The sequence below is a fragment of the Elephas maximus genome, chromosome 4 (assembly GCF_024166365.1).
Source record: "Elephas maximus indicus isolate mEleMax1 chromosome 4, mEleMax1 primary haplotype, whole genome shotgun sequence".
Lineage (NCBI taxonomy): Eukaryota > Metazoa > Chordata > Mammalia > Proboscidea > Elephantidae > Elephas > Elephas maximus.
Window position 1 is genome coordinate 184972403 of NC_064822.1, and position 126248 is coordinate 185098650.

Consider the following 126248-nt stretch of genomic DNA (forward strand, 5'->3'; position numbering starts at 1 on the left):
TTAGCCTAAGATGAGTAAGGGGAAAAAATGTGAAACAAGCAGAGAGTAGAGTATCTTCTGATCAGGAAATAATTTTTAACACAGGAATACTGCCTTTTTTCCCCTATGTGGAAATAATCTGAAATATTTATTTTATACATCAGACAAGAACAGAGCTAAGCAAGCCAACTCTACAGCATTACAAAAATCATCCATTGACCAGTGTTAGATTTCAATGCAACCCGCACAAGGGTCACGTTGTGTAAGATGTAGCAGGATCTCTGCTGCCCTGCGAAGCACATCCAGTCCCCTGCAGAGGTCCTACTGCAAGACTGGTGGTCCCAAGTTTTATTACTGAAATAAATCTTTTTTTTTTTTTTAAAATAAAGCATTTAAAAAGATCAAAATGTGTCAGTAACCCTCTTTCCAACTTTATCTTATTGAAATGGATCATACTCGTTTCTGCTTGATAAACCTTTATTTTACTCAAGTTAGAGTAAAAAATCTTCCATACTTAAATTTCTCTTCCTTACCCAACCAATTCAAAGGAAAAAAACCAAAATGATTAGTAAAGAAAAATGTAGGAATTAACACACCCTTTTTAGATATTTTTAAGGTTTAAAAAGTGTTTAAAGTTTGTAATTCCTAACAGGAAAACATTATCTGAATACCTGAATGGCAAACCACTGTAAAATATCTCAGCGCATGTGGGGCAGATGGTAAGGATGATCTTCAAAGCCCCCCCGTCCCCCCCAGCTTTCTTGATGAGAAGGTCGGAGGTACACTGGTTTGTATTATTGCGACATCCATTAAGTGATCTAGGTTGCTATGCCTTCAGCAAGGGCTTTCTTTATTTGTCAAAACAGCATTATGCTTGGCCTCCAAATTTGGCTGACAATTTACTGATGAGATTCATAACTTTTGGGTTACTCTGGTATTTCGACATATTTGCTGGATTCTGGGCCACATCCTGGAAGGCCACCATAACTTCTGGATCCTGTAAAGAGAAGTTTGTTTTTGTTTTTTTAGTATTTAAATTCTATCGGGTCAACACCTCTTTATTTAGACCTACAATTCTGACATGGCTAAGTTAACTGGGACTTGACTTGTGATCAACCAGTAGATAACAAGTCCTTAAAGTATACTTTAAAATATCTCATTAAGGATAACTTACAGCATTATTTCAATTACTTAAATATTATTAATGTGTACTTCAAAGCCAAAGTCTATTAAGTCACTCAAACTAGATAATCAAAATGAGCATGTATAATTCTGATACAAAGAAAAGGACGTCAGATATGGTAACTGCCACCGGTTACTGGAGTGCTTCCTATAAACCAACTTGTAAAAGCTTAAGCTACTCACTCTCGAAAAAACAATGAATACAATTACTACGTAACTGGCTATTTGGTTAATTCAGAAACATAAAAAATGAGTAAGAGTAACCTTTGTCTCCACACAGAATTATGAAAGAAACATCTTAAGAATACAAAGTTCAACTTTGTTCTTCCAAGTCTCACCTGCATGGCTGCAAGAACCTCTGGGTCGCTAAGAATCTCATTGAGCCCCGGCATTCCTGCCATTCCAGGCATGCCCCCTGCCATTCCAGGCATTCCTCCAGGGAAATTACCAGGCACTCCCCCAGGAAAACCACCTGCAAGAATAAAAGGAAGAATTGTATAGATACTCACTGAACTCACATGTAGCCTTATATACTATTTCCTGCCAATTAAAAATACTATACACACACGAACGTGTGCACAAGAAAATAAGGATGTCTTATTTTTAAAGATGTCTGAACATTCTAACTAGATAGAATGAGGCACAAGTTGTAGCTTCTAATTTTCTCCTAAAAATTAGGCTGTAAATCAGACTTTGCTCCCTTCTAAGATTTTCTTTCTACTAATCAAACTGCTGAAAAAGAAACTAATCTTACCTTAAAAACAAAGGGAAGACTAACAGTCCCTTAAAATTATAAAATCAAAAAACCAAATACCTTTTTATTATTTAATATTATTTGTATCCATTTAAAGGTAACTGATACTAGACTTTAGTTTGCTGCTGCTGTTTTTTCAATCTGTATTGCTCTAGAGCAGTTACTCCTTCAACAACTACCAGAAATGCTTGTTTCAAGAGCCTGGGGATTCCTGATCTCTGCCCCAGGCAGGAACAACATCTCTGAAAGAGAAACTGGAAATCTGAATTTTTATTGAGCACTCCTGGTAATTCTTCTTTACACTGAGAACAATACTCTGGGGAAAAGAAAAAAAGTTGCATTCTGTCAGCATATCGTTAGCTTTTTCACTACCATAAACCTATGTGTCCGTTAGAGATACTTGGAAATCAAATGTGTCCTAGAGATCAAAGGTGACTAAAAGTAAAGCCATATACAAGAAAAAACACATAAAGTCATTTTCATCTGGTTCGACAATAATTAAAACATGGCCATAAATGACAATAACAGAAACCTAAGGAAATCTAAAGAGACCTGAAAACAGCTTCAAGCTATTCTTCCTGGCCCTACTGACTCGAAAGCTTCGAAAAACTGGTTTCTACCCATAAAAAAAATTACTGGCTCAAAGCATAAATACTTAAGACAATCTGCATGTCAAATTTAGATAATAGAAATCTACCTAACAAAAAACTATCTCTATTACCACATTAGTGGTCATTTTCTGTAACAAAGATATCTGACAATAGATTTTATTTTAAACAGGAAGCAAGCTATGAGCTAAAAAATAAATTAAAAAAAAATTTTTTTCCCCCCTTTGTCTTCCAACAGCAAGTCATCTACAATATTTGTTCTCCCCTTTTTCCACCAAACTAGAATTTTAGTTGCTGGGCACATGACCTTTCACAATAAAAGCTGTATTTTCTAGCCTCTGTAAGTTATAGCCAGAGGCATAGATGTATAGGTGGTGTGTAGCTGCTTCTATAAACCTTAAGAAAAAGCTAGTTACAATCAAAGAGCTAGAGGCAGCTGATTCTCCATTAGAATCAAACTCTTCTCTCATCTCTTCCCGGTCTTTATATAAATTTCATACTGCCTTATTCAAAGTATTCAATAATTATTTTCTAAGTGCCTTTTCTTCCTCTTCTACCTGCATCTTAGGCCTCTAGGTACCAATCAAGAATACAGCTTTGCCTCACTAGAAATTTCTCATCACCTGACATTTTACAGGAAAGGGAAGTGTATTATTTCACACTGGACTCACAATATTTTTTATTCTAATTAATTCCATATAATGCCTTTACCTTAGGGTCCTCGTGAATATCAACATACAGAACAAAATTCCATTATGGCAATTTAGACGTACTTAGGTTACAGTCTTTTAATAAAGTACAACGCTCAGGCCTGAATCAATGGTAACTACTAAAAATATATATAGTACTCAAATTGTGAGAAGAAAATATACTATATTGTCATTAACAGAATTTTTAATGAGAATAAACTTTCTAGAGGTTAACACTCTAAAGACTCTCCAGTGTTCCAGGGACAAATGGAACTAAATGCGATACATATATTTGAACCCCCAAATAAAAACACCAAATATTTACAATACTAACAGTTGTTAATTTTTCTTTATGCATACCTGGAAAAGAGCCATACTGAGCTCCTGATTGTCGTCTGGCTTCTTCCTCCTTTAATTTAAAAAAGAAATACGTAATAGAGAATTAGAAAGTCTGCTGTCGCTCTAACCCTATCCAGGCAAAACCATAAAAAAAAAAAAAAGTACACAACAAGCTAGTTAGAGAACTTCTGAGAATAACAAATTTCAAATGGCAATACTGGACTCCAGAATACACCCCACACCACCCCTGAAAAAAACAAAACAAAAAACCTTCGAACTGCATCCTCAATGACCATTATTCTTGGTAATGATTTTCAGCAAAGTACGTTTCCTTTTACGCTGGGGAAAAAAACCCAGGAAACTGACAGTACTAATATGCCAACGTTTAAGAAAACTGTAAATTCTGACTTTTTTAAGAACTTGAAAATGAAAGCACATGGCTAAATTACTAACGCTAAGGCCCTCTGTTTCCCAGGTTCATTGCTTCCTTATTATCTCTATATAACAACAAACATGAGTAGAGATTTACTGATTCGTTTCTACTGGTTTTTAAAAAATTATTATAATTTTATTAAAAGAGAAAACGTAAGATATACAAATTTGAGACTGTTCCTCTTATTCAATATCTTTGATACTCAGTTATATATCATAATCAAGGAAACAAAAATTAAACTATGTAAAAATTACTTTTAAAGGTTAAAAACTATAATCCTAAAAATAAATCATGATATTTAATAATATGACAAAAACATTAGGATGTAACGTTATGTAATCGTAACAGTTTTAGGACCTTCAGTAATGTTGGAAATAAACAGGTGGAAATTAGAACACCAATGCAGAAAACGAACAGCATTAAATTAGGAGGAACCATAAGAAGGGCAGCAGAAACACTGAGGAGGAATATAATTTTTCTTTTTCATAAATTTTCTGTGACTTTGTAACTACTAATAAAAAAACGACTACAATCAATTTTAAGTAGCTACTAGACGGCAGTGAGTTTAGTTTGCGGAGTCTGTAATTAGAACAGTAGGGATCATAAAAAGTAACAAATCAGGACAAGCATCTTCAAGAAAATAAGTAACGATACTGCCGAGTTTTAATTACTTGACTGGCAAAAATCCCTGGTATTACAAGGGCACAAAATAGAGTGTCTTGAGAAGACTAAGTTGGTGAAACCTAAGCTCACTTAAGAATTTTAAAGACTAAAAACATTCCCAAGAGTTAATGAGCCCCTCTCCCCCTTAAAATAGTATTATTAACCTATAGGAAGGAGCCCCAGTGGCATGGTGGTTAATCACTCAGCAGCAAACAAAAGGAAGGTTGGTGGTTCAAACCCACTAGCTGCTCCACGGTTGAAAGATGTGGCAGTCTGCGTTCGTCAAGATTACAGCCTTGGAAACCCTATGGGGCAGGTCTACTCTGTCCTATAGGGCCGCTTTGAGTGAGAACTGACTCAGTGGCAGTGTTTTTTTTTTATATCCTACAGAACTACAGCCAGCATTAAATATAGGAGCCAAGAATTACAATGGTATCCCAAAAACTCTGATCTACTGTATGTTCCCTCCATGGCTTAAGGACAAAAACTTTACCCTCTGGGCTCTTTCGTGTTCTTCGCGAGCCTTCTTAACCCTTTCTATTCTTTCTTTGACCTCTCGCTCTTCACGTTTTCGCTCATACTTTCTCCGATGCTCTGCAATTTTCTGGGCCTAGGGGGAGAAAAGTGATAAAAAAGTCAGTCTCTCCCAAAAGCTGAAGAAGGACAACATGAATCAACAGTTTCGTTAAGAGATACTTTTCTTTGTGTTTAACTCAATACACATTTCTGAATAATGACAGTTAGAAGATTTACCTTATAGAAAAAGACTTTACATCATTCAGGGTTTAATAAGACCAATCCCTATTGTACGAGGCACTGTGAAATAGAGAAAAGACTCTGGGATTTGAAGTTAGAACTGCTACAATCTCAAACAACTAACTAGCTCAAGAATGACAAATACTTTACAGATTGCACAACAATCCTTGCCTGACAGCTTCTACCAGCTGCACGGTGTAAAGGACTCAGGAGTTACACCTAAGTTCAGCAGGAACGCGTACCACCAGTGATGCCTGCCATGGGAAAGCAAAGACTGGGAACACACATACCCGGCATTTGCCACAGTCTAACTACACTTAAGTTTCCCTACCGTTAAAGGCGGGTAAGGGGACTAGAAGGCAGACTCATAGAATTGCTATACGGATTAAAAGAAAACGTATTTAAATATGCGCACCAGGCACTGGTACATGGTCAGTACCGAATACCTGGAAAAAAACAGATTCATATTTAACCATTACTGCACTTTGTTCATGATTATTTTTTAAGAACCTCATGTTCTAGAATAAAATATCTCACAACAGTCTTGTTGAATAGTCCTGTTATGAGAAGAAAAATCACATGAAGTCTCTGGTGGATGATCAGTTCAATAGAATTTTTACTATCTTAAATCCTCTGGGAGTAAATTCTGGATAGGTTAACTTCCCACAAAACTGAAGAATTTACCATTTAAGAGGGTTAAAATTGTTTTAATTAACAATTTTATTTCAGGGGATATCTAGGTCAATTGGCATAGCAAAGTTTATTAAGAAAATGTTCTGCATCCCACTTTGCTGAGTGGTGTCTGGGGTCTTAAAATCTAGCAAGCAGCCATCTATGATGCATCAACTGGTCCCAACCCACGTGGAGCAAAGGAGAGTGAAAGAGCACCAAAGACACAAGCAAAATATTAGCCCAAGAAACAGAAAGGGCCACATAAACCAGAAACTCCATCAGCCTGAGACCAGAAGAACTAGATGGTGCCACCAATGACAGCCCTGACAGGGAACACAACAGGGAGTCCCTGATGGAGTGGAAGAAAAGTGGGGTGTAGAATTCAAACTCTAGTTAAAAGACCAGACTTCAAGGTCTGACTGAGACTGGAGGGACCCCAGAAGACATGGCCCTTAGACTCTGTTAGCCCAGAACTAAAACCATTCCCAAAGCCAACTCTTCAGACAAAGGTTAGACTGAACTATAAGACAAAAAATGATAGTGGTGAAGAGTGTGCTTCTTGGCTCAAGAAGATACATGCGACTAAATGGGCAGCTCCTGTCTAGGAGCAAGACAAGAAAGAAGGCAGAGTGGGACAGGAGCTGGTTGAATGGACATGGGAAATACAGGGTGTAGAGGAGGAGCGTGCTGTCACATCGTAGGGAGAGCAACCAGGGTCACATAATGTGTGTCTAAGTCTTTGTATGAGAAACTGATTTGAATTGTAAACTTTCACTTAAAGCGCGTGCACGCGCACGCGCACACACACACACAAAACCCATTTCAGATATCATCTTAAAACAGAATACTCTAGCTTCTGGATTCAATATTATCATTTAGAAAAAGGTTTAAACTTACTAACTTCCATAGGACCCTCATGCTTTATACAGTGGCTATACATACATTATACATGGACAGACCAGATGCATTCCTGGCTATTGTACAGATTTTCTATTCCTTTCCTTGCTATAAGCCTGATGCCCCCTTTTCCACATCTAATTTTTTGGTTATAATTCCACTATAGGTTTACAAACAAAGTAACAGAGCTTGCTATAAAACAGCATGAGAAATCAAAGTATAAAACCCTAGAAAGATTTCCTGAGTTGAGTACAAAACTTCAGTGATTACAGACTATGTAACTTCCGAAAGTTTCTTTCTTCTCATCTGGTTTTGAGGTATCTGGTTTGCACGAGGGGCTAAGTACCAGAAATATAACTGCACTGACTCCCCTTTCTCTACTTTACATACCCTCGGTTGAACTTCCTTCAGCACTGCGCTAGCATCTTCATCATAGTCCAGCTTACAAGCAAGGGCCAGATCATGTGCTGCTTCTTCCCAATGGCCCAGAAGTCTGAAACAGATTTAAACTAATTTTAGCATTCTGTATACATACTGAGCTAAGTGACATGGTGTTTTCCTTCTTTATTATAAAAAACGATTATTACAGAAGTTTAAGTTAAATTTTCAACTACAGATTTTCACAAACCAATTCAATTACTATGTTGGTTTATCTGCAAAAACTTGCAGGGGTTTAAATTTCCTCTATGATAAATGTAAAGATACTGTTTTATTAAAACAAATGCTTAAAAATGAAATTAAAAATAAAAATGCTTTTTTTAAACTGCAAATACGGTAAAGGCTGTGAAACTGGAACCTGTGTAAGGTGGCAACCTGTCAGAGAAAGAAAACTCAAATATTTTCTACTAAATACAGAGTGATATAAAAGAAAACATGTACCCTGTAAAAGGCTCAGAAAAAACAAGGCAGTCCAACTGAGTTCCAGCTCTCACAGACTTCACTGTATCATGAAATTAAAAAAAAAAAAAGGTATGTAGACCATTAATTTTCAGTTCATCAAAAGCAGGATTAACATGATGGATACTTAGCATATGACCTTCTATATAAGACAGAAGGGGAAACAATACACATGTGTGAAACTTTGTTGATAAAAGCAGCAAAAGATAGATCTGAAGCTAAGGTTGGTGGGGGTAGGTAAGAACACGACAGAGGAGCATGGCAATGGAAATGACATCTGTCTGCATTATCTCTTCACTCAGTTTTAACTTTTAAATGTGTAAATGTTTCACACTCAAAAAATAGAATTAAATCAGAAAAGAGGGGCGAAGAAAGCAAACCCTAAACCTGAATACAATCAGAAATACAAGAGGCTAATTGTATATCAAACGGATAACATAAACAGAAAAAAAACTGACAGTGTACATCTTATGTGAGGTACACTCTATGGACAAAATAAGCAAAAAAAAAACTTTGAACTTTATTTAGCTAACCTGTTTTTCAAGGTATCATAATTCTAAAATGATTTTACGTATACTGTAAGAGAATACAAGCAGACCTGGGGTGCAATGATTAAGAGCTATGGCTGCTAACCAAAAGATCAGCAGTTCAAATCTACCAGCCACCCCTTAGAAACCATAAGGGCAGTTCCGCTCTGTCTTAGAGGATCACTATGAGTCGGGATTGACTCGACAGCAATGCGTCTGGAACATTTTTTTAAGAGAATGATACAGATAAGTAAACATATTAAGGAGAAAGATTTTCACTGTAGGAGCCAAGTGTCAAAAAGAAAAACATTTAATGTTAAATTTTAATTGGAAATATCAGTACAAACTCACCATTTCATGAAATTAAAAAAAAAAAATCATGACAGTTTTTTTTTCTACGTCTCTCAACTGAAGCAGAATAACATCTCAGAAACAATAAACATACTTGGTGTCCAAATTTTTGTTTCTAAATACCATCCCCTTGGAAACCCTGGTGGCATAGTGGTTAAGTGCTACAGCTGTTAACCAAGAGGTAGGCAGTTCGAATCCGCCAGGCACTCCTTGCTAACTCTATGGGGCAGTTCTACTCTGTCCTATAGGGTCACTATGAGTCAGAATTGACTTGACAGCAACGGGTTTGGTTTGGTTTGTTTTTTTAAATACCATTCCCACTAAAATGAACCACGATTTCTTAGAGAAATGACTGATTCCAAGTAGGAGCAAGCAAAGTACAAGATGAGCTTGTGCTATCTTGTACCAGAAGACAAAGAAATGCTCAAAGATTAATGGGGTCTCAAAAGGATCAAAAGCAATGTGTGTGAACTTTTTCTATAGCCACGTATCGTTAATATATTTTACTCTAACTTTTTATCTATCTCTTTGACATGTGTGTGCGTAACCACGAGAGCTATTGTGAGTCACCTTTTCGACTCCTGTAACATGCTGTCACTGGACAACCCATTCCCCCAAGCCACAAGCAATTGTATGTGTAACATTAAGTCTCACCCTAGAATGACTACGAACCTGGGTTATTTTGGGTCTTAATTTTCCCCTTTGATTTTTCAGGTGACCTAACAGTGACTAAAGTAGTTTCACATTAATGTATTCCTTTTATAATTAATACACATTATTTGTTCAGTATTAAGTTACAAAGACAAAGTCCGAAAATAAGAGAAAATTTCTAAGAACGCTCATACCACTCTCTCCTTAAAGGTTATTTTGAGAAAAATCCTTACCTTATACTTGGCTCTATATGGTCAAAAAATGTTAACAGCAGCTTTTAAAAAATTTTTTTGAATGGAAGGAGTGAAAATCATTTTTATTTCCGTATTTGTTCCCTATAAAATTCTCTAGGTTCTTTATACAGAGCACAAATTACTTTGGCATTAAACCCTCAGGCAATTTTATTAAAACAAAGCGTAATAAAATATCACATTTAAAGTTGAAAGAGTTCTAAAAATAATTAAATTCTCTTATTTACCTGTGTGCTTTCCCTCGCCACTTGTAAGGCTGAGCCGAATCAGGATTAATTTCGATGGCTCTGTCACAATCTCGGATGGCAGCATTTGGCTTCTGTAATTTGATGAAGACACTAAAAAATAAGTGTGACATTAAAAGGTATTCATTTCAAACAGTAACACCTTTGGCATCTCCACAGAAGTAATTCTAATTAAACAAATGAGCTGCAATTATTCTCCAGGGGATGCTTTTTGGAGTCCTCACCTGGCTCTCTTAGCATACAGAATGGCCAAGCGAGGATTCAGTTTGATGGCATCTGTGAACAAGTCGATGGCTTTCTGTAGTTCACCTAAAGTAAAACAAAAGTTATTCAGAAATATTCAGAGAATAAAATATAATAATCCTACTGGTCTTTTACCCCAGTAAAAAAAAGACTGGCGTCTAAATTAATACACAAAAATGGCTCTTCAAAACTCTTCCATTGTACATCACTCAAGACACATTAATTTCTTGGTATATAACCCTCTAAATACAGCAGAATGCCATATTTTAGTAGAACCATTTTTTTTTAATTAAGAAAAAAGTAAAAGGATAAAATCAATCTAAAGGGTAAAATAAACTAATTTTATTTTATTAATTTTCTTTTAATCACCAAATTAAAAGGATAAAAATTTAACTTACAAAGGGAAAAGTACCCATTAAATTCACAGGGCTGATCTTTTTTTAAAAAAATTTCCCATTTCAATTCACAAGAATGGCAGAAAAAGCACACCAAAATTCATTCATTGTATCCCATTTTCATAATCAGCTTCTTTGTATAACAGTCCCTTAAAATGAAATCATTCAACAAATAAAACATACCATAAAAATAAAATGGTTCTTCGCACTAAGTCCAAAATAAGTCTTGGTCAAAGAAAACTTGAGACAAGACAAACAAGGGACTTTAAGTATGGTATTACAAATTATAACACGAGGATGTCTAACAAGCAACTAGGACCTACCATGTTGAAAAGTGAACTTCTAATTCCTACCCCACTGCCAAATTTACTTGCCATTCCTATCTTCCCAAGTAAATAAGGCTGCATGTGCCTGGGACCTGAGTGCTAGAGCAATGAATAATTGGTGAGGGAAAAAGGATAATGGAGGGCTTTTTCATATTCTGTAGATTTGAACTTTTTCATACTCAGCATGTGTTAAATGACCCATTACGGACTGAATCGTGTCCCCCTCCTCCAAACTTATATGTCAACTGAGCTAGGCCATGATTCCCAGTACTGAACGGTTGTCCTCCATTTCATGAGCTGATGTAATTATCCTCCATTTTGTAGCCCTAGCGTCTATGCCTGTGGTTATGACGCCATTTGAGAGTCAGCTGTTCATTATGTTAACGAGGCAGGGTTGTCTGCCTCAGAGTGGGTTTTAACTCATAGCGGCCCTGTGTAATATAGAACGAAACGCTGCCTGGCCCTGCGCCATCCTCACAATCACTGCTATGCTTAAGCCACTGTTACAGCCACTATGTCCGTCCATCTCATTGAAGGTCTTCCTCTTTTTTGATGACCACTCTACTTGATCAAGCATGATGTCCTTCTCCACATACTGGTCCCTCCTGATAACGTGTACAAAGTATGTGAGACGAAGCCTTGCCATCCTCACTTTTTTAAAAAATAATTTTTATTGTGCTTTAAGTGAAAGTTTACAAATCAAGTCAGTCTCACATATAAACTTATATACACCTTACTACATACTCCCATTTACTCCCCCCTAATGAGTCAGCCCGCTCCCTCCTTCCAGTCTCTCCTTTCATGACAGTTTTACCAGTTTCTAACCCCCTCTACCCTCCCATCTCCCCTCCAGATAGGAGATGCCAACATAGTCTTAAGTGTCCACCTCATGCAAGTAGCTCACTCCTCATCAGTATCTCTCTCCAACCTATTGTCCAGTCCAATCCATGTCTGGTAAGTTGACTTCAGGAATGGTTCCTGTCCTGGGCCAACAGAAGGTTTGGGGCCTGTGACCGCCGGGATTTTTCCAGTCTCAGTCAGACCATTAAGTCTGTTCTTTTTATGAGAATTTGGGGTCTGCATCCCACTGGTCTCCTGCTCCCTCAGGGGTTCTCTGTTGTGCTCCCTGTCAGGACAGTCATCAGTTGTGGCCAGGCACCATCTAGTTCTTCTGGTCTCAGGATGATGTAGTCTCCAGTTCATGTAGCCCTTTTCTGTCTCTTGGGCTCATAATTACTTTGTGACCTTGGTGTTCTTCATTCTCCTTTGATTTGGGTGGGTTGAGACTCATTGACGCATCTTAGATAGCGGCCTGTTAGCATTTAAGACCCCAGACACCACACTTCAAAGTTTTCTTAATAGAATTTATTTTGCCAATTGACTTAGATGTCCCCTGAAGCCATAGTCCCCAAACACCCACTCACCCTTGCTCCGCTGACCTTAGAAGCATTCAGTTTATTCAGGAAACTTCTTTGCTTTTGGTCCAGTCCAGTTGTGCTGACCTCCCCTGTATTGAGTGTTGTCCTTCCCTTCACCTAAAGTAGTTCTTATCTACTATCTAATCAGTAAGTAACCCTCTCCCACCCTCCCTCCCTCCCCCTTCTCATAACCACAAAGGAGTGTGTTCTTCTCAGTTTAAAACTATTTCTCCAGATCTTATAATAGTGGTCTTACACTACATTTGTCCTTTTGCATCTAATTTCACTCAGCATAATGCCTTCCAGGTTCCTCCGTGTTATGAAATGTTTCACAGATTCTTCACTGTTCTTTATCGATGCGTAGTACTCCACTGTGTGAATATACCGCAATTTATTTAACCATTCATCCGCTGATGGACACCTTGGTTGCTTCCAGCTTTTTACTATTGTAAACAGTGCTGCAATAAATATGGGTGTGCATATATCTGTTTGTGTGAAGGCTCTTATTTCTCTAGGATATATTCCTAGGAGTGGGATTTCTGGGTTGTACCTAGTTCTATTTCTAGCTTTTTAAGGAAACACCAGGTCGATTTCCAAAGTGGTTGTACCATTGTACATTCCCCCACCAGCACTGTGTAAGTGTTCCAATCTCTCCACAGCCTCTCCAACATTTATTATTTTGTGTTTTTTGGATTAATGCCAGCCTTGCTAGAGTGATCACCATTCTCACTTCTAAGTCGCATTCTGGCTGTACTTCTCCCAAGACAGATTCGTTAGATTTTCTGGAAGTCCATGGTGTATTAGGGTGGAATGTATCTTACCAGAGGGTGTGAAGTCACCACTCTTATCACCCTTATTCAAATCACGCCCTTCCCTGAGTCATCTTTTATCTTACAAGAGATAAAAGGAAGGAGAAGCCAGGGAACACCTAGCTCAAGTTGCATAAAATGGTTTATAAAGAAAATGTTCTACATTCTACTTTGGTGAGCAGCACCTGGGGTCTTAAAAGCATGTAAGAGGCCATCTAAGACACTTCACTGGTCTTGACCCTTCAGGAGCAAGGAAAAAAAATAAGGATACAAGGTAAAGATTAGACCAAAGGACTAATGGACCACAACTACCATGGCCTCCACCAGACTGAGTCCAGTACAACCAGATAGTAGCTGGCTACCACCACTGACTGCTCTGACAGGGATCACAACAGAGGGTCCTGGACAGAGCTGGAGAAAAATGTAGAGTGAAATCCTAAAGCACAGAAAGAGATCAGACTTACTGGCCTGACAGAGGCTGGAAAAACTCCGACAGCATGCCCCCCAGACACCCTTTTAGCTCAGTGATAAAGTCACTCCCGAAGTTCACCCTTCAGCCAGAGATCAGACAGGTCCATAAAACAAAATGAGACTAAAGAGGCACACCAGCCCAGGGCCAAGGACTAGAAGGCAGGTGGGGACAGGAAAGATGGTAATAGTGAACCCAAGATCGAGAAGGAAGAGTGTTGAACATGTCATGGGGTCATTAACCAATGTCACAGAACAATGTGTGTACTGTTTAATGAGAAGCTAGTTTGTTCTGTAAACCATCTAAAGCACAATAATTAATAAACAAATAACTAAATAAATAAAAAGAAAGAAAGAAAAGCGAACAAAGATAGGGGCCTCAATGCCACCAAGAACAGATGAGAGCAGAGTGCATCCTTTAGACCCGTGGTCCCTGCTCTGAGAACCTCCTAGAACCAGGAGTATTTGTTGGCATTGCTTTGAATGTGTTAACTTGGAGATACACCAAAATACTATCCTTTCCATGAACGTTGTATGTATCTCCAAATTTCTTCATCATCTTTTGTGTTCTTTAATAGAATTTTAATTTTTCCCACTCTTGAAAGTCTTCTGTAATCATAGAAACTAAACTTCATAGGTGCACTTTCTGTTGTGAATGGTATCTTATTTTACTGTGTATTTTAATTGATTTTTGCTGATGCAAAGGCACTTTTTTTTATTTTAATCTTGCCTTTAAAGTACTTGACAAGCTTGTTAAACTGTCTTACTGTCGTTTCCGTTGGGTTTTCTGTTGTTGTTTGTCGTTAGGTGCCGTCGAGTCAGTTCCAACTGATAGCCAGCTTATGTACAACAGAACGAAACACTGCCCGGTCTTGTGCCATCCACACAGTCGTTACTATGTTGAGCCCATTGTTACAGCCACTGCGTCATTCCATCTTGTTGAGGGTCTTCCTCTTTTTCGCTGACCCTCTAATTTACCAAGCACGATGTCCTTCTCCAAGGACTGATTCCTCCTGACAAATATGTCCTGCACTAAAGAGAGACTTTGTCTACATGCTTCCTGATCCTGACTTACAGCCTGTTGATTCTGATCCTGAGATGTACCTTGTTCCTTCATCAATGACTTAACTGTAAGTATGGTCTGAGAGTTCTGTGCAGCTACTGCAACCAGTTATCAAACCCAGGAGAGAAGCAGAAAGGACCAAGGGAATGATAGGTGGTGTGAGAATTGGTAAAAAGGTTGGTAAATGGAGGCATGTGTGACTGCCACGTTATAGGGATCAGCCCTAGGCTGATTCTGGTCACTAAACCCTCCAAACTTAGACAGGTTCTGACACTATTATTACCACTAGAATTTTACAGAAGGGGCTTGCATGTGTTATTGGTATTAGCCATAGTACTCAAATTTACAAATTGTTTCTGTACTACTTTATTTGAAAGCCCTTCAACTTTTTAAATCCATTTCTTGGAGGAAAACACCACGATACCGTCAGGAAAGCAGAGGCTTTGCATCAGACAGGTTAGGATCTGTCCACGACAGAGGCAAGGTAACTGCTATCCAGGTTTCGGCCTCTAGATCAATGGGGAAGGGGTGGGTGGAGAACATTGTAATACATAATAAATAGGAATTATCTTCAACTTTTGCGCCATTTAATCATTAGTGCAATAAAGAAAAGAATATTCAGACTACCACAGAAATGTAGAAGAGAAAAAGCTCACTCACCATCATTTAGGGCATCAATGGCAGCCACTTTCTTATCATTTGCCTGATCCATCATCTCTTCAGTTACCTAGGGAGAAAATGAATGTCAACTTAGAAGATAAAACAAATAGAAGGAAGCAATTTGGATTTCTCGAGGATGAAGTTGTCACAATCCCCATTTTCATTCATTCTTCTCTAGTCTCCAGGGAGCAAACAGTAATTATAATAACTCGTTAATAAAAAATTATACACAATGAACTTTTACTTTTTATATTAAACAACAAATCTCACTCCCTACACTCGGCTCTAGACATGAATACGAAAACCCAACCTCCTGACTAAGAGGTTAAGCTAGTTCTTTTTAGACTTGAATCCTCAGGAGAGAAAGGTCTCATTTCTTTGATCCTGCAAACGTCTACTGAGCACCTATACTAGACGGAACAAACACTGTACAAGATGCTGACAGTACAAAGATCACAAAAAAACTGCTGCCGTCGAGTTGATTCCAACTCATAGTGACCTTACAGCACAGAGCAGACCTGCCCCATGGTTTTCAAGGAGTGCTTGGTGGATTTGAACTGCTGACCTTTTGATTAGCAACTGTAGCTCTTAACCACTACGCCACCAGGGTTTCTGTACAAAGATTAGTAAGAACAAAACCTTAGAGCAAATGTCCTACCTAAAATGCAAAGTGGAGAACCAGTTTCTTTAACATTAGGAGGAAAAAAATACCCACCCTATCACCACTATTACTCAAAATATTACTGAAGGGGTAAATTCATTAAGAAAATTATCTGTACTGTTAAGAATTGGGGGGGAAAAAAGCCACGAACTGTATTTATATCTACCTAGAAAACCCAAAAAACAAATCTGTCTTAGAAGAAGTGCAACCAGAATGCTCCTTACAAGCAAGGATGGCAAGACTACATCTCACGTACTTTGGACATATTTGTCAGGAGGAATCAGTCCCTGGAGAAGAACATCATGCTTGGTAAATTAGAGGGTCAGTGAAAAAGAGGAAGACCCTCAACAAGATGGAATGACGCAGTGGCTGTAACAATGGGCTCAACATAGCAACGACTGTGTGGATGGCACAGGACCGGGCAGTGTTTCGTTCTGTTGTACATAAGCTGGCTATCAGTTGGAACTGACTCGACGGCACCTAACGACAAACGACAACAGAAAACCCAACGGAAACGACAGTAAGACAGTTTAACAAGCTTGTCAAGTACTTTAAAGGCAAGATTAAAATAAAAAAAAGTGCCTTCGCATCAGCAAAAATCAATTAAAATACATAGTAAAATAAGATACCATTCACAACAGAAAGTGCACCTATGAAGTTTAGTTTCTACGATCACAGAAGACTTTCAAGAGTGGAAAAAATTAAAATTCTATTAAAGAACACAAAAGATGATGAAATTTGGAGATACATACAACGTTCATGGAAAGAATAATATTTCGATGTATCCCCAAGTTAATACATTCAAAGTAATTCCAACAAATACTCCTGAAATATGTTTTTGATAAACCTTTAAAAATAACCAAGAAAAATGTACTTTACCAAATAACAAGACGAACTACAAAGCCAAGATAACGAAAAAGAAAAAAGGAGAAGAATTCTGTTTACAATATGGTCCACATGAAACCTTGAACAAGACTAAAAACCTTTAAAAATCCATCTGGGACCTAGCAAGAAAATAGAAATCCTCAAAGACCAAGATTAAATAAAGGCTGAAATACAACAAGGTAGATTTTACCCTTGTAACAGGTATCAAACCCTTGTGACCCTACAATTCTGTTTTTGAAGATGGTGCAGGTCACAGGAGACACAGATACAGCTGAAGAGAAGGTAAGTGGTCTTATCAACACCCCCCAAATAAACATGGAACTCCAAATGCCTATACCTACGAGCATAATAGTAAACCAAAAATAAACCTGTCTCACATTAAGGGACGGTCAAGTAAAGAGGAGGAAAAAAATGCTCCCTGAAAATTCGTAAGTACCACCAGTTTTTCATGTGGAACTCACATTTCCTGTGTAATAAAAAAAAATAAAATAGCATGCTGAGACTTTAAAGTGGTCCTCAGTTAGTAGTGCCAACTCAGAGCCCTGACGGAAGCAAATACACCCCTCTTTGGAGGAACACACCTTCTACTCAGGCCTCAAAAACTTTTCCACAAGAACACATGGTCAAAATATATCTCTGTCTCTCTCTCTCTCTCACACACACACAACCCACAAATAAACTAAGTACCTCAACGAGCAAGACCAAGAAAAAATTATGGAAGAATAAGACCAGCAAGAGTTCAAAAAAGAATATAATGTATTTAAAATAAAAGCTAGTTCTGAAAATTGGTAAGGAGGAAAACACTTACAAATAAATAGATTCTAAAAAGAACAAAAGTAAATTTTTCCAAAATGAAAAACAAAAATTCAAGTTCAAACTTCAATGAACAGCAGACTAGACATAGGAAGCACTCATGATTTGGCAAACAGGTAAGTAAGTCTAATACTGTTTTCATTAACTAACCAGGGCTCCAGAATGAGAAAGAGGCAGTATTCCAAAGAGGCAACAGCTGAAAATGATCCAGTGCTACAGGAAGTTAACAGACCTCAAATTTAAGACACTCTGTGGCTCCCAAGTAGGATAAATTATAAACCTAGGCATATCAAAGCAAAACAGCACCAACAATAAACAGAACATATTTTTCAAGATCCCTTTTTTACAAACAATAAGTACCTATATTTGTTTTTAACAGAAATGCACAAGATCATTATGGAGAAAATGTTAGTAAGTTACGAAAAAAACACTCAAGAAGACCTAAAATTCAGACACACACCACATTCACTGAGAGTTAATCTCTACAGTGAGGAGATAGCAAGACTTAGTACAAAGCTATGTTATGAATTGAACTGTGTCCCCCAAAAATGTATGTCAACTTGGCTAGGCCATGATTCCCAGTATTGCGTGACTGTCCATCATTTTGTGATCTGATTCTGCCTCTATGATGTTAATGAGGTGAGATTATTGGCAGTTGTGTTAATGAGGCAAGACTCAATCTACAAGATTAGATTATAAGTCAATGTCTTCTGCGATGTGAGAAAGAGAAATGAGAAGAACGACGGGGGACCTCATTACCACCAAGCAAGAAGAACCAGGAGCGTACATGGCCTTTGGACCCAGGGTCCCTGCACTGAGGAGCTCCTAGAGCTGTTGAAAGTTGATGACAAGGACCTTCCCCCAGAGCTGACACAGAGAAAGCCTTCCCCTGGAGCTGGCACCCTGAATTTGAACGTCTAACCTCCTAAACTGTGTGAGAATATATTTCTATTAAAGCCATCCATTTGTGATATTTCTGTTATAGTAGCACTAAATAACTAAGACAAGCTTTATAAGGCAACGTAGCGTTACTACAGGGAAAAAAAATAATCAGACGAGTAGGAAAGAAAGCCTCAAAACAGACCCACACATATGGAAATGGTATATTCTGGCACTGCAGATTGGTAGGGAAAGGAATTCTCCAATAATGGTGCTGGCAAGGAGACCAAAGGTGAAAGGCAAAACCATGAAATTTTCATAAGAAAAAGATTATTATAGCAATTACAACCTTAAGGTAGTTAAGCATAAATATAAAAGATCAACAATATTAAAAAAAAATTGTTTATTGAGACAACAAAGTAAAAAGACAAGTCACAAACTAGTAGAAAGAACACGCAGTGCAGCACATATACACAGTAAATTAGTACCCAGAATATAAAATGAACTGCAAAGCAGCAAGAAAAAAACCCACTAGAAAAATGGGCAAAACATCAGAAAAGACTTCATGAATACCTGTGAATGACCAATAAGCATTAAAATATGCTCCTTATTAGAAATCAAGAAGATGCAAATTAAAAGCCACAAAAACATACCATTTTTCACAGTAAGACTGCCAAGAATGAAATCTGCCACTAACATGTTGATGAGAATACAGACCAGCCACTTTCAAACTGCTACAGTGTTTCTCATTGCTTTTTTTTCCACTATCAATCCCCCTAAGGAGTCTTTTAAAATATTTTTCCCTAATTTCCACCCATCTTGGATTTTAATACCACAGATATACTAAACCCGTTGCTGTCGAGCCAATTAGAGCTCACCATGACTCTACAGGACAGAGCAGAACTGCCACACAGGGTTTCCAAGGAGCCGCTGGTAGATTCAAACTCCTGACCTTTTGTTAGCAGCCAAGCTCTTAACCACTGCACCGCCAGGGCTCCACAGATACGCCACGTATGTGCTAATGTGGTACAATCCTTTGGAGGATCATTAACCATTATAATATCTAAGATTTTTTCACCCTCTCCCTGATAATCAATTTTCGCCACCTTGAAGGCAGACCATCCCTGTTGTGACAAAACCATTTTGGAAAACAACCCAGCAGTAGATAACCTACTAATAAGCACTTCCACTTGTAGGTATATTCTTTGTGATCTCTACTTTGCAGTCTAAAGAGCAGTGAAGTCAGATGCAAGCTGAAAGACAAGATAAAACAAAAAATAACAAGGATTTCAAAGACTGTCACATTGACAACTGTCAAAGATTGTCCTGGGAATTTTTACAAATATTTTAAGTAGTAAGATAAAATCCTTTCCTAAATGCCTAAACTTAGAGAAAATCTTAATAGGTGTTTTTTTCCTCAAAGAGTCATGTCTTAAAATTATTTAAAAAAATGGGACTTCCACATTCCTTACAACAAGCAGAACCTGTCACTGAACTTACCTCTACATTTTCATCTCCCATTTCTTGAGGGGCATCAGTGTCTGGTTCAATCACACCTTCATTGTCAATTTCTGCCAAAGTTGAGAAAATGACATTAAGACTTGTGATATACACTACAGTAGCCACTAGCCACATGAGACTATTAATATTTAAAATGTGGCTTAGAGCAATTGATGAACTGAATTTGCACTGATGACAAACTGTAAAATATTTTCCCATTATGACTTTATTGTTTTGGTGACACTGTATTTCACTTTAACTATCTCGTTACATAAAATAGTTGTATTGTATTGTACTGCGAATGCTGGCCTGCACATAGCTCCTACTTACAGACACACATCAACAAGCCAGTCAGTCACCGTACTGATTCAGCTCCAATCATTTTTTCTATACACTGACGTAACACTATATTTTTTAGGAAATACTTTATGTAGACAGCAAAAATGAGTGATACTTTGATGTAAATCATAGTGAAACTGTAATTTTCATAGAATTAAATTATTTCACTTTTTAAAGTATCAGTAGAGACCAAATTTTTTAACTTAAAATAAAGACAAACTTCTGAACCACAATCAAGTTTCAAAGCTAGTATTAAAAACAAAACAGTAAAGGAAGACACTGGAAAGAGGTAAGCTGCAAATGTCATGATGAATGACGATGGGAATTCGCTGCAGCAGAGCAAAACAAAGAAAACTGTTATATATTAAAAAAAACTTTAAGTAGACAATATTGACTCGTTTCAAACAAATTCATCATGAATTTGATACTTTCTCTTAGCAGTTAAAAAAAAAGTTAAAATTAGCCACCTAAAATTAGAATTAAACATCCAACAAAAAATTTTAAAGTTTTTAACAGGAACTGAGCTTTTAACTTCGTCTACCTATGAAACAGCTTGTTTCACACACGTTAAAAAAAAATTTTAGAAAAAGAGCTGATAAAAATTACTAGTTATAGAAATTGTTAGAAAAGTACATTAAAAAAAAAAACTTTACAAAAAGTGAAAGATCTTCAATTAAGTATCTGAACAACTGTCCACAGAATGCAAGACCATTCCAACAATTTCAAAGTTCAATTAATTCATAATGTGAACAACTGTCAGTTTTTCTTTAGTTTTTAGATAAACTGTACTATGTAAGAAATTACCCAGTTAATATGTAGACTATATTCAGATGAAAGGACTTCCAAATTTACAAAAAAATTTTGTGAATTTGTGGCCTTAAAAAAACAAAACAAAAACTCATTGCATAGGTATTTTTGAATCACTGCATCTGTTAAAGAACTTCAGCTAAATACGAAAAAGTTCATTTCTATCACTCCAGTTACCTTAGGTCTAAAGTTTGTATTTACAAATATTTTAAAACAAGAAACTGGTGTTTCCCTTGTTTCGTTTCACTGCGTAATACATACTGAAAAACATCTGTGATCAGTTTTCTGAAGCAGACTAAGGGTCACAGGTACAACTGCTGAAAATCATTCAGTGTACACGTCACTGCCAATTTCATGGAACTGTTCAAAGAACCTGAAGGCAATTAATTATCTTGCGTGTCTCTCCTGAGATGCATTGGTTGAGTCCTGGAAGAGTTGTATACAACTTTACTATCCTGTTAACTTCAAGATTTTCTTTGGGGAAAAAAAAATGTGCCTAATAATAAAGGACAAAAGATGGCAGACTGATTTGCGTTTTCTCACTAATACCACACCGCCTAGGACTGAGCTCAACGTGAAGCCAAGGAAAGGAAAAGTCTGTCTGTGAACTTTTACCAATTCATGTTGAAATTGAAACTTTTCATAATACAGCTACTAACCAAAAGGTTGGAGGTTCAAACCCACCCAGAAGCACCTCAAAAGAAAGACATGGCATCTACTTCCAGGAAAATGAGCCACTGAAAACCCTGTGGAGAACAGTTCCACCCTGACACGCACAGGGTGCCACGGGCTGGAGCTGACCTGATGGCAACTGGTCTTACATGCGTAAAACACCCGGAATTTCAAATACTTACTATGAAAAAAAGGAAAATATTTCATTAATTATTTTTATATTACATGTTAAAATGTTTAGACATATCGGTTTAACTGAATTATGGAAATTAATTTCACTTGTTTCTTATTAAACCCAGTGAACCCAGTGCTGTCGATATTACACTTTTTAATTTAACTACTAGAAAATTTAAATTCCGTACATGGCTCACATTGTCTTTTTATGAGCACTGATACAGCCAATTCAGTAAAAAGTCAACACAGAACCATATCAAAAGGCCATCAAACATAAACTACCATCTCCTCACCTAGATCACTTTCCTCACTTGATGGTTCCTCTGTCTTTATGTTTTCCTCCGGCTTCTTACTATCTGTTTTTTCTTCCTAGCAAAGAGAAGGCAAATGATACTATCAGTACTTAACAACACACCTGCTACATATACCAATTAATACAAATTTATATATAAACTGTTCACATTCATTATGTCCTCCTTGTTAACGCTCCCTTTCTTGTTTTCTTTCAGTAAACTTGCTCTTATTTCTTTTTTATAATTAAGTACAGGTCCAGTCCCTTATCTAAATGTCTTTGAATTACGTCTTTTGAATTCCAAGAAAGTTGGATTTTACAGAGTGAAAGTCACAGATATATACTTTCCTCAATAGGCACTGTAGCCCACAACTCTCTACAATCAAACATGTGGCTATTTCTGCAAAATATCCATAAATAAAGACTACAAACAGCCTCATGTCAGTTCAGGTCATGTTGTACAACCGAACACATTTACTAAAAATCTTTACATTTTAAAGGGCTTTTGAATTTTGAATTGCACATAAGGGACTGTGGAACTATCATACACAAACGATAAAAACTGAAAAAATTTAAAAGTGCACATGATGGAAAGAAAATCTCTTTTCCACCCCATAAGCAATCAGTGTGGTTTCTCATGTATTTCATTCTAGATATTCCCTCTGTACATAAGACAACTCTGCACTTTGCCTTTTCCACTTAACAAAGCTCTATCTTGAAGAATATACCATATCAGCTGACCTATTCCTATTCATTCAACTGTACTACTCTACTGTGTCAAAAATTATTTATCTAGTTATTCACATTACTTCCCCTTTCTTAAAAATTAGAACCAAAGTCTCACCTTATTAAATATTTGTGAATCTCCACCATCTGCAAAGTGCTAGACACACTTGACACATACTGAGAATAACACCCATTAATTCTAAATAAAAATGCTCTTATTATAAGCAATTTTAGCAGAGATGTAGTTTAAACAATTTTGTTTTCGTCTTCATATATTGTAAAACATCCTATTTTGGCTCAGAAACCACCAAATTCTGATGACTCAACTAAAAGGAAAACCAATTGTTGGGTTTCTGCTTAATTTTTCTCATTTCAATTGATTATAGATATAACATCTTTTCATAGCCAAATAAATGTACTTATGTTTGGTGTCCTAAATAGTAAAACAGCAAATTTCCTCATTCCTTAAGACACCTAATTGAAAACTTACGGGAAAATCTTTCAGACATGAAGGTAGAAAATGGGAGAACTGAGCATTTTGAGGAGGCACATTCTGAAAGAGTACATCTCCCCCTCGTCCCTAAACTTCAGCTACTGGCTACCCCTCTTCCTGATCTCACCTCTCCCCTCCAACACACACGCGCTTTGGTAAATATCTCTGAAACATCCCTTTGGTGGTAAGGCAGAAAAACCTGAGAATTACTGATTTGGGTTACTTGTTCATTTACTGAGCAAATATTAATAGGGTACCACTGTGCTAGGTGTTAAGGGTACAATGATAAAGACAACAGACACCTTCACAGGGCTTACCATTTACATGCCAGGAATATAACATACGTGACATTTATTGTAAAACATAGTAATCATTCAACCCAAAATTCTCGTTTCAAAATTAGATTTCAGAGATTTGGTCTTATAACAGAAATTTCACAAACATCTTATCTCCAAGTGGACTTGCGGAAAATGAGGAGTGATAATTTGCGATCAGTAGTTAAAATAGATCTCCAAGAAACCTTTTAGTACTTTATCACTAAACACGCAAATGAAATTTATAACATACCTTGATATTTTCTTCTGATTTAGTTTTATGAGTAGCAGGTGGTATTTTACCACCCATGCTTGATAAGATGAGAAAGAAGATATTTGTTTAGAAAACTACAATTAACTAAGTCAAGCAACATCTTTTATGCCTAAAACAGAAAAAAAAATAAAAGTTAGACATTCAGATGGCTACAGATGGCAACTTTTTTAAAACCTTAAGAGTAAACTCTCAGTTAATTTGAATACTTTGATGTTATGGTTAAGTTTTTTCAATTCTAAAACTTATTTAATGCACACTAATTAAGGAAAACCTAATCCTTTCCCTGCCACAACAAGCCTAACAAAGATGTACCTTCTCTATGCCCATTCCTACAGGAAAAGGGAAAGAGGCTGAGAAACCAGCAGGGAACGACAGCATCATTTTCGTTGTGGGTTTAGAATTCAATAAATATATTTGATTCCAAAACTGTAAACACGACACTTAGCAAGAATAAAAAAACTCAAACCAGTTGCTGTCGAGTCGATTCCGACTCAGGGCGACCCCATCTGTGTCAGAAGAGAACTGCACAGAGTTTTCAATGGCTGCTTTTTCAGAAGTAGATCACCAGCCCTTTCTTCCAAGGTGTTGCTGGGTGGATTCAAATTGCCAACCTTCCAGTTAGCAGCCAATCACAAACTACTTGCACCATGTAGTTCAGTTAAATCCAAATAGGCAGTTTATGAAACAACCTGGTGTAATAATTCAAAATGTTTGCTTACTTTCTTTACACAGTATTCACCTGCCCCCAACATTAGACTTTCCCCTTATCTTTTACCCTTATCCTCCTGGCCTTGCAAACCCTTTTTTCCCAAACACTCTAAGGCAACACTGGGACTTACATGCAAATAACTTGGTGCAGACTAAGGCACATGGGCTCCATGTAAGAGTCCAGTGACTAGAATGTATCTAAGGCAACGCCACAGTAGCAAAATGTGCAGGTTACAAAGACTTTAAAATTACCTTAAGACAAAAAGGCTATAATTTACTCAAAAGATATACTAACTTGGAAAACAAAAAAAGAGCTAGGCTAAGGCACTCTAATTGTCAATTCTTCACAACCAAAGTTATTGTATCTATGTATACATTCATTACAGTTGGGTGAAACTTCTGGACTCAGGATATGCATACGATGAACTGAAAAGGACAGCAGTTTTCCAAAGGTCTTTAACCAATTTATACTTTCATTAGCAGTGCATAAGAGTCCCGGGTGTTCCACACCTTGGTAAACTCTCAGCTATTGTCCATCTTTTCCATGTTTAGCCATTCTGACAGATGCATAGTGGTATCTCATTTGTAGCCAAGTGTCTTTCGCCTATTTCTTGTCCGTTTTGAATAACCTTTTCTGTGAAGTTCAACTCTTATCCAATCTTCTACTAGATTGCTGGGGTACTTAAGAATTGGTTATGAGGGATGGAAGGGAAGGGAAAAGGGTGATGGAAAAATCTCATTAAGGGTACGTTTGCACAGCCGATTATTATAATTGCTGTCAATGAAAGTTGTACACCTATAAAAAGTAGAATTGTCAAAAGTTGTGTGATAGACATATTTACAACCATCAAAAAAAGTAACTACTAAGGCTGTTTATTTACGACCAAACACCTCATGGGATTTGGTTCCTTTTATTATGCTAAGCTGCAAATTCAGATGTTTTAGGTTTGAAGGTTTAGGATCATGTTTTCATGGGACATTCCAGTTAACTGCCTAAAAACATGTTTAGTGCCTCTGCTCTAGCTCTTAGTTTGTTGTGGAGTACCCTGGGTCTTAAAAGCAAGTGGCCATTCAAGGCACAATGGGTTTCTATTCACCTGGAGCAACAAAGGAAGGGGAATCAGGAATAGGAGGACATGCAATATGTGGTTAATTGTCTCCATGATGCCCAGCTATCATGACTGAAAATTCTGGTCAATGATTCCATAGAAGAATCCTGATTAAAAGGAGAAAACGCAGAATTTCAAATTCTCACGGGCTCCAGATCCTCTGGTGCCATGGAGGATAAATGAACCCCTGAAACTGTTGTCCTGAGATAATCTTTAAAACTTAAACCAAAAATAGCCCTTGAAGTCTTCTTAAAACCAAGCAAGTTTAGCTTTAGTAGTTAAAAAAAAAAAAAGTCTGCCTTGAACATTGTGCTCTTTTAAGAACTACCTATCTGTGATTAAATTGACAACAGCAACTCGAAAGATTAGACAGGAACCTTAGGGGGCAGTGAGTTTATATTAATGGGGGACAAACAACTCAGAAAAAGAGGGCTAAAAATGGGTGCACAACTCAAAAGAATGTAACCATCACTAAACTGTACGTATAGAAACTGAATTGGTATTTGCTTTGCTGTATATACTATCAGTAAAATTTACCAAAACAAAAATGTCCACACTCATTCTATTCTGCTGTTTACTGTGGCAAGTAAAAAAGATTATATGATCCAAAACATCTAAATGTGCAATTCGGCATAAAATAATTTAACAATAAAGCAACAGACATACTCCCACCAACAAAAATTTTTTTGATTCTGCTCTAAAGAAAAACTATTTTTCAAAAGAGCCATAATAATCTTTGCAGTTAAATTTGGATGAAGGCACAGGGCTTCCTAAGCTGGTTTGCCTAAGTCTCAAAATACAATGCTCAAGAATATACTTAAGGTGACATCCAAACACAGTCACGACAGTCTAGTATTAAAACTTTGGGAAGTGATATTCCTGTCAAATGCATGTGAAGCTAAGTCTAACCTAAGGAAAAACCAGACAATCCCAAATTGAGAGAAATTCTACAAAATTACTGGTGTGTTAATTTTCAAAAGTGTCAAGGCCGTGAAAGTCAGTGTAAGACTGAAGAATTTTTTCCGAATGAAGGAGACTACAAGTCTTGACAACTAAATGCAACATGTAATTCTGAAGGCTCGATAGTATTAATACATCAATATTAGCTCCCTGAGTTTGACCATTATATTGTGGAGACTGTCCTAACTTGCAAAAAATACACACTATAAAATATTCAGCTGTGCTCAGGACAGGATGTTGGCAGCTTACTCTCCAACAGTTCAGGAAAAAAGTTCTTTGTACTGTACTTGCAATTTTTCTGTAAGGCAGAAATTGTTTTTTAAAAAATTAAAAATACACAGATGAAAAACACAAGAGAATTTATTCATAAACTAGATTCAGAGTTACTCATGTTCCAAACTGTAGTAACTACTAGAAGGTAACACCAGTTTATAGGTACAAAAATTTCCCGTTAATGCTTCCAAGATTTAGAACAAGTTAACTTCCTGCCAAAAATTGCAAAACTGCAATTTGGACTTCGCCAAGGTAGGCTTGTATGTTTTAATCGAGCAGGGCTGGTGCAGAAAACTTCCTCGTATGGGGTCACACATGACCTCATTCATAATTCCCCTAATTTTACGGCACCAATCTGCTTTGCGCTATAGTTGTTTATGCTGCAAAATAAATATAGATGAAACAATCCGGAAAGAAAAACTGGAATCACCTACCGGAAATACTAAGATATATGGTCTTTTTTTGGCGAATAGCAGTGCCTGACAAATATTTTTCCGCGTTTAACCCATAATTCTCTGCATACCTGTAATTACTTCAGCTAAGTTAAAACACTGTTCTTAAACACATTTTAACTTTTTCTTCACAGTGAACCCACTTCCTCTTCAGTAGGAATGGAACAAGATATTGTATTCACTCGTTACAACGTTCACCTTTGGTGACAGCTATTTCTTCCTGTGGTAGAAGTCTGCTTTACCTGGATTTTAGAACAATTTCTTACTTGTATGATTTTCCCTCATGAGTAGATAGGAAAGGATAAAAGCACGCAAATATCTTGAGTTTTTTGGATTGTTAGATTATTCAATGGAGAAAGTGATCAAAATCTAGGCCTCAATTACTAGTCCTGAAATTCATGCCCCAAAACAACAAAAGAAGACCTACTATTACCAAGAGCCAATCACTTAATTCTGAACTCTAAAAAATCCAGAATCTGGGAAAATTTTGTTTCCCTAACAGCCAACTGCGTTTTTCTCCTGAGAAACAAAGAATTCATGAAATAGAATTCTTGCTGACTGCTATTAATAATAAATTTACAGTAAAACCTGCCAAAGCTGGAACCTGTTTAAGGTGGGAAACCTATCAGACAAGGAAAACGTAAATATTTTCCACTGACAGAGGAGATAGAAAAGTGGTGACTGCACCCTGTCAGAAGCAGAACGCTTGGAGACCTGGAAGAACAAGGCAGTGCCGTGGAGTTCCAGCTCTCACTGTACTACGGTACCAGTTAATTTTAAACGCTCTCAGAATTTTACATATACAACGAGAGCAAACATCTTGTAGTAGTGGGAAAGTTGGTGGCTAAAAATAAAAAGACTAAGAACCTTCTCAGAGAAAAATACTATTATACCACCATATACGATGTTGATAGTTTTGAACTTACGTCTCTTCCTTAGGACAAGCTTATTGGAATAGTCCTTCAAATACGTGGCAATCACAGTTTCATCTACCCCTACAAAAATACTACTAAAATAACCAAACCAACGCTTAGGGTAGTACTTCTTAGGAATCACAATGATTTACCCTGTCATCGCATCTAAACTCCTCAGCCTTTGCAGTGATTTTTAAAATCAGCTCCTAGGGGAACAGTCCCCTTTCACGCCCCTTCAATATGTAGAGTGCCTATCTCTATTACATAGTAAAGATCAAAACAAAATCTTGGCTTTATTCATTCCACAGCCCTAAATAGACTATTAACACTGTTTCCCAACACCTGGCCCACTGCCTGTCCAATTAATTCTGTGCACGTAGCGAGATACTCAAGACTTAAAGACCACAAATAGTTCCCAGAAGCATGCTGGTCCTTAAAAAATGATTTTTTTAATCTTTTAACTCTTCGAAGCTATCATTGCGACCAATGACAGTATAATAAGTGATGGTCAAAACAATCCTACGCAGTTAGGATCCCTGCGATTTCAAGGGTAATCAATTAGGATTGCCTTCATTACGACTATTCAGAAACCTAAAAATAAATAATAACCATAACACTATTAAATCGTAAAGTGCGTAAAGGGGCTGTGCGTCAATGCCAGGTGGATACCACAAATTTAAAGAAAAACTGCTCCCCGCATAAACCGTCTTGGGAGTGCTCACGCCGGTCCCTCACTCAGGTGTATACCTTCGGCATCTACATTTTGCCAGCGACAAACTGATGACCGAAGGTTCGGGAACCCAGCTGTCTTCTCCCTCCACGCCCCTGTACTAGCCCGGGCTCCCGATCCTCCACGAGCCCCTCGAAGCCGCTTCCCCTGCCCGGCCACACAGAGGCGCGACCCTTCCACCCGCCCCGGCGGCCGCGCTCCCCTCTCCTCGGCGCCGCGCCAGCCGCCGCCCAGCTCCTCCTCTTCCCGCAGGGCTCCCTCTTCCCACCCCCAACGGTCCGCAGGCCCAGGTCTCACCTCTCCACCCACTCCCTCAGGAAGCGCATTTCCTCCGTGTGCAGAACGCTCGGGTCCTGCCTGCACATTTTCACGAAGGCCCGAAGCTCGCTCACTTTGCGGGGATCCATGGTCCTCAGGCGGCGGGAGGCGGAGGGCGCGGCTGACGAGGCTGCAGCCCAATTCCAGGCCCGGGAGCTCGCTCAGCGTGACCGCGTAGGAGGGGGCAGCAGCCGCGAGGCAGAACACACTGGAACCTCCCCGGCCGCTGGCTCCGCCCACCCAACGGTCTCGTGACCCCGGGTCCTTCGCTCGCTCATTTCTACCCCCGCCGCCTGTGCTCCTGCGCACTGCCTAGAACCTTCTAGAAGTGTGGCTGTCCGTGCTGTTGCCTGCTTCCCATGCACGTGCCAGTTCACTGGCTGGGTGAACCCCTACACGGGCGCTTTCAACGTGGCGGGAGATATCAGCCTCTCCAAGGAACCATTTAGAACTGGGCATACTGTGAGTATGCGCATCAAGTGGAGCATGACGCCATGACGCAATTAGGGTCGTCCGGCCGAAGCGGCGGTTACAGCGCTGGGCGTGACGTCAACATTCTGCGCTGCCGCGGGAGGAAAGGCCAGGGGGCGGTGCCGCCCGGAAGGGGCGGAGCGGTTGCCGGGTTTCCTGGCGACGCAGTCGTTTTCCTCTTTCCCTTCCTGACGCGTGCGCGAGGCCGTCATGCCTTGGCTGTTCTCAGTCCCCAAAGCGGTTCCCGCCGTAGCAAGTGCCCGCGGCCTCTCAGGTTAGACTCTCTTCCCGCGGTGTCCGCTCTGAGGCTTGCTCTCTAAGGAGCCTGAGGCGCCCTCGAAGGATCCAAGTCGGTCTCAGGCGAACCGTGGTTCAGCGGACCCTTCTACTGGGGCCTCCGCTCCAAAATCCTCTGTGCGCTCCGTGGATTTCTTTTTGTTGTTGTTCCCGGAAAAGGGTGGGCTCTGTGTTCCTTCTACTGTTGAGGTATTATGGGAAGCTGAAACGACTGCAGCGAGAAAAGCATGTTCTATTCCCCAGAGGGATGTCATGAAAGTTACTCGGACTTAGGAAAGTTGTGTCAATTATCACACTTGACTAGGTGACAGAGTTTTTGACATCAGGTAGCTTTTTTGGCTGTTGAGTCGATCTAGAATCCAGTTTTCTTGTTTCCAAGGAGTTGATTTGAGAGCTAGCTCCAGAATATACAATAAACATGGTTAATTCTTTGAGCGGTGTCTCTTAGAAGAGGTACCGTTTGAAAATACTCGCGGGCTTTTTATTTCTGGAAGCCTGATTTGTAAAAGCAAGATGAAGGAGCCCAGGAATAAGGGGAACCCTTTTTTTTTTTTTTAAGGGAGTTTTTTACTCTATCGCGAGCAATTAAACTGATGAACATAGAGCTTGATCAGTGAAAACGGAATTATCAGCCTTGCAGGCGAATCTGCAGTTGCATCATATTTCAGTTTGGGGGGTCGATTTGTGAACAGTGTGAACCAAGACATACTGAATTTGAAATCACAATTATGGCTAGACATATATATCTTAAGCTGACATACTTGAATTCATTGAGAATGGAATATTATGTAAAGACTTAATGCTTTTACTATGAAAAATGAAAAATAATGGTTCAATGCACAGAACCTGCTCTTCAGTTCTAGTAATAAAGCTGCAGAAAGCTGTCCCTCTCGATGGGAGTAGGTGAAAAGACTGATGTGCAATCGATCCATCTTCACAAAGGCCACAGTCACCATCTTTTTCTTGTGACTTTTTTTTGGATTTGTTGAGGCTTCGTGGAACACCGTGATAATCAAGGTTTAGGATTAGATTTTGGATTACACATTCCAAGACCTTTGAAAACTATTTGTTACGCCTCAATAAGAAAATTTAACAACCTGTTAACATTTTAAGATAGCTGTTGATTTTTGAACTGTATGAATGCTGTCCTTGGATCTTCCCAAGTCTGGTAAGTTAGGGCAGATATCTCCATCTTACCTATGAGGAGCTGAAACGAACAGAGGATCTCAAAGTAGCAAATTGAGGATATTAGTTATGTGATTGCAGCCTAGTCTTTTCTCTGTTATACTACCACTAGGTCTTACCCTGGCTTCGTTGGAGTCCTTTTGGAGCTTCTCATTGAGTAAGCCAGAGTGTAGTTTCATTCAGCAGCTTCTGAGGTAGTAACTGTGGATGAATCTCCCCTTCCCTAGAATGGCTCACAGTCTAATCAGAGAGACAGACAAACCACCACCACCACCATCTGCTGCCAGCAAGTTGATTCAGACTCATAGCAACCCCATAGGGTTTCCAAGGCTGTAAATCTCTGTAGAAGCAGACTGCCACATCTTTCTCCTGTGGAGCTGCTGGTGGTTTCGAACCACTGACCTTTTGGTTAGCAGTTGATCACTTTAACCAGTGCACCAACAGGGCTCCTTTAATCAGAGAGAGAGACGAGAAACACATAAATGACAGTATAGCAGAGTGCTTTAATAGTCTTGACCCACGTGACATGGGAGGTCAGGAAAGGTAGTGACAGGTTGTAAATATTGTGTTATTCTGGGGTTATGTTAAGTTTTAGAATTTGAAAACTCAGCTGACCTGAGGTATTCAAATAGAAATGTGGTGCTCTTGGTTGCCCTTCTAGAAAAGCTCTGGGAACGGCGTATCGAATACCATCGGAAACTTCCTCATCTGTGAAAGTTGTGCATTCCAGAAATGAAAATGTTTTGACTGGGTAAAGATTAACCTAGCAAGAGTGAGCTTTCATTAGTCGGATTATGCTGCTGTTAACACCATCTAGTCATCTGAGAACAAGCAAAGTTAATAAATAACTTAAGTTGCATTTTAAAGGATTAAGTCATGTAAGATAAATATAAGGCTGAGATGGGGAAAGGGATTACTGAATATAATATTAAAGCATAATAAGTAGAGAACAATTTTTTAAAAGCCTGTGTGTAGATAATAGCTAATGCATTCAATAAATATTAAGTGAGCACCAGATACAAGCACTGAGCATTGAGTTTCCACCCTCGGGAGACAGACAAGTAGGTAAATAATTGTGATATGATATACTATATCCATGGAAACCCTGGTGGCATAGTGGTTTAGAGATACTGATGCTAGCCAAAAGGTTGGCAGTTTGAATCCATCAGGCACTCCTTGGAAAGTGTATGGGGCAGTTCTACACTGTCCTAGAGGGTCACTATGAATCAGAATCAACTCCATGGCAGTGGTTTTGGTCTGAGTTTTTAATACTGTATCTAGTGGGTCACCATGAGTCAACTCAACAGTAACTAGCAGCAACTACAAATCCAGTAATAGAGGTTGAATTGTGTGGCAAAGGATGAAGTGGTGGATATTTCCTGGGAGTAGGGAGGGGCAGCGCTATGAGTCAGAATCGACTCACGGCGGTGGGTTTGGTTTTTTTGGTTTTTAGGGAGGTGCAGAGAGGAAATGTGGCATACTTTTCAAGATTGATCTAGGGACTTGAAAGAAGCCTTTTATCAAGCAGACAAGAGGAAAGAAGCCAGCCAGGCAGAGGGAAGATAAGCAAAGGCACAGAACTCTGAAGCAGAATGCCTGGTACTAGGCACTGCAGTCCTTTCTTAGGGCTAGAGGAGTATTTTGACAAATATGTTACCAGGCATATTAATAGGTGTTAAACCAAAAAGATCTGTGGTATGGGGAATGCGGCATTTCATAGTGTCCGCATTACATTAATTCTAAGTCTCTCGGGAGGGCCTTTGCGATACGTGTTTGCCTGTGAGCCCGTTCTATGTGGTGAGTCTTGAACTGGTATCACTTGGAGAACGTTGGGCTCGAGGACGAGATGTGTAGAAAGAGATGATAGAAAATCAAGATGGGGAGAAAGCTGGCGGCTGACTCATGGAGGGCCTTGTATGTTAGGTTAGGTTAAGAAGGAGTGGGCTTTTTCCCTCTGGGCAGTGGGAAACCACTGAAGAATTTTAAGCTATTGAGTAAGATAATCAAATATGAATGTTAGTTATCTCTGTTAAGAGCGGAGAAGTAGACTGGAGGGCATGTCATTGCATTCTTAAATTTTCAGACACTGATTTTTATTTTTGGAAAATTGCATTTTCTTTTCAATTTTGAATAATACCACATACATAAACATACATGGGGACAGATAAATTCAAATAAATATTACGTTATGTAAGTAGCATGTAAAATACCCTTATTTATTTATGTTGGTTTTATTTTCCAAAAGCAAGCTTTAAATGCTAATTCTCCCCAGCCCCTCTTACAAGATAAATGACCTTTTCTCCACAACGACCAAAGAATTACGATAAAACCCAAACCCCGTCTTTACGATAGCAATCCTTTAAAAGTACTAGACGTTATAGCTTTATCTCGCTTCCAAATCTGTCACGTTGCCAAAGGTGATTGGGGTTTAGCGCTGCTAGACTAGTCACCTGCATCGTTCAGTAACATTAAAATTTATAGTAATTACATTTATAAGAAACAAAAGATTAGGAGAATAAGACCAATAGGTCTTTTTGCTAAAAAGGAAGACTTCAGTGACAGGGAACGTGCAGGGTGTAAGTCATCCCAGGAAACTTTTCAGTGCTTAAAAAATTCAGTCACCTGAAATGTAGCAAGTCCAAAACTTAACACCTGCAGTTCTCTCAGGTAATGGCAACTCCATTCTTCCCAGTTGCTAAGATCCAAAACCTTGCCATTGTTGACTCTTCTGTTTTTATCATACGCAACAACCAGCCTGTCAGCAAACCCTGTTAGTCCTTCCTTTAAAATGCAGTCTGAATTTGGGCTGGTTACCATCCCCACTGCCACTACCCTGGGTTGTGCCGATAGCCAGATCTCCCAGCTTGAAGATGAATACCATAGGAAATGTATGTTTTGACTAGCTAAAGATTAACCTAGGAAGAGTGAGATTTTATTAGTCAGATGATCCAGCTGTTACCACCATCTAGTCATCTGAGAAGAAGCAAAATTAATGTGTAACTTAAGTTGTGTTTTAAAAGATTAAGTCATGTAAGGTAAATATAAGTCAGATGGGGAATTGACCACTGCAAATATTAAAGAAAGTTTAGTAAGTAGAGAATAATTTTTTAAAGCCTGTGTGTAGGTAATAGCAAATTCATTCAATAACTATTAATGAGTATTTTCCGCAAGATCAGCCAGAGTGGTCCTGTTTAAATAAGAGTCAAATTATGTCACTTCTTCACTCAAACCCTCCACTGGCTTCCTATCCCACTTAAAACAGAAGTCAAAGTTCATATTGTGATCTGGCTGTCCCCGCGTAAGCTGACCTTTCTGACATCATCTGTTCGTTCTCTTAATCTGCTGCCCTGGTCTCCTCAGTGTTCCTCAAACACTGTGCACAGCTAGCCTTAGGGACGCCGCACTTGTTATTCCCTCTGCTTGGAATTCTTTTCCACCAGATATCCACTACCTCACTTTATTTACATCTTTACTCAAACGCAATCATCACTTTCCCTGGCTACCTTAGGTAAAATTTCAACCCTCCCACCCCAAAACTTCATATCCCCTTCACTCGCTTTATTTTTCTATTTAGCACTTACGAGTAACAGACTGTATTTTACTTAATATTTATGGTTGTTGTTCCTGGTTTCTAAGCTCTGGGAGGGCTAAATTTTTGCTGACCCGTCCATTACTGTAGCCAAGCACTGGGAACACTGCTTGGCAAATAGTAGGTGCTCTAAAAATATTTGTTGATTGAGTGAAAGATACTACTTTAAAAATAAATGGCTTTGAAGCAATATATCTTGAAATGAAATAATTTACAGGAAGCTGAGAAGTAATCGTGTTGAAATCAAAGTAATTTGATTTAAAAGAACAAATTATGTAAACATGTAGCACAAACCACTTGCTCGATATCTGATTTATATGTAACTAATCTGTTTTTCTCCCAACATGCTCCTGAATTAGAATGGCTAAAGGTGATATTATAGAGTGATGTATTTGTAGATCCCGTGTACATAGTCCAAACAAAAGAGGAGGCAAGTTTCCACTCCGGAGTGATGTGCTCATAGCCTGCCACACATGATATAGCCAGACTTCTCTGAGAAATCCAGGTTAAGTCTGGCTATTTTTAATGTAAATACTTCATATTTCAATTTTTATAGTGTCTTTTAAGTTATATGTCAAATGCTCCTGCCTCTACTGGAAAAAAAATCGTTCTACAAATACCTATATAGTCTGACCCTGTGTGCATTTTTGGCAAGGTGGTTAAAGCACTCAGCAGCTAACCAAAAGGTTGGTGGTTCAAACCCGTCAGCTGCTCCATGGGAGAAAGATGTGGCAGTCTGCTTCCACTACAAGATTTACAGCCTTGGAAACTCTATGGGGCAGTTCTGCTCTGCCCTATAGGGTTGATATGACTCAACGTCAATGGGTTTGGTTTTTGTTTTGGTTTTTGGTCAATAATTTAAATATTTTATAAATTTGTAAAATGGTTTAATTAGTTAAAAGGAGTAACAAAACCAAACCCACTGCAATCAACTCAGTTCCAACTCATAGCGACCCCATAGGGTTTCCAAGGCTATAAATCTTTACCGCAGCAGACTGCCCATCTTTCTCCCACGGAGCCACAGGTGGTTTCGAACCACAGACCTTTAGGTTAGCGGTAAAACGCTTTAGCCGCTGCACCACCAGGGCTCCTTAAAAGGAATAAAGTAGATCCAAAACTCTACAAAAGAAAATTTCTATTATATTCAAATATTTAGCTCAAAACTTAGAAAAAAATCTTTGCTGTTTTCTAAATTCGTAACGTCACCAACTGTCACCACAGACTCATCTTTGTCTGACATACCTAGTCCAAAGAACTACTGTCCAAATGTCCACAGTCCTGCTAGCAATATTAAAAATACAAAATATAACATTAAATGTTACCTACAGAACTGATTAACCAAAACACACAGAGTCGTGTTCAAATGTTATATGAACATAATGTGTCTGAAGAATCAGTTTAGCTTTTCCTTTTGGTTGACTTCTTCTTCTTCACCTCTTTATGCTTCTTTTTTTTTCTCTTACCACCTTCTCTGAATCCTGCTGAGAAAATGCAGGGATCCCAGCTGCCGTTGACCCAAGGTGTACCTTGCTCATCATTGTCCACAAAAGTACACTGAGGTACATGTTTGGGACTGTAGGAATTTGGTGAATAGTTGCTGAATGACTGTCTTCTCCAGCTGCATTCTTCTACAAAGCCCTCGTCATCAGCCATACCATACATGAGGAAGGACTTCAGCTCACCCTCATCTTCAGCTTCTTCTTTTCCTTGATCATTCTCAATTATTCTCTTCATATTTATGTTTCCACTGTTAACTGCTTTACCTGAAGTTGTAACAGATATGTAGTTGCTCATCCCACTATCCTCAAATGCCATGGAAGAGAATGAACTAAGGCCCTCGTGCCCCAGTGAACCATATGATGTATTTCCTCTATCATATGAAGAAAATCTTCTCTCAAAAGCCGGATATTCACTGAAGGTAGAGGGAAAGGATTCTGTACCTTTGCTGCTTCTGCTTCCATAGGGGCATCTTGGACTAATTAAAAGGTCCTCAAGCGAGTCTTCAAAGAAGTCAAACAAAAATGGGTCCCTTTGGCCAAAAAATTCATTAAAGACATCGTCTGGCTTACGGAATCTGAAGCCGTTCTCACAAGGATCATCAAAATGACTTCCACTTCCATTATGTAATCCTTCTTTGCCGTATTTATCATATATGTCTCGTTTTTCATCATTTGATAACACCTCGTATGCCTCAGCTACTTCTTTAAATCTTCTCTCTGCTTCTTCTTTATTTTCCGGATTTTTATCAGGGTGCCATTTAAGAGCCACTTTGTGATAAGCCTTTTTAATGTCCTCAGGTGAAGCATATCTCTGTACTCCTAGAATTTCATAGTAATCCGCCATGCTTTAACAGGTTATTGGGAAGCGGTGCTCTGGGTAGTGAGAACTGTGGTTCCTCTCAGCTCAGGCTCTGCTGGTGGCGGTGGTAGAGGCAGTGACTGCAAGTAGTCACTCTTCACTAAAGATAAGGTCGTTACCATGGGCCACTGCTAGGAGACATTAGGGTACTGATTATGTGGCAGGCAAGGTTGCATGCTTATGTCAGTGGGGCTGCATTATGGTGTCATTCTGGGGTTAAGGTAAGGACTCAGCCTTCCAAGTGGAGCCAGTCCAGAGTTATACCAAATCACCCTGAACCCCTTGGGCTATTTCTTCTATATTTCCCTGGAAGTCTCAGACAGTGCCTCATAAGACAGTGGGACCTAATGACGATGGCCACCGCATGTCCCTCGCATCATATGACCTCTAGGTTACTGGGCCTTGGTAACTTCCATGTTTTGGCTTGGAAAAATGTGAAGAATTGGTGAACTAGGTGAAAAAAGTATTCAAGTAATTGGCATTTGTTTATTTCACTCAAGAGACATAGTTCAGTAGGAGATACAAGTAAGGCAGTTACAGTATTCGGGATATAAAGGAGGAAGCACTAGGTGCAAAGCAATCATATAAGAGCCACCTATGTCAGATGGGATATCAGGGAAAGCTTCTTGGAGGAAGTAGCCTAATAGGCAAGCTTCCTGCGTGCCAGTGGTATGTCATTTGGAATGATGGCATCTTTCCACACCTAAAGGTTAATACTGTAATTAAAAAAATTCTTAAAACTCAGCAAATTTCACTTTTCTTTAGTACATGTGCTTGTATGTATGTGTGATATCCACCTGATTATATTTGTCTGCTATGAAAATAGTAACAGTACTAACTAATACTGGGACATTATTCAAGGATCCTCTTAGGGGGAGACACCGTACTAAGCGATTTACTACAGTTTATCATTTAATTGTCACAGCAATCCAGCAAAATACAGAATTTATGCCCGTAAGAAAACTGAGGTTCTGAGAAAGGTAATTTGCCCAAGGTCTCGTACCTTATTAGTGAGAAATCTGGTATTTAGACTTGAGTCTAATTCTCTTCATGTTCTTCCCACTCTACCAAATTTCTTGGACTAGGACTTAAGAGTCCTAGGTTCTAGACAGCCCAGAAACATGTATTGAGAACCCGTGACACAGAGAGGAGCTAGAAAGTAGGAAATTCTGCTCTCAAAGAACTCATATAATTGGAAAAAGCACTTTGGAAAAAAACGATTTCAGTAGAGTATAAAAGTGTAACACAAGGACTGGCTTCTGGGATTATTTTGCCTTCCTTAACCCCTCGCCACTTTCAGCTGCTGAGCCATTTTCTCTTCTTTCACAACAAAACTTCTCGTAAGTGTTTACTCATTTCTTTGCTTCCTTATATCCTTTCTCCCTTCCCCACACTCCCATCTGGTTTCTATCTTCTATAATAAAGCTCCTTCTGTCAGGGTCTTGAACCCATCCAGACCCGTTGCTATTAAGTCAGTTCTAACTCACGGCGAGCCTGTGCATTCCAGAGTAGAACTGTAGGCAATAGGGTTTTCAAATCTTAACCTTTTGGAAGCAGATCTCCAGGCCTGTTCTGAGGTCTCTGGGTGGGTTTGAACTGCCAACCTTTTGGTTAGTAGTCCGGTGCTTAACTGTGTCACCCAGGGAAGGACTCCCAATAAGCCAAACCGGTTGCTGTTGAGTTAGAATCAAATCATGGTGACTCCATATGTGTCGGGGTAGCGCTGTGCTCCATAGGGTTTTCAGTGGTTGATTTTTCAGAAGTAAAATGCCAGGCCTTTCTTCCAAGGCACCACTGGGTAGACTCCAGCCTTTCAGGTGGCAGCCAAGTTCTTAAACCGTTTGCACCACCTAGGAACTCCTTCAGGATCTCCAGTGACTTCCATATTGCCAAATCCAGTGGTGGTTCTTTTGACCTCCTCATACTTAGTGGCACCTCACAGGGTCGGGCACTTCTTTAACTTCCCGAATACCACATTCTTCTAGTTTTCTTTCTTTCTCTTATGCTGGCTTCTCCTTCTCACCCTAAAATGTGTTGGTACCTGGACTTTACACAATCTCTCTAGACAGTATCCAGTTCCAGATCTTTAAATATCATCCATGTGCTTATGACACCTTAATTTGTCTCTCTATCCTGTCACTTTTTCCAGAACTTAAGACTGACTCTTTGACCTCTCCATTGGAGTGGCCAATAAGTACTCAGTTTTCCCCATTTTATTTAACGGTACCACCATCCATCTACTTTGTTTAGGCCCAAAACCTGGAAATCATCCTTAATTCCTCATTTTATTCCCCACATCCAATTAAAGAGCTAGTCTCATTGGCTTTAACTTGAAAATATATTCCAAACCCAAATATTTGGAAAATAGTCAAATGACAAATGATCCCTGCCTTCCGAAAGTTCCTAGTAACCTGGCAAACTAATTAGCAACTATATGCAGTATCTCAACCCACCCAGTGCCGTTGAGTCGATTCCGACTCATAGCGACCCCATAGGGCAGAGTAGAACTGCCCCATAGAGTTTCCAATGAGTGCCTAGCAGCCATAGCACTTAACCACTACGCCACCAGGGTTTCCCCCATATGCAGCATAGAAGGTACTAAAGTAGAAATAAGCACAGGAGCACTGAGGAAGGGCATCTGCATCAGAAGCAGTAGGGGTGGGAAGGTAAGAGAAGGCCGCCTAGCTTAAGTGATGTTTGAGCTGATTTTCAAGAAGTTGGATAGATAACGAACCAGGCCAGGTCATCGTAGACCAAGAGAACCGCGTTTTTGAGGGTGTGCTGTTAATGTCCCAGAATGATTAATTAACCCGGGTTTTTTCTTCAAGTAGTTTAGTGTGGCTGCAATAACGTTTTTTGAGGATTAGGCTAGAGGAGTAAGCAGGGGCCAGATCATGAGGGTGCTAATAATAATCTAAAGAGTTTGAAGCTTATTCTGAAAGGAAGTTTAAGCATATAGTGTTAGTGTAAGAGGCTGAAAAGATCCTGGAATTTGAACCTGATTTGGGTGATGATAGCTTTAAAGAGCTTTAGGCTAGAGGCTAGAGGAATTCTGGAAATAGTATATAGCATGTAGAAAATGAAGTAGAGAGACAAGACCCAAGATGGGCAGATTATTGCAGTATGTAGTCCAGGTAAATTGAGGGCTTAAACTAAGGAAACAGCTTTGAGAGTCAGCTGGCTATTTTAGAAGTTGTCGTATGCCATCGAGTCAATTCTGACTCGTAGCGACCCTATAATACAGAGTAGAATTGCCCCATACAGTTTCCTAGGCTTTAATCTTTACAGGGGAAACCTGGTGGCACAGTGATTAAGAGCTCGGCTGCTAACCAAAAATTGGCGGTTCGAATACAACAACTCTTTGGAAACCCTATGGGGAGTTCTACTTTGTCCTGAAGGGTTACTATGAGTTGGAATCGACTCGTCAGCAATGGGTCTTAGGTCATCATTACAGGAGCATATCGCCAGGTCTGGTGGTGTGACTAGTGGGTTCCAACCATTGACCTTTCAGTTAGAAGCTAAGCACTTAACCGTTACACCACTCGGGCTCTTTTGTTTTACAAGTAGGACTTGACATACTTGCTTTGCTATTGACTAGCTGTATGACCTTGAGCGAAAAAAAAAAAAAATGTTGAATGTAAATAAAGAGCAATCGAGATTTTTTAATTTACTGAAAATAAACATTTCAGTTTACATCTCATGTTAAAGCGTTGTTTGTTCTGCATTTGTGCTTGGGAGTGCTCCAAATAGAATGATTGGCTGTGTTAATATTATCTGAGAATTGGTTAGCTTTTACATTCAGTTATTTTACCACTGAACTGGCAGTGTAGTTAGTGGTTATGGGTTCTAGAAATATTGTTTGAATCCTTGTTGATCTTCAAGTTACTTGACCTTTCTGTGCATCTTTTTTCTTAACTGTAAAATGGGAAATATTCTAACAGTATCTTCCTCAAACATAGAATGCTATTTGTTTAAAGAAGGCATAGCAGGAAATATATAGCTTTGCTTTCATTTGGATAAAGTATTTTTGGATAGATACACAAAAAAGTGAGAACACTGACTGCCTTAAGGCAGGGGAGGGTGGGAACAGGGTAACTTGGGAGCAGGTGTGGGAGGAAGGCTTTCTCTCTAAACCCCTTTAGTATCTTTTGAATGTTGGTCCATGTGAATATGTTACCAGTTCAAAAATTAATTAAAAATAGAACTTACCTCACAGAGTTAGGAGGATTAAATAAATTAACACATGCAGAGTGCTTAGAATACTTTCTGGAATATAACAAAAACTGAGTAAATGTTAGCTGCCATCATCATGATCATCAGTATTAACCAACTGTCATTTAAAAGCCTGGAATATAGGGTGCATCTACTGTTTGTTTTTAGAAGGAAAAATATAACCATATCCTATATTTTGTGAGTTTTGATTAGGACAAGAGTTTTTTAAAAAGTAAAAAAAATGTTTAAGTAGTTCTGTTAAAGTTCCGATTTTAATCCTTTTCTTCATACCCCTTTATCCCACTCACTCTACCAACACGTTCTTGTATCAGAACAACCCACTATCATGTTTTTCCTGTGCCTTCCTTCTCTTCACTTTCAACACAAATGTCAAGGGTCAAGTAACTAAAAAAATTAAGTAGGCCAAAGCCTGCTATGTTTGGGGGAAGGTCATTTCTATGAGTGTCTGCAAGTAGGAATGTAGGGAATCTGGTGTTTGGGTGGGTAGGAAGAGGTTTGTCCTGCCAAAGGAGATTATTATCTTCTTTTTTTAAGTTTTGACCCCATCTCACTAAACCAGTGTTTCTCAAACAATTTGATGTCAGGATCCCTTTATATTCTCAAAATTTTTTGAGAACCCCCACTTCTTTCCCTATACCTTTAGCTAGAGTGGGTCTCAGTGCAGAGACGTAGACTTTCAGTGCAGTGTCTTTCACACTGCAGGCTGTAATCTTAGTAGGTCATTGTATTGGTTTCCCAAGGCTCTGTAACAAATTACCACAAACTTGGTGGCTTAAAACAACAGAAATATATTCTCATAGCTCTAGAGGCCAGAAATCTGAAATCAACGTGTCAGCAGGGCTTCTTCTGAAGATGCTGAAGGAGAATCCATTCTTGGTTTCTTTCAGCTTTTGGTGGCTGTAAGTATTCCTTGGCTTATGACTATATCACTCCAAGGTCTGCTTGCCTTCCTGGTGCCTCCTCTTCTGTCTGCCTCAATTCTCCTTCTGCCTATCTCTTACAAGGATACTCATTGGATTTAGGACCTACCTTGATAATCGAGGAGCCCTGGTGGCACAGTGGCAAAGTGCTCAGCTCCTAACCAAAAGGTCAGCAGTTCAAATCCAAGAAATTTGGAAAACAGCTACCTTGCCAACCAAACAGATCTGTATTTGTGCCCATTCCAAAGAAAGGTGATCCAATAAAATACAGAAATTATCAAACAATGTCATTAATATCACACACAAGTAAAATTTTGCTAAAGATCATTCAAAATCAGTTGTAGCAGGGAACTGCCAGAAATTCAAGCCAGGTTCAGAAGAGGATGTGCAACAAGGGATCTCGCTGCTGATGTCAAATGGATCCTGGCTGAAAGCAGAGAATACTTGAAAGATGTTTACCTGTTTTATTGACTACGCAAAGGCATTGAACTGGGAATCGTAACAAATTATGGGTAACAGTGCGAAGAATGCGAATTCCAGAACACTTTATTGTGCTCATGAGGAACCTGTACATAGACCAACAGATAGTCATTTGACTAGAACAAGGGGATACTGCATAATTTGAAGTCAAGAAAGATGTGTCAGGCTTGTATCTTTTCACCATACTGAGTCAACCTGTATGCTGAGCAAATAATCTGAGAAGCCAGACTATATGAAGAAGAATGTGGCATCCAGATTGGAGGAAGACTCATTCACAATCTGCATTATACAGATGACACAACCTTGCTTGTTGAAAGAAAAGAGGACTTGGAGCACTTACTGATGAAGATCAAAGACTACAGCCTTCAGCATGGAGTACACCTCAACATAAAGGAAAGAAAAATCCTCACAACTGGACCAATGAGCAACAGCATGATAAACGGAGAAAAGATTGAAGTTGTCGAGGATTTCATTTTACTTGGATCCACAATCAACACCCATGGAAGTAGCAGTCAAGAAATCAAAAGATGCATTGCATTGGGTAAACCTGCTGCAAAGGGACCACTTTAAAGTGTTCAAAAGCAAAGATGTCCCTTTGAAGACTAAAGTGTGCCTGACCCAAGCCATAGTATTTTCATTCGCCTCATATGCTTGTGAAAGCTGGACAACGAAGAAGAAAGACTGAAGAATTGATCCTTTCATTATAGTGTTAGTAAAGAATATTGAATATACCATGGACTACCCGAAGAATGAACAGATCTGTCTTGGAAGTACAGCCAGAATGCTCCTTACAAATGAGGATGGCAAGACTTTGTCTCATGTACTTTCACATGTTATCAGGGAGATCAGTCCCTGGAGAAGGACATCATGCTTGATAAAGTAGAGGGTCATTGAAAAAGAGGAAGACCCTCAAAGAGATGGATTGACACAGTGGCTACAACAGTGGGCTCAAACATAGCAATGATTGGGAGGATGGCGCAGGACTGGGCAGTGTTTCCTTCTGTTGTACACAGGGTTGCTGTGAGTCAGAACCGACTGGACAGCACCTAACGACAACTTGACACGCTTGTGGTTGACGTTAGGTGTTGTCAAGTCGATTCCAACTCGTGACCCATGTGACAGAGTAAAACTGCCCCATAGGGTTTTCTTGGCTGTGATATTAATGGAAGTAGAGCAGTAGGTCTTTCTCTCACAGAGCCACTAGTTGGGTTCAAACCACCAACCTTTAGTTTAGCAGCTGAGCGCTTAACTGTTTGTGCTCAGAGGACTCCTTACATCATTATTTGAAAATTATAACCAACACTGCTATTACACTTTAAAAAAATTAACATCGCTTCCATAATGCCATCAAATTTGCAATAACTTTTCAAATTCCAGTTATCTCATAAGTGTAATAAATATTGCAGCTGAGTATTTGTTTTACCGTTTGTTGCTTGGATTAGGACCCAGATCGGGTCTACACATTATAATCACTTGATGTCTTTTGATGTTCTTTTAATCTATAGGTTCTCCTTCCATCTCTTGGAACCTTGGTGGCATAGTGGTTAAGAGCTTGGCTGCGAACCAAAATGTCAACAGTTCAAATCCCCCCCCCCACTCCTTGGAAACCCTATGGGGCAGTTTGACTCTGTCCTATAGGGTCGCTATGAGTTGGAGTCGACTTGATGGCAGTGGGTTTGGTTTCTTTGGCTTTCCATCTCTTACTACCTGTTGCAATTTATGTATCAAAGAAACTATTCTGTTTGTCCTGTAATATTTCCCACAGTTTGAACTCCGTTGATTGCATTTTCCTGGTGTCATTTAACAAGTTCCTTTATCCTCTGTATTTCTCTAAATTGCTTTCCTCGTCTTTGCTAACCTTTTAATGACTACTTAAAAATTTAAAAAATTACCAGTTGCCATGGAGTTGACCCTGTCATGGCAACTCCATTTGTGTCAGTGTAGAACTGTGCTCTACAAGGTTTTCAATGGGTGATTTTTTGAAAATAACTCACCAGGCCTTTCTTCTGAGGTCCCTCAAGGTGGACTCTAGCCTTTTGGTTAGCAGCCGAGCGCATTAACTGTTTGCGCTACCCAGGGACTCCTCAATGGGTATATTTTTGTTTGTGCCGTTGAGTTGATTCCAGCTGCTGGCAACCCTGTATGACAGAGTGGAACTGCCCCATAGGGTTTCCTAGGCTGTAATCTTGAGGGGAGCTGACCGCTAGGTCTTTTCTTCTGTGAAGCAGCGCCATATGCTAATTGAAACACCATGGCTTGGGTCAGGCACACCTTAGTCCTCAAGGTACCACCTTTGCTTTTCATCACTTTAAAGAGGTCTTTTGCAGCCGATTTGCCCAATGCAACGCGTCTTTTGATTTCTTGACTGCTGTTTCCATGGCTGTTGATTGTGAATCCAAGTAAAAGGAAATCCTTGACAACCTCAATCTTTTCTCTGTTTATCATGATGTTGCTTGCTGGTCCAGTTGTGTGGATTTTTGTTTTCTTTTTGTTGAGGTATAATCCATAATGAAGGCTGTGGTCTTTGATCTTCATCAGTAAGTACTTCAAGTCCTCTTCACTTTCAGCAAGCAAGGTTGTGTCATCTGTATAACGCAGATTGTTAATGAGTCTTCTTCCAATTCTGATGTCGTGGTCTTCTTCATATGGTCTGGGTTCTTGGATTATTTGCTCAGCATACAGATTGAGTAAGTGTAGTGAAAGAATACAATCCTGACGCACAACTTTCCTGATTTTAAATCACACGGTATCCCCTTGTTCTGTTTGAGTAACTGCTTCTTGGGTCTATGTACAGGTTCTTCCTGAGCACAGTGAAGTGTTCTGGAATTCCCATTCTTCCCAATGTTACCCATAATTTGTTAGGAGCCACATGGTCAAATACCTTTGCATCTCAATAAAACAACAGGTAAACATCTTTCTGGTATTCTGTGCCTTCAGCCAAGATCCGTCTGACATCAGCAATGATATCCCTAGTTTCACGTCCTCTTCTGAATCCAGCTTGAATTTCTGGCAGTTGTAGTCGATGTACTGTTGTAGCCATTTTTGAATGACCTTTAGCAAAATTTTAACTTGCCTGTGATATTAATGATGTTGGTTGATAATTTCCACATTCTGTTGGATCACCTTTCTTTGAAATGGGCACAAATACAGATCTTTTCCAGTCGGTTGGCCAGGTAGCTGTCTTCCAAATTCTTGGCATAAACAAGTGAGCGCTTCCAGAATTGCATCAAAGGGCAGCTCAAGAAGACAAAGTAAAGTGTTATAATGACATGTGGAAAGACCTGGAGTTAGGAAACCAAAACGGAAGAACATGCTCAGCATTTCTCAGGCTGAAAGAACTGAAGAAAAAGTTCAAGCCTCAAGATGTGACATTGAAGGATTCTTTGAAAAAAATGTTGAACAACACAGGAAGCATCCAAAGAAGACGGAAGGAATACACAGTCACTGTACCAGAAAGAATTGCTCCAGTGACAGTGTTTCAGGAGGTAGCATGTGATCAAGGACCAATGGTACGGAAGGAAGGAAGTCCAGGCTGCACTGGAAGCATTGGTAAAACACAAGGCCCAGGAATTGAAAGAATACGTTTTTGGCTTATAGTTGGGTGTTTAACTGTTTGTACCACCCAGGCACCCCTCATTCATACTGCAAAAAACCAAAAAAAAAACCTGTTGCCATTGAGTTGATTCAGACTCATAGCAGCCCCATAGGACTGAATAGAACTTCCCCATAGGGTTTCCAAGGAGCGCGTGGTGGACTCCAACTACCTACCTTTTTGGATAGCAATGGACACCTTAACTTGATCCAGACTTACTGTGTTCTGCTGGTGTAGTGATTTTATGTTCACAAGGAGACTGTATAGTACTGATCGTGTTGTTGAGATTCAACAGGAACACCTATGGAGTGGCAGAGTGGAAGGATAAGAGTGAAGATTTTAGAGTTAAATAAATCTTGATTTGAATCCTAGGTTCCCTGTATACCAACAGTATAACCTTATACAAGTTAGTTCTCTGAGTCTGACTCCTTTTTTTTTTTTTAACAACAATAGGTGCTATATTTGTTTTTTTAGGGCTGCTGTAACAAATTACCACAGCTGGTTGGGTTACAACAACACAAATGTATTCTCTCAGTTCTGGAGGCCAGAAGTCTGAAATCAAGGTATTGGCGAGGGTGCACTCCTTCCGAGGGACTCTAGGGGAGAATCCTCCCTTGCCTCGTCTGGCTCCTGGTAGCTCCTAGAGTTTCTTGGCTTATGGCTGCGTAACTTCAATCTCTTTCCATCTTCACGTGGCCTTCTCTTCTGTGTCTTCTCATCTTCTGTCTCTTATAAAGACACATGACACTGGATTTAGGGCCCACTTCGATAATCCAGGATGATCTCATCTCAAAGACCCTTTTTCCAAATAAAGTTACTTTCACAGATTCCAGGGTTAGGATGTGAACATATCTTTTGGGGGGGGGGGCCATCATTAACCCACTCCCAACCCAAAAAACCAAACTTGTTGCTGTCGAGTTGATTCCAACTCACAGCAACCCTAAAGGACACAGTAGAACTGCCCCATAGGGTTTCTAAGGAGTGCCTGGTAGATTTGAACTGCCAACCTTTTGGTTAGCAGCCATAGCCCTTAACCGCTACGCCACCAGGGTTTCCAAGCCCACTGCAAGTAACATTTATTGAGTGCTTACTTTGTATCAGATGCCATGTTAAGCTCTCTACATGTAGCAACTTATTTTATATTCATGACTTCTGCTGACTCTTTATGTCTGTAATTTCATTTTAGGGCACTTAACCCTCACTGAGTATTGATCCTGACACACTCCTCTTGCTCTTCTTTTTTTTTTAAATTGTATTTTAGATGAAGGTTTACAAAGCAGATTTGTTTCTCATTAATACACATATTGTTTTGTGACACTGGTTACTACCCTGTGACTTGTCAACATTCTCCCTTCTTGATCTTGGGTTCTCAATTACCAGCCCCCTTTTGCATTCTTGTCCTTGCCCTTGGGCTGCTGTGCCTTTTTAGTCTCGTTTTGTTTTATGGGCCTATCTAATCCTTGGCTGAAGGTTGAACCTCAGGAGTGACTTCTGTACTGAGTTAAAAGGGTGTCCAGGGGCCATACTCTTGAGGTTTCTCCAGTCTCTGTCAGACCAGTAAGTCTGGTCTTTTTTGTGTATGTGTGTGTTAGAATTTTATTCTACATTTTTCTCCAGCTCTGTCTGGGACCTTCTATTGCGATCCCTCTCAGAGCAGTTGGTAGTGGTAGCCAGGCACCATCTAGTTGTGCTGGACTCAGTCTGGTGGAAGCAATGGTAGTTGTGGTCCATGAGTCCTTTGAACTAATCTTTCCTTTGTGTCTTTGGTTGTCTTCATTCTACGTTGTTCCAGAAGGGGTGCTGACTTCTCATTTGTAGGGATAATAATGCCTACTTTGTGAGGCAGTTAAAAATCCATCTCCCTAATTTGGCATACAAGACTTTCCATGGTCTGAGCCCTACCTCTCTGTTTTTTTTCACTTTCCTCCAGCAACACTGACCTGCTGGTGCAGTAGGCTGCTCTTGCCCTCTGCACTTTGAACGTGCTCAAGACTTTCAGTGTGCTGGCTTGTTCCCTCTGTCTGTCTCTCTCTTTTCCTGTCCCTTTTCCCCTTTTTCTCTCTCCTCGGCTCCTCTCTACACACATGCACACACACATACATACGGTGCCTTCTATATTTCTCCTTAGTTTGACTAATCTCTAGTCAGATTAGGCATCACCTACTCTGCAGCCTGCACTAACACCTTTTAAATGCTCCTTTGTGTTCCCGGAGCACTGTGGCCTCTGTCCTTGTACCCATCTCACGGCATTTTAATAGTCTGTGTGCTCTCACAAGCCACCACTGTGTTCACCCTGTTGTCATGCTGTTTTGTCTTGATTCTGCTGGACTGTGCGTTCTTGGAGGTCCAGGGCAAATTAAATAATAGTCTTGTCTCAGTCTTGTGCATTCCCCAGTACTGGGCTCCCACATATATTCAATAAGTCATTGTCGAATGAATGCTAATAATAGTAACGTTTCTTGTGTACTTGCTATGAGTGGGAGTCCTGGTTGTGTCGTCGTTAAGCACTCAGCTGCTAACTATAAAAGTTGTGGGTTCAACCAGGCACTCCACGGAAAGATGTGGCAGTCTGCTTCCGTAAGGATTGTGGCCTTGGAAACCCTGTGGGGCAGTTCTGCTCCGTCCTATAGGGTCACTATGAGTTGACTGAAAGGCAGTCAGGTTTGGTTTAGTTTACTCTGGGTAAACATTTTTCATACATTATTTTTTCTCGGCTTTAACATTCCAGGATTGAGTGAGATAGCATGTGCACATTTTCTCATGCTTAACACATTCTCAATAAAAATGTTAATTCTCTTATCCTGAATTTTAGGTAGCAGCTTCAAGTTGCTTCTGTGAAATCCTTTCTGAACCCTCCCTTGCTTTTGTTTCTTTTTTTCTTTTTGCAGAGGTTTTTATTCATACCTTAATTATATTATATGTATATTACCTCTTTTAGTATAGCCGACTAAGGTCCTTAAGGGTAAAGACAGCCTCATTTCTTTAGGGCCCAAAACAGTGGAAAAACCAAAGCTGGACCAGGTGCCGTCGAGTTGATTCAGACCCACGGGGCCCCGTGTGTTTCAAAGTAGAACTGTGCTCCTTAGGGTTTTCAACGGCTGTAATCTTGCGGAAGTCGGTCGCCAGGACTTTCTTCCAACACGCCTCTGGGAGGGTTCAAACCACCAACCTTTTTGTTAGTAGGAGAATGTCACCTGGGCCCCATAAATACTGAGGGAGCGAACGACAGAAATACTAATTTGCTTTATTCTGAAACACCCAAACTACTGGTGATGGGTGTGTATGTACGTATCCCATGAAGACGGTCCAGATTCTTTGTTCCATGCCATCCTTTTTGTTCTTCCTTCAGGGTGCATGTCATGTTCACCGCGGAAGTACTCCCTTCAGCCTGTCCCAGAGAGGAAGATTCCAAACCGATACTTGGGCCAGCCCAGCCCCTTCACACACCCACACCTCCTGAGGCCAGGTAATGCCTGTTAACCGTGGTAACCATCTCCCTGCTTGGGTGGTTTATCTGGAACCTGCTGTTCAGTTGAACTTTTTGTTCTAGATTTGCACTGTCCAATATGGTAGCCGCAGATGTGGCTACTGAACACTTACAGTATTGCCAGTGCAGCTGAGGAACTGAAATTTTTATTTTATTTTGTTTTAAGTTGAAACTTAAATAGCTGCATGTAGCTAGTGGTACTGTTTTGGACAGTGCTAGTCTAGAACATAATACAGTAAACCTTACAGTTCAGAATAATTAGTGAAAAATACATATTTCAGGATATTTTGAAGAAAAGTTCTATCACTTTCTAAGGCGTGGTTTCTAGATCTCTGTCTTCTAGTGTTCTGTTGATTTCTTGCAAACTACTCTGTTAAAGCATTTTAGAATGTTTTTCTTGAAAGTGTTAAAAATGCTCATTTCAAACTTCTAACCAAAATTTCTGTGTAAATGATACAAGATTTCCAGAGCCGATTGTCACGGCTTTGAGAGGTGGTATCCCAGTTGATAAAGGTGATACAGAAACTCGATAAAGGTTACTGTTTTTTTTTTCTGCTGTTTAGATCCCATTGTTGTTGCCAGAACACGTGTCATCCCCATTGCTCAGACTAAGACCTAAAGTTTCTTAAAAAGACAGTTAAGGGGTACGCTAAAGGGAATGGGTATCATCCCAAAGAGGTAAACCAAATGTTATATAGAAAAAGCAGTCCCATTTTCAAGGAAAATTAATTATTGTGCTTCCGCTGTGGGGAGTTATTGGTAAATCTACACTTACTATGTAATCATATATACTGAAACAGTGATGTAACCGAGCCTATGCCCTGAGATGACCTTTTAGTGACATACCAGAGTGTCAGACAAAATAAAAGATGTTACCCATGAAACCAGTGCCCTGCTTAAAAATCATCAGTATGAGATCAAAAGGTCAACAATTACTCAAAAGCAAAGATGAGAAGATAAGGGGCCAGGGAAACTAGAGTACTGGAAAGGGAACTAACTGAACACAATTAAGAGAATGTTGACACATTGTGATAAATGTAACTAATGTCACTGAGCAATTTGTCAAATGGGAACCTAACTTGCTGTGTAAGCTTTCACCAAAAATTCAATAAAATGTTATTTTAAAATAATAATAATGATGTAAATTGCCTTTAGAAACATGTTACTCTTTCACTGTCTCCACTCAGTGAATGATACCAGTGTGTCTCAGTGAGGGCTTCCTTTTGGTGATTCTTCATCAGACTGGAATTCCTGCTGGGAAGTCGGCTGAGACTCAGGAAATGCAGCTCACCACTGAAACACACAAGAAATCAGAGTTTTTCAAAGCTGTAAGGTAAGATTAATAGCAATCAAATTGGTATCACCTTAAGCTCTTTCCCTACCCTATCAACCTGCCTGTATCTTCAATCGAAAACAAAAAAAAGTAAAATTGATCGTAAGTTTTACCAGCTTTGAAAATGATTGATTTCTTGTGGTGAGATGCTTTTACATGGTGAGCTGCATTTTTCAGGCCTTGACCTAATAATCATATTGTCAAGAGGATGGCCCCTGTGTCTAGACTTTTGCTGTGTATGTTATGTGCATGTTGACTCTATATTAAAATAAATACAGATTCATACATGCTCACATATGCATGTCTTTATATCAACTATGGGAGAAAGGGGATGCCTGTCTCCTGGACACAGAATTTTAGATATGGGATGGTAGTAGATACAATTGTGAAACCATCAGTGTTTTAAACTTTAGAGAAATCATTGGATACTGTACAGAGAGGCAAAAACTCTAAGTACCCAATGTCTTAATCATCTGTCTTTATCTAGAGATGCAAGGCTTGTAGAAGTGTTAAAATGATTGTGGGGCAGAGGAAGGAGAAATTTTAAGAAAAAGTAAAAGGCTTTTATTTATTTATTTGAATCTCTTTGACAGAGCCAGAATCAGTTTGTTAGTTTAAGGCTATAAAATTCTGTCGTCTTTTTCTTGGTTTGCTCCAAACAGTCTCATGTTTGGTATAGTTATTTGGTATTACTATGTATACTTTGCAGTACTTCAAACTTTTGGAAAACATTTTAGTGGAAATGGGAACATTTCAAATGAAAAACACTTCAATAAATATATGTATGAAAAATTATAGAATATAATTAAGCATACTTTTTAAAAATTCCTTGGTGTAAAGCCACTGTTGAGATTTTAGTATATGTATCTTTCTAGACTTGTTTCTTACGTAGAAGCACGTCTGTCTGCGTGTGTCTATGCATACCCTTTGTATACTGCTCAGTTATTTCCTTAAATCCTAAAAGTGAAATTGCTAGGTTAGTGCCTTCTGGATTTCTCCTTGTTGTTCCTATCCAAGTTTCTTGAAACAGCAATAGCTTGGTAAATATTCAGCAGAATGATACAGGCAATAAAGGAGTTCTCTTCTGGCTGCTGCTGCGTTAGCTAGCACATAGAGTCAGATTGACTCCCCCAAGTTCTCCTAGTGATTTTCCAAACTTATCACTTCCGTAAATCTGAGTGTTATAGACCATTTCTGTGTTTTATGACAGTGCCATCCCTGTGCTAAGGACTGTTGTCTATAGAGACAGAAAATGTCAGTTCAGCCCCTGTGATCACTGATATGCACTCTAGTTGTCACCCAGAAAAAAAAGGAATTATTCTTTGTAGAAAGGCAAGTGGCATTCTGAGCTGTATAGTATTATGAAGTATGAATAATAAAAACAAGTCTTTCCTCACTGAACACTGAGAAATCCAACTGAAAGAAGTCGTAGTACAAAAATCATTTCAAGTTTGAAGAATAAAACACTTAGAAAAAAAAATTTTTATTAAGAGGTCAAAATTGACACACAAGGAAATGCACAGATCTTAAATATGCAATTCAGTGAGTTTTGACAAAGGTATATGTCAATATAACCCACATCTCAGCTTAACACATAGAACATTTCCATCACCCCAGAAAGTTCCCTTGTCACCCCTCCAGTCAGTCCTCAGCAATATGGGCAACCACCGCTCTGGTTTCTGTCACCATAGATTGTTTTGCCTATTCTTGAACTTCATACAAATGAAATCATACAGTATATACCCTCTCTGTTTGGCATGTTTTGCTCAACATATGTAAATACAATCTATTCAGGGTATTTTTATTATTTATTTGGCCATTTCATATCTTCAGAGGTCTGTGCTTTATAAAGCCAATACTTACTAGTTTGTTTCTTCCCCCCATTCTCCAGTTGCATAGTAATAGATCATTTTTTGAACTACTTGCTTACACATAGTGAAAACTACCAAGCTAATATTAAACAGAATTGTTTTTAAAGACCTGCTGTGTTAAAATCCTTATCTGCTTAGTTTCAGGAAATAGTTAAATTACGTACCTAGATTGTAGCAGAGACCTGTATCTTTCCATCCATTGTCAGACTTTGTAAAAGTTTCTTCTCTGAATTTTCTGCTTGGCCAATAAAACATGAAGAACATTTTTCTTGTTCTCTTGAGGTCAAATCTTAAGTGTCGCGTAAGAGCTCTTTTCCTTCTTGGCTACAGAGTCTTGGAATTGATTGTGAGACTTTGTTTGCTCTCACAGAGTCCAGCTTTGACAGCTTGTCTTCTGGCTGGTTCAGTAAGCTTCTCAGAATAGCCCCTTCATCCTTAATTGATTCCACCTTGACAAAATACTTCGCTTCTTAATGCTTTACAATTTGACAAAGTTGCCAGAATGTCTATTCAGATACGGTTTTATCAGAAGAAATTCAGGCCAGACTGACTCCAGTGGTTAGTTCTATGACCAAAGGCCATAACAACTGCCAAGTTTACTTCTGGGGTTAAAGTTCACTGCTTTATTGTACCTTTTTTTTTTTTTTCCTTCAAATGAAATAAAAGGGGGGGGATCTTTTGCCTTGGGTAATTTTCCTGCCATGACTGAGAGTTCTTTGCCATTTTGAGATTTCAGACGTTCAGAAGCATTTAGCTAATGATCATTCCATATTGTTGGTAATTAGTAGGCTTGGGAAGTAGAGAGTGTTTTTAAATATTTCTCATAAATAGAGCTATCTGTACGAAATTGGATTCAGCAGAGAGGGGAATGCCTTGAACGTTGTAAAAGATAGTTTTCTAATCCTGCTTTCGTTTTCAAAAAACTGAAATCTTTCTGTAGAAGTTACTTTCTGATGAATATATGTGTATACTCTGTAATTAATGAAAATGAGTTAAGAGAGAAATCATTAAAACCATGAATTTTCTTCTCATCTTCCAGAGTTTAAAAAAAAAAGTCACAAAATAAATTGATTTATATGTTTTTATTTCATGGATTGTAGCTGTGAAATAGCCAAAAGCAAAGCACAGGAAAGGGAGAAGGTAAAAAGACAGGAAGAAAAAAAAAAAAAGATCCAGTAAGCTGCTGTTCTAACCAGCCTCTGCCTAAAAGAGTATTTACTGCTTGGGCATATTAAGAACCCTTTCACGGTAGGTGAAAATGGCAGGCGTAACATGGAGAGAAACAGTGTGCTGTTCTTCAGCTCTGGTACAAAGTTCAGGGTTCTGGCCAAGAGCCTTAGCCAGCTCAGTCCCGAGAGGAGAAATGGACGTGAGCTCTCCTAGGCCGACTCTGTTGCTTTGCCTGATTCAAACGGGCCCATGAGGCCCTCTCTTTTTTATTTCTTACCAACTTCATCAATATAGATGTATTTTCTTCTTATTGTAGATAAGAGTAAAGGGTTAATATTTTATTAATGAACTGTAAACTACAGAATTTACTGGAGACATAAACTATACGTAGGTAGAACAACTAGACAGTTCCGGGGCAGTCATAAACAACCAAGTTATGTGTACTAAACGTGAGTAGTAAGAAAATCCAAAAGTCTTTGACCTAGCAATTTCTCTTCTGGGAACTATCCCGTAGAAACAAAAGCACCAGTACCTAAGGACATAAAAGAACCAGGATATAGATACAAAAATGTTTATTGTAGCATTGCTTATCGTGGCAAAAAGCTAAAAACAATATGAATACCCACCACTAAGGAAATGGCTCAATAAATTGTTATATCCACCCTAATGAATATTATAGACCCATCAAATGGAATGGATTGAAGCTATACCAGATGACTTGGAGGGAAGGATTTCCGTAAGGTATTGTTGTGTTAGAAAGGCAAGATACAGGATGGAGTGTATGATACCATTTTTGTTAAGCAGTACCCGTTGCCGTCGAGTCGACTCCGACTCATAGAGACCCTATAGGACAGAGTAGAACTGCCTCATAGAATTTCCAAGGAGCGCCTGGTGGGCTTGAACTGCCAACCTTTTGGTTAGCAGCCGTAGCTCCCAACCACTACACACCCAGGGTTTCCAATAGTGGCGACCTAAAATAAAACCCCAAATGCATGTGTATGTGTATATGACTATATAAATATTGATAAATGTTGGAAAGGATACATACTAGATTATTTACATGGAGGAGATGTCGACGATGGGTAGAAGGAGGGCAAGGGGTGTGAGGAGCCAAGCAGTGAAAGGGGAAAAAAATACTTCACTATTGAAAGAGTTCAATGTGATCTGATTACATTTATGTACAACTATAGGATGTGTATGTATATGGAAATGAAATTGTTAACTTTGCTTTTTAATAATTCAAAGGGACAAGTAAACATGATCTGGGCTAGTCAGGAAAGCCTTTTGAATGAGAAGAATCTAAAAACAGACATTGAGTCCAGCGTCTTAGAGTAAAATTATCATGGAGGGGGAAGAATTTTCAAAAAGGAGACACATTGTAAGCAGTGTCATCGGGAAAGAGCAAGTTGGACTTAAGACATAAGAAGGAATGGATTACAGAATAATTTGGGGGAATGATAAAGTTGGCCAAGACACAAAAAACTACATAGATTATAAATTCTACTTTTATGAAATCTCCACAATAGGTAAATGTAGAGAGACAGAAAGTAGATTAATGGTTGCCTGGGACTAGGGGCTGGGCTGCTAACCAAAAGGTTGGTAATTCAAACCTGTCAATAGCTCCACGGGAGAAAAGATCTGGCAGTCTGCTCCCATAAAGATTACAGCCTTGGAAACCCTATGGGGCAGCTCTACTCTGTCCTTTACGGTCGATGAGTCAGAATCAACTTGAAGGCAATGGGTTTGGCTTTTTGGGGGGTTAAATGGTCGTATCTATGACTATACTAAAAAACACTGAATTGTACACTTTAAAGGGTAAATTTTATGTTGTATGAATTATATATCAATAAAGCTATTTTTAAAAAGAAAAAATAAGAGCCAGATAAATGAGTCCCCTGGTGGAGAACATTAAAATCGGGGACTCAGACTTTGAACCTGATCTAATGGGCAACAAAGAAGCATTATAGGTTATGGACGTGGAAGGGATTTTCTGTCGTTTCCCTTTTTTATCTGGACTTTATTTGTAAAAGTACATACTCATTGAAATAGACAGACCATCACTATAAAAAGTGTGATTCTTTTCTAAATATTTTTCCATTTCTTTTTTTTTAAGTACTACTAGGATCATATTATCCTTCTTCTTCTGTAACTCACTTTTTCATACAGCGGTGTTTCGCAGGTATCTTTTCCTATTTATAAGTGGTGAATAATGCTCCTTTTCGCTGCCCATGGTAGTTTTCAAGCTGTGTCCCTGGGGTGCCATAGAGAAACCTCAGGGCACTCACCACTGCTAAGGGATGAGAGAGATCGAGTGAATAGGCAGTGCTCTTTGTTTTACACATTGGACTTCCACCTAGGATTTTGCTTGCCAAAAGGGTTCCCCTGGCCAAAAAAAGGGACCAAGTGCATCATTCCTCTTACCTCCTGCTTTATCCACTTTAAAAAACTGCTGCAGAAAACCTTTCAAGATAAACAGCATCTAACTCAGCTTGTCTGTTATTTGTTATTTTACTAGGATGTATATTAATTTTTGGAGCCCTGGTGGCACAGTGGTTAAGAGCTCAGCTGCTAACCAAAGGCTGGCAGTTCAAATCCACCTGCTCCTTGGAAACCCTATGGGGCAGTTCTACTCTGTCCTATAGGGTTGCTGTCTTAGTCATCTAGTGCTGCTATAACAGAAACACAAGTGGATGGCTTTAACAAAGAGAAGTTTATTCTCTCACAGTGCAGTGCGCTAGAAGTCTGAATTCAGGACAGCAGCTCCAAGGAGAGGCTTTGTCTCTCTGTTGGCTCTGGAGGAAGGTTCTCGTGATGCATCAGTCTTCCCTTGGACGGGGAGCATCTCAGCGCAGGAACCTCAGGTCCAAAGGACACGCTTTGCTCCTGGTACTGCTTTCTTGGTGGTATGAAGTCCCTGTGTCTCTTTGCTGGCTTCTCTCTCTTATATCTCAAAAGGGATTGACTTAAGATACTACCTAATCTTGTAGAACTCATCAGTATAACTACTGCTAATCCATCTTAGCACATTATAGTGGTAGGATTTACAACATACAGGAAAATCACATAAAACAATGGATGGTCACACAATACTGAGAATCATGGCCCAGCTAAGTTGACAGATATTTTGGGGGGGAAACAGTTCAATCCATGACAGTCGCTTTGAGTTGAAATCAACTCAGTGGCAATGGGTTTGGGGTTTTTTGGTTATATTAATTATCAGAGCCCTGGTGGCACAGTGGTTAAGTGATACAGCTGCTAACTAAAAGGTCAGCAGTTCGAATCCATCAGCCACTCCTTGGAAGCCCTATAGGGCCATTCTGCTCTGTCCTTTAGGATCGCTAAGGGTCAGTATCGACTCAATGGCAACGGGTTTGGTTTATATTAATTGTTATTAAGATAGTATATTAGTTTCTGCTGATAAGTGAGTTTCAATTTAAACATACATTTGAATCTTCATAGCAGCAAAAAAAAAATTTTTTTTAAACACCTCAAATTTCCATCAGCAAGAGAATGAATAAACAAAATTGTGGTCTATCCACAATGGTAAATGAAAGAGCTACAGTTGTAACCTGTCAACATTAAAGAAGCTTAAAATCATAGTGAAGAAAGTCACAGGTAAAAATGTATAGTAAGATTCTACTATATTAAAAAGTTTAATATCAGGCAGAATAAAAATATATTTTATATAGGTACATAAATTTATAGAATTATTTTTATAAAAGAAATGACTAAGATAAAATTCTGGATAGTGGTTACCTCTGGAGGTGATGTTGGAGGTTGGAATTGAGAGAGGTTACAAAGGGCCCTCAACTGTGTTGATAATCCTTGAACTGAGTTATAGGTACGTGGGTTTTTTGTTCTTTAAAGATCGGTTCATGCACTCTTACGTGTATGATATATTCCACAATAAAAGTTTTTTTTTTTTTTAGAGGCAACCTAGAGTCAAGGATGGTTTTTTTTTTTTTTTTTCACTTTTCTCAGTTTAGTTGCCTGTACACGATAAGGTTATTATTTATTTATAAGAGTGGTATATTCTTATAGAAAATTTAGAAAATAGAAATAAATAAGAACATAGCACTCATCAGCAATCTTACCGTTAAAAGATACTATTTTTAACATTTTGGTACACGGTTTATCTCTGCGGGGTTTTTCCTGTTTTTATATATTTATTTTAAAAGTTTTTACAGAAGTGAGATTATTATACTTAATATTGCTTTGCCGTGTGCCCCTTATAAAGCTTTAAAAAGTGAATTTTATCTTAAGCAAATCACATCTACATGTTAGATGCTATTGGTGCTTATCCAGTTACTAGCCGCATAGCCTTGGGCAAGTTACTTACCCTTTGGGTCTTAGTTTCCTCATGTGGAAATGTTGTTATAAGGATTACCTTATTGCCACGGGTGAAGCATTTAGACAACATCTGGCATGTGATAAGCACTCAGTCAAGGCTTTTCATATTTTTTTAAAGAGGCAGTAGAGCATTATGGTTAAAATCACCAATTTAGATCCAGACTGCCTGAACTCAGATCCCAGCTCTGTCATTTCCTAGTTCTGTGACCATAGGCAAGGCACTTAATCTCTCTGTGCCTCAGTGGCCTTCTTTGTAAAATGTGGTTGTATTGGGTGTATTAGATATCTATTGCTGTTTGACAAGTTACTCCTGAACTCAACATCTGAACATAATAAGCATTTATTATCTTACACAGTTTCTGAGGGTCAGAAATCTGTGAGCAGCTTAGCTGAGTGGTTCTGAGTCAGGATCTTACATGAGGTTTCAGTCAAGCTTTTGGCTGAGGCTAGAGTCATCTGAAAGCTGAACTGAGCTGGAGAGTCCTTTTCTAAGACAGCTCATGTGGGTATTGGCAAGAGATTTCAGTTCCTCATGGTAAGGGCCTCTCCGTAGTGCTGCTCATGCCACGGCAGCTGGCTTCCTCTAGAGTAAGTGATCCAAGAGAAAGAGAGCAAGTGCCCGAGACAGAAGCTGTAGTGTCTATTATAAGTTAATCTTGAAAGTGACATGTCGTCACTTACGCTATATTCTGTTGATCATAAAGACCAGCCCTGCTACAGTGTTGGGAAGGGAACTACACAAGAGTGTGAATAGCAGGAGCTAGGATTCATGGGAGCCATCTCGGAAACTGGCTACCACAGCAAGTAATGATAGTAACTTAAATGATACATGTTAATAACTTAGAATAGTACCTGACTAATAGTGGTAGAACTTTCACCTTCCATGCAGGAGACCTGAGTTCAGCTCCTGCCACTGTACTTCGAACACAGCCACCATTCGTCATCTGTCAGTTGGAGGCTTGCATGTTGCTCTGATGCTGAACAGGTTCCAGCAGAGCTTCCACAGTAAGACAAACGAAGAAGAACATCCTGGCAGCCTACTTCCAGAAATCAGCCACATAAACCCAATGGATCACAATGGTCTGATCTCATTGTGCATGGGTTCACCACAAGTTGGGGGCGACTTGATGCCAGCTGACAACAATAACAAACAGTCAATAAGCATCAGATAATATTTTACTATTATTAGTGTTAAGTGTAGGCTGAGGGATGCAGCTTTTGTGACTGACTGTTGTAGTAACACTTGCTTAGGAACTTAAAGTAAGAACAAGCATAATTTCCATTGCATAGGGAAATCATTCACCTCGTCATCCCTGGGCTAGCAGCCAGGCAGTCTGCTAGGTACTAATATTAAGAACTAATACGTGGTGCTTCACAGCAGGCTCTTGATCTGGGGCATTAGGGGACCTTGAAATTGTATGCCAAAAGTTTGTATATGCCTATGAGCGGTTTACTGAGCAGGATGAATGCATACCTTTCAACATATCCTCTAGGGAGTCTTCAAATCCTAAGAACCACATTCCTTATCTAGTTGGAGTCTCATGACAGCCCTAAGAGATGGGTGATATTATTAGGGTTTTTAAAGGACAGAAAGATGGGCCTGACCCTCGAGTCACTGTTAATACAAAGGTAGAGAGTGACAAACCATATTCAAAAGGTATTATTTTCCCTCAGGAATTCAGAAGGAAGAATTTATTCCAGCTCTTGAAGTTGGAGAATGTTTTTTGGTGTTTAACTCTGTTAAAAACTATAGATCATTTGACAATATTTATCAAATGCATGCTATATTCCAGTTATTATTCTAGGCCCTGAGAATATAGTATTGAACAAACAGGCAAAAATCTATATACCCTCATGAAGCTTACGTTCTTTTGGAGAGGTCATATGGAGAGAATGCGACCCTTTTCCACAACTCATACATTGAAACTTAAAGGCAACTTTGATTAAATGCCTGACACTGCCTTCCACAAAATGGTGTGGTGTTCAGTAATGTTTGACTGAATGGGTAAAAGAATGACCCAGAGCTGGAAAAGATCTTAAGGGGTCATGAGCCTAGTTTGCAGGCAGGACCACATTTAACTATTATCTTTCCCAAATTTTTGCAGTGGAATGGAAATTTGCAACCTGTGTTATCTCTTAGAAGCTGTGAGGAGATTTGACATAAATTAAGAGCTGAACTACCTGTAGCTCTTTGGCACTTTAGAATGCAAACCATCATTGTTATTTACTGTTTCTAGGAGAGGTGACTCCAGGACTATCCCAGGTGGAATATGCACTTCGCAGACACAAGCTAATGTCTCTGATCCAAAAGGAAGCACAAGGGCAGAGAGGGACAGACCAGACAGTGGTTCTGCTGTCCAACCCAACATACTACATGAGCAACGATATCCCCTACACTTTCCACCAAGACAACAATTTCCTGTACCTGTGTGGATTCCAAGAGCCCAATAGCATTCTGGTCCTGCAAAGCCTCCCTGGTAAGCAGTTACCATCTCACAAAGCCATGCTCTTTGTGCCTCGGAGAGACGCCAGTCGAGAACTTTGGGATGGCCCACGATCTGGCAGCGACGGAGCAGTAGCTCTAACCGGAGTGGACGAAGCCTATCCGCTAGAGGAATTTCGACATCTAGTACCGAAACTGAAAGGTAACAGGTGGGAGCAGAAGTCCAGTTACAGGCCACATTGGGGTTAAAACCTGCCTTACCTTCACCATCAAGTTTAGACAAAGTTCTCAGTTTGCTAAAGTGATTATCATAGCAGCGTTTCCCTGACCACCACGAAAGGAGCGTAAGTCTTCACAAAAGCCTGGGCTACTTTATAGGTTGCATGAATTCGTTTGATAGGTCTTCACTAGATGGTTCATTCACAGAGACTGTCTTAACTGTTCCTAGTTTGAAATCTCAGAGAATTATTTTTTAAGTGGAGATGGGCATGGACCACTCTTCAAGATTACTGACCAGACTATTGACCACTTCTTATCAGAGGACCACCACTTCTTATCTAAACACTTTGCAGACTCTTCAGAAAGAGGCAGTATTCTCAAAGAGTGATCCGTGATGGTTCACCAGCTCAGCATCCCCTGGGAACATATTAGAAATAAAGATACCAGACCCATCCATACCCACTGAGTCAAACCTGAACAAGATTCTCAGGTGATTGATGTGCACGGGAAGGTTTGAGAAGCACCACTTTAGATTTCACAAATCAGCTTTTTAACAAACAAATGAGAACTTATGCCTTCAGCTGAGTTCCTGCCCCTCAAAGTAGTCACTTTCTCTGTGGTTATTCTGGTGAAATTACAGGCACTCAGAACGTTTTGGGATTCCTCTTCTGGAACTTTCTTCAGATCCAGTGCCACATTGTAAACTATCCTCAGTGACTGTTATGAATCTTCAGGCTTGGAAAGCATTTTATTTTTTGAATCATCCAAAAGTCACTTAAAGCCAAATTTGGTAAGCAGGATAGATAGGTCAAGTTGGAAAATAAGAGTTTTTGACAAAAATGATGTAGGGTTTTAAAGTTTTAGTCTGATTTTCTTATGCTTTATAAGCTCATTCCTGAAGGCAGCTTCTAAAAGAGAACCCCAAAAATGTTTCCAACAAAACTCATTTGAATGTGTAAATTCTAATATGTTTGATTGGATTATTTTTAACACTTTATAGAAATATTTTCTGTTTTACAGAGAGAATTACCCAGTTTAACTAGCAGAACTTTTTTATGTCTTCTAAGTATATACATAAAGGCACAGAATCTTTTTTTTTTTTTTTTTTTTTGTAGCTTTTAGATTTCTTGAATTAGTTGCTGGCTATCATGTTCAACAGCCTAAATTTCATTAATCCAGTATAGTTAAAATCTCACTGAAAATAATTTTCTCAGAAGTACTTCTCATCCACTATTGTTAATGTTAGTAGTTTACTAGAAAATTAGAAGATTCATATTTTCCGTGTAATGTACATGTAGAACCATTTTTACTTTTAAATCAAAATATTTAGGATGCTGTATCACTAATGTGTACCCAGTCAGAGTTTTCAGGGATTTTTTTTTTTTTTCCCTCTACTGTCCCAAAGTGCTTTTTAGTCATACGAACTCCCCAGCCCTCCAGACTTACATGGTTAGGGATATAGCTAATGGCCGACTGTCAGAAAAAAAAAGAACAAATGTAGACCTAATGTTAAGTGGAAATCACTTCCATTTTGAGCCTTTTTATCATAAAGCTCAGGCAAATACAGACCATTTCTGTGGGCCCCTAAATAATAAAGGAGAACCCTGATTGTCTACCATGAGAATAGATAGCAGGTGGAAAGGGAGAGGTGAATAAATGTGATTAGCATGTGTTATCAACTACACTGTTTCCAGAGCAGCAAATAATTGTTCCAAAATGAAACAAGAACCTTCATTCACTGGTACTGAGATCTTTTTGTGAAGGAATGCAGAGCTTTAGCTGTAAGGTCACAATCTGATTACTTTTTGTTTTGGGTGCAGTTCCTCAAGAATGCTGCTAGATCAATGATGGTGGTGATCGGTTGTTATAATTGTTCTTTAACAGATACTAAGTAAAATCAGTGCTTGAGTAATGCTGCCTCCAACCTGTACGCTTTAGTCCCATCTATCTGTTATCCATACAAAGAACACTGAACTTTTGAGGCAGAAAAGCTGTCCGTTCAGTCTCAGGATACCTTGCCATTTTAGGGGAATGGCCTTCCCCGTGGTTTATGATTACACCCTTCAATTACTTTAGTCCTGAGAAATTTTGCACTCAAGGCTTTAGAGTTCCGCACCACAGACCTTATACTTATGACTCTTGTTCAAGTCATTATGGCAATTTGGTATTTCTTATTGCTGCTGTTAATTTTGTTCTAAATTTATTTTTGGCTTCTCGTTTTAAGCTGAGACAAATACAGTTTGGTATGACTGGATGAGGCCCCCTCACGCACAGCTGCACTCTGAGTACATGCAGCCTCTGACTGAAGCCAAAGCCAGGAGCAAGAACAAAGTCCAGGCTGTCCAGCAGCTGGTGCAGCGCCTCCGGTTGATCAAATCTCCTGCAGAAATTGAGCAAATGCAGAATGCTGGGAAGCTGACCTCACAGGTACAGTTCCTGTTGAAAACGTTTTTGCCAAACTAAAAAGTTACAAGCTTTTAGAGTTCAGTGGGCACCTTGAGGTCATGTACCCAATGCAGTCGTAGTCTCCTCACAGATAGGTGAATGTCTAGCTTCTGTTTAAATATGTCTAGTGAACATGGGTTGCTCCTGTTAGTGAACGTGAGACTTGTTCAGTACTTTAAAAGGCAAAGTAAATGCCATCTTGCATCTTCCCCCGTCAGTCATAGATGTTTTTTCTGGGAACAACATAATTATTTCCTCTTGATAACTGTACCAATGACCAGAGCAGACCCATTGCCATCAAGTCGATTCTGACTCATAGCAACCCTAAAGGACAAAGTAGAACTACCCCATAGGGTTTCCAGGGAGCCCCTGGTAGATTCAAACTGCTGACCTTTTGGTTAGCAGCCATAGCTCTTAACCAGTGTACCACCAGGGTTTCTGACTATACCAATAGTGGAAGTTAAACGGGGTTTGATGGCTAAAGAAGACTCACAGGATCCACAACGACAATGCTTACAAATCTGCATTTACAGGAAAAGGATACAAGATAGCAACAGCATTAGAGTAAGGATATACATCACAGCCCATGGCCACCTCAAAGCAAGGAGCCTGGGAAGCCAGGTACAGGCTCCTATTGCCCTCTTCATAAGTTCCAGGAGCAGGGTGTGTTTTCTCTCACAGGTCTCACACCTCTAATGCATAAGCAGAAACTAAGGAATTAAAAAAATAGGCAGCCCAAAATGGGACCTCAGCTAGGGACTTTTATCTTTTCTTGGTCACAAGGCATACTTCTGTCACATAACAGTAGAACCCTGTGGGGGTCTCATCGAGACCAGGTACAAACCATTAATTTCGGTGTTATCAAGACACAGTGCTGGCTGGCAGTCCAGTACAAACTGCCCCAAAGCCCGCTGGACCAGTGGCTACAAAGGAACATTGTTAGTGAGTACGCCTCGCTGCTTAACCGAGCTCAGCGCCATGTAGGAACTTTAGCAGAACAGCTCAGGCTACTTGCAGGCCTTCTGGAATTAACCCTCATAGAAAAGTCTACATCCCTGACCCCTGGTCAAGGGTTTTTTCCTATAAAATAATAATTGTTAGTTTAACAATGTTACCTGATTGGGGTCCATGCCCTGGAGCAGTCGAGCCAATGAAACGTACTCCAAGTCAGAAAGAACGAGAAAGTTTATTAGGAGGTGACACCAATCAGGAGTCTGGCAGCAATGCAGGGTGTCTTTATGGAGTCCCAAAAAGCAGTGTCTACATCAGAGCTTGTATATCATTTTTGCCAGGGTTGCATAATGTTTTTAAGCACATAGCCCCCAGATGGTCAGATGAGTATGCATCACAACTACAAGAAACTCTTTATTAAACTTAAGATATGTATGTTGGACGTGTGGACTCTAATCTGTATGTTTGTAACAGGCTGAAAAAACTTACGTAAGAATCTCTGGGCTAGTGGAACTGGCCTGCCAAGCTTACTCTGACTGAGATAAGGAGCGAGAAAGAAAGTTGCAGACCAAAAGCACCAGGCAGCCTTCCTAGCTGCTGTCTTGCAGGCTGAAGGCCATCTCCCAAGAGACCAAAGAAGAAGAGGGAGACCAAGGCCGCAAGAGCCAAGAAGACCCCACACCCCTCTGGAAAGAGACTAGTGCAGCTGGTGCAATAAAAAAACATTTAGGTTACTTAGAGCATCATTATGGCGTTAGTTATGTCAAGCTCTTAATCGCCCATTTTGAAGGAGAAAACATGCTGTGATGTATTAGGGTCACAAAAGCAATTACTTAATAACCTTTCTCTGGTTATTATACATGTTTTGATTCTGTATGTGTGTTTTGATTGCTAAAGTCCTAACCTCTGTACCTGTAAATATTTGGAAATAGGGCTTTTCTTTTGTTACGTTAACAAGATCATAGCAGAGTAGAGTGGGTCCTATACCTAATCCCTTCTCAGTGATGTCTTATAAAAAGGGAAAACAGACACGGAGAGAGACACCAGGAAGTGACCATGTAAGAAACTGTTAGCCAGGGAATGCCAAGGAACACCCAGGACTACCTACAAGAAGGGACCCTACCTCTAAAATGGAACTAGTGGTAGTAGCAGCGTCAGAAGCTGCCTAACTTCTGAGAATAATGAGAATCAGGATTAGCCCAAGGCTGATCCCTGTGAGGTACAGGTCAGACAGACACACCTCCACTCTCCAGCCTTCTTACTGAAGTAGCAAAAATGCATTTTCTTTAGTGTTTTAATATTAGAGAGAATATATTTTCTCATTTGTTTTAGTATAGCTGTATAAACTGTGATTAATCTCTAGTCCTTGGAAAATGGTGCAGGCTCTGTTCAAAATATAGCTGAGCAGCCTGTTCCGCTCTTAAAACATAGCAAACACCCTAATACCTTACAACAGGTTTTCCCCTATTCAAAATAGGTGATTGAGAGCTTGACATGACTAACACCATAATGATGCTCTAAGTAATCTCTAAACTTTTTTTTTACCACACCAGCTGCAGCGGTCTCTTCCAAAGGGGTGCAGAGCTCTCTCAGCCCCTGTGGCCTTGGCCTCTTTTCTTCTTTCTTCGTTCTCTTGAGAAACCGCCTTCAACCTGCAAACTGACAGGAAGGCTCTCTGGCATTTTTAATCTGAAACTTTCTTTCTTGCTCCCTATCTCAGCCACAGTGGACTTGGCAGAACAGTTCCACTAGCCAAGAGATTCTTATGAGTTTTTCAGCCTGTTAAAATATACTGATTAGAGTCCGGGTGCCTATACACATATCTTCAATAAAGAGTTTTTTTGTAGTTGTTTTGTGACGTATAAGACCATCTGTGGACTACGTGCTCAAAACATTAGGTAACCCCTATCTTCCCCATATAAAATCCTCCCATCAACCCTTTAGACAGAATTTGGGAGAAATTTAATCCCTTCTGTCTCTTGAATACTGGTATTCAATAAAGCCTTCTTACTGCTTACCTCCTCCTGTCTCAGTATTGGCTTTGCGGCAGGAGGCTAAAACGCACGATTTGCGGTAACATTACCAATTCAGACACCAGCCATTCCTCCCACTGTGCTCTCTACTTCCTTGCTGGGTTCAGTTATCTATTGCAAATGGCCACACAGAACTCACAGACCATACTTAACAGTTAAGTAGTTTCTTAAGGAACAGGGTACAACTCGGAATCAGGATCAGGAAACATGTAGGCAGTCTCCCTTCTTCAGCGCAGGAAGCTCTCTCAGCTCCTCTTAGCCATGCAGGCCTCCTCTCAGCCCCCTCAGGACAGGCTCTTCTTGGCCCTGGCTTCTGCCACTGGGCCCCTTCCAGGCCTGTCACTGTCTTCAGTGTTATACCCCTTGATCCATGTTATAGCTCTTTTAGGGGGTTCTTTGCCTCCATTCTGTATGCTTCTTCTCTTCCCTCTTTTTTCTTCTTTCTGCTTCTGTCTGCTTCATATCTTCCTACTTCTTTCTGTCTGAAAAACCTCTGTGGAGCTGGCTGCGTATATATACAACGCCTTGTCAATTTTAAGGCCCCTCCCAGTGGGGGGGCACAAACTGATCAATCCCCTCTGGGTAAGCCATAGACAATTCAAGTGCATCTCTCTCTTCCCCATTTGATTGAGGTCTAGTTAACTTCATCCCCATTAGACACTACAGGTAATTTATTTACATAGACTATTGACCATTTCTTGTAAGATGTATACCAATCGCAGGGCAGGCTGCAGCCTAGGGCCAGACCAAAATTATCTAAAAAAAAAAAAAGTATCAAACCACAACTTGTTTACCGCTTCCCCAGGAAATGTCAGTCAACCTAGACAAAAATAACAAACCCTCTGGGTTAGAAAACTAGGACAAAGTTAACTCCTCAGGGCTTGGGGGAAAAAAAATCAAGTGGTTTTTCCAAAGAACCAAGGCAAAAGGCCACATAAACTCATTTTACCAATCTACCCCCGGCCTTTTTGCCATGGGTTCTTTCACATTCTTTTTACAGTCTAAATTAGTCATTAATAGTTATTCCATCCGTAGGGCAAAGGCTCTCAGGGTAAGTCACTCAGGTACCAGCCACTCAGGTCTGTTGCAGGTGTCCATCTGATCTGGTCAGATTCTCCACAAGGTCATCATCGCTTCACCTTTTCTGGTCTCTGATAAAATTTAACTGAAGATTAAATTCTGTTGCTCTGACCCTCTCGAAGTATCGGCATCACAAAACTTTCCAGGAACTTTAGGTTTGGCCACTGTACTCCAGTCCAACAGTGCCTCCCCCTTAGCCCACTGTGGTGCGATGGATCGCTTTTGTGTGGCCTTTCTCACCATGGCCTTGTAACTACCGCCCAAGTGATGGGATGGGACTGTGCAAAGAGGGTAGTTGTGGCCTACCAAGGGGATTGGTCAGTTTCACCATCCTGCTGGGCTTGAAAGGAGCCGCCCCAGAGGCGGGAAAGAGAGAATTCTACCACCACCAAGGAAGAACAGCCAGGAGCAGAGAGCACATCCCTTGGATCCGGAATCCCTGTGCTGAGGAGCTTCTGGAACCAGGAGACCAAAGAGAGAGAGAAAGAACTGTAACCCTGAAGACAATGAGAAGCAATGGCAGGAGAGACTGGCAGGAGACCGCACAGTGGGCTTCCTGGCTCGCAGAGTGAGAATGCTGAGTGCCTGGGGTGCCTCTGGGGAGAGAGAAAAGAGCTTTGTAACACTTGCCTGAGCAGGGCAGAGGCCTTAGGGCCAGAGAAGGGTGTGCCTGGAAGCACAGCTGGGAAGGAAGAGGCTGTCCTAATGGAAGAACTGTATCTGAGTATTCTCAAGCCTGAAGTGGAACCTGTTACTTCCCTAATAAACCCATAATTGTGAGTATTGTCTGTGAGCCCTAATAAAGCCCGTAATTGTAAGTATCGTCTGGGAGTTCTGTGTGGACATTGCAATGAATTTTCGAGCCCAGCAGAGAAGTAGAGAGTGCGTGGGAGGGATGGTTGGTGTCAGAATTGGCAAAGATGGAGGAGAGAGGAGGCATGTCTGACCTCCGCCTCAAAGGAATCAGCCTTGGACTATTGATCTTGATTTTCCTTCTTCCTTATGAAGTTAGAGATGGTCAGACACTGCCCCCATGCCATTCTTACATGCACTCTTTCAGCTACAACTTCTTACAGTCACCGTTAAACCTGGTAACACCAACAGTCACCGCTGAATCATATAATTAGATCGGCATCTTCCCCAACCCTCTCTTCCCCAGGCCCATCAGGAAAAGAGGAATCTATTCAGTGAGAATCGTCTCCTGTCCCCCTCATTTTGAGTGTAAGCACACTCCTGAAAGCCTGTAAGCATCCACTTTATGCCTTTATCTCCCCCTGTTTTAGACAGCCAGTACTTAAATTGGCTGTTCCTTTCAAAGCAGTATGCTGCATGTTCCTTGGTCTGAGAATCTTCTGTTCCGGTTGAAACTTTGAGTATCAACATCTATAAGCAAAGTCCAGTCCAGGGCAAGCCATCAAATTGCAGCAATCTATACTAACTCATGGTGTCAAACATCTCTGTCTTTCCCATTCATTCAAGGTCATTTCATCCCTAGCCATCATAGTTAGGTGAATGGGTACCAACCATAGGCTGAGGAGTCCACACAACACCTACACTTCAGACCAACCAGCCCCTTCTCTCCCTTTCTCATTCCTAGCCACCCAGGGCTAGGTCAGCAGGTGCCAAAGGAACTTCTCCAAACTCAGTCCATCTCTTCATAGCTTCACCTCTCCACTTCCACTCATCTCATGGACCTAGGTGGTCACCTCAAAACAGCATACCAGGCTCTCTACTCACCAGCTTCCATCAATTTCCAATCCTGGAAGGGGGTTCTTCTGATGGGTACTGATATGTCCCATTCAACACACCCTTCAGATCCCATAGGGCTGTGCCTCACATGAACATCCTTTTCCTGTTCATCCACCAATCAGCTCTTTGACCAGTCAAGCCTTCAGTCATCGTGGTACTCTCAAATGCAAATCTGATCTCAAAAGCTTTTGGCATAAATCTCATTTACTATCTCCCCTTTTAGCATATCCAATCAAGTTTTGCCTGAAGAGCAGAGTTACACAGTTTTTTTCTTTTCTTTTTTGGAACAATACCCAGTATTCATTTCCATCATACATATTCAGGTCTGTTTTACAACACCAGGTAGGCAAAACATTCCTTCAATTAGACAGGTATAGTACATTCATATAAACACATAACCTTTTTAAATATTCCAGTTTCATCTTCTGTTTTCCACCCTCTGACTGTCTTACCTATTTGTAAACATTTGGCCTTAAGTCTCTGGCTGGGTTGAACCAGAAGACCCTGGCTCCATGTAATTCATCTCCCTACCAGTCATCTGCTGGGCTTTCACCCCAAGCCACCTGAATGCAGCTTTCCGGTGCACTACTGCTGCATGACATCTCTTACTTTCCTTTTAGTCATTGCAGATAGCAGCAACCAAAATAACCATCCCAGCATCAGAAGTTTCTCATCCCGTGCCAGTTCATCCTTCTCCTCCAAAACCCCGTGTTTCCGTGAGTCAGGAGCCACTGCAGCGAATTCCACTCCTGACACCAATTGTAAAATGGGATTAGTAGTAGTAGCAGCGTCAGAACCTGCCAAACTTCAGGGGTGATAATGAGAAGATAAGCCATCGCTGATCCCTGTGAGGTGGAGGTCAGATATACCGCCATATTCCAACCTTTTTACCAATTCTGACAACAGCCACCCCTCTCAAAGCACTCTCTATGTGTTTGTTGGGTTCGATAATCAATGGTCACACAGAACTCACAGACCATACTTAAAATTAAGTAGTTTATTAAGGAACAGGGTACAACTAAGTATCAGGATCAGAAAGCATGTAGGCAAAGTCTCCTTCAGTGCAGGACAGCTCTATCAGGTCCTCTTGACGTACAGGCCTCGTCTCAGCCCCCTCAGGATAGGTTCCTCTTGGACCTTGAGGACAATCCTCCTCTCAGCCCCCTCAGGACAGGCTACTCTTGGACAGTTGAGGACAATCCTCCTCTCAGCCCCTTCAGGATAGGTTCCTCTTGGGCCTTAAGGACAATCCTCCTCTCAGCCCCCTCAGGACAGGCTACTCTTGGACAGTTGAGGACAATCCTCCTCTCAGCCCCTTCAGGATAGGTTCCTCTTGGACCTTGAGGACAATCCTCCTCAGCCCCCTCAGGACAGGCTACTCTTGGACCCTTGAAAACAATCCTCTCAGCCCCCTCAGGATAGGCTACTCTTGGACCCTTGAAAACAATCCTCTCAGCCCCCTCAGGATAGGTTCCTCTTGGACCTTGAGGACAATCCTCCTCCCAGCTGCCTCAGGATAGGCTACTCCTGGACCTTTGAGGACAATCCTCTTCTCAGCCCCCTCAGGATAGGTTCCTCTTGGACCTTGAGGACAATCCTTCTCTCAGCCCCCTCAGGATAGGTTCCTCTTGGACCCTTGAGGACAATCCTCCTCTCAGCCCCCTCAGGATAGGTTCCTCTTGGACCTTGAGGACAATCCTCCTCTCAGCCGCCTCAGGATAGGCTACTCTCAGCCCTGCCATCTGTCACCATAGGATCAGCACTGGGCCCCTTCCAGGCCCATTGTTGTCTTCAGCATTATAGCCCTTGACCCATGTTGCAGTTCTTTTAGGAAGTTCTTTGCCTCCTTTCATTTTCATAGTAGGTTACAGTCACTTCATGTGCTTAGTCTATTGACCAATCCCTACATGGTACATACCAATCACAGAGCAGGCTGCAGGCTGTTGTTGTTGTTGTTAGGTTCTGTCGAGTCTATTCCGACTTATAGCGACCCTATGTACAACAGAATGAAACACTGCCTGGTCCTGTGCCATCCTCACAACGCCTGCCATGCTTGAGCCCATCGCTGCAACCACTTTGCCAGTCCATCTTGTTGGGAGTCTTCCTCTTTTTCACTGACCCTCTACTTTACCAAGCATGATGTCCTTCTCCAGGGACTGATCCCTCCTGATAACATGGCCAAAATATATGAGATATAATCTTGCCATCCTTGCTTTTAAGGAGCATTCTGGCTGTACTTCTTTCGAGACAGATTTGTTCGTTCTTTCGGCAGTCCGTGGAATATTCAGTGTTCTTCGCCAACACCACAATGGAAAGGCATCTCACTCGTCCTTATTCATCGTCCAGCTTTCACATGCATTATGAGGTGATGGAAAACACCGTGGCTTGGGTCAGGCACGCCTTAGTCTTCAGGGTGAGATCTTTGCTTTTCAACACTTGAAAGAGGCCTTTTATAGCGGATGTGCCCAATGCAATGCATCTTTTGATTTCTTGAATGCTGCTTCCATGGGTGTTGATTGTGGATCCAAGTAAAATGAAATCCTTGACAATCAATCTTTTGTCCATTTATCATGATGTTGCTTTTTGGTTCAGTTGTGAGGGTTTTTGTTTTCTTCATATTGAGGTGCAATCCATAGTGAAGGCTGTGGTCTTTGATTTTCATCAGTAAGTACTTCAAGTCCTCTTCACTTTCAGCAAGCAAGGTTGTGTCATCTGCATATCACAGGTTGTTAATGAGTCTTCCTCCAGTCCTGATGCCACAGTCTTCTTCATATAGTCCAGCTTCTCGGATTATGTGCTCAGCGTACAGATTGAATAGGTATGATGAAAGGATACAACCCTGAGACATACCTTTCCTGACTTTAAACCACGCAGCATCCCCTTGTTCTGTTCAAACGACTGCCTCTTGATCTGTGTACAGGTTCCTCATGAGCACAGTTAAGTGTTGTGGAATTCCCATTCTTCACAATATTACCCATAATTTGTTATGATCCACACAGTCAAATGCCTTTACATACTCAATAAAACACAGGTAAACATCTTTCTGGTATTCTCTGCTTTCAGCCAGGATCTATATGACATTAGCAACGATACCCCTTGTTCCATGTCCTCTTCTGAATCTGGCTTGAATTTCTGGGAGTTCTCTGTCAACGTACTGCTGTAACCACTTTTGAATGACCTTCAGCAAAATTTTGCTTGTATGTGATGTTAATGATGTTGTTCGATAATTTCTGTATTTGGTTGGATCTCCTTTCTTGGGACTAGGCATAAATACAGATCTCTTCCCGTCTGTTGGCCAGATAGCTGTCTTCCACATTTCTTGGCATGGACGAGTGAGCACTTCCAGCGCTGCATCTGTTTGTTGCAACATCTCAATTGGTATTCCATCAGTTCCTGGAGCCTCGTTTTTCGCCAGTGCCTTCATTGCAGCTTGGACTTATTCCTTCAGTACCATCGGTTCCTGATCATATGCTACTTCCTGAAATGGTCGAACATTGACCAGTTCTTTTTGGCGTAGTGACTCTGTACTCCTTCCATCTTCTTTTGATGCTTCCTTTATCATTTAATATTTTCCCCATAGAATCCTTCAGCGTTGCAACTCGAGGCTTGAATTTTTTCTTCAGTTCTTTCAGCTTGAGAAATGCCAAATAATTTCTTCCCTTTTGGCTTTCTATCTCCAGGTCTTTGCACGTGTCATTATAGTACTTTGTTTTCTCGATCCACCCTTCAAAATCTTCTGGTCAGCTCTTTTACTTCATCATTTCTTCCTTTCCCTTTAGCTATTTGATGTTCAAGAGCAAGTTTCAGAGCCTCTTCTGACATCCATTTTGGTCTTTTCTTTCTTTCCTGTCTTTTTAATGATCTCTTATCTTCTTCAGTATGTTGTCCTTGATGTCATTCTACATCTCGTCTGGTTATCAGTGTTCAACGCTTCAAATCTATTCTTGAGATGGTCCCTAAATTCAGGTGGTATATACTCACAGTTGTACTGTGGCTTTCATGGGCTTGTTCTAATTTTCTTCAGTTTTAGCTTGAACTTGCTTATGAGCAATTGATGATCTGTTTCGCAGTCGGCCCCTGGCCTCATTCTAACTGATGATATTGAGCCTTTCCATCATCTCTTTCCACAGATGTAGTCAGTTTGATTCCTGCGTATTCCATCTGGCGAGGTCCGTGTGTATAGTCACCATTTATGTTGGTGAAAATAGGTATTTGCAACGAAGAAGTCGTTGGTCTTGCAAAATTCAATCATGCGATCTCTGGCATCATTTCTGTCACCATGGCCATATTTCCCAACTACTGCTCCTTCTTAGTTTCCAGCTGTCACGTTCTCCAATCACCAGTAATTATCAATGCATCCTGATTGCATGTTCAGTCAATTTCAGACTGTAGAAGTTGGTAAAAATCTTCAATTTCTTCATCTTTGGCCTTAGTGGTTGGTGCGTAAATTTGAATAAAAGTTGTATTAACTTATCTTCCTTGTAGGCGTATGGATATTATCCTATCGCCGACTGCGTCGTACTTCAGTATAGATCTTGAAATGTTCTTTTTGATGATGAGTGCAATGTCATTCCTCTTTAAGTTGTCATTGCCAGCATAGTAGACCATATGATTGTCCAATTTAAAATGGTCAATACCAGTCCATTTCAGCTCTCTCATGCCTAGGATATCAATGTTTATGCATTTCATTTTTGAGGATTTCGGATTTTCCTAGATTCATACTTTGTACATTTCAGGTTCTAATTACTAATGGATGTTTGCAACTGTTTTTTCTCATTTTAAGTCCTGCCACATCAGCAGATGAAGGTCCCAAAAGCTTAACTTTATCCACATCATTAAGGTCAACTCTTCCCCAGGCGTATTTTGAGTACCTTCCACCCTGAGAGGCTCGTCTTCTGGCGCTATATCAGACAATGAATGTTCTGCTGCTATTCATAGGTATTCATTGGCTAATTCTTTTCAGAAGTAGATTGGTGGATCCTTCTTCCTAGTTTGTCTTAGTCTGGAAGGTCAGCTGAAAACTGTCTGTCATGAGTGACCCTGCTGGTGTTTGAATACTGGTAGCATAGCTTCCAGCATCACAGCAACACGCAAGCCCCCACATTATGACAAACTGACAGATGCGTGCAGCATAGGGCCAGACAAAAAGTATGAAGCCACAAGTTGTTTACAGCTTACCCAGGAAATGTTAACGTGGACAAAAGTAACAAACGCTCTGAGGTAGAAAACTTAGGGCAAAAGTAACTTCTCAGGGCTTAGGGGAAATCTCTCAAGCTGTTTTTCCAAAGAACCAAGACAAAAGGCCACATAAAGGAATTCATTTCACCACACTTTCCTAATGCCGATGCCCTGATTCAGACTTAGCCTCTAAAACTATGAAACAGTAGATTTCTGTTCTTTAAAGCCACCCATTTGTGGTATTTTTGTTACAGCAGCATTAGGTGACTAAGCCACGGCTGAACCATCCAATTGCCATTTCAAGAAATCGAAGTAGGCCATCAGCTGGTTGGTTCCAGTCACCTTTAAAGCATGGCAGAGTTTCTTTGGTGATCATCAACACACCCTACTTTGATTTGCCCTTGGAATTTCCTTAGAGATCACCAAAGAGCAGTGAGGCACATGGGAGACCCTTATTGTGCAATTATGCATGGCCAGTGGTTAGACCAATTCCAAGTCCTTTGTCAACAGTCCAAGTCAATATTTACCCAAATCGTGGGGTTTTTATTTGTGTCCAGTTCTTCTATCACTGCTAGGAACAAAGCACATAGTCCAGCCCATCGGACCTACTCATTCGCACCTTATTCCATGAGGATTTTACCTGCTGCTGGACTCAGCAGCTGCTTTCCACACCGAGTCAAATAATATGTATTAATATTATCTAAGGTCTTTTACTGTCTGAGGAAATGCCTAGTAACAAGTCAGAAGCTGTCTTTCCCAGAGTGTACACTGGAGGGCAGCATCTGGCTCTGTTATAGCCCACAAGGCCAGAGGTCACCATATAGCAGCCATTACAGGCTTTTGCCAGAGACTCTAGTCGCTGTAAATGCAGGCGGCAGACGCTTCACGTGTTTCAACACCAGCATCGTGTGCTCCTAACGAATAGCCTGGGCTGCACTTTTCTGCAGTTCTAAGAAGGTTTGTTGTTAAGGCCCCTAATCAAATAGGGCTTTTTTTTTTCAGAGTAGTTTTATGAATTGAGGCCGATAGTATCCTTACGTGAGAGATCTAATTTCTCTGAAAGCCAAATGAGCCCACTAGGTGTTGATCCTCTTGTTTGGTGTGAGGGTCAGGAAGTGACAACAGTTTATTCCTAGTGGTCTGTATATGTGATAGATTGCTCCAACCCATGTAATTTCCCAAAGTTCCATAATCTGGGCAGGGCCCTGAATTTTAGCAAGGTTAATCAGTCAATCCCCAATCATTGCTACGATTTATGGCCTTAGTGAAGTCCCTTTTAGCTTGATCCACAGTTTCAGAAATAATCATATGTCATTGTTTAGTGTACTGTCCGGTTGCATTAGATCTAGGTCCTGCCTCACCAGATGGTGGCACTGCACGGGAGAGCTCAGATATCCTTGAAGTAATACAATAAATGTGTATCGGAAACCATTCCACGTGAATGTGAATTGTTGCAGGCTCTCCCTAGTGATTGATAACGAGGAAAATGCGTTAGCCAAATGAATACAGGATGACCGTCACCTTTGTGTTTGTTGTATCAGTTGAAAAGTCTGGACCATATCAGAAACTGCTGAAGATCTTAGATATATAGTTTTATTGAGTCCCCTATAATCTGCTGTTCGTTTTCTTACCTGTCAGCCTTCCTTGTTGCCCACTGGGCTATTTTACAGTGAGTTTGTGGGCACAAGTACATTTGCATCTGACTTTTTTTATTTAGGGCAGTCATTCCTTTTTGTGGCCTAGATACAAAATATTGTTTCAGATTTACTAGTTGAGTTGGCATAGCTCATTGTAAAGGCTGCCGTATTACATGTCCATTGCATGTTGGATGAAGTGAGGATCTACAGAGTTATTCGTTTTTTCATTTTACCCTGTCAGGGGAGGAATTTCCATGCAGACGTTACATCCATATTAATTACACATTCAAGTAAAGGAGATACCACCACAATGTACAGTTTTTTAACCTACCTTCCAACTTTTAACTAGACTTCAATTTTTATCCTTTTCGTAATAGCATCTCCATCTCCCCTTGAATTAGTTTTGTCATCTCTAAGGGGCTCATTAGCGGGCTTAGGCCGTACTCTCCATTCTGCTTCTGTATCCAGTAGACCTAAAGGAATTTATTCTCCACCCCTAGGCCATTTCACCCACACATTGGAAAGAGGTCTTGAGTCACTTACCAGGGGTTGGCTTAAGAGACCCTCGCCTTTATATCAGTCTTCTTCCTTCATTATTATTGTTGTTAGGTGTCATCGAGTCGATTCTGACCCTTAGCAACCCCATGTGACAGAGTAGAACTGCCCCATATGGTTTTCTTGATGGAAATCTTTATGGAAGCAAATTGCCAGTACTTTATCCTGCAGAGCCACTGGATGGGTTCGAAATGCTAACCTTTCGGTTAGCAGCCGAGTGCTTACCCCATCGCACCACGAGGGCTCCTTTTTCTTCCTCCAGTACCACCTATATGACAGAATGAACTGTCCCCATAGGGTTTCTTGGGCCGTCATCTTTATGGGAGCAGATTGCCGGGCCTTTCTCCCACAGAGCCGCTGGGTAGGTTCAAACCACCAACCTTTCACTTAGCAGCTGAGTGAGCACTTAACCACTGTGCCACCAGGGCTCCTGAAACTCCTCTAAATGCAGAAAAATTGAATGTATCTGCCTTTTGGATTTTATGTCTTGAGGAGCTTGAGGAGAGGTACTTGTGTGTCCTCCAGCTTCCTATAAAATTCTAACCAAGTTTTGGTGGGCACTCTATCAGTTTCCTCCTTTTTCACGTCATTTTGAATCAGCCATCAAAAAACTTCCACATGATTAAGGCCTGAATTATTGCTTGCTTTCTCATTTTATATCTTTTGTAAAGCCCTAACTTTTTATTAAGGAGCCCTGGTGGCACAGTGGTTAAAAGCACTCAGCTACTAACCAAAAGGTCTACAGTTCCAACCCACCAGCTACTCCATGGGAGAAAGATGTGACATTCTGCTTCCATAAAGATTTACAGCCTTGGAAACCCTATGGGGCAGTTCTACTCTGTCTTAAAGGGCCACTATGAGTAGGAATTGATTCAATGACAACGGGTTTGGGTTTTTTGGATTGTTTTTTACATTTTATTATCCATATGAGGAAGGTGGGACGAAAGATCTAGAACTACCTCTTTTACATCCTGAGGTCCACCAGCAAAATCACATATAAAGCCCATGCTGGTGGTCATCTTCTATCGCAGTGTCAGTAGTAACCTGGATAAGGGGTGGCCCATTAAGGGGGGTGGTTTCCATCATACAGCCAGCCAGCACCTACATCTGTACAATGTCTGCAGCTTCTGTAGGTGCTGACCATTTATGACAAGGAAAGGGCAGTTGCCCATCTCTAGGGATGTATGTTGATCCCCTACCTTAACCCATTCTAGTTAACTAGGAGCCTCCCTGTGAACCGGTGTGAGCCCACACATTCCCCTCCACTCAGCCGTGTTCCAAGCCAGACATACTGTTCCTTGACCTAAAGTTCTCAAGAGCCATTTTTGATAAGAGTTTATCAGGGTGTTGCCTGGAATAGTCTACAAAATAAAGCATTTCCTTCACTGACTAGCCCCTGCTTCCATGGTTTCTTGCCCTCATTCAGCATAAACGAAAAAAAACCAAACCTGTTGTTGTCAAGTCAATTCCGACTCATAGTAACATAACCCACTTGAATTATCTTAGTGCTAGTGGGTCTCACAGGCTTCACTGACTTATCAAAAAAAAAAAAAAAAAAAATCACAGTGGTCCAGGTTTCTTTGGTTGGAACTCCACCTGCCGGCCAGAGAGAGTGAAGGTCACTTGAAGGCAATTCTGAGTGAGCTTTCTGCAACCCTGAAAGCAACCAGCACAACTGAGTTTTTAACAGAGCTGCCATCAATTTGCAATTCCTTTCTAATCAATTTTGCTAGGTCTTAAAGTTTAGGTAGGTTCTGTCATTCCAGATTTCATCAGAAAGTTTTATTATCAGTTCCGATTTTAAAGCCTGTGCTACGTCAAACCAAGGGTGGCTTGGCAGTCACTCAGGCATCAACATTTTGTTTTCATTCTGTTTATCAAAATTCTTTTTCTTTCTAAATAATGCCCGAGCCATGTTTTTAGTTAAGAATGAGTAAGAAATGCTGGGACAACTGGATATCCACATGCAAAAGAATGAAGTTGGGTCTCTACACATACCATATACAAAAATTAACTCAAAATGAATCAAGGACCTAAATACAACATTTAAAGCTATAAAACCCTTAGAAGAAAACATGGGGTAGATCTTCAGGACCTCGGATTTGGCAGTGGATTCTTAGATATGACACCAAAAGCACAAGCAACAAAAGAAAAAATAGGAAATTGGACTTCATTAAAATTAAACTTTTGTGCATCAAATGACACAATTGAGAGAGTGAAAAGGCAACTCGCAGAATGGAGAAGTATGTGTAAGTTGTATATCTGACAAGGGTTTGATTTCCAGACCATATAAAGGACTCTTACAACTCAACCCAGTCAAAAAAATAGACAAAGGACTTGAAGAAACATTTCTCAAAAAAAAAAAGATATGCAAATGCCCAGCTAGTACGTGAAAAGATGCTCAACATCAGCAGTATTCCCACCCCAGACCCAATCCCACTGCCGTTGTGTCGATTCTGACTCATGGTGACCCTACAGGACAGAGTTGAACTGCCCATATGGTTTCCAAGGAGATGCCGGTGGATTCAAACTGCCAACCTTTTGGTTAGCAGCCAAGTGCTCAAATATCATGTCTGCGCCACGGGGTCTCCTTTAGCAAAACAGCTCAAGCTAATTATAAACAGAGCCAAAGGACAAGTCCAAGTGATACCTCTGTGACTACATATATCCTTCCTTCCAGACATCTCTACTGGAGTTTTTCTTAGTTACCTAAACTTGGGCTCTTCCGTCTACCAAACCTGATGCTTCTCCAGCATTTTTTTTTTAATGGTTAATAATATAATATCTACCCAGCTACCTTAGGTAGAAATGTGGAAGTTATCCTTGCAATTACTTCTAACCCCTACATCTGACGAGTCACCAAGTTCACTCCTAGGGAGGCAGAAGAGTTTGGTGGAAAACATTCACGCAGACCTGGGTTTCAATGTCAAGCTGCATCCTTTTGCCAAATTATTAAACTTTGCAGAGCCCTAATCCCTACAGCCATAAAATAAGGATAACCTCACCCATCTCACAGAGGTGTAGGAAGAGGAAATGAAATCATTAAAGTGCCCAGCACAATAGAAAACCTAGCTGTCCTTAACTGTCTTCTTGCTTCCGGTATTGCCTTAGCCTAACTCAATGCCCCACAGAGTGATCTTTATAAATTTGACCATCGCTCTCTACTTAAAGGTCTTTGGTAGCTCCCTGTTTGTAGGATTAAATTGAAGCTTGCTCATGCAAGACCCGTCACGATCAGGCCCCTGCCTCCTTCCCAGCTTCGTCTATGCTCACTCCTCCACGTGTGCTTGGCACTCTAGCCATACCACACTCCTGGAGATGGGCCATAGTCTGCGCCATCCCCCTGCCTAACGTCCCCTTCGCCCCTTTCCTCAAATGGCATAGTCCCAAATGGCACAATCTCCTAGTCTTCTGTCACACATGCACATATGAGATCGCTCCTGCAGTGCTTTTCCTTCCCACCTCCCTCCCATAAGCTACTCAGTGCCCATTCCTGACACGTTCTAATTGTGAGACGTGCAGAGTGAAACACAAAGAAAGCCCCTTTCACATTTTTCAAGAATCAAAATACAAACATTTACATAGCAGCCAGTGAAGTAAGGTGGCAGAGTGGTTAAGAGCTCAGCTGTTAACTAAAAGGTTGGCAGTTCGAATCCACCAGCCGCTCCTTGGAAACCCTATGGGGCAGGTTCTACTCTGTCCTATAGGGTCACTATGAGTCAGAATCAACTCGACCGCAATGGATTTTTTTTTTTTTCTAGTGAAGTAAGAGTTGAGATGAGATGTGGATTGGAAGTATGAGCCAGGTCGGAATCGACTCAATGGCAACGGGTTTGGTTTTTTTTTTTTATGTAAGCTAGAGGAGCTCTGGAGATTTAGTGGTTAAAGCACTCAGCTGCAAACCACCAGGTCAGCAGTTCGAATTTCTTATGGTATTACTTATAGGCCAAGGATTCCTGGTGGCGCAGGAGTTAAGCACTCAGCTGAGAACTGAATGGTTGGTAGTTCGAACCTACTGGCCACTGTGCAGGAGAAAGATGTGGCAGTCTGCTTCTGTAAAGATTTCAGCCTCGGAAGCCCTGTGAGGCAATTCTGTTCTGTCCTGTAGGGTCGCTGTGAGTCAGAATCAACTCGATGGCAACAGATTATACATGGGACAGTGGTTCTCAACTGAGGGTGATTTTGTCCCCCAGGGGACAGTTGGCAACGTCTGGTGGTCACAATTGGGGAGTACTACTGGCATTCTACATTGCACAGAGCAGTCACCTACTATATAGAATTATCTGACCCAAAATGATAACAGTGCTGAGAAGCCCTCCTAGAAACCGAACATTCCAGGGCTGTAGAAGAAGTTTGCTACATAATGACGCATGTTTTTCCTTGTAGCTTATTCTAGCACTCAGTGTATATTCTGAGCGGGAAGGTTGGTGCCCTTCCATTGAATCTGTCATTGGTCAAATAGTCCTGAAAGCAAGTTTTTTTCTGTCGGAAATCTTATGTTATTATATGCACTAAGTCACAACTTCAGATCAACAAAATTGGAGGGAAGGGGTGCTTTTCGGTCAAGTTCCAGAACTTTGAGCGTTTGCTCAATCAACGTAGACTGTTCTTTTCATCCTCCTTTCTCCTTGCAGGCTTTCATAGAGACCATGTACAGCAGCAAAGCCCCTGTGGAGGAAGCCTTTCTTTACGCCAAGGTGAGTTAGGTGGTTGGGAAGGTCTTGTTGGAGGGGACTGTCAAATAATTTCATTGATCTGCAGGTGGCGTCTAGTTGGCTTTCATGAAAGTGACCAGGATGTCAGCTACGAGGATTTGGTTCTTAAATGTCACTGGTAATTTATTTGACGAGTCTAAACACACGGTGTTACAATCAAATGAAGAAATTTGCAGAGTAGAACAGATGAAGAAGGAAAGGCTTACACAGATGTGAGATGAGAAGGAGAATACTGTTCAGGTGAATGTAAGGGAAGTACCAGAAACAGTGGCACATACTCGCCAGTCTCCAGCGCCATCCTGAGGGCGGTGAAAATAGTGGAATTTACCATTTGTCAAGCATCCTTTTTCACTTTTCCAGAGCAGTTAGACTGAAAGCTGTTTGAAAGGTTGAAATTAATAACTTAGAACTATAGTTAAAAGTGCAAGTCGTATCTGTCCCCATGTTTATCTAAATAAGAATAAACAAACAGTAACCTTACATGGTTGTATCTCTGTACTTAGGCCTTGTCACAGGTTTCAGTGTCGCCATCTGACCCTTAACAGACATAGGAACTTTAGAGAGAACTCAGAAGAAGAGGATAGACTTAGTAACAGGCTTGAATAATAAGACTGGTGAGAGAAAAAGAGTAGAGTGTACTTAGCGTGGATTGTAGCGTGTGGGCAAGAATGAAAGAAATGGACTGAAAGTGCAGCATAGAAAGCGTGACTGGGTATGCTGGCTAGCTAGCAGTGGTGACTTACAATAAGTACTGGCATGGCGGCATGGGCACTGAAGAGTCTGGGCTGTGCCAGCCCTACAGAAATCCTTTGTGTTGTCATATCTTGCTGTTGTTTTTTACAGTTTGAATTTGAATGCCGGGCTCGTGGCGCAGACATCTTAGCCTACCCACCTGTGGTTGCTGGTGGTAATCGATCAAACACTTTGCACTACGTGAATAATAATCAACTCATCAAGGTACACATAATGCCCTTCCCCTTCCGTACTGCTTCCACTGGGTCCAGATGCCTGAGTAGAAAACTCACTAACCTTCAGCTTTCACAAATTAATTGCCATTTACAAAGACTTTATTGTTTATGAAATGCTGTTGCAGACATCATCTCCTTGGATCCTGCATTAGCACTGTGAGATAGGCGCAGCTATTAGCATGCCTATTAATAGATGAGGAAAATAAGCCTAAAAAATTAAGTTGCTCATTTGTGAGTGCAGAGCCAAGATTCAGAGCTATGTATTCTACTCTGCAGCTTCTGCTCATTTGGTAACACTGTTTCTCTAAGGACTTGGGACAGTGTATGATTCAATTTATATAAAGTTCTAAAATAGGCAAAACTAATTCTATGGTTAGAGAAATCAGATCAGTGGTTGTTTCTGGTGGGGGTTGACTGGGAAGGGGCATGAGGGTGTTGACACAACTGATTTAACTGTCTACTTAAGGTCTGAGTGTTTTACTCTGTGTAAATTCTGCCTCTGAAACATTATTGGTTAAAAAAAATCTCACCAGAGATTTGTTGATTTTTATTAGTCTTTTAAGGCCAGCTTTTAGCATCATTCCTTTCTACTTTTATCTTTGTTTTCTATTGCATGGCTTCATCTCTATTATTTTTATCCTTCTACTCTTTGTGTTTATCTTGTTGTTCTTTTCCTAGCATCTTAAATTAGATACTTAGTTCGTCAATTTTTATTTTTTCTTCTTTCCTATTCTAACTATGTAAAGATAGATTTCTCACTTTCATTATATTCCTTAAGTTTTTTGGCTAAGTTGTAAAATGTATCATACATTAAGTGCAGTTAATATAATGTGCAGTTTAAAAATAATAATAAAATGCACACCCATGTATCCATCGTCAAGGATAAGAACATATAGTTACCGTAGAGGTCCCCAGGGCGAGTCCAGCCACATCCCTCTCCCCACCTCCCAGAGGTAACCACTGCCTTAGCTTCTGTTGTAATCATTCTCTTGCTTTTCTTGATAGTTTCACCAATAATATGTTTATTCCTAAATATACGTTCTTCAGTCTGGAAAAACTGAGGAGTGAACACAAACCAGCTTTATAAGGGATAAAGCAGGATTCCCCCTCTGAGGTGAAGTGACCCAAGAGAAAATAAGTTGAGAACTTCTAGTTCATAGTCCAGCTTCGGTTACCTGAGCTTACAAGAACCCTTTCTGGGGAAGTCAGTGGGCAAGGTCAACAAGCTCTGAGAAATACAGGGTGTACTACTGGGGCATCTGGAAGGGCTCTAGTATGGACCAGGCCCTAGCCATCTGGCAGAAATAGAGTCAGAGAAGACAGGCCGCCCTGTGTCTTCTGCTTCTAAGCTTACTGTAGCTACTGCCACTCTCAGGCCTAGGTCAGAGTAGGACACTTCTGTTTGTTTAGATTTGCCTGCATGTCCAATGTTCCTTCTTGCCTCTTATATGGCCTTTCTGGGCTCGCCTTCCTTCTGCTTTAAGAGCATCCTGTAAATGAAGGTCTGTTGCTAATAAACTCCCTTCTGTTTTTGTTTGGCTGAAAATATTCTCATTCTTGAAAGGTGGCCTTGCCAAAAAAGAAGGGACAGTCCTATGTTGACAGCTGCGTTCACCCATCATCTTGAATGTATTATTCCCCTGTTTTCTGACTTTCAGTGTTACTGATTTCAAACAAGCAAACAAACAAAAACACTAATAATCGTTCCTTGCGGGAAATCTTTTTTCTTTGGCTGTTTTTAAGATCTCTCTCTCTCTCTCTGATTCCTCAGTGTCATTCTGATACGTCTGAGCACAAAGTTATTTTTACTTATCTTGGTTATGAAACCTCCTGCTTCCTGAATCTGTGACTTCATGTTTTTCATCAGTTCTGTCACCTCTCCTACATGCTCTCTGTTCACTCTTTCAGGGGTTTCAATTAAAGGTTAGTTAGACCCTATCATTTTGTCCTCCATATGCTAACTTCTCTTTCATGTTTAACTTCACCTTGACTCTTTCTGTCACATTTTAGGTGATTTTATTAGATCTGTCTTACAGGAAACTATTTTTTTCTTCAGTTGTCTAATCTGCTATGTAAACCATCCACTTAGTGTTCCGTTTCAGTAGTTACGTTTTTCATTGTTTCGTGCCCATTTGACTCCTTTCAGTTTTGCATAGTTATTCTGTGTTTAACTTTTTTTTTAATAATTTTTATTGTGCTTTAAGTGAAAGTTTACAAATCGAGTCAGTCTCTCACACAAAAACCCATATACACCTTGCTACACACTCCCAATTACTCTCCCCCTAATGAGACAGCCCGCTCTCTCCCTCCACTCTCTCTTTTCGTGTCCATTTCGTCAGCTTCTAACCCCCTCCACCCTCTCATCTCCCCTCCAGCAGGAGATGCCAACATAGTCTCAAGCATGCACCTGATCTAAGAAGCTCACTCCTCACCAGCATCCCTCTCCAACCCATTGTCCAGTCCAATCCATGTCTGAAGAGTTGGCTTTGGGAATGGTTTCTGTCCTGGGGCAACAGAAGATCTGGGGGCCATGACCACCGGGGTCCTTCCAGTCTCAGTGAGACCATTAAGTCAGGTCTTAGGAGAATTTGGGGTCTGCATCCCACTGCTTTCCTTCTCCCTTAGGGGTTCTCTGTTGTGTTCCCTGTCAGGGCAGTCATCCATTGTAGCTGTGCACCATCTAGTTTTTCTGGTCTTAGGATGATGTAGTCGCTGGTTCATGTGGCCCTTGCTGTCTCTTGGGCTCATAATCGCCTTGTGTCCTTGCTAGATTGTGTCTTGTTGCTTGCACATTGTTGTTTTTTCATTCTTTATCCTTTTAATGTTTCATACCTAGCTATTCTGTAGCTGATATTTCCATTATCTGAAGTCCTTGGAAGATTTGAATTTGGTATTCGTTTTTCCTGCTAACCCTCACTCGTGGTGATTTACCTCCTTGTGTGCTTGGCAGCCCTTGGTTGTGACCTCATATTTGCTTGATACTATTTTTGGGGAAGTTATACAGGCCTAAATTAGGGGAAATTTCCTCCAAAGGTTATTTGCATATGTTTTTGTGAGGAGCCACCAGGGTCCTAATGACCTGGGACCATTTTATCCCCCATGAGGGTCTCAGGTTCAGTTTCCTCGCTTTTCTACAAGATCTCAGGACAGCACCTCCTCTGCTATGTCCTTTAATGCTTACCTTATCACTTCTCCAGCTCTAGCTTAAGTTCTGAGTTCGTCTGTTTTAAGGAGAGAAACAGTCCTAAAGACATCTCTTACAGTATGTGATGTCAGCATTTCATAAAATATATTTTCATCCAGGTTATAGTTGTTTTCTAACAGAAGATTTAGCCCACTATATTGCCAGAAACAAAAACTCCACATCCACTCTTTGCAGTTGCCATGACTCTATATCTGCGAGGCTTCTCCCCTGCCCCACCCCAGTTTATCCTGAGAATATTAGTCAGAGAAGACTAAAGTACTCGAGCACTCATTTAACTATTATTCTACTATCAGACAAATTTTGCAGTTATTTACACGTGAGTAAGACCCTGTTCCTGTCTTCAAGGGCATAAGCAGATCACTTATATAACACGATAAGTAGTAAAATAGAGATAGACCCAAAGCTTTCTTCTCTCCCCACGTATATTATGATGGGGGAACAGAGAGGAAGTGATATGGTAAAGTTAAGTGGTATGGGTAATTGTTTTTGAATAAGGCCCTGGATACCATCTTGCATAGGTTTATTATTATTATTAACAATAATGGTAACATTTATGATGTGCTAAGGTAACTCATTGGAAACCCTGGTGGTGTTGTGGTTAAGTGCTATGGCTGCTAACTGAAGGGTCGGCAGTTTGAATCCACCAGGCGCTCCTTGGAGACTCTACAGGGCAGTTCTACTCTGTCCTATAGGGTCGCTATGAGTCAGAATCGACTCGACGGCCCTGGGTTTGGTTTTGTTTTTTTTTTTTAAGGTAACCATAAAAAAAAAATAGTAATTCAAACAGTCTGGTTCTAGAGCCCATGCACTTATCCTCTATGTAATACTACCTTTCTTGAGCCAGTGCCAATTCATTTGACAAGATTAGATGCTGTTTCTTGTTGAGAAGGAATCAGAAATCAATCTCCTTTAAATTAGAGCTCTTTAAAATGAAAGACACAGAGAGCTTAGTTAGAAGAAAAAACAACTTGCAGTCACCCACTTTATCCATCTTCCTTTTGTTCCAGGATGGAGAAACGGTGCTTCTGGATGGTGGGTGTGAGTCTAACTGCTACGTGAGTGACATCACCCGCACCTGGCCTGTCAACGGCAGGTAGGGCTTCTACAGAGTAACATGTTCCATTGCTTCTTAGAAGTGTGGGTTGGAATATGGATATACTTGGAATAAGTGACTAAAGAAGCATATAAGTCCCCTTTAGGTCCGGTTAGCTGCCTTTGCAGAGGCCCTGATTATTTTTCTGAGTTGTTTTGCTCACCATATCAAAGGATCAGGCACTAAGAAACAACCAATTAGCATACAGACACACACACGCACGCACACTTCAATGATTTTGAAGTTTATTTTTCTCTGATAAAAAAAAACAAAAACCCGTTGCCATCGAGTTGGTTCCAACTCAGAGTGACCCTATAGAAAAGAGTAGAACTGCCCCATAGAGTTTCCAGGGAGTGCCTGGTGGATTCAAACTGCCAAGCTTTTGGTTAGCAGCCGTAGCGCTTAACCGCTACACCACTAGGGTTTCCTTTCTCTGATTACAAACATAATATTTGGGTTATGGTAGAGTAACTCATTGGATTAACCCTCCACAGATAATAATCATAATATCTAGACAAAATATTAAAAACAGCTATTTGAAGGTACCGGAGAATTTCCAAAAATAGGCATAAACTGGACAGGTCTATCCTTTAAAGAACTCTGATGAGTAAAATGTAAATGATAAGGGTGTTTTGCCTGAGGGCACTGCGAGATCCACAGAGCTCAGGCACAGAAAGCCACAACCTTCTCGGCTTTACATACAGGCAGTCCCCAAGTTATGAACATCAGACTTATATACAACCCGTAGTTATGAATTTTTACATTAAAAATTTGAGGTACATACAATGGTTCATGATAACAAACGGGCACTACTTTTTGACAGGCATCAAAATATTGTTATTACTGTATTATGTTAAAGATGTTTTAGTGCATCTAGAAGTTTCTTTAATGTTTTTTATGCATAGAAAGATACAGTACATTTTAAGACAAACATGTGACTGATGCTAGATATGAACTGTACCTAACTGTTCCAATTTACATACAGATTTGACTTAAAGACAGATCTAGGAATGGAACTCATTGCTAATCCAGGGACTGCATGTACTTTCTGCCAGAAAGAAATACAGTAACATACTGAAGATGCTCAAAGAAAGAAAATAGGAGCCAAAGATTTTTTTTATTATACTTTAGATGAAGGTTTAGAGAACAAACTAGCTTCTCATTAAATAGCTAGAATACATATTGCTTTATGACATTGGATAACAACCCCACGGCATGTCAACACTTTCCCTTCTCAACCTTAGGTTCCCTATTACCAGCTGTCCTGTCCTCTCCTGCCTTCTAGTCCTTGCCCCTGGGCTGCTGTGCCCATTTAGTCTCGTTTTGTTTTATGGGCCTGTCTAATCTTTGGATGAGGGGTGAACCTCAGGAGTGACTTCATTACTGAGCTAAAAGGTTGTCCAGGGACCATATTCTCAGGGTTCCTCAAGTCTCTGTCAGGCCAGTAAGTCTGTTTTGTTTTGTTTTATTGTGCCTTAAGTGAAAGTTTACAAATCAAGTCAGTCTCTCAAACAAAAATTTATATACACCTAGCTATATACTCCTAGTTGCTCTCCCCCTAATGAAACAGCACACTCCTCTCTACCCTCTATTTTTGTGTCCGTTCGGCCAGCTTCTGACCCCCTCTGTCCTCTCATCTCCCATCCAGACAGGAGCTGTCCACATGCTCTCATGTGTCTACTTGATCCAAAAAAGCTCACTCCTCACCAGTATCATTTTCTATCCCACAGTCCATTCCAATCCCTGTCTGAAGAGTTGGCTTTGGGAATGGTTGCTGTCTTGGGGTAACAGAAGGTCAGGGGACCATGACCTCCGTGGCCCTTCAGACCATTTAAGTCTGGTCTTTTTATGAGAATTTGGGGTCTGCATCCCATTACTCTCCCTCTCCTTCAGGGATTCTCTGTTGTGCTCCCTGTCAGGGCTGTCATCAGTTGTAGCCGGGCACCATCTAGTTCTTCTGGTCTCAGCTGATGTAGTTTCTGATTTATGTGGCCCTTCCTGTCTCCTGGGCTCATAATTACCTTGTATCTTTGGTGTTCTTCGTTTTCCTTTGCTCTAGGTGGGTTGAAACCAATTGATGCATCTTAGATGGCTGCTTGCTAGCATTTAAGACCCCAGAAGTCACTCTCGAAAGTGGGATGCAGAATGTTTTCTTAATAGATTTTATTATGCTAATTGACCTAGGTGTCCCCTGAAACCATGGTCCACAAACCCCAACCACTGCTACTCTGGCCTTCAAAGCATTCAGTTCATTCAGGAAACCAGGAAACTTCTTTGCTTTTGGTTTAGTCCAGTTGTGCTAACCTCGCCTGTATTGTGTGTTGTCTTTCCCTTCACCTAAATTAGTTCTTGTCTACTATCTAATTAGTGAATACCTCTCTTCCTCCTTCCCTCCCCACTCTTGTAACCATCAAAGAATATTTTATTCTCTGTTTAACCTATTTCTTGAGTTCTTATAATAGTGATCTCATACAATATTTGTCTTTTTGCAACTAATTTCACTCAGCCTAATGCCTTCCAGGTTCCTCCATGTTATGAAATGTTTCACAGATTCATCACTGCTCATTATCGCTGCATAGTATTCCATTGTGTGAACATACCATAATTTATTTATCCATTCATCCATTGACGGGCACCTTGGTTGCTTCCATCTTTTTGCTGTTGTAAACAGTGGTGCAGTGAACATGGGTCTGCATATATCTGTTCAGGTAAAGGCTCTTATTTTTCTAGGATATGTTCCAAGGAGTAGGATTGCTGGATCATATCGTAGTTCTATTTCTAGGTTTTTAAGGAAGCGCCAAATTGATTTCCAAAGTGGTTGTACCATTTTGCTTTCCCACCAGCAGTGTAGTAAGTGTTCTAGTCTCTCCACAACCTCTCCAACATTTATTATTTTGTGTTTTTTGGATTAATGCCAGCCTTGTTGGAGTGAGATGGAATCTCATTGTAGTTTTGATATGCATTTCTCTAATGGCTAATGATCGTGAGCATTTCCTCATGTACCTGTTAGCCGCCTGAATGTCTTCTTTAGTGAAGTGTCTGTTCATATCTTTGCTCATTTTTTAATTGGGTTATTTGTCTTTTTGTAGTTGAGTTTTTGCAGTATCCTGTAGATTTTAGAGCTCAGATGCTGATCGGGAATGTCATAGCTAAAAATTTTTTCCCAGTCTGTAGGTAATCTTTCTACTCTTTTGGTGTAGTCTTTCAGTGAGCATAGGTTTTTGATTTTTAGGAGCTCCCAGTTATCTAGTTTCTCTTCTGGTGTTCGTTAGTAATGTTTTGTGTACTGTTTATGCCATATATCAGACCTCCTAGCATTGTCCTATTTTTTTTTTTCTATAATCTTTATCGTTTTAGATTTTATATTTAGGTCTTTGATCCATTTTGAGTTCGTTTTTGTGCATGGTGTGAGGTATGGATCTTGTTTCATTTTTTTAGAGGTGGATATCCAGTTATGCCAGCACCATTCGTTAAAGAGATGGTCTTTCCCCCATTTAACTGTCTTTGGGCCTTTGTAAAATATCAGCTGCTCATATGTGGATGGATTTATGTCCGGATTCTCAATTCTGTTCCATTGGTCTATGTGTCTGTTGTTGTACCAGTACCAGGCTGTTTTGACTACTGTGGCTATATGATAGGTTCTAAAATCAGGTAGTGTTAGGCCTCCCACTTTGTTCTTCTTTTCCAGTGATGCTTTACTTATCTGGGGCCTCTTTCCCTTCCATATGAAGTTGGCAATTTGTTTCTTCATCTCATTAAAAAATGTTGTTGGAATTTGGACCGGAATTCCATTGTATCTATAGGTCGCTTTTGGTAGAGTAGACATTTTTACAATGTTGAGTCTTCCTATCCCTGAGCAAGGTATGTTTTTCCACTTCTGTAGGTCTCTTTTGGTTTCTTGCAGTAGTGTCTTGTAGTTTTCCTTGTATAGGTCTTTTACGTCTCTGGTAAGATTTATTCCTAAGTATTTTATCTTCTTGGGGGCTACCACAAATGATGGATTTGGCGATTTCCCCTTTCATGTTCTTTTTGTTGGTGTAAAGGAATCCAACTGATTTATGTATGTTTATCTTATATCCTGATACTATGCTGAACTCTTCCATTAGTTTCAGTGGTTTTCTTGAGGATTCTTTAGGGTTTTCTGTGTATAAGATCATGTCACCTGCAAATAGAGATACTTTTGCTTCTTCCTTACCAATCTGGATGCCCTTTATTTCTTTATTTAGCCTAATTGCTCTGCCTAGGACCTCCAGCACAATGTTAAATAAGAGTGGTGATAAAGGGCATCCTTGTCTGGTTCCTGATCTCAAGGGGAGTGCTTTCAGGCTCTCTCCGTTTAGGATGACCTTGGCTTATGGCTTTGTTTAAATGCCCTTTATTATGTTGAGGAATTTTCCTTCTATTCCTATTTTTCTGAGAATTTTTATCATGAATGGGCGTTGAACTTTGTCAAATGCCTTTTCTGCATCAATTGATAAGATCATGTGGTTCTTTTGTTTTATTTACATGATGGATTACATTAATTGTTTTTCTAATGTTGAACTATCCTTACATACCTGGTATGAATCCCACTTGGTCATGGTGAATTATTTTTTTGATATGTTGTTGAATTCTGTTGGCTAGAATTTTGTTGAGGATTTTTGCATCTAAGTTCATGAGGGATATAGGTCTGTAATTTTCTTTTTTGTGTGGTATCTTTACCTGGTTTTGGTATCAGGGATATGCTGGTTTCATAGAATGAGTTTGGGAGTATTCTGTCCTTTTCTATGCTCTGAAATATCTTGAGTAGTAGTGGTGTTAACTCTTCTCTGAAAGATTCGTAGAACTCTGCAGTGAAACCCTCTGGGCTAGGGCTTTTTTTTGTTGGGAGTTTTTAAATTACCTTTTCAATCTCTTCTTTTGTTATGGGTTTATTTAGTTGTTTTGCCTCTGTTTGTGTTAGTTTAAAGATAAGTGTGTGTCTAGAAATTCATGTTTCTTCTAGGTTTTCAAATTTGTTAGAGTACAATTTTTTGTAGTAATCTGGTATGATTCTTTTAATTTCAGCTGGGTCTATTGTGATATTGCCCATCTCATTTTTTATTCAGGTTATTTGCTTCCTCTCCTGTTTTTCTTTTGTCAGTTTGGCTAATGGTTTATTAATTTTGTTAAGTTTTTCAAAGAACTAACATTTGGTCTTGTTAACTCCTTCATTTGTTTTTCTGTTGTCTATTTCATTTAATTCTGCTCTAATTTTTATTATTTGCTTTCTTCTGGTGCCTGAGGGTTCCTTTTGTTGCTCTCTTTCTCTCTTTGTTCAAGTTGTAGGGATAATTCTTTAGTTTTGGCCCTTTCTTCTCTCTCTATGTGTGCATTTATTGATAAAAATTGACCTCTGAGCACTGCTTTTGCTGTGTCCCAAAGGTTCTGATAGGAAGTGTTTTCATTTTCATTGGATTCTATCAATTTCTTTATTCCCTCCTTAATGTCTTCTAGAACCCAGTCGTTTTTGAGCAGGGTATTGTTCAGTTTGCAAGTGTTTGATTTCTTTTCCCTGCTTTTTCTGTTATGATTTCTAGTTTTATGGCCTTATGGTCAGAGAAGATGCTCTGTAATATTTCAATGTTTTGAATTCTGTTAAGGCTTGCTTTATGACCTAATATGTCATCTATTCTAGAGAACGTTCCATGTGCATTAGAAAAGAAAGTATACTTGGCTGCTGTTGGGTGGGGTGTTGTGTATATGTCTGTGAGGTCAAGTTGGTTGATTGTGGCATTTAGATCTTCTGTGTCTTTATTGAGCTTCTTTCTCGGTGTTCTGTCCTTCACCGAAAAGTAGCGTATTGAAATCTCCTATTGTAATTGTGGAGCTGTCTATCTCACTGTTCAATGCTGTTAGAGTTTGTTTTATGTATCTTGCACCCCTGTCATTGGGTGCATAAATATTTAATATGGTTATATCCTCCTGGTATATTGTCCCTTTAATCATTATGTAGTGTCCTTCCTTATCCTTCGTGGTGGATTTAACTTTAAAGTCTACTTTGTCAGACGTAAATATTGCCACCCCTGCTCTTTTTTGATCGTTGTTTGCTTGATATATTTTTTTCCATCCTTTGAGTTTTAGTTCGTTTGTGTCTCTAAGTCTAAGGTGTGTCTCTTGAAGGCAGCATATGGACGGATCATGTTTTTTAATCCATTCTGCCACTCTCTGTCTCTTTATTGGTGCATTTAGTCCATTTACATTCAGAGTAATTACAGATAGGTATGAGTTTAGTGCTGTCATTTTGATGTCTTTTTTTGTGTGTTGTTGACAGTTTCTTTTTCCCACTTAAATTTTTGTGCTGAGTAGTTTATATATTGTCGGTTCCTCTTATTCATTGTTATTGATTTTGTTTCTGCTGACTCTGTATTTTTCCCTTGTATTTTATTTTAATGAGTAGGATAGTTAGTCTCCTTTGTGGTTACCTTAATATTTACTCCTATTTTTCTAAGTTTAAACCTAACTTTTATTTGTCTATGTTACCCTTGTCTTCCTCTCCATATGAAAGATTTATGACTACATTTCTCAGTCCCTCTTTATTGTTTTAATGTTGTCTTCTTTTATATAATAACACCACTATTTCCCTGTTTTGAACTTTTTTTTATCTTGATTTATTTTTGTGATTTCCCTATCTGGGTTGACATCTGGTTGCTCTGTCCTGTGTACCAGTCTTGGGTTGATATATGATATTATTGATTTTCTAACCAGAGAACTCCCTTTAGTATTTCTTGTAGTTTCAGTTTGGTTTTTACGAATTCCCTAAACTTCTTTTTATCTGGAAATGTCCTAATTTCACCTTCGTATTTGAGAGACAGTTTTGCTGACTGTACGATTCTTGGCAGGCAATTTTTTTTCCTTCAGTGCTTTATATAAGTCATCCCATTGCCTTCTTGCCTGCATGTTTTCTGCCGAATAGTTCGAGTTTATTCTTATTGACTGTCCTTTGTAGGTGACTTTTTGTTTATCCCTAGCTGCTCTTAAAATTCTTTATCTTTGGTTTTGGCAAGTTTGATTATAATATGTCTTGGTGACTTTCTTTTAACATCTACCTTATGTGGAGTTCGATGAGCATCTTGGATAGGTATCTTCTCATCTTTCACGATATCAGGGAAGTTTTCCACCAACAAATCTTCTACAATTTTCTCTGTATTTTCTGTTATCTCTCCCTGTTCTGGTACTCCAGTGACTTGTAGGTTATTTCTCTTGATAGAGTCTCACCTGATTCTTGGAGCTTCTTCATTTTTTTTTAATTCTTTTATCTGACTTTCCTTCAACTATATTGGTACTAAGTGTTTTATCTTCAATCTCACTAATCCTTCCTTCCACTTCCACAGATCTGCTCCTTTGACTTCCTACTGAGTTATCTAACTCTGTAATTTTATTGTTAATCTTCTGAATTTATGATTGCTATCTCTCTATGGATTCTTGCAGCTTATTAAATTTTTCATTATGTTCTTGAATAACCTTTTTAATTTCTTCAGCTGCTTTATCTGTGTGTTCCTTGGTTTGGTCTGCATATTGCCTGAACTCCTTCCCGATATCGCTCCTGATGTGTTGAAGAGTTCTGTACATTAATCTTTTGTACTGTGCATCTGGTAATTCCAGGAAGGTACCTTCAACCAAAAGATCCCTTGATTCTTTGTTTTGTGAGCTTATTGAAGCGATCATAGTCTGCTCCTTCATGTAATTTGATAATGACTGTTGTCTCCAAGCCATCTCTAAATTATTGTATTAGTTTATTTTATGTTTGTTTACTGTATGTTAGCTTCTTGCTTTGTTTTGTTTTGATATGCCCAAATGGTTTGCTTGAGTGAGCTAGCCTGATTATTTTTGCCTTTGAAGCTCTAAAGTCCTGTCACCAGATGGTTAGAGCTGTTATCAGGTATATGAGCCTAGAAGTCCATTCACTTTTCTTGTATGGGTTCATTCCAGGTGTCTAGGTAGTTAGTCATCAAGTGTGTAGTACAGGCTATGTCTTAGAGTCTTAGAGGGGCAAGGGTGATTGGTGTAGGTACAGGTATCTGGTTGCAGCAAGGGGTCACGTTCTGAACAAGGCAGGGGGCTGATAATCATCCCCTGAGGGTCTGTGAGGAAAGCACGTCCCTGTTCCCTAGAGTGCACAGGTGGGTGGATTCTGAAAATGGACCGTGGGCAACCCAGTGCTTTTGGTTGTAAGGACTGAGAGGTACCAGTTATCCTTGGACCCCTGTTGCAGGTCACCGGGTGACCTGAGTGGAGCCACCTATCCTTAAGCCCCCGATGTGGGTAGGTGAGGACCCTGTTTAATAGGCAAAGTGGTGTCGAACATCAAATACCCATCTCTCCACTGCACAGCTGAAATGGTTAGAGTCTGCCAACAAGGGCCTCTTCTCCCGAAATAGGCCCACACAGGTCCACGCGGGGGGAAAGGTGTTCAAAGTCTACGGACCGTTTATGCCTGGACAGGAGCCACTTGTCCTGAGCTCCCTAGGTTAGTGGAGCTGACAGATTATTTTTTCCCCCAATTGTGAATTTATTCCTTTTCTAAGGCCAGGAGAATGGCTCAGGGCACTCAGCAGGACCTATCTCAGGCCCAGGGAAATCAACAGCCACTGAAGCCAGCTTAGAGGCTGGGGACATGGTAAAATATATGCAAGTACTTAGCTTTTGCCAAGAGCACTGTTCTTCTCTGGTTCTGGCAGTATGAGTAGGCTGTGCAGCTGGCTGTTTCTCGCTGATGAAACTGCATCCGAATACACCACCAGCCCACCGCTCACTCCTGGGAGTAGTGCCTGAGGGTTCCTGGGGATTCAGGATCGGCAGCTCCTCTCCACTTGTGAACTCTCTCTCCCTTACCGCTGCTCAGTCCATTTTCTAACTTTGCCTTTGATGTTCAGGGCTCCCAGCTTCTCATAAATATAATCATTTCACTTGTTTTTTCGGGTCTTTGTTGTAAGAGGGTTCACCAGAAGCGTCTGACTACTCCGCCATCTTGGCCCTGCCTCCCCAAGTCTGGTCTTTTTTTGTGAATTTGAATTTTGTTCTATGTTTTTTTTCCAGCTCTGTCTGGGACCCTCTATTGTGATCCCTGTCAGAGCAGTCAGTGGTGGTAGCCAGGCACCATCCTAGTTGTACTGGACTCAGTCTGGTGGAGGCTGTGGTAGTTGTGGTACATTAGTCCTTTTAAGCCAAAGATTTTATATGCTGCAAAACCCACTGTCAAGTGTAAAGGGCACAAATTGTTATCAACATGTAAGAATTCAAGGAATATGAGTCCTTCAAGAGGCATCTTCTTGCTGTGCTGTCCAGTATGATAGCCACTAGTCACATGTGGCTATTTAAATTTAATTAAAATTGAATCATATTTAAAATTTCGTTCTTCATCTTCACTGGCCACATTTCAGATGCTCAATAGTCACATGTGGCTGTTAGTTACCGTATCAGACAGCACAGGTACAGAGCACTTTCATCATCACAGAAAGGTTTATTGGACAGTCCTACACTAGAGAATGCGTTTCAGGCGATCAGAATGACTAAGGATACGCTGATCCGAGAACTAGTGGTGAATACTAACGAGAACTAGTGGTGAATACCAAAGACAGTTCATTGTAGAACTAAGACTAGATGAGGGCTAAGAGAAAGAGAATATTGTATGTAATGGCTATATGATAATGTAGAATAGTACAACTGTTTTTTTTTAATGGGGGACAGTGAGAACAGCATATGTAAAAAATAGTCTTGGTGTTTTCAGTAATCATGTTGCTTGTAGTATTTATATTATTCTGAGACAATCGTGTGTATGATATGGGATAAAACAAGCGAGTAACTGAGATATTGTATTTCTGTCATCCCTGCGTCCTTGAGAATTAGTATTCTCAGTATGGAAGAAAAGAAGATAACAAAATAGAGATTAAGTAAAAGCTCTGTAGCCTCAAATTTGAAATGGAAGTACCAACATGAGCTCATGTTTCTTTTCTACACTATATACTAAGGCGAACATACAAAGTGTTTTTTGTTTTTTTACCTTTCCCTAGTTCTGTCTGCAAAAAGACTAGAAATAAGGACTAACTTAGTAGCAATGAGTACACCTAGTGTCAAAATGTAATTTCTCACTAAAAGAAATGAGCGCTTCCTGGAGAATTGATTAATTCCAGATCATGGCCAGGAAATTTACAAAAATGAGCCTGGAACATCTTACAATACCAGATAGCAAGGAAGTTTTCAAAGACCACTAGGGTCATGGCAAAAAGGCTCGGACACCAACCTGAAGATATCCTACAGATGAAAGATGGGGTAATTTAAGCTTCAGTAATAATAATTGCAGTAGATTTAGATCCGTCAAATAAGTTTAAGTCCATGAGTTTATAATGATGTTTTTAAAAGAAACAAAATAGATCACCTTCATGGGATAATGTGAGCCAGTCGATTACATTGAAAACGGGTAAATAAAAGGAAGAATCAAGTGTTTATTCTACCTTTATTATATGAACTGTACCACTGGGTAACCAAATAGTTTAGGCAAAGTTTCTCTTTTAAAATAGCCCAAGTAATAAATGAGAAATTATAGGATTAGAATATTACCATTTTGCAACTCCCATGAATGAATAGATATAAGCAGTAAGCATCAGCCACTGCTAACATCACAAAAAAGATATTTAGACATTATGTGCCTGTTATAATTTGGCAGATACTTCATATAATCTAGTCAAAGGGTTTGGACCTGAGTCTGATCCGCTCTCTGAGTCCAGTGCCAATTTGCAGGGAAAACAAAGGACAGAGGAACATGTTGAACTGCACTGATGATGCGTTACTTAACGTCCATCAGTGCCTTCTGTGAAATAGGACGTTATGTGCTTTGCAAACACCATATCGTGTACGAGAGAGGCATGCAGGACTGTCACCACGTGGCCGGCACCAGCGCTGTGGCACCAAGGGACTGCACAGAAACTTTGGCTCTGCCGCTGCCAGTCCTGTGTGGTCACCACCTGGTCTTGTAGAGCCACACCTGGCCCCCCCAGGAGAAGCGTCCACCATCCGGCCATTTGCCTCCAGGGGCTACTTTCCCTTCCTTCCTCCCTGCCTGCCCTGCCCCGGCAGTGGACTTTAAACTCTGCCGGGCCTGTCCCGCCTTGGCCTCTGCCTCCTCCCCCAGCTGCCTTTTCTGCCCCTCCTTCCACCACCTCCACTGCAGCCAGGAGACTCAGCCACAACCTCAGGAGGAGTCCTGGTCTTGGGCCTGGGCCTGACCTGCAGCAGCGGCCTTGTGAAGCATCCCCCTTGGTGGCTGAGCGGCATGTGCCCGGTCCCTGCCAAAAGTGAGCGCAGTGGGACAGGCAGCTGAGAATGGGCACTGGGACCCCCTCCCTGCCACTCCAGGGCCAGGGCTAACGCTGGACCCAGAGAGCTAGTGAGAGACAGATAGGATCTGTAGTACTTTAGCAAAGTACATCCACCCGTTCTCCCATCGGGATTTCTGGACTCTGTCTGGACCTTATGAGACCACAGACATACCTGCAGTTGGACACTGCCTGAACCTCTATATCAAACAGCCTGGATTCCTTAACAGAAAATGAAAAAGGGTGGGGAAAGTACCTGTTGATTAGAAAAGGCTTAAAAGAAATACCAAACTTAAGGTGAGCAGGAAGAAAATTGCCTTGGGATGCACATTTGGGTGATAAAAATATTTTTTAAGCACAAAGAATGAAGAGTGACTGCTAATGGATAGGGGGGTCTTTGGGGACGGTGGTGAAAATGTCCTGGATTTAGGTAGTGGTGATGGTTGCACAGTTCTAAATACATGAAAAACCAATGAATTTTACATTTTAAAAGGGTAAATTTTATGATACATGAATAATATATCTCAATAAAAAATGATAAATACTCCCAAAACACACACTAGGAAGTGATTACTATAAAAGTTTTATTATAATGATTATTTAATTGGGAGGATTATAATTGAGATGAGACACAAGGGAAAGGGCTTCTGAAATAGTTGGCCTAGTTCTGTATTTTACCTGACTGCTGTTCACGTTGCAGTAATTTCTCAAGGTATATATGTGATTTGTTTGGCTTTCTTTATCTGCGTTTTGTTTTACAATAAAAAGAATCTTTAAAAGAACACTAAGTGGAGATTCTAAAGGTGAAAAATACAATAACTCAAATGCATAATTCGCTAGGTAGCCTTAACAGCAGATTCCATCCAGCAAAAGAATCAGTGAATTTGAAGACGGATAAATAGAAATTATCCAGGCTGAAAAACAGAAATACGTTGCAGAAAAATTAACAAAGCCTCAGGGACCTATGAGGATTTTCAAGCAATTGAACATACACTGGAGTCCCAGAAATTGAAGAGAGAGAAAACGGGGCAGAAAAAAAACATTTAAAGAAATAATGGCCCAAAACTCCCCAAATTTGGTGAAAGTCTAGATAGCAGCCAGAGAAGAACAACACATTTGTTGTTGTTGTTAGGTGCTGTCAAGTCAGTTACGACTCATAGCAACCCTTTTGTACCACAGAACGAAACAGGCTCACAGTCGATGTTATGCTTGAGCCCATTGTTGCAGCCTCTGTGTCAATCCATCTGTCTTCCTCTTTTTCACTGACCTTCTACTTTACCAAGCATGATGTCCTTCTCCAGGGACTGATCCCTCCTGATAACATGTCCAAAGTATGTGAGATGTAGTCTTGCCATCCTTGCTTCTAGGGAGCATTGTGGTTGTACTACTTCCAAGACCGATTTGTTAGTTCTTTTGGCAATCCATGGTATATTCAACATTCTTCACCAACACCACAATTCAGAGGTTTCAATTGAAAACACGATGGGTTGGGTCAGGTGCACCTTAGTACTTGAAGTGACATCTTTGCTTTTTAATACTTTAAAGAGGTCTGTTGCAGCAGATTTGCCCAATGCAGTGTGTCTTTTGATTTCTGACTGCTGCTTCCATGGCTCTTGATTGTGGATCCAAATAAGATGAAATCCTTGACAGCTTCAGTCTTTTCTCCATTGATCACGATGTTGCTCATTGGTCCAGTTGTGAGGATTTTTGCTTTCTTTATGTTGAGATGTAATCCATACTGAAGGCTGTGGTCTCTGATCTTCATCAGTAAGTGCTTCAAGTCCTCTTCACTTTCAGCAAGCAAGGTTGTGTCATCTGCATAACGCAGGTTGTTAATGAGTCTTCCTCCAATCCTGATGCCCCGTTCTTCTTCATATAGTCCAGATTCTTGGATTATTTGTTCAGCATACAGATTGAATAGGTATGGTGAAAGGATACAACCCTGACACACACCTTTCCTGACTTTAAACTATGCAGTATCCCCTTGTCTTGTTCAAACAGCTGCCTCTTGATTTGTCTATAGATTCCTCATGAGCACAATTAACTCTTCAGGAATTTGCATTCTTTGCAATGCTATCCATAATTTGTTACGATTCACAAGTCAAATGCCCTCGCATAGTCAGTAAAACACAGGTACACATCTTTACGGTATCCTCTGCTTTCAGCCAGGATTCATCTGCCATTAGCGATGATGTCCCTGGTTCCACATCCTCTTCTGAGTCGGACTTGAATTTCTGACAGTTTCCTATTGATACACTGCTACAGCCACTTTTGAATGACCTTCAGCAGAATCTTGCTTGCATGTGTATTAATGATGTCATTTGATAATTTCCAATTTCAGTTGGATCACCTTTCTTGAGAATAGGCATAAATATGGATCTGTTCCAGTTGGTTGGCCAGGTAGCTGTCTTCCAAATCTTGGCATAGACAAGTGAGCACTTCCAGTGCTGCATCTGTTTTTTGAAACATCTCAATTGGTATTCCGTCAATTCCTGGAGCCTTGTTTTTTGCCAATACCTGTAGTGCAGCTTGGACTTCTTCCTTCGATACTGTCAGTTCCTAATCATATGCTACCTCCTGAAATGGTTGAAGGTCACCAAATTCTTTTTGGTATAATGACTCTGTGTACTCTTTCTATCTTCTTTTGATGCCTCCTGCGTCATTTAATATTTTCGCCATAGAAACCTTCACTGTTGCAACTCAAGGCTTGAATTTTTTTCTTCAGTTCTTTCAGTTTGAGAAATACCGAGCTTGTTCTTCCTTTTTGGCTTTCTATTGCCCGATCTTTGCGCATGTCATTATAGTACTTACATATAGACTTGCAAATAGACGTGACATTACGTGTAGAGGAACAATGATTAATGACTGACCTCCTCCACCAGAAAGCGGCAAAAGGACACTTAAAGTCAACCAGGATTCTATATCCAGCAAAAGAAGCCTTCTTAAGTGACAGTGAAGTGAAGACATTTTCTGATAAACAAACACTGAGGGAATTTGTTGTCACCAGAACTGCACTACAATAAATGCTAATGAAGTTGCTTAGGCTGAAGGGAGGTGACTCCAGATGGTAATTTGGACCTAGAGGAAGGAAGGCAGATCACCAGAAATGGTAAATATTTAGGTAAATATAAAAGGTGATACTTTTTTTTCTTCTGTTAATGTCTTTTAACTGTAAGACTACATTGTGGTGTTTATAATGTATATAGATGTAATATGACAGCAATAGCACAAAGAGTGAGGGGAGTAAATAGAACTCAGCTTTTTCAAGGTTCCTATAGTTTATGTAGCTGGATAATGAGTAAGGAAGACCAAAGAATAATTAATGCCTTTGAATTATGGTGTTGGTGAAGAATATTGAATGGACTGCTGGAAAAAGGAACAAATCTATTTTGGAAGAAGTACAGCCAGAATGCTTCTTAGAAGCAAGGATGGTGAGACTTCGCCTCACATACATTGGATGTGTTGTCAGGAGGGACGAGTTCCTGGGGAAGGACATCATGCTCGGTAAAGTGGAGGGTCAGCAAAAAAGAGGAAGACCCTCAACGAGATGGACTGACACAGCGGCTGCAACAACGGGCTCAAGCATAACAATGGTAGTGAAAATGGTGCAGTACCGGGCAGTGTTTCGTTCTGTTGTGCAGAAGCTCACTATGAGCCAGAACCAGCTCCTCGGCACCAGAGCAACATATTTTATGTGAAATGCTACAGTACTGTGCAAATCAGGATAAATTAAAGACGTATATTCTAATCCCTAAAAAAAAACACCAAACCCATTGCCATCGGGTTGATTCCTCCTCATCGCAACCCTATAGGACAGAGTAGAACTGTCCCGTAGGGTTTCAAGGAGTGGCTGGTAGATTCAAACTGCCGACGTTTTGTTTAGCAACCACTAAAAAATCATGCAAATAGGTATAGCTAAAAAACCAATAGATTAATTAAAATGGAATACTAAAAAATATTTTATTAACTCAAAAAAAAAAAAGAAGGAAAGGAGAAAGAAAAACAGACAAAAAAAAAAATGTTGTGTGGGATATGGCCAAAGCAGAAATTTATAGCTTTAAATGCTTATATTAGAAAAGAAGTTTCCACTTTTAGAAGTTATCAAAAATACGAGTAAATTAAACCCAAAGTAAATAAGCGGAAAGAAATAATGAAGACCAGAAATTAATGAAATAGGAAAAAAAGACAAACAGTAGATAAAATTAACAAAGCCAAATGTTTATTCCCTTGAGAGATTAATAAAATTGATAAATTCTCTAGCAAGCAAAAAAAAAAAAGGAGAAAACGTAATTATCAGGAAAGAAAGAGGGGATATCACTGTAAATCTTACAGATGTCAAAAAGATAAAAAGAATTGTTAAAATAACTATGTCAGTAAATGGCAATTTCAATGAAATAGGCAATTTTCTTGGAAAACACAATTTACCAAAACTTGACACAAGATCAAATAGAAAATCTGAGTAGCCCTGCACCTATCAAGTAGGACTAATTTCTTAAAAATTCTCCACACAAAAAAAACTCTAGATCCAGTGGTTTTACTGATGAATTCTGGCAAACATCTATGGATGAAATAATGCCAACCTTACTCAAGCTCTTTAGGAAATAGAAAAAGAATACTTTCCAAGCATTTTTTTGAGATATAACCAATATATAAAATATATAACCAATGGGGTTTATCCCAGGAATATGAGGTTACACACTTTGGATGTTTTCAGGAAGGATCAGTCCCTGGAGAAGGACATCACGTTTGTAAAGTAGAGGGTCAGCGGAAAAGCGGAAGACCCTCAACAAGATGGATTGACTCAGTGGCTTCAACAACGGGCTCAAGCATAACAGTCATTGTGAAAATGGCGCAGGACCGGGCAGTGTTTCTTCTGTGATACATAGGGTCGCTGAGTCAGAACCGACTCAAGGGCACCTGACAGCAATAGTGAGGTTATCTAACGTTCCAAAATCCCTATTAATCAATCATCCAGAATAAGCAGAAAAATCAAATGATCATTTCATTACTCAGAAAAAGCATTTGACAAACTTTAATAGCCATTTATGATGAAAACTCTTAGCAAACTTGGAATAGAGCGTTCTTAATCTAATCAAGACCAGCTTCAAAAAACTACAGCTTACACAATATTAATGGCAAAGCACTTCAGATTGGGAAGAAGACAAGGATGCCCACTGTCCCCATTTGTATTAATTGTTGTACTGGAGGTCTGAGCCAGGGCAGTAAAGCAAGCAGAAGAAATAAAAGGCATAAAGGTTAGGGAGAACAGGTATGGAAGTGTCCCCTCGGATGAAATGGTTGTTTACATATAAAATCCTGAGGAACCATCAAAAAACTACAAGAGCTAATAAACAGGCCTTCAAACTGTTCGTTTTGGTTTGAACCCTTGCTGAGAATTTGCATTTCCACCCCAGATATACTGAGTCAGAATCTACTTTCTCAAGATCCCCAGGTGATTCTTATGAATAATAAATTTCAGGAATTCCTGCTCTATTAGTGGCTCTCAGAGCTGGTCCCTAACCAGCAGCATTAGCATCGCCTGGGAACTTGTTAGAAATGCAAGTTCTCAGCAGGGTCAGAACCTGGATGAACCAGTTTAAAGCACTGGTAATAAGTGAGTTTAGCAGGGTCTCAGAATATAAGGTCAATATACAAGTATCAATCTGTGTTTCTATATACTAGAGAAGAAAACATTGGGATATGAAATTTTTAATAATTCATTTATAACATCAAAAAGCATAAAATACTTAGGAAGAAATTTAATAAAAAATGCACAAAATCTTGATGCTAAAACTGTAAAATACTACTGAGAGAAATTAAAGAATACCTAAGTGAATAGAGAGTTTATATTCATGGATTAGGAGATTAAATATTGTCAAGATGTCTTTTCTCCCCAAATTATCCATAGATTCAGCATGGTCCCAACCATAATTCCAGCAAACTTATTTTGTAAAAGTTGAGAAGCTGATTGTAAAATATATACGGAAATGAGAAGGACCTAGAATAACCAAAACAATTTTGAAAAGATGAAGGATTTAAACTACCTTCAAGGCTTACTATAAAACTACAGTAATCAAGACAGTGTGGTACTGGCAATAAGATTAGGCAAGTAGATCAATGGAATGGCATGGAGAATCCAGAAATAGACACGCTTATACAGTCACTTGATTTGAGACAAGGGTGTCAGAGCCTTTGGGGAAAAGAAAATCTTTCAAGGAATGATACTGGAACACTGGATATCTGTATGGAAAAAAGGTAAACCTCAACCCTTACCCAGGCCATATCTAAAAATTACTTTGAGATGGAATATAGACCTAAGCATAAGTCAAAATTATGGAGGTTTTAGATTAAAATATTGGAGATGATTGTCACCACTAGAGGGTAGGCAAAGATTTCTTAGGACTTCAGAGAGCAATAATCATAAAGAGAGCAAAACCAAAATTGATCAGCTAGACTTTAGCAAAAATAAACGGTTCTGCTTATCAAAAGACACTATTAAGACAATGAATAGGCAAGCCAGACCAAACCAGTTGCTGTCCAGTTGATTCCAACTCGCAGTGACCCCATGTGTTAGAGTAGAACTGTGCTCCATAAAGTTTTCAAAGGCTGATTTTTTAGAAGTAGATTGCCAAGCCTTTCTTTCAAGGCACCACCTTTGGCTGGACTCGAACCTCCAACCTTTCAGTTAGCCCCCGAGCATGTACACTGTTTGCACCATGCAGGGACTTGGAGGCAAGCCCGAGACTGGGAGAGATTTTTTGCAAGACATGTATCTCACAAAAAACGACTTGAACAGAAACTTCACAAAGAAACATATCCAAATGGCCAATACACACTTGAAAAGTATTCATCATTTTGTTAGTCATAGGGAATACGGATTAAATTACAATGAGACACATCCACTAGAATGGACGGAATTGAAAAGATGAACCACACCAAGTGTTGGCGAGGATGTGATACAACTGGAACTCTCATATAGTGCTCATGGTAATGTAAAATGCTGCACCACTTCGGGAGGTTTTTTGGCAGCTTCTTATAAAAAATAAAAATAAACAGCTATGCTTTGACCCAGCAATTCCACTTCTACATACTTATCCAGGAGAAATGAAAGCATATGTTCACCAGAAGACTTGGACGAGAAGTTCGTAACAGCTGTATTCATGTCGCCACGGACTGGAAACAACCTCATGTCCGTCAGCAGGAGAATTAATACACAAACTGTGCTCTGTTCATACAACGGAATACCAGTCAGCAATAAAAAGGAACAAACTACTGATTGAAGCAGCAGCATCAGTGACTCACGTGGACTTTATGCTCAGTGAAGGAAGCCAGACAAGAAAGAGTGCGTACTATATAATTCCATTTATATGATATTCTAATACAGGCAGAACTAATCTAAGGTGAAAATACCAGAATACCGCTTAGCTCTGAAGGCGAGGGTATAAGTGAAAAGAGACATGAGGAAACTTTCTGGGAGGTGGAAATGCTGTCATTACAGGGATGTGGACGCATCCATTTGTCAGAATTGGGCAGTTCGGGTTTGGGTATTTCAGTGTACATAAATTTTCCTTTGGACGTGTTATCGGGAGAAACCAGTCCCTTGGTAAAGCAGAGGGTCAGTGAAAAAGAGGAAGACCCTCAACGAGATCAATTGACACATTGGCTGCAGCAATGGGCTCACACATAACAATTGTGAGGATGGCACAGGACTGGGCAGTATTTTGTTCTGTTTACATAGGGTCCATATGAGTCGGAACCAACTCGATGGTACCTAGCAACATAACAAACTTTACATTAGAAAGTGAACTATTAAAAATATAATTAATAATAGAGAGATGGGGTGGAATGTCGTTGAAGTTATTGATACAAGCATAACAATGTTGATAATGGTTGAACTTGAAAGGTGGGTACATAGTCATTGATTGGACTAGTACATCGTATTGTTGTATTTAACCATTATTCTATTAGGAGACATTTAGATTGTGTCTAATACTTTACAGTTATCAAAACATTACAGTGAACATTTTTGTACATTTTTTTCAATTTCAATTATTTTCTTAGGATGGATCCTTACAGTAATTACAAGCTCTAAGTGTATGAGCGTCTTTAAGGCTTTTGACTTAATTGGCTGTGCTCATTTATACTCCCACCACCAGTGTATGAGAATTCACGCCGTATACCACTCCAGCTCACTTTTGTCTCATTTTTTTCTCTGGGATTACTACAGAAATCGCTATTCAAACAACACTCAGATACTAGTAAGATTCTAGGCGCCCAGGTATTGATTAGTTTATCCCATGACACTGGCTCCACCTGTCAGAAATGGAGCCCTAGGCTTTGTTTTTTTTTTTTGCCTTTTTTTTTTTTTTTAATGGTAGCCTGTACACTTGTGGTATATTTGAGTTACGACGAACCGTACTAATGACCTAGTGACCGTCTGTTATTTGTTTTTCATATATCTTATCATTAGTAATACACACTTCATACAATGTTGTATCACACCATTTGCTGGTGTTCTCATTCTCAGATGTTCATTCGCAGATGTTCAAAGATAGAATTTATAAAGGTACTGATAATAAAAGGCAGTAATAATGAAAACGTACCCCCCAAAAAGTTTTCAACTTATGTCAGAATGGACTTAATGACGGCGGTGTCAGAACAGAACCCCGTCATAAGTCAGAGACTACCTGCACTCTCAGATATGAGCAAGGTTGAAGGCTGAGCCTGGCCTGGCCCTTTGGCTGCATTCCTGGCTGGGTGCATCTTCTAACCTGCTGACCATTTGAAGGAGCTGCCCCAGCCCGAAGGAGTGAACATCTAGGGCATGGGGAAGGTCCTGTCACTAAAGATAGCTGGGTGCTTATCAGATACCAACAGTGCCCCATCATCATCATCTTGGAGTTTTTCTAATCACACTTAGAAGCAAACTTCCTACATTGTCAGATGATTGCAAATTCAGGTTCTTTGGTTTCCTGTCCGCAGGTTCACGGCACCTCAGGCAGAACTCTATGAAGCTGTCCTAGAGATCCAGAGAGCTTGTCTGACCCTCTGCTCCCCTGCTTCGAGCTTGGAGAACATCTACAGCACAATGCTGACACTGATAGGACGGAAACTTAAAGAGCTGGGGATCGTGACCCATCAGAAAAATGATGCATTCAAGGTACTTCTCTTGACCGCTTTTTCAAGAACACCTAACATTCTGCTCAGGTTTTACCCTATATAAAGCTGAAAAGATTTAGAAATAGTCTTTGTGACACTTCATCTCAAAGAGGCTGAGATTCAGAACTCGTTCAGGAGAGACTTAGATTTAATTATTTAAATTGAATCAGCTCCAACTCATGGCAACTCCACACGTGTCAGTCTACCATGCTTCATAGGGTTTTCGATGACTGATTTTTCAGAAGTAGGTCGCCAGGCGTTTCTTCCGAGGTGGGTGGGCTCGAATTGGCAGCCAAGCACATTAACCTTTTGTACCACCCAGGGACTCCAAAGTCAAGCCTGCGTGGATTAAAACAAAGGGAGTCAGTATGTATTTCTCCCAGAAGATGGCAGCACCTTCTGGTTCATTGCATAAAGCATAACTAGCTAAAGAGTCAGACAACACAAAATGAAGTCTGGTGCAGACAGGGTGGAAAAGACACAAAAAAGGAGGAGAGGCTAACTCTTAATCCTTCTGTGGTGATTCTGAAAAGGAAGAGGTTGAAAGGGAGGGTGTTTGTTGCTTCAGGGATGTTGAAACATTAACAGTATGCCCTAGGACCCCGTCTTTAAGGGAATTTTGTCTGCATCCCAAATGTGAATAGTGTTCAGTAACAATGGAAAGCCTCAGCTTTAAAAAAAGATGATGGGTGCTGAAGCTGTGCAGACCATTAGGCATCTCCCACTTCCAAGCTGAGACTGCCAGGGCCTCTTTATCAATAGAAAAGAAACTATAAATTTCCTCCTGCCAAGGCCAGCAAATCTTTAATTAACCAATAGAAGAAATGTCTAGGCTGGTAGATGCCCAGTAATTATGCTATTGTTTGACGTCTCATGCCCACTCCACAAACTGCTGTGAGACGCCTCAGGTCTCTAGGGTGGGCTTCCTGAGAGGTGTGTAAGAACATGGGAAAGAGAGCTATTCTAACTGTCACCAAAAACCAAACCCATTGCCATCGAGTCAATTCTGACTCATAGCGACCCTGTAGGAGCAGCCTGAGCTCTTAACCACTGTGCCACCAGGGTTCTGCATGGTCACCGCCACCCCTCGAAATAAAGAGATTTTCATTTGCCTTAGTCAGTGCTGGAGTTGCCCAAGTCAGGATGTTAGTATATTAACTAGAGGGGATGGAAGTACAGGTTAGTTAGAATGCCACTGGCAGAATTGCATATAAGAAATGGCAGTTTATCAGGCGTCTTAACTATTAGCCCAAGAATAGGTTAAACATAAATGGCAGAACCACAGGGGAGGTATTACCATGTGTCTCACTGGTTTCCACATGTCCAGCTTTCCCCTTAACCGTCATTGCCCTAATAACACTGTGGTAATTATCTTTTCCAGGCTGCTCGAAAATACTGCCCTCACCATGTTGGTCATTACCTTGGGATGGACGTCCATGACACTCCCGACATGCCCCGTTCCCTCCCTCTGCAGCCTGGCATGGTGATCACTGTCGAGCCAGGTAAGGGGATTGCTAACGGCCTTTGACCCTGGGTTACATAGAATAATAATGCGAGCTAGCAAGGTAGACATTGTTTGTTCTTACCTGAACCAGCATAATTAAACTACAAAAAACAAGAAAATGAACCTCTTTGGTGTGGTAGGGAACTTTATTTGTTTTACGTTTATGTTTAGCTTTCTCATTTAACATCACACAGTTTGTTTAATTTGACTTCTCCTATCAACAACAGATGGAGAATACTTTCCATAAGTAGATATTAAGAAATAAATCTTTTTTAAAGCTGCCTCTGCCAAGGCCAATTTGTGTGAGTCTCCCATTTAATAGTGGCTGGACCGCTCGAGGAAACCCTGGTGGCGTAGTAGTTAAGTGCTACAGCTGCTAACCAAGAGTTTGGCAGTTCGAATCCACCAGGCGCTCCTCAGAAACTCTATGGGGCAGTTCTACTCTGTCCTATAGGGTCGCTATGAGTCGGAATCGACTTGATGGCATTGGGTTTGGTTTTTCTGGTTTTGGACCGCTTGAGCTTCTAAAGTGCCCGAGGCATTCATGCAGAGAGATGCTCAGGTTGTCCGTGGTCTCAGTTACAACACCTCTGGAGACTGCGTGGAACTGCCCAGCATTATCCCGTGGCTTAGTACCCAGGTCCTTTCTCATAAGCCCCAGAGAAAGGGAACAATCTAGTAGGTTAATGACTTGGATGGTGCTGGGCGTTGGTCAGAATTCTGAAGAGAAGTGGTGGCTACAGTGGATGTGAAGATTGTTGTTAGGGGAACTGGTTTATAAACGCTGATACTGTCTTTGCCATGAAAACGGATCTCAGTCTTAGATTCAAGTGTTTTCATCTCTAAATTATATAAACCTTATATGGGCAACGTCTTGCCTACCACTCTCTGAGCCCAGCCGTACGTTGCTGTCTGTGGTCTTAGCATTTAGTCCAGTCTAGCTGGTACATAGGTGTTTCCTTAGGCTTTGACTACGTCTTCCTTCGCTGCTCTTTTTCTTTTTATGACGGAGCAGTATCTGTGAGTTTAGAGGAGGAAGTTGATAATTTGTTTCACATGAAAAGACCTGGTATCTATCTGACTTCCTGTTTAGAAAAGATACTGTGGGCTCTTAGATTTTTCCAAATGTCCATTGAAGTCCTCCTGTTTCCCTTACTTTGCAGCATATATTTATATTTATAGCTTATTTGAGAAAAAAAATTTTTGATGACTATTTCCTCAACTTCTGGTTAGTTAGGCTGATAATCTGTAAGTGTTTAATACATTTTACCATACCTTATATCTTTATTTTAGCAAAATGTCCATCTTCCCAGGGCACACTGGGTGGAGAAGGATGCGTTTACCTAACCTGCTAATCCCCAGCATATACTGGCCTACTCATAAACTGAATAATTTTGGTAGCCTGCTCGAGCCACTAAAATATGACAGAATCGGGATCAACGTTATCGTAGCTGTATGGAGCCTATAGTTAATATATAAAAATAATTATAAGAATACTAATAATGGTAGTCAACATTTATTGACCATGTACCAGGCCCTTTTTTTTTTTTTTACATGTTAGCTCATTGAATCCTCACAGCTCTGTTGGGTAGCTGCCATTAATATGCCGGTTTTACAGATGAGGGCATTGGGACACAGAGAGAAAAACTTACTAGCCCTAAACCACCCAGTACTGTCTTTGATTCTTTCCTCCGCTTCCCAGGCATTTATATTCCGGAGGATGACAGAGACGCCCCCGAGAGGTTTCGTGGTCTCGGAGTACGAATTGAGGATGACGTCGTGGTGACTCAGGACTCGCCCCTCATCCTTTCTGCAGATTGCCCCAAAGAGATGAGTGACATCGAGCAGATCTGCAGCAGGACCTCCTGACCCTCCTCACAGCCCCAGGCATCTCAGGTTCCTCCAAAGGGGTGTCCGCCGGCACCTGCGCATGTGTGCTTTCTGAGTGTGGCTGTGTGTGCACTGATTCACAGCTTCCATGTGGGAGCGCGGCGGCTGGATGAGTGTATGTGATTGTGTGTGTGGGGTTTTTGTTGTTGTTTTAAGTAGATGGAAATCTGGAAAGCTGAGTTTTCAACTGTATGTTACTACAGCTTTAGTAACGTTAATTCTGAGAGTTAGTGACCCGGGCAAGTTTAATTTTAAATGTAAAGAGAGGTCTTGGTTACATATGTCCGTGCATTCTAGTTAACACGTTTAGACGTACAAAAAAATTCCTTTCTTCTCTCCAGGTCCCTCCTTTTTTTGCACTTTTGCTGAGATCCGCCTGATATTGTAAGATCTTGGTGTGATGCTTATGTTTTGAGCTAATTGTCAAGGTCTCTGCCTGTACTGTAAGCCACCCATTAGTGATTGTGGGCAGCCAGTACAAGCCTTCCATAACTCCTCCCTACCTAGTCTGGATCCTGCAAGTCTGCTGGAGCCACAGCAGGCCTCATGAGCACTGGTGTCCCACGCTCCTACCCTTCAGCCACGCTCTACATTCCAGCAATGCTAGCTGTCGAACAAAACGGTTTTGAGCCTTTCTTGCCATTTGGTTGCCTGGCGCCTGGAAAGTATTTTAGGATTCTGTTAAGGAAGGAAATGGAAGAGAGAGAAAAGTATGTATTGCATCCAGTACAGGTCCTGATTTCCATCTGTCTGTCCTCCCTAACTTAAAGATGGTCCTTTGCCAGAAGTCTGCTCTTCCTTTATAGATTCTTAATGTCCTGCCCCTCCTAGCACACCCTAGATGCTGCCCCAGCCAGGGAAGAGCCTCTCCTTACCCTAGTAAAGTCAGAGTAGTGGTACCCAGTTTTCAGAGAAATGCTCCTTATATCCTTCAGTGATTCCCTCTAGAACTGATAAGAACAAAATACAGAATGCACCAAGTACCTGTAAATGCCTTACGATCCTCCCTTCCTCTGATGTTGGCACTGGAAGTGCAGGGAGTCATATTTCTCTAAACACAACATGGATGCAATTATACAACTCAGTTTGCAAGGTGAACAGGCTGGACTCCTGCAGATGGTTTCTTCAGGAGCTGCTGTCAGAGAAGGAGCCTTGAAGAACCAGTGTGTTCACCTCATCAAATCTGGACATGAGCCCAAGAGTATAAAACCAGCTGAATGATAGAGCATAGAATTTTTTTTTTCTTTTTTTTTTTAAATATTTCTCTTAGGGGAGCACATGGTAGGGATTCACACTATTTGCAGTCCTGGAAGTTTGCCTACCTTTGTGGGAAAACTCAAGGTAGGTACAGAGCCAAAAGCAGGCAGGTAGTGACTTCATCAGGAGACAGAGGTAACGTTATACACCATAGTGATGCTGTCCTGTCCTAGCGGTGTTCTTCCATGAACGCCTGGCTTTCATAACCTTATCTCAGCGGCTGCAGGGATGGATGGCTGCACAGTTGGAGCAGCCATCCCCTCCTGCCTTCCCTTCCCACTCCCCTTCAACTTCTGCGCTACCTTCTGAAGAAGAGACGTGAGAATAAACCCACAACACTGGCTCCTCTCACTTGTCCCCTCACTCCCTGGGCCTGTGTGGCTCCTACAACACTTTCCTTGGAGTGAGTTTCTTTTGTTCGTTTACAATCCTGGAGTAAGGAATTTCCTTTTCTTCCTGTAAATCGTTTTCTGTGGTCTTTAGCTTTCTAGTTGAAAATCTAGATGGCTTTCATGTAGAGTCGCATTCTTGGACACGAAATTGATTTCTCCTGGTTAGGGAAGTAAGATTCCAGTCAACTTCTGCAGATGTTGCTAGTGATAGTTAGAATGACAGTTGTGGAACTCTTCCGTGATTTTTAGTCCCTGACTCAGGTATATTGTCCTTTGAGTCCCAGGCTAACCAAGGCACCTAAGCATTAGAATCAGACTATCAGAACCATTAAGAAACGACGTAATAAATATCTCATAGCAACGTTTCAGGTGCTATTTAATACATTCAGGATGAGTAGAGCAGATAATGGAGTCCTGGTTACACCGTGGTTAGGGGCTTGGCTGCTAACCAAAAGGTCAGCAGTTCGAATCCACCAGCCACTCCTTGAAAACCCTATGGGGAAGTTCTGCTCTGTCCTGTAGGGGCGCTACGAGTTGGTGGTTTAGAGCGGATAACTGCAGACAATGCACAGATCTTATTCATTCCTGGCCATGCCACAAACACACCCCACATTTCCACCAGGTGTAAGTATAGTAAATACTCCATGTATACACCTAGCTCTCCTAATGAAAACCTTAATTAAGAAAAAAAATCCTGCAAGTGTTAACTCTGGATTTTTTTCCCTCTGAAATAAAGTTGTAGAGATCTGGTTGCGTCAGGAACTATCCCACTAAGTGGAGGAAGCATACGTGGGTGTCCTTGGCTGCATGTTTTTGTCTCTGTTTCCCCACAATCAGAAAATGGAGACGGTGTCTTTTATTGGAAGCACAGCAGTCGAAATGCTGGACTAAGAACTCTTCCTGTAATCACAGTACCCAAGCTTAGAAAGTGCTTCTGTTTGTATGTGTGTCTTCCTTCAAAACATTACTTTCTCAATTTTTACAAGAACAGAAAGGAAAAAACCCTCACCAGAGACATTCTTTCTTAATTGAGATTCAGATCCATGAAACAAGTTAAATCCCCAGATAAAGACACAGGAAACTCATTATAATAGAAAAATTGAGCTTTGTTAACATTTGTCCCAGTGTACATAAGCGACACTCTCCAGCTTCTGTAATGATGAAAAGATGACACAGAGGAAGCGTAAGTGCTGCCTCTCTCCTCCCGTGCCCATGTCAGAGGTCAGGAGTGGAGCACAGTCCAGCCATGGCCTCAGAGTCTGTCCTCACAGCATTTCAGGTGACTGCACCCAGTGAAACAGAGCAGGACTTGCGTCTAAACCCTAGCTGCCATCCCTCAACTAGTACATGATGATGTGTCACCTATTTGTGTATGTGTTAGACGCTGACTGAGGGCCTGCACATGGTGACAGCATGCAGGATCCTGTTGGATGGGGCTTTTAGGGGATGGTTAATTTTTTTACTTTTTAGTTTCCTAAGGTGGGATCTCAAGCCGAGAGGGCATTTCCTGGGCAGATGCACCTCAAGCTAAATTGCTTACTGCTCCTAGAGCAACGCAAAGGTAGATGTGTCATTAAACCCAACTCAGAGCAGAATTCCATTGTCAGAAGCAACAAGCTGGGTTCTCCTGGTTACTCTTCCTATCTCTGCCTGGGTGTCACCGGTGGACCTCGGGGGAGCAGCAGTATTGTTGGAAATCAAGGTTTTTGGGGGACATGCTTCACAAGGGTCTTAGAAAACTACAACCTTTGTTAGCTCTTAGGAGTGGCTTTACATGACTTTGTGCAATTATACAGGTTCTGTTTGGACAAAACGCCGTTACTTGTTAAGGCCCTACGCATTGAGAGTAGATGTGTCATTCCCCAATGAGGGAAAAGCATTTGTTACTGTCATTTTAAAAATAAACTAAAACAATATAGAAGCATATGGCATGTGTGTGTGTTATTTTAGAAGCTAGAGTTTACAGGTTTAAATGTGAGAATATTCTGTTCTATAAAATATTTTATTTTACGCAGTATTCATTAATCGCTGTCACAGAATCATTACAGCACATTTGAAGTGATCTTATCAGTCTTAGAAGGAAAAAACAATGGATTCTGTGTATGTAGGCCCAGCCTTTTAAAAGATTGACAAAACTGACCCATAGGTCTCCAGATAACCACTATAGCACACAAGACTAAACTATAGCCAATGGGAATTTTATAAAGGCTAGGTTTTGTGGGGAAGTAGAATCAACTTGCAAAATTTTGTCAATAGGTGAACTTTCTCCCTCAGTAAGCCATATAAAGGATTGTAAGTGTAGCCGTCTTTCCCTCCTAGGAATCCTCTGGAGAGTCTGGGGCACTCTCCAAGGCATGCTTCCCGCCACTGCTCGCATCCTGGCATGCATCAAAAGACAGCTTTTTGTGGCAGATTGGAGTAAACTTGAGGGGACTTAGAGGTGTGTACCTAAGACTTCGAGGAAGAAAATTATTGTATCTTTTATATAATTAAGAAAAGAAGAAATAAAAGTTTTACAGGAATTTTTAAAATTGTTTTAACACTTCCAAAACAATATTCTTAAAAATGTTAATGGAAGACTTGAGCTTACTTCTAGGAACATGACTTTTTTTATATGAAGCCAAAACGCACAATTCCAGATCCCGACTTCTTAGAAATAAGGTCTTCAGATTCTTGATAATCACCATATGCAAGAAACCTGTTTGCACAAATAAGTAATAAAAAATTTACAACCACTTTTATGATAATTCAAAATTTTATGATTGAACTGATTAATAGGTAAGCAAAATGTGGCATATCCATACAATGGATATGATTTGGGCATGAAAAGGAATAAGTCAGACTCAAAAGGACAGCTCTTGTATGATCCCACCTGTGTGAAGCGTCTAGAATGGGCAAATGCATAGAGACAAAGGTTATTAGTGGTTTCCAGGGGCTGAAGGAGCCCTGGTAACACAGGGATTAAAGCACTCGGCTGCTAACCGAAAGACTGGCAGTTGGAACCCACCAGCTGCTCCATGGGAGAAAGATGTGGCAGTCTGCTTCCATAAAGATTTACAGTCTTGGAAACCCTATGGGAGCAATTCTCTGTCCCATAGGGTCACTGTGAGTCAGAAATGACTCCAAGGCACCGGACAGGTGGGAGGAGGGCACGGAAGTTTCAGCTGAAGGGGTTCTGATTAATACTCGGAAATGAGTGGTGGTGATGGTTGCACATCATAGTGAAAGAAAGTAAATAGAGTCACCGAATTGTACACTTAAAAATGGTTAAAATGGCCAGCCTGAGACCAGAAGAACTAGATGGTGCCTGGCCACAACCGATGACTTCCCTAACAGGGAACACAACAGAGAACCCCTGAGGGAGCAGGAGAGCAGGGGGATGCAGACCTCAGATTCTCATAAAAAGACCAGACTTAATGGTCTGACTGAAATTAGAAGGACCCTGGAGGTCATGGTCCCCAGACCTTCTGTTAGCCCAAGACAGCAACCATTCCCAAAGCCAACTCTTCAGACAGGGATTGGACTGGACTATAGGACAGAAAATGATACTTGTGAGGAGTGAGCTTCTTGGATCAAGTAGACACATGAGACTATGTGGGCAGCTCCTGTCTGGATGGGATTTGAGAGGACAGAGGGGGACAGATGCTGGCGGAATGGACACAAAAATAGAGGGTAGTGAGAAGGAGTGTGCTGTCTCATTAGGGGGAGAGCAACTAGGAGTATATAGCAAGGTGTATATAAATTTTTATATGAGAGACTGACTTGTAAACTTTAAATTAAAGCACAATTTAAAAATTTTTTACATGGTTAAAATGGCAAAAATTTTATTACGTATTTTACCACAATAAAATTAAAAATTTTAATTTAAAAATTGATGATTGAAATTAAATTTAAAGGAGCTCATAACTCTTCCATTCACTCACATGTACTGTGACATTTCTTCTAATGTAAATGGATTTCTAATCCAATTGAAATCTTTTATTTCAAATATTTCAAAAGAGTGAGGCTATAATTTATAGATGTACCTATATTGTTGGATCAGCCACCCTGCAGATAGCCTGCACTCCAATAAAAGGGCACATCGCTGACAGTAGCAAGAAGAATCTTGTAGGTAAAGTAGAGAGCTGGGCTGTCTGGAACTGCACCTGCAAGGAGCCCTTGCCCAGACTGTAGCCCCCATAACACCCATGGCCAGCAGCACCTGAGGCATCTGAACTACCAACTGTTTCAGCACCTCCATGGCTCGCTTGTCTTTGATGAGCAACAGAGCGCTCTCCAGCTGCTGCTGAAGTACATGACCTACTGGGAGGCCTTCCTTGGCCATGTTTCAGTGGGAGCAGAGCTTCTTGACAGGTAGCAAGTAAGGGGGCTCTGGTTGCTCCAAGCTCCTTCCATCTGGCCATCCTGATGACCAAAGGGGCCAGTACTCCTAGCACACCAATTTCGAGGCACACCACTTAGGGTATTTAATTTAGGATCGTAAAATCTTAACCTGGACAGAAAAATGTGGGGAGCTGTGTAAATATGGACCCAAATTTCTACCAGTGTTTAAACCCCAGGGGTTCTGGATAGTTCTCATCAAATACTATCTTTTCCTGGGAAACCTACAATGGTATGTCAAAAAAAACTTCATCTTGAAAGTGTTATGAAATATTTCACTGTTCGTTGTTTGATTATGCTTCTCTTCGTGTTACAGAGAGAAAATCTCATGAACTGCAGCAACCCTTGCACTGATTATAACTTGGGCAGTGAGCTGTATATTATACTTGAGAGATTCTACTTTACAAAAGGAATCACTGTGCATAGTAAATTGTACTTGATATTGCATAAAGTAGTAATAACAGCCATCGAGTTTACTTACAGAAGCCTGAGAGAGACTGCTCTTGACAAAAATGTTTATTTGTTCATTAAATAGTGTGTTTTTGGACAAAGTTCAAGACAGACGAAAATCCAAATTAGACGCATTACCCTCTTCAATCCTCCTTTTCTAAAATCTGTGTTAAAAATCTATATTAGCATGTGGACAATAGGAAGAAGCGGGAGGGTTAAAGGCAAGTTGAGGTTGGTTGTACAGTAAAACCAAAAAACCAAACCCGTTGCTGTCAAGTTGATTCCGACTCATAGCAGTCCTGTCGGGCAGAGTAGAACTGGCCCATAGGGTTTCGAAGGCTGTAATCTACAGAAACAGACTGTCACATCTTTCTCCCACAGAGCAGCTGGTGGGTTTGCCAACCTTTCAGTTAGCGCCGATCACTTAAGCACTGTGCTCCCTGGTAGTACAGTAAAACCTGTGAAAGCCAGAATCTGTGTAAGGCGGAAACCTTCCAGGGAAGGAAAACTAAAATACTTTTAGGAGCAATAGAAAAGTGGCAAGACTGCACCCTGTCGAAGCAGAAAAACTTGCAAAACCCAGAAAAACAAGCAGTCCCATTGAGTTCTGGCTCTCACAGGTTTCACTGTGTTTAAATAATTAAAATGAGAATTAGATGCTAAATCAGTATCACCAAATAACAGGAATTAGTAATCTCATGGTCCCCTGGGGTCATCAGACCATACCAGAAGTATCGTGTTCGTTTCTGGGTGCCTATAATTAAAAAGATGTGTCTAGGTGAGGATTACCAGGAAATAATGACATTTAAAAAATGGTTGAAAGAGTGGAGGCTATCTCAGGTGGAGGAGAGAAAGGTAAGGGACTCAGATGGCTGGCCTCAAATATTTGTTGTGTGGAACATTTTATGTTGCTTCATTAGGCAGAACCAGGACTGGGAGGTGGAAGCTAGTGATCTTAGAAAATCAGAATTTTTGAGATAAAAGGGATGTTAGCTATTTCATCCAGACCCCTTACGGGTGAGTCTAGAAAGATGGACCTGCCTCAGATCACACAGTGGCTTAGTGTAGTCAGGTCTACATCCAGGTTTCCCAGCTCCAAGATGGGGCTGCTTTTTGTGGCAGCATGCTGATGGCCACAGCCTATTCCCAAACCATTTCCATCCACTTTCTTATGATTTCCAGCACTTTACACCCTCAGATAGGTAAGTATGATACCCTCCCTTTTCAATGAAAATAGCAAGGCTTTCAGAAGTAAACTCCCTCACTTTACTCCCTCACTGGTTGCTGTGGCCATTTCTTTTCCTTCTGTCACAGTAGCTGAGTCAACTCAGTGAGTCAAAGGGAGTCTGTGCCACTGCCTTCCTCACTCTCCATCTCCTTTGCCTCTGCCTCCTCAGTAATGCTCCTCTTACCTTCTCCTAGGAGAACTCCTAGGTGGCATAGTCGTTAAGAGCTCAGCTGCTAACCAAAAGGTCGGCAGTTCGAACCTACCAGCCGCTCCGCTGGAGAAAGATGTGGCAGTCTGTTTCCATAAAATGATTACAGCCTTGGAAACCCTATGAGGCAGTTCTACTCTATCCTGTATGGCCACTATGAGTCAGAATCGACTCAACAACAACAGGTTTGTATTCATATTTGAGAATTGATGGATTTCCCAAACCTACACTAGTAACTACTACTGTGAAACCAACCAAATAAACCAAACAAAACTCGTTGTAGTCAAGTCAATTCCAACTCATAGCAACCCTGTAGGATGGAGTAGAACTGCCTCATACTGTTTCCAAGGAGTGGCTGCTTTTAGATAAGCAGCCAAGCTCTTCACTACTGTGTCACTAGGGCTTCTGAAACCAACCTGAACCTGTTGCTGTCAATTCGATTCCAAAACCAACCAGGGTAACAAAAAACATTCATTATGATAATACTTGAGCCTTGTATCAGTAGGAGTCCCATCAGGAAAATAGAAGCTGCTCTAAATATTTAAAAACAGAGAGAATTTAATTCCAGGAATTGGTTTCACAGGTGCCGAGAGAGTGGCCAGATGAGATAGGGAAGCTTCCCAAAGATGAGCAACAGCAGGAAGCCTCTACCGGCCTCTGGAAAAAGAAAAGGAAATGGGGTTACTCAAACCCACCACAGGGGTTGGACCACAGAGGCCTCGCCTGCTGGTGGGAGCTGGCATCACAGAAGAGACTCAGCGGTTTCCAGGAATATCTCTTGATGCAAAAAGAAAGGGAAAGGAGTACCCCAACTTCTCCTTTTATGCACCCCTTGCCTTTCTCACAGTGCCTCCCCCTGGCAAGCCAGAAACTGCTAGCACTGGCCAGCCACCATGACACTAAGCAGAGCCCAGGAAGGGCAAGGAATAGATCAGGGAACACAACAGATTTTGGGATTTCAAGAGTATATAAACAACACAGCTACCACCACCTACTGATCTGACAAGGATCACAATAGAGGATCCTGGACAGAGCTGGAGAGAAATGTAGAACAAAATTCTAGCTCACAAAAAAAGACCAGACTTATAACTCTGACAGAGACTGGAGAAACCCTGAGAGTATGGCCCTGGGCACCATTTTAACTCAGTACTGAAGTCACTCCTGAGGGTCACCCTTTAACCAAAGATTAGACAGGCCCATAAAACCAAACGATACGAAATGGGCACACCAGCTCAGGTGCAAGGACAAGAAGGCAGGAGGGAATGGAGAGCCCAAGGTTGAGAACCGGAGAGTGTTGACACATCGTAGGGCTGGCAACCAGTGTCACAAAACAAAATGTGTATAGTTTAATGAGAAACTAATTTGCTCCATAAAACTTCAGCTAAAGCACAATTTAAAAAAAAAAAAAAAAGTTTTTTAAATAAAGAGTATACAAAGCTATCTATTCAAGATGCTCATGGAACTCCACATAAGGTAGATCTCAAAAGAAAGTCACCAAGACATAATCAAACTTCCCAAAACCAAAGATAAAGAGAGAATTTTAAGAGCAGCTAGGGATAAACGAAAAGTCACCTACAAAGGAGAGCCAATAAGAATAAGCTCAGACTACTCGGTAGAAACCATGCAGGCAAAAAGTCAATGGGATGACTTATATAAAGCATTGAAGTGAAGAAATTGCCAGCCAAGAATCATATATCCAGCAAAACTCTCTCTCAAATATGAAGGCAAAATTGGGACATTTCCAGATAAACAGAAGTTTAGGGAATTCGTAAAAACCAAACCAAAACTACAAGAAATACTAAAGGGAGCTCTCTGGTTAGAAAATCAATAATATCAGATATCAACCCATGACTGGTACACAGGACAGAGCAACCAAATGTCAACCCAGATAGGGAAATCACAAAAATAAATCAAGATTAAAAAAACAGTCAAAACAGGGAAACAGCGATTTCATTATGTAAAAGAAGACAACATTAAAACAAAGGGGGACTAAGAGATGTAGTGATAGATCTTTCATATGGAGAGGAAGTCAAGGCAATATGAAGAAATAAAAGACATGTTTAAACTTAGAAAAACGGGTAAATATTAAGGTAACAACAAAGGAGGCTAACAATACTACTCATCAAAATAAAATACAAGAAAAAAGTAAAGACTCAGCAAAAACAAAATCAACAACAAATAAGAGGAAAAGACAATATATCAAGATAAACTACCCAGCACAAAAAATTAAGGGGGGAAAAGAAACTGTCAACAACACAAAAAAAGACGTCAAAATGACAGCACTAAACTCATAAACTCATACCTAACCGTAATTACGCTGAATGTAAATGGACTAAACGCACCAATAAAGAGACAGAGAGTGGCAGAATGGATTTAAAAAATACTATCCATCTACATGCTGCCTACAAGAGACACACCTTAGACTTAGAGACACAAACGAACTAAAACTCAAAGGATGGAAAAAATATATCAAGCAAACAACGATCAAAAAAGAACAGGAGTGGCAATATTAACTTCTGACAAAATAGACTTCAAAGTTAAATCCACCACAAAGATAAGGAAGGACACCGTATAATGATTAAAGGGACAATATACCAGTCGGATATAACCATATTAAATATTTATGCACCCAATGACAGGGCTGCAAGATGCATAAAACAAAGTCTAACAGCATTGAAAAGTGAGATAGATAGCTGTACAATAATACTAGACTACAACACACCACTTTCGGTGAAGGACAGAACATCCAGAAAGAAGCTCAATAAAGACATGGAAGTTCTAAATGCCACAGTCAACCAACTTGACCTCATAGACGTACAGAACACTCCACCAAACAGCAGCCAATTATACTTTCTTTTCTAGTGGACATGGAACATTCTCCAGAAATAGCACATATTAGGTCATAAAGCGAGCCTTAACAGAATCCAAAACATTGAAATATTGCAAAGCATCTTCTCTGACAATAAGGCCATAAAAGTAGAAATCAACAACAGAAAAAGCAGGGAAAAGAAATCAAACACTTGGAAACTGAACAATACCCTGCTCAAAAATTACTGGGTTGTAAAAGACATTGAGGAGGGAATAAAGAAATTCATAGATTCCATTGTGAGAATGACAATACTTCCTATCAGAACCTTTGGGACACAGCTAAAGCAGTGCTCAGAGGTCAATTTATATCAATAAATGCATACAAACAGAAAGAAGAAAGGGCCGAAATCAAAGAATTATCCCTGTGACCTGAGCAAATAGAAAGAGAGCAACAAAAGGAACCCTCAGGCACCAGAAGAAAGCAAATAATAAAAATTAGAGCAGAATTAAATGAAATAGACAACAGAAAAACAATTAAAGGAGTTAACAAGACCAAAAGCTGGTTCTTTGAAAAACTTAACAAAATTGATAAACCATTGGCCAAACTGACAAAAAAAAACAGGAGAGGAAGCAAATAACCTGAATAAGAAATGAGATGGGCGATATCACAACAGACCCAGCTGAAATCAAAAGAATCAATATCAGATTATTACAAAAAATTGTACTCTAACAAATTTGAAAACATAGAAGAATGGATGAATTTCTGCAAACATACTACCTACCTAAACTAACACAAACAGAGGTAGAACAACTAAATAAACCCATAACAAAAGAAGAGATTGAAAAGGTAATTTAAAAACTCCCAACAGAGGAATCCCAGAGACAATGCTCCCCAGAACTTCTGATGGCACAGGACAGGAACCATCCCCGAAGACAACTCATCAGGCATGAAAAGGACTGGTCAGTGGGGGGGAGAGAGATGCTGATGAAGAGTGAGCTAATTAAATCAGGTGGACACTGGAGAGTGTGTAGGCAGCTCTTGACTGGAGGGGGGATGGGAAGATAGAGAGGGAAGATGGCAAAATTGTCACGAAACGAGAGACTGAAAGGGCTGACTCAATAGGGGGAGAGCAAGTGGGAGAAGGGAGTAAGATGTATGTAAACCTACATGTGACAGACTGACTGGAATGGTAAATGTTCACTTGAAGCTTAATAAAAATTAATTAAAAAAAAAAAAACTCCCAACAAAAACAAGCCCTGGCCCGGACAGCTTCACTGCAGAGTTCTACCCAACTTTCAGAGAAGAGTTAACACCACTACTACTAAAGGTATTTCAGAGCATGGAAAAGCGAGGAATACTCCCAAACTCATTCTATGAAGCCACCATATCCCTGATACCAAAACCAGGTAAAGACACCACAAAAAAAGAAAATTACAGACCTATATCCCTCATGAACTTGGATGCAAAAATCCTCAACAAAATTCTAGCCAATAGAATTCAACAACATATCAAAAAAATAATTCACCATGACTAAGTGGGATTCATACTAGCTATGCAGGGGTGGTTCAACATTAGAAAAACAATTAATGTAGTCTATCATATAAATAAAACAAAACACAAGAAGCACATGATCTTATCAATTGATGCAGAAAAGGCATTTGGCAAAGTCCAACACCCATTCATGATAAAAATTCTCAGAAAAATAGGAATAGGAGGAAATTCCTCAACATAATAAAGGGCATTTATGCAAAGCTAACAGCCAACATCATCCTAAATGGAGAAAGCCTGAAAGCATTCTCCTTGAGATCAGGAACCTGACAAGGAAGCAGTTTATCACCACTCTTATTCAACATTGTGCTGGAGGTCCTAGCCAGAGCAATTAGGCTAAATAAAGAAATAAAGGGCATCCAGATTGGCAAGGAAGAAGTAAAAGTATCTCTATTTGCAGATAACATGATCTTATACTCAGAAAACTCTAAAGAATCCTCAAGAAAACTACTGAAAGCAATGGAAGAGTTCAGCAGAGTATCGGGATACAAGATAAACATACAAAAATCAGATGGATTCCTCTACACCAACAAAAAGAACATCAACAAGGAAATCACCAAATCAATACCATTTACAGTAGCCCCCAAGAAGATAAAATACTTAGGAATAAATCTTACCAGAGACATAAAAAACCTATACAAAGAAAACTACAAGACACTACTACAAGACACCAAACGAGAGCTACAGAAGTGGAAAAATATACCTTGCTCATGGATAAGAAGACTCAACATTGTAAAAATGTCTATTCTACCATAAGCAATGTATAGATACAATGCAATTCTGATCCAAATTCCAATGATATTTTTTAATGAGATGGAGAAACAAATCACCAGCTTCATACAGAAGGGAAAGAGGCCCCAAATAAGTAAGCATTACTGAAGAAGAACAAAGTTGGAGGCCTCACTCTACCTGATTTTAGAACCTATTATACAGCCACAGTAGTCAACACAGCCTGGTACTGGTACAATAACAGATACATAGACCAATGGAACAGAATTGAGAATCCAGACATAAATCCATCTACATATGAGCAGCTGATATTTTACAAAAGCCCAAAGACAGTTAAATGGGGAAAAGACAGTCTCTTTAACAAATGGTGCTGGCATGACTGGATATCCATCTGCAAAAAAAATGAAACAAGACCCATACCTCACACCATGCACAAAAACGAACTCAAAATGGATCAAAGACCTAAATATAAAATCTAAAATGATAAAGATCATGGAAGAAAAAATAGGGACAACGCTAGGAGCCCTAATACATGGCATAAACAGTATACAAAACATTACGAACAAACACCAGAAGAGAAACTAGATAACTGGGAGCTCCTAAAAATCAAACACCTATGCTCATCCAAAGACTTTACCAAAAGAGTAAAGAGATTACCTACAGACTGGGAAAACTTTTAGCTATGACATTTCCGATCAGCATCTGATCTCTAAAATCTACATGATACTGCAAAACCTCAACTACAAAAAGACAAATAGCCCAATTTAAAAATGGGCAAAGGATATGAACAGGCACTTCACTAAAGAAGACATTTGGGCAGCTAACAGATACATGAGGAAATGCTCACAATTATTAGCCATTAGAGAAATGCAAATCAAAACTACAGTGAGATTACATCTCCAACAAGGCTGGCACTAATCTAAAAAACACAAAATAATAAATGTTGGAGAAATGGGAATGTAAAATGGTACAACCACTTTGGAAATCAGTTTGCCACTTCCTTAAAAAGCTAGGAACAGAAGTACTATGTGATCCAGCAATCCCACTCCTTGGAATATATCCTAGAGAAATAAGAGCCTTTACACGAACAGATGTATGCACACCCATGTTCACTGCAGCACTGTTTACAATAGCAAAAAGATGGCAGCAACCAAGGTGCCCATCAATGGATAAATGGATAAATAAATTCTGGTATATTTGCACAATGGAATTCTACACATCGGTAAAGAACAATGATGAATCCGTGAAACATTTCAGAACATGGAGGAATCTGGAACCCATTATGCTGAGTGAAATTAGTTAGTTGCAAAAGGGCAAATATTGTATGAGTCCACTATTATAAGAACTCAACAAATAGTTTAAACAGAGAATAAAATATTCTTTGATGGTTACGAGAAGGGGGGAGGGAAAGAGAGGGGTATCCACTAATTAGATAGATAGTAGACGAGAACTAATTTAGATAAAGGGAAAGACAACACACAGTACAGGAGAGGTCAGCACAACTGGACTAAACCAAGAGCAAAGAAGTTTCCTGAATAAACTGAATGCTTCAAAGGCCAGCATAGCAGGGGTGGGGGTTTGGGGACCACAGTTTCAGGGGACATCTAGATCAATTGGCATAATAAAATCTATTAAGAAAATATTCTGCATCCCACTTTGGTGAGTGGAGTCTGCGGTCTTAAGTGCTAGCAAGCAGCCATCTAAGATGCATCAATTGGTCTCAACCCACCTGGAGCAAAGGAGAATGAAGAACACCAAAGACAGAGTAATTATGAGCCCCAGAGACAGAAGGGGCCACATTAATCAGAAACTACATCAGCTGAGACCAGAAGAACTAGATGGTGCCCGGCTACAGCTTATGACAGCCCTGACAGGGAACACAATAGAGAATCCCTGAAGGAGCAGGAGAGCAGTGGGATGCGGACCCCAAATTCTCGTAAAAAGACCAGACATGATGGTCTGACTAAAACTGGAAGGACCCCAGAGGTCATGGTCCCCAGACTTTCTGTTAGCCCAAGACAGGAACCATTCACAAAGTTGCTTCTTCATATAGGGATTGGGCTGGACTATAAGATAGAAAAAGATACTGGTGAGGAGTGAGCTTCTTGGATCAAGTAGACACATGAGATTATGTGGGCAGCTCCTGTCTGGATGGGAGATGTAAGGCAGAGGGGGACAGAAGCTG

General features: G+C 40.3%; 3 protein-coding genes across 6 annotated transcripts; 1 reads left to right on the forward strand and 2 right to left on the reverse strand.

The window, feature by feature from the left end:
* Positions 1-812: 812 nt before the first annotated feature.
* ST13 (ST13 Hsp70 interacting protein) lies at positions 813-29819 on the reverse strand. Of its 2 annotated transcripts, none has more exons than XM_049884473.1 (12): positions 29549-29819; positions 24085-24142; positions 22300-22375; positions 20015-20085; positions 15277-15343; positions 10119-10203; positions 9877-9987; positions 7363-7465; positions 5141-5257; positions 3573-3621; positions 1500-1633; positions 813-976 (listed from the first exon to the last, which is right to left on the reverse strand). In XM_049884473.1, the coding sequence occupies exons 1-12, from the start codon at positions 29656-29658 to the stop codon at positions 848-850; spliced, it is 1110 nt and encodes a 369-aa protein (XP_049740430.1). In that variant the 5' UTR covers positions 29659-29819; the 3' UTR covers positions 813-847. The 2 variants fall into 2 exon arrangements, with proteins under 2 accessions (XP_049740430.1, XP_049740431.1); XM_049884474.1 differs by lacking the exon at positions 29549-29819 and adding an exon at positions 29269-29460.
* A 359-nt stretch (positions 29820-30178) lies between these two features.
* On the forward strand, positions 30179-114632 carry XPNPEP3 (X-prolyl aminopeptidase 3). 3 transcript variants are annotated; one of them, XM_049884470.1, is made up of 10 exons: positions 30179-30314; positions 50044-50160; positions 61143-61550; positions 63792-63994; positions 81830-81892; positions 82754-82867; positions 87091-87176; positions 107492-107669; positions 109050-109170; positions 110875-114632. In XM_049884470.1, the coding sequence occupies exons 1-10, from the start codon at positions 30251-30253 to the stop codon at positions 111039-111041; spliced, it is 1521 nt and encodes a 506-aa protein (XP_049740427.1). In that variant the 5' UTR covers positions 30179-30250; the 3' UTR covers positions 111042-114632. The 3 variants fall into 3 exon arrangements, with proteins under 3 accessions (XP_049740427.1, XP_049740428.1, XP_049740429.1); XM_049884471.1 differs by lacking the exon at positions 30179-30314 and adding an exon at positions 30323-31505; XM_049884472.1 differs by lacking the exons at positions 30179-30314; positions 50044-50160 and adding an exon at positions 51398-51514.
* Positions 36510-37454, reverse strand: DNAJB7 (DnaJ heat shock protein family (Hsp40) member B7). Its single transcript, XM_049881612.1, has one exon. The coding sequence runs from the start codon at positions 37452-37454 to the stop codon at positions 36510-36512; it is 945 nt and encodes a 314-aa protein (XP_049737569.1).
* Positions 114633-126248: the final 11616 nt, after the last annotated feature.

Excerpts from the sequence above, each read along its gene's own strand:
- DNAJB7 (XM_049881612.1), bottom strand. The coding sequence starts at position 37,454 with ATGGCGGATTACTATGAAATTCTAGGAGTACAGAGATATGCTTCACCT.
- XPNPEP3 (XM_049884470.1), top strand. The coding sequence starts at position 30,251 with ATGCCTTGGCTGTTCTCAGTCCCCAAAGCGGTTCCCGCCGTAGCAAGT. Across the intron at positions 30,315-50,043 it reads AAGTGCCCGCGGCCTCTCAG|GGTGCATGTCATGTTCACCG; the intron begins GTTAGACTCTCT and ends TTCTTCCTTCAG. Across the intron at positions 107,670-109,049 it reads AGAAAAATGATGCATTCAAG|GCTGCTCGAAAATACTGCCC; the intron begins GTACTTCTCTTG and ends TATCTTTTCCAG.
- ST13 (XM_049884473.1), bottom strand. The coding sequence starts at position 29,658 with ATGGATCCCCGCAAAGTGAGCGAGCTTCGGGCCTTCGTGAAAATGTGC. Across the intron at positions 24,143-29,548 it reads CTGAGGGAGTGGGTGGAGAG|CATGGGTGGTAAAATACCAC; the intron begins GTGAGACCTGGG and ends CATCTTATCAAG. Across the intron at positions 20,086-22,299 it reads AAGTGAGGAAAGTGATCTAG|AAATTGACAATGAAGGTGTG; the intron begins GTGAGGAGATGG and ends CAACTTTGGCAG.